The 142,158-nt window shown below is 50.4% G+C and overlaps 3 protein-coding genes and 1 long non-coding RNA gene across 7 annotated transcripts; 3 read left to right on the top strand and 1 right to left on the bottom strand.

Annotated features, from left to right (window-relative positions):
- The first annotated feature begins 47,712 nt into the window (after positions 1-47,712).
- Fam181a (family with sequence similarity 181 member A) lies at positions 47,713-48,772 on the top strand. The gene has a single exon (XM_075948085.1). The coding sequence runs from the start codon at positions 47,748-47,750 to the stop codon at positions 48,624-48,626; it is 879 nt and encodes a 292-aa protein (XP_075804200.1). The 5' UTR covers positions 47,713-47,747; the 3' UTR covers positions 48,627-48,772.
- Positions 48,773-52,175: 3,403 nt separating this feature from the next.
- Positions 52,176-89,480, bottom strand: Asb2 (ankyrin repeat and SOCS box containing 2). The gene is made up of 10 exons (XM_075947455.1): positions 89,029-89,480; positions 77,642-77,917; positions 69,503-69,604; positions 67,110-67,276; positions 66,289-66,444; positions 65,217-65,462; positions 62,227-62,398; positions 55,961-56,516; positions 54,777-54,930; positions 52,176-52,755 (listed from the first exon to the last, which is right to left on the bottom strand). Exons 2-10 carry the CDS (start codon positions 77,845-77,847, stop codon positions 52,619-52,621), a joined length of 1,896 nt encoding a protein of 631 aa, XP_075803570.1. The 5' UTR covers positions 77,848-77,917; positions 89,029-89,480; the 3' UTR covers positions 52,176-52,618.
- A 6,348-nt stretch (positions 89,481-95,828) lies between these two features.
- Positions 95,829-111,443, top strand: LOC142835087 (uncharacterized). 3 transcript variants are annotated; one of them, XR_012907740.1, is made up of 4 exons: positions 95,829-96,662; positions 97,346-97,401; positions 104,537-104,770; positions 107,331-111,443. It is a non-coding gene; the product is annotated as an uncharacterized LOC142835087 (long non-coding RNA). The 3 variants fall into 3 exon arrangements; XR_012907741.1 differs by having other exon boundaries at positions 104,534-104,770; XR_012907742.1 differs by lacking the exon at positions 97,346-97,401 and having other exon boundaries at positions 104,534-104,770.
- Positions 111,444-124,460: 13,017 nt separating this feature from the next.
- Positions 124,461-141,313, top strand: Otub2 (OTU deubiquitinase, ubiquitin aldehyde binding 2). 2 transcript variants are annotated; one of them, XM_075948312.1, is made up of 6 exons: positions 124,461-124,645; positions 136,379-136,474; positions 137,773-137,891; positions 139,355-139,439; positions 139,812-140,006; positions 140,825-141,313. In XM_075948312.1, exons 1-6 carry the CDS (start codon positions 124,643-124,645, stop codon positions 141,029-141,031), a joined length of 705 nt encoding a protein of 234 aa, XP_075804427.1. In that variant the 5' UTR covers positions 124,461-124,642; the 3' UTR covers positions 141,032-141,313. The 2 variants fall into 2 exon arrangements, with proteins under 2 accessions (XP_075804427.1, XP_075804428.1); XM_075948313.1 differs by lacking the exon at positions 124,461-124,645 and adding an exon at positions 129,163-129,471.
- Positions 141,314-142,158: the final 845 nt, after the last annotated feature.

The raw sequence follows: 142,158 nt of genomic DNA, 5'->3' as shown, positions 1-142,158 counted from the left end.
TACTGAAGAACTCCTGGCATCCTGCCTGTAGAGGGCTGCTGCCTTGTGGGACAGTGACCTCTCTGGCCATTTCCTTTATTCCTCTGCTCCAGTCACCAATGTCCAACTGCAGATCTCTTTTGGGGGAGGCATTAAAACATCAATTATCCAACAAAGCTAAGAACTGAGTGGCCAGTTTGCTGCTCCAGAACCTCCCATAGCTCCCATTGTCCTGACCAGAAAGTGTGACGTCCTCACCTTGGTCTCTGGAACACCACACCTACAGAAAGGCCAGGTTCCCACAACTGCCCTGTGAACCTGCCACAGGAAAGCACGGATGTCCCTTCATCTGTGACACCCTATGACCTATCATGACTAAGTCTCCCACCTCCCCACAGGAACAGCAGTGCTTCAGAGAACACAAAAGGCTTGCTCTCTGAGCCCTGTCTCTCAATGGATGCTCCAAGGCACACACACAACCCAGACAGAAGAGGCCACCAGACATTGTAGGAGCCTACCGCACTATGAATCAGCTGCCTGTCCAGACTTGAACTCATGATCTGCCTTTTCTTGCCACCTCTCCTTCAGTTTTGCTGATATTTCATCTTCCAACCATCTCAGGGCTTGGGATGCAGATTCAATGCTTCCCACAGCCCTACTTTATAGATAAGGAAACTGAAGCTCCCACTGACCATTTGACTGCTCCAAAGTGATCAGACAAAATTCTTACAGCAGGAAACACAGGATTCTCATGTTACCTGGGGTTTACTAGGCATGGAAACAAATAGCTGCGGCCCTCACTCTGCTGAAACTAGAGTCCTGGTAGCTGAATCTGGGAGACAAGCGGCCATGTGCCTCCTTGAGCCCCACTAGGATGTCCTCCAATGATGTATAGAGATTCTTGCTTGCTTTCTGTGCTCCAGGCACTCTGTCTATCATGTTTTCTGGCTCCCAGGAGACCAGCAGTGCGGGCTGGAGTTCGGTGGAGTCATCCCTCCCTTCGGTCTTTAAGATGAGAGCCAAAGGGCCGTTGATCACTCTGAAGAGCGCGGCAGATGATGGTGGCCTGATGGGGCTATAATTTCCCAGGCACTTGTCTTCTCTTGGCTCCTGCAGATTGATGGGCCAGAGCTGGGGCCCGTGGGGACTATACACTCAGGCTGAGGACTCCTGTGGCTCCCTGGTAATTTCCTCACCAGATGCTCAGGTAGGAGTCTGGGTGTGTAGGATGCAATTAAGAGATGTCCAGGCTGGGGTGGAGTACAGAGGTGGCCAGCCTGGTGCCACAGCCAAGGCCACAGCTTCCCCTACATGGGAGGGAGAGGCAGCGTGGAACATGTGGTCAGCAATCTGCACCTCACTTTTGCCAAAGGTGGGCGTCTTAATTAGGGGTTCTATTGCTGTGACCACACAACTCTTATAAAGAAAAACATTTTATTGAGGACACCTTACAGTTCAGAGGTTTAGTCCATTATTGCCATGGCAGAGAGCATGGCAGCGTGCAGGCAGACATGGTGCTGGAGAAGGAGCTGAGAGTTCTACATCTTGATCCTCAGGCAGCAGGAAGAAAACTGTTTTCCACACTGAGCGTAGCTTAAGCAAAGGAGATCTCAAAGCCCACCCTACAGACGCTTCCAACAAGTCCTATGGTGGTTTGAAAGAAAATGGTCCCCAAAGGGAGTGGCACTATTAGGAGGTGTGGCCTTTGTTGAAGTAGGTGTGGCCTTGTTGGAGGAAGTGTGTCACTGTGGGGGTGGGCTTTGAGGTCTCCTATACTCAAGCTACACCTAGTTCAGATCACTTTCTGTGGATCAAGATGTAGAACTCTCAGTTCCTTCTCCAACACATGTCTGCCTGCACACCACCATGTTGCATTATGATGATAATGGACTAAGAAAACATAAGCCACTCCAATTAAATATTTTTCCTTTATAACAGCTGTGATGGTCACAGTGTCTCTTCACTGCAATAGAAACCCCAAGACAAGGCCACATCTACTTCAACAAAGTCATGCCTCTTAATAGTGTCTCTACCTTTGAACCATTTTCTTTCAAACCACCACAGTGGACAATTAAGAATAACACTCAGCTTCACTAGCCAATCAACAGGCAAGCTGCCTGCAGGTAGGATGCTCCACCGCTCCCACCAACCAGACCCTGTAACCTACAAGTCCCACTTTGCGCCCAAACCCATCCACCCCTCCCCATGACTTCAGAGGATCTCTGACACACACACACTGTGACTACACAGAGCAGACCTAGAGGCAGGAGTTAACAATCACTGATCATTAATATCTTTTAATATCAATGGACTCAAATCACCTATAAAAAGACACAGGTTAATGGAATGGTTACAAAAACAGGATCCATCCTTCTGCTGCATACAAGAAACACACCTCAAAGAAACCCCAAAACAGACATTATCTCAGAGTAAAGGGTTAGGAAAAGATTTACCAATCAAGTGGACATAAGAAACAAGCGAGGGTGGCTATCCTAATATCTAACAAAATAGACTTAAAACTAAAATCAATAAAAAGAGATGGAGAAGGACACTTCATACTCTCCACAGGAAAAATCCATCAAGATGAAGTCTCAATCATGAGTATCTATGCCCTAAACACAAGAGCACACACATATGTGAAGGCACAAGTCACAAACAATCCCACACCGGTTTGGAATTATGATTAATAGAATGGTTATTTATTTAAGGGAGAAAAAACTTACAGATCACCGTCCCAGACAACAGCCCTCTGCACAATCAGGAAAGGAGCCTAGTAGCTGGAAGCAGGAAGCAAGAGAGCTAGCAAAGGGCAGTCGCTGCTTTTTTAAAAGAGAGAGAGACCATGCCCCAATGGGCTAGTATCTCAATGTCTATTGGCTGAAGGAGCAGAGGGAGCTCCCGCAACACCTATGTGCAATAAACATTACTAAAGCTTAAATTGCACATCAAACCCCACACATTAATAGTAGGAGACTTCAACAGCCCATTCTCACCAATGGACAGGTCAGCCAGACAAAACCTTAACAGAGAAATAAGGGAACTAACAGATGTCGTGACTCAAATGGACTAAACAGACACCTATAGAACATTCCACCCACACACAAAAAAATACACCTTTTCAACACATGGAACCTTCTCTAAATCAACCACAGACTCAGTAACAAAGCAAACCTCAACAGATACAAAAAAATTGGAATAATTCCCTATATCTTACCAGATCATTATAACCTAAAGTTAGAATTCAACAACAACACTAATTGCAGAAAGCCTGCAAACTCATGAGAATTGAACAATGATCAAATGAATCACCCTTGGGTCAAGGAAGAAATTAATTAATTAATTAATTAAAGACTTTCCAAAACTCAATAAAAATGAATTCACAAAACATACTCAAAACTATGGGACACTGTGAAAGCAGTCTTAAGAGTGATGTTCATAGCACTCAGTGCTCACTTGAAGAATCTGGAGAAATCTCACACTAGTGACTTAACAGCACACCTGAAAGCTCTAGAACAAAAAGAAACAGACTCACCTGGAAGGGTTAGACGACAGGAAATAATCAAATTGAAGGCTGAAATCAATACAATATAGACAAAGAAAACAATACAAAGAATCAGAGAGAGAGAGAGAGAGAGAGAGAGAGAGAGAGAGAGAGAGAGAGAGAGAGAAAGAGAGAGAGAGAACATCCAAATTAACAAAGTCAGGAAATGAAAAGGGGAACATTACAACAGACACTGAGGAAATCCAGAGAATCATGAAAACCTGTACTCCACAAAATTGGAAATTTTAAAGAAATAGACAATTTTTGGATAGGTACCATAACCAAAATTAAATCAAGACCATATGAACAATTTAAATAGACCTATAACCCCTAAGGAAATAGAACAGTCATCAAAATTCTTCTCCCAACCAAAAAAAGCCCAGGGTTTATGGCTTCAGCACAGAATTCTACCAGAGCTTCAAAGAAGAACTAATACCTATCCTCCTCAAATTTTTCCACAAAGAATAAACAGAAGGAACATTGCCAAACTCTTTTTATGAGGTTAGAGTTACCCTGATACCCAATCACACAAAAACTTGGCTAACAAAGAGAATTGCTGCGATAATATGAGCTAAGGGGTCAAGGCCATGATGGGGATACCCACTGAAAAAGCTTACCTGAGCTACTGGGAGCTCACTGACTCTGAACCGACAGCAGGGGGTGGGTGACCAGTATAGGACCAAACTAGCCCCTCTGGATGTGAGTGACAGTTGTACGGCTGGGTCAGTTTGTGGGGCTACTGGCAATGGGGCCAGGATTTATCCCTACTGCTTGAACTAGCCATTTGGAGCCCATTCTCTTTGGAGGGATACCTTGCTCAGCCTAGACCCTGTGGGAAGAGCCTTGGTCTGCCTCAAAGCAGTATGCTAGACTTCATTGACTCCCAGTGGGAATACTTACCCTCTCTGAGGAGTAGCTGGGGAGTGGGGTTGGAGGGAAGGTGGAGGGAGTGAAGCGGGAGAAGTGGAGGGAGTGGGAAGTGGGATGGGTATGTAAAATTTCAATTAAAAAAAAATGTGAACCACCACACTGGGAGCAAACCATATATTTGACAAGTGATTCACACTGTAAATGTAAAAATAGTTCTGAAGATGCAAAATTAATACACCAATATTAATTAAAAAAAAGAATAACACCCACAGTGGGTTTGTTATGAAGCACAGACCATGCTAGACCCTTCACAGATGGCATCTTATCCACCTCCACAGCTGCATGAGGAAGACATTCCTGACTCCACTTTATACACAAGGAAACTGGGACTCCCAGGGGCCAAGGGACTTGTCGAAAGTCACACAGTCAGCAAGCAGTGGATCAGGAATGCGGACCCTGGGCTTTCCACTGTGCTGCTGAGGCATCATGTAGCTTGGGGTCTGACTCACATGTTTCCAAGTAACAGGAGACTTGTGTGTGTGTGTGTGTGTGTGTGTGTGTGTGTGTGTGTGTGTTGAACTCAGGTCCCTCTGCCTTTGAAGCAAGCATTTTATCAACAGAGACATCTCTGTACCCCTGTTTTGCTTGGTTTTTGTTGTCTGGTGGGGATGGGGGTTGTGATAGTGGGGCTGGGGCTGGCGGGGGGGGTGTAGTTGGTTCATTTTTGTTTGTTAGTCCTCTGATGTTACTCAGACATGTGGGGAGGTTCCATATTCTCGGGGCTCCTGCTTCTCCTCTAACTCTGACTGCAACGGCGTCTGAATAGCCAACTGCTGCAGTTTGCATGTTGTTTGAATGTACTTCCCTTCCCTGGAACTCATGTGCTGTGTGGGGATGTAGTGGGGACTTTAAGAGATGGGACTCAATAGGAAGTAACTGGGTAATTGAAGGTGTTGCCCGTGGTGGGCCCATGGTTGGCTCTATAGAGCCAGTTGTTATAAAAACCTGCCAGGCCCCTCCAAGTCTCCCCCTCTCTCTGGCTTCCTGTCTAGACATGTGATCTCATACTTGTGCACAGGCCTACCGTGAGACCATCTGCCATGAGGCAGGATAGCCTGTGGAGCTCTTACCAGAGCTGGTGTCCTGCTCTTTGGACAGTTAGTCCTGAAACTTGAGGTCTAAATAAACCTCTTCTCTTAATGAAGCCCCTAGCTTCAGACGTTCATCACAGTAGCGGTTGAGCTACTACAGTTGCTATTAGATGGTTTCACTACAAAAATGCATCATGAGGCAGTAATAGGAAAAACATGAACAACCCAAATTTATATCCAGCTGAGAAATGAATAAATCAGCGGTGATACATATGCTCGGTGAAATATGTCTCAAGAATAAGAAGCAAGAACACACAGCATCACCACTTCGTGCATGAGCCTCTGAAGCAGTATAGGAAGCCAAAGCCAGTCTCAGAAGCCTGCACACTGGAAGGGGCTGTGCACGTGACCCTCTGGAGAAGGAAAACTAGAGAGACAAAACGCTGATCGAGACCTAGTGCAGGTAGGAGTGGGATACCTAAAGGCCTGCCAGGTTCAATGGAGAGTTTAAAAAGAAAGGAAGGGAGCCAGGCGGTGGTGGTGCACGCCTTTAATCCCAGCACTTGGGAGGCAGAGGCAGGCGGATCTCTGTGAGTTCGAGACCAGCCTGGTCTACAAGAGCTAGTTCCAGGACAGGCTCCAAAACCACAGAGAAACTCTGTCTTGAAAAACAAAAAGAAAGGAAGGGACAGGGAATATCTCATTTGTTGAAAGTGGTCACCATGTAAGCCTGGGGCCCTGTGTTTGAGCCTCAGAATTCACACAAAAAGCCAGGCTTTGTGTACAAAGTTGTAATCCCAGCTCTGGGAAAGTGGAGACAGAAGGATTCCGGGGCTCACAGACAGTCTAGCCTAATAGATGAATCCCAAGTCAGGGAGAAAACCTGTCTCAAGAAGCAAAGTGGCCAACTCCCGAGGCATGACATGTCTGATCTCCACATGCGCAAATATGCAAGTCCATGCATGCATACGCATGCGTATCTGCATGTGCACAAATGCACAGGCACAGAAGCACACACAATCTTTCAATGTTGTGGTGTGGTGAGCCTTGGGATTGTGCTCAAAGAGACAGTGATCTCCAGCACCTGAGGATCCAAGCCCTCAAGGTACTAAACTCTCTGAGGTACTTGCTTCCTCTGAGGAAAACAGAGCATTCCCGTATGACTTACCCATATACTGCTTACATACTTTCAACTATATGTGTTGCCATACCTGGCGCTATGCATTGGATACATCAGTACTTAAACTGTGCCATTGAGAGAATGACGAGGGAAAGTCTACAAAGTGCAGTACAGATACAGTTTTGGTTTTTCGCCAATATTTTCAACTCCTGAAGGGCAACCACACAACATAACCAATTTACACTTTCCCTAGGTACTTAGAGGAGCAGAATTTGTCATTATTGGAAGCCAAATGGCGTTTTACAGGGTCTGGAGGAAGGGAGTGGGGGAGCTTGCATCCAATCTGCAAGATGAAAAGTCTTGTCCTTCTGTGTTTGGACCCAACACTACTGCACTGAACACACACACACACACACATATATGTATATGTGTGTGTGTGTGTGTACATATATATATATATGTATGTATGTATGTATATACAGTGTTCTGCCTGCATGTGTGCCCGCAGGCTAGAAGAGAGAATCAGACCTCATTACAGATGGTTATGAGCCACAGTGGTTGCTGGGAATTGAACTCAAGACCTCTCTCTTTAAGAGCAGTCAGTACTCTTAACCTCTAAGCCATCTCTCCAACCCTGTACTAAAAATACTTTAAAATGGAGAAGAGGAGCTAGGGATGAGGCCAAACAGACAAAACACCTGGCCCACACAGAAGTCTGGGCTCAATCCCCAGCCTGAATGTAGGCTGGTGGCCTAGGCCTATCGAGTGTTTGGGAGGCAGAGGTCAGCCTCAGCTGCATATCAAATTTCAGGCCAGTCTTGGCAACGTTAAATTCTGTTTCAAAAAAAGAAAAAATATAGTGAAGATAAATTTTATCGTTTTTTGTTGTTGTTTTTTTTAACTGTAGTTTAAAATTAAAGCAGTTAAGTAGAGGACACTTTCCTGAGGCAAAGAAACTGTTGTATACGGTGTGAATTGTGTGGGTGATTCCCCCATGGTGTGAATCTGTCGAGTCCATCACACTGAACTCTAAAAGCAGGGAGAACTGGCTGCATGTAAATCCCAAACCACAATCAACCAACTTAGAAAAACTCAAACCCAAACATATTCCAGTTCAGAAAACGTCCACTCAGCCACTCAGTGGGTACTCCTTTCCTTTTTTTCTTTTGCCTGCAGGGCTGTGGATGAAACCCATGGCCCTGTGCATGCCAGGCAGGTGCTCCACCATTGAGTTATAGCCTCAGCCTCTGGTGCCAGGCAGGTGCTCCACCATTGAGTTATAGCCTCAGCCTCTGGTGCCAGGCAGGTGCTCCACCACTGCGCTATATTCTCAGCCTTCCCTTTATTATTCACTTTTTATTTCGAGACAATGTCTCACAAGTTTGCCCAGACTGACCTTGAACTCACTTGTAGACAATGCTGCCTTTGAATTTACAATCCTGCTGCTCAGTCTCCTGGGGTGACAGGCCTGTGCCACTAGGCCCAGCTCAATACATATTTGTCAATTAATTATGTTGTACCACACCCTAATCTAAGTCGTGATGGCCCTGGGAAATTTATATTTTTAAGAAGATATGATAAATCTAAGTATCAGACAGGCTAATGGAATAAAAGAGACAGTCTAGATCTCTATCTGTCTGTCTGTCTGTCTGGTGCATCATCTATCTTGTCTACCTATTAACTACCATCTGAATTTAATAAAGGTTAAAGTGGGGCCCTATAAATTACAAAGTAAAATCAAATTATCCCATAATTTCTAACTTTATATTATATCTCCAAATAAATTCCTTATTTTAATGCAAAAATTACTTCAGGGAATATAAAATGAAAGAATAAATAAAATATGAATGTTTGTATGCTTTTGGCCTGGGGAAGAAGCTTTCTAAGTATGAAATCAAAAGCAAATACACAAAAGAAAAGATTAATAGATTTGACCACTTATAAACTGAACAGCCTGACACCAAAAACACTATAAATAAAACCAAATGTCAAGGCACAATGAGAAGATATTACTTGCAGCCTGTGTTGTTCTGCAAGGATTAATATCCTTAATGCATAAAGCAGCGGTGTGAATTGATATGAAAAAGGTAAACGTTGTGAGAAAAATGGGCAAAGGACATAAAATCTGACGTTTTCATTACTTTAGTGCTACGTTTCAACAACTCACAAAGCGAGCCGTAGCTTAGAGGCCAAAAGCCATACATTTGTTAACTGTAGCTGAAGATCAGCACTGGGCAGAGGAAGTAAGGTGCAGCTTTTCTTGTCAAACTAAGAATGAGGTTGCCAGTAGGCTCTTGGAGGTTTGGGGACTAAGTGTGGCCAGACCTACAGGAAGCAGCATCAGCTGATTGTAGCTCTGTAAGACACAGGGGGAATGTGTGTTAAGCACCATCAGATGAATGAGGGTGTCAGGTACCCTGGAACTGGAGTTACAAACAGTTGTGAGATGCCATGTGGGTGCTGGGAATTGAACCCGGTCCTCTGGAAGAGCAGTCTTTGAACTGCTGAGCCATCTCTCCAGCCCACTTTAAAAAATAAAGACACCCTTCTGTTCTCTAGCCAACCAGTGGGAAGTTGGCCAGAGCAGAGAATGAAGGGGTGCAAAGCAGAGAAAAAGACTCCCTGCCACTTCCATGCAGGGTCGGCCTCCTGCCCACAACAGTACAGGGCAGTATCCTTCATCCTGCCTTGGAGACCAGTGTGGACCCCTTGCTCAGAAGCCCGGCACTTGCGGCAGGTACCCTCCGAGATGTCAAATGCTGGCCTTGAAATATCACCCGTGGGTCCAAGAAACAGCTCCTGGTATGGAAGGTCACAGGTGAACATCTGTCTCCACGTCCTTGAGATGGAAATTTGATCACTAATGCCACACAGCTAATGACAGTTCCTGATGGCCTCTAAGTGGGGCCTTTCAGATGCCATGCGGATGAGATGAGGTCACAAAGGTGAGTGTCCTAGTTACTCCCTTCTTGCTACATCAACTCCCTGACCAGAGCAACTTAAAGGGGGCAGCGCGTGTTTAGGAACAGTCCCAGGAGCTAGGCAGATATGGCTGCCGGAACCTGGTTAGTCACGTGGCATCCACAGTCAGGAAGCAAAGAAAGGCGATTGCTGGCACTCAGTTCACTTTCTTTCACTCAGTGTGAGCCCCCAGCCCATGGAATGGCGCTACCCTCATTTAGGATAGGTCTTCCCACCTCAGTTAATCTAAACTAATCCCTTGCGGACATGTCCAGAGATTTGTTTCCATGGTGGCTTTCAATCCCATAAAGGTGACAAGATTAACAATCATAGTGAGCCTCCCTTGATTGGCCTTCATGTTTTAGAAGGAGAGGAAAAGAGACTGGGCCAGCATCTTATGCTGCCTCATGGTGTGAAACCCTCCACCCCTTTCCTAAGGTTAAATGCTTTATGGTCTAATGCCATGGAGATTTGTTATTGTGACCAGGACAATAAAGGAGGGACAGAGAGCTCTAACTACTAAGGTTGTCCATAGACCCAGGTTATCTTCCAACTCTGCCATCTTACCCAAGGCAGCAGGGCCAACCACTAAGAAGGGAAGTTAAGGAAGTGCAGGGCTGTGCAGCTAGGGAGATGACCTGGAAGATGCACACAGCATATTTGACAGAACTGAACTTGGTCATGCCTGGCTGCAAGGGAAGCTGAGAGATAAAGGCTCACTAGAGACTAAAGTGTGTTTCTCCAGATCTGTATGTTGAAATCCTAATGCCTGGTGCCTCAAAATGTGGCTGCATTTGGAGCCTGGGCACTTTAAGAGGTAATTAAGGCAAAGGAGGGCATTAGTTTGGGTGCTGATGCAAGGATAGTGTCCTTTTAAGATGAGACTAGAACACAGACATGGATGGAGGGAGAGCTACTGGAACCCTCAGGAAGAAGATGCCATCTCTAAGTCATGAGAAGTGCCTCTGAGAAACATCCTCCTCTGTGTCCTTGTTTAACTCTTAGCCTCCAGAACTAAGGAAATAAATCCCTGTTGTTTAATCTGCCCAGTCTGGGATTCTTTGTTATATCGTCAGGAGCTGGCTTATACAGATAACAAAATCATTTCATGGGGCCATGTGTCTCAACAAACAAAAAAAAGGAAGGGGGATAATTTTGTTACTAATCAAAAAAGAGATGGAAGAAAGGATACTGGAGACAGTTGACAGCAACCACAAAGTCTCACTTTGACCTTCCAGGCCCCATATGTCTAGTCCCTGGTGATATGGAGCTTCAACATGTATCTTGGCCCAATGGCTTGTTGAGTCTTCCCTGGGTCACAGACAGGTTATGTTGTGTGCTACCTTTAATAAGTGCCAGGACCCAGTTTCGACACCATTAGCAATCCCTTCTCCACTGTCTTGCAGCATGAGTGGGCAGAAATAGAGGCTTACTCTGCTGCAGAAGAAGTGGGGCACCTGAAAGCATAGCTCAGTGGTAAATCATGGCCTAGTGTCCACGAGGTCCTGATTGATACCCAGTGCCACAAAAAACAAAACTAACCCATGCAGCTGAGGAGTGTCAGGGTCCTGTGAGGAACCCATGCATCCCTCCAAGGCATCTACTATGCCATTTTAGCCACAGGTTTGAGGAACTGCGATAAACCATCTTTTTGCTCCTTTCTAGTCTGTGGGTCCTTGATCAAAAGCTCCAAGGGACATGGAAGTACCTGGCAATTGTCCTTCTCCCCTTCCTTCATGGAAGCAATCTGTCTTTTGGAAGTCAGTTCCTCGGAGTTTGTGAGGAGAGAAACTAGGTGCCCTGCTGTGTAGAGCAGGTGAGGGAGCTGAGGAGGAAAGGGCAAGGCCCCAGACTTCAGATCTGTGTCTTTCTCTAAACCCTGCCACCAGGGACCTGGGCTTCTGTACTGCCTCAGAGGAGTGTGGGCAAACACCATCTACCAGCAGGGAAGCCCAAGACAGATGCTGGCCCCGGCCTTGCCGAGGATCTGGCAGCTCACTGTACCCGGCTTGGCCTGTTCCTCGTGCACCTCCAAATGTTCCTAGGTCAGTTTCCCTGTATGCAGCTGCTCCCATTGGTTCTGTCCTCTGCAGTTCACTTCCATTTAAAGGTGTGCTGATCCATTACTGCACTAGGCCCCTCCCTCCTCTCCTCTCCCCCATCACCATACAGTGAAAGATAGGAACCTCTTGACAAAGAAGCACCAGTAACTAAAATAAATACAGGGATGTTGAAAGAAACTCTGATGCCGTGTGATGCCGTGTTGCACACGCAGCTCTTGCAGTTCATTGGTAATGACAAACAGCAATCTGTGTAAATGGGAACTAATAACCATGAAAGCAAAGTAATGCAAACATGCATGAAGATTAGAGACATCAGGGACAACCATAATACGATGTGAAAATACTTTGTGGCAACCACAGTCCCTGTTTTGTCAATGATTAGCTAGAAGAAGCTGACATCGTAGATCTGTACATCTCCCAGCGGTGAAGTCCACTCATATTCCAGTCTATAAGTATATCAAACATCACCCATCCATCTTTTTACCCATTCGTCCATCAACCCACCTATCCACCCACCTATCTGCCTATCCATCTATTCACCACTTACCCATAGACTCGTCCACCTACTCTCTCTCTCTCTCTCTCTCTCTCTCTCTCTCTCTCTCTCTCACACACACACACACACACACACACACACACACACACACACCATTAAATTGATCTATCCATGAACCCTTCCATTCTTGTATTCATTCAACAAATATTTGAGAATGACTCTGAGTTGGGCTCTGGGCTAACAACTCAAACAGGTTCCAGATTATTGAAAGAGAAGCCCACACTTATGTTTGGGTATAATACTATGAATACTAACACAGAGGCAGGAACCCAGTGAGTCAAAAGCACAGTTGTGGGCAGAGGGAACTGCCCATGCAAGGGGCCAGAGGTGGGAAAGGGCAGAGGAGGAGTAGACAATAAAGAATCTAGTTCAGCCACAAAGGGTAGGTACTATGGATCAATTGACAGAATAGAGTTCACGGTGTGGCTGCTTTCAGAGGCAAGGGTATGGATTGGAAAGGGGTGGACAGCGGCAGACATGAGCTTTGGAAACATGCCAAGCAGGAGGTAGGGAGCCCTTATGTGAGGAAGAAAGAAGGTGACAGACATGAAAGCCATGTCTAAACCAAAAGGGACTGGCGACCTCAGGTATAGGGAGTAGGGACAGGGAGACCAGGAAGACTCTTAGCTCTCTGAACTGGAGGTGGCAACCTATTGGGACAAATCTGGGGACAGGGGACAGAGTTGGGGAGAGAAGGAGACCATGAGTTTGATTTTGAGTGTGTGAAGTTCAGCCAGTCCCTATAGAATGCAGGGTTGAGGGGAGGTATCCTAGGAAGGCTTCTGAGGATTTGGGGATCATCTTGGTGCTTGGTCCCATTTCCCAAAGTCGGGGAGGAGCAGTAGAAGACAAGCAGCTTCCCAGAGGAGCTTCCCTGTACTGAAGGCCGTGTGAGCAGGCTGCAGTTGGTTACATCAAGGGGCTGGTGGGCAAAATGGAGTGTACACAGGCCATGAGGAAATGTTCAGAGCAGGGACAAGCCAGCTGTGACTGACAAAGCCAAGCTGTCCAAGCGGTCATGCCAGTGCGGGGGAAAGAGCCGTCATTTTCTGGGAACGGGGAGACCCCGGCTTGGTGAGTATGTCTGAGAGCATAGCTGGAGCAACAGAGCTCTGCCTGAGTGTCTCCCCCGGGACTGAAGGGCTTGCAGGGTGGGTAGGATGGCGTGGCGATCAGGAGCCACAGGAGGCATCTAAGCAGCCAAGTCCTCACATCCCCGTGCTTTGGAAAGATCTCCATGGATCGTGACGTCTAGGTGAGTCAGCCAGTCTGGAACTAAGCATACAACAGATGTTTGACCACCATGATTCTTCTAGCATATTTCTCCAGAAGCAGAAATGCAGACAGCTTGGGCCACAAAGAACAACAACAACAAAAAAGAATACAAATAGATCTGTCAGAGAGGAGACTCGAGCATTTCTGAAGAAGTCCCCTAGGACTGTGCGCATCGTCAAGGCTTTGGTCCAAGGGATTTGAAGGCGGTGTCAGGCTGTGGGCTTGCGTCAGCATTAACTCTGGTGAAATACAGCCTCGGGGGCCCCCCAGCCGACCTTTCAGCTGGAAAGCTCTCGCTAAGCTGTAGAATTAATAGCAAACCATTTAAAAACAGTTCAGTGGCTCCAAGAACTTAATTCTAGCCTTGCCCCCAGAAGGCGAGCAATGGCTGGGGAGGCGATCCTTGATGTGTGTCTCAAGTACTCCAGAAGCGGATGGGAGCTCAGACACTTGACTCCTTTAGGGGCGGGGGAGGGGGGGCTTGGGTATGTGGCTTGGTGACAGATTTCCAGTCTTCCTCTGAGGGTTGCTTAATTTGTTTGTACTGCAGATTGAGTGTGTCTCCCCAGGGACTTTGTCCTCTGGCTTTGGCAGGCGCCTGTGCCTGCTGAGACAGGAGGTGCGTCTGTGCCAAGCGCTGGTCCTGCATTCCACCACAGGCCTGGGCCAGCATCATGGGCGCTGACTCAGGACTCACTGCCCCAAAACTTTCTTCTTTGGGGTCTCAGCGCCTAGGCCGCTCCACCTCTCACTGTCTGCCTCTGCCTCCGGACTGGTCCTTGCCCTTCCTGCCTTGTTCTTTTCACAGAGGATTCTCTCTCTCCTCATCTCATCTCTCTGTCTAGGTCTCTCTAGGTCTCCTGACTCTTTGGCAATCTTTCTGTCTCTCATCTCACCTCTGATTTCCTGTCAGTAGATCTCTCTTGTCTCTCTACTCTCGTTTCCTTCCGGTGTCTCTGTTTCTCTCTGTCTCCCAGTTCTTTCATTCCTCCCTCCCTTCCCTCTCTTTCTCCAGTCCATCTGTCTCTCCTTGTTCCTGTCCTTGCCCCTTCACCACTAAGCTTCTGGGTCTCTGGTTTCTCCATCTTTTTGCTTCCCTCAGGGTCCCAGTGTGGGTTCGCCCTTTAGACTTCTGAAGGCTCACCTCACCCATGCTGGCCTGTCCCTGTGGGAATGAAGCCAAGTTCCTGTTTGACCCACGAATTTCTACCCTCCTCTTTTGATCACCCAGGTATCTTCCCTTACCCCCAGCCTTTGCCTCTCTTCTTGTACAATGGCCTGCAGAGGAATGCCATGCTGGGAATTCTGCTCCGGCCATGACTCTGCCTTTCTCTCTGTCTTCCTAGCTTCCCCCTGTATCTCTGGGCCTCTCAAGTCTGTCCCTGCATCCGCCCTCTTTTGTTTCTCTGCTCCCCTCTTTGCCATTGTCTCCCTGCTCCTCAGGACAATGCCAGTGGGGGCTGTGGATTGATGGGGTCCTTGGGCATCTGAGGGCTGGGTGCTGTGCAGGGAAAAGTTAGCTAGCCAGGGGAAGATGATGTTGTAGCTTCTGGGTGTTCTTCCAAGTCACGGTAGGAGGTGCAGTCAGAGGGACAGGGCCATCCTGACACAGAATGGAGGTTGTGATGAACCCTGCTGACATCACCAGACACTGCCAAGGACCAGCCTGGGCCACATCTGTTCCCTCACCTTGACTTTTGAAGGATGATGGTCACTTGGTTTTTCCCTCTGCAAGGATCCTGCTAGCAAGGCCTGACATTGTCCTGCCTCTCTCAGCTGCAATGTTCTGGCAGAGAGCAGTCTTGTTCCCAAGACCCAGGGAGAAATAGACTGCCCAACATTCCACAGTAAATAAGCTGAAGCCAGCTGATGCCAGGGATACCTCTTGACCACCTCACGGAGCCATGAGATCCTCAGTGGCATAGCTGCTACCCTAGCTCAAGTCACCGATGTTATGACTCTGGCCAGGGAAGCTCCTTGGTGGACATCAGAGCCCTTGACATCTTGAGCCACCTAGCGAATGCTTCCCAGAGCCCCACACTGCATCGTCACCATGGCGAGCACCTGTGTGCCTTAGCCCTGGCAAATCCTTTGCTGACCTGTCTTCTTTTCCTCTCCCTTCTGCTCCACAGTGCCAAGAGGCTGGAGGGAGGGAGGAGGCCCCGGGGCCTTCTGGATCCTGGAACAGACTGTCAGCAACTTTGGTGGCAGAAGGATTTCCAGTCCCATCTTACATAAGGACCCACTGAGTTCGTATTTCAAAACACAGTGGAAGACCATTTCTCAACTGTCATCAGAAAGGGCAGAATGAGGGCAGAGGATGGGCTAAGCATGCAAGGGGCTGGCCAGTGGTGAGGATTCTAGTGGCCTCTGGTGGCGTGGCTCCTGGGCGGAGCTGGCCCTGTTCTAGGCAGGCTGTAACTAGTGGTCAGGGCCAAGTGTTTCCGGGTTCCTAGCCTCATGGTTTGTTTGTTTGCTTGCTTGCTTGCTTGTGGTTACAGATAGTTGTGAGTCACCGAATGAGGGTGCTGGAAACCAAACTTGGACCCTCTGTAGGAGCAACAGATGCTCTCAGCTGCTGAACCATCCCTCAGGCCCCATGTTCTTAGCTCTTATTCAAAGAATTGAAATAAAAGCTTACACAGGTTTGCAAGAGTAGCAGGGAAACTTTGTTTACAGCAATGTGCTAGGAAAGATCAGAATGCACCGTGGGGGGGGGGGAGCAGCGGACACGGGTGTAAATGCATGCAAGGGACCCCACCCTTGGTAAGGCTCCTTCCTCTAGAAGACTGAGGGAGTTTGTTACTGAAGGGCGTACTGAGGAAGGTGCTCTGGTGTGGTTGGTGAGTTAGACCATGCAATTGTCTTCTCGCTGTGTATATCCTTTCCCAGATGCATCTGGTTTTAATCACGTGCATGCCCAATTACACTAAGGCATAAGATGGTAAACAGGGGAGTCTCCCTAAAACTTCATCTGAGGACAGTGTTGTTGCACTGTATGCTTCCAAAACCAGTTCAGGATCAGTCCTTCTGTTGGGAATATGTTTCAGCAAAAACTGTCCAGGTTTGATGGTCACCAGGAGGAAGAGAAACGAATCCCACTGCTCAAAGAGGCGTGCGCATGGACAGATGCTGTCAGGGGTCTAAGGTTACCAGGTACGCTGTTGGGAGAGGGCATGTGTACACACATGTACATACTCAGGATGCCAAGTATGTTATTAGAAGAAGGGACTGTTCATAATCCAGTTCGAATGGAGCTCCAGACTGCTAAGATATTCCTGATGCTTGCTTGCCTCAAGGGGATATGTCATCCCCTCAGGACTATGGAGTGTGTCATTCTGTGGAGAACACTTCTGAAAGCGGGACTCTAAGCTCCTAAGGAGCCACGCCAGGAGGACCTGAATGCGCGTGTGCACACACACACACACACACACACACCCACTTTGCTCACAAGGCCGCTGTGCAGTAACCAGGCACTGTTGAGCTGCGGGAAAGTGAGTGGCCATACTTCCTGGGGAGCTCAGGGACTCATCAGTAAGGCACAGACGGGGTGGATTTAGTGTCTTTGTTCTTAAGAACCTGAAGACACAAAAGCACTCTCAACTCAGAAACCAGTGTGTCCAAAGCTCAGGTGTCTGCTGGGCACATGGGCTGTGGAGGGTGAGGAAAGGGTAGAAACCTCTTGGAGCCCGGCAAGAATCATAAAAACTGAATTCTAGAATAGGGCTTTGCCACATCCCTTGCCAGAGAAGAATGGGACCCTCCCCCCAGCCAAGATGAGTCTCAGAAGAGCAATAACTGTGCAGCCATCAGGGTCTAAGGACCTCTTAGAGGAGAAGAAGCCTGGGCTGCCCTGCTATATCGTGAACAACGAGCTGCAACAAGGGGCTCATTTACGGGAAAAGAGTGCTTGAGATGCCACGCCTTCCACTTCCTCAGTAGATAGAAACCAGGATGGGCACACAGCTAACAATCCAGAGAAGACACACAAGCTGGCCATGTGGCTCCCTCCAGAGGAAGAGCAGGAAAGACGAGGGACAGGCGGGATTGGGGTGGAGGAGTTTGACTTGATCAGAGCCCAAAAGTGACCATGTGTTTCATGATTAGGCAATTAGGCAAATCAATAAGAATGCAAAAGGGCTTTGTGAATAATAAACATGCGTGGCATCGTCATCTGATTGGTTGACTGAGCCCACACAGATTAAAGAGTTTGTACATCTGTGGGACAAGCTGTGTGCTAGAGCTTGGAGCATCAAAGATGAAAGATGGAGATTGGTGTTCCCAAGACGCTTAAGATCCAAACAGAAAGATGAGCAGCAAACACAGAATAACAGTCTAGAGCTGAGACTGCCCAGGGAATCATGTGTACCTAGATTGTCGGCAAGTCATCTGCGACTTTTGCCTAAAAGGTCACTTAGGTCGGGCATAGCCCGAAGAGGAGACAGGGAGAGCGTTCCTGGCAGAGGACACTACACAAGCAGATGTCAAACGGCAGCAGAGTCCAGAGCCAATCTCCACTGGGCTATGTCCATGTCTTCCCAGCCCGCCTCCCCCTCCTCCAGGGGTCCTGAGTAAAGACACAGACTCCAATCTGTGTCCCACACACCACATAATGTCTTCAGCTCTGCTGCCTGTCCAGAAGAGGGGGATGGGGAGTCACCCCTACCTGGTCAAGCTTCCAGGATCACTCTGAAGGTCAGGTGGGAGCCTGAAGCTTGGAAATGAGTTTCCTGGACCAGGAAGCCGAGAAGAAAGATTTCCATTCCAGTCTTGTCATTCGAAACTTAGCCAGATGCCTCAACCAAAGAGATACATTTAAAAGATCTCTGAGTTCAACCTAGCACACCCTGAGGTCTCCATCAAATCTCTTCGCCCACCTCCTAGGGAGGACAGAGCTGTCGGGGAGCGGTAGGAGAGAGGGGGTAAGGGCTTCTGTAGGGCTGTGGGTTATGAGATAACTGTGTGTCAGGCAGGAGTTGGGGGAGAGGCAGGCCGATCTCAGCTCCAGATATGAAGTCTGAAGTCAGCAAACAAGATTTAGTTTTTTCTTTCAGACTAAATCTTTTTTCTTTTCCCATGCTTTGCCAAGGAACCTAGCTCCTAGGAGATTCTGCAGTCTTTCTACCCTGCAGAGGAGAACACTAGTCCTGTCCCGAGGGTATAAGTGGGGTTTGGACTAACATGCCTTGCTACCCCTGACCCTATACCTAGCCTGATACATAAACAGGAACGCTACACAGAGCTCCCATGGGTTAGGGGAGGTGGCTTTTATTAAGTGTGGTAGCAAGGGCTCCAAGGCTTTGGGGTTCTGAGCATCTGAGGCAGTGAGTCTGAGTTTCTGGAGGCAGAGAACCAGACACTAGGATCACAGTGCTGCATCAGACCAAGTTCTCTGGTCCTGAGCCAGGTGGGCTGAGTCTGGCAGCCCCTTTCTCCCTCCTGCTGGCAGAGCACGTGTTAACACGCCAGCTCCTCCAGTGCTAAGACATCAATTTCGCTTTAACAAGATCCAATTAGTGTCGTCTCTGTGCAGCCCTGAGCCCTTCCAGAAGAGAGATGTGAACAAGGAGCTGCCTCTTCCTGGAACTCAGATGCACCTCCCCTGCTCCCGCTTCCCTTCCAGGAACGGGGCTGCCAACAGCTGTCTTCTCAAATCTTTTATCTGATGCACATCTGTTTCCAACAGTCTGGTGTGAGGATCCCTCACCTGTCACTCTGAAGTGTAGCATGAAATGGGTCTTCATCTTCTGTACATCTTCCCAGTCTTCTCCTGTCTACCCACATGAATACCCACACACACTTCCATGTAAATAGTGACCACAAAGACACAACCACTCAAACATCTATCTACCCCTCCAGCCCATGTACCCACCATCTCTCCATACCTTCATTCCATCCAATCACCCATCTGTGAGGCCGTCCACCTCTTCATTACACTACCTGTCTCCTCCAATCACCCATCCGTTCTTCCACCTACCCCGTCCTCCATCCATCTGTCCATCCCATTCAGCCGTCCATGAAATAAATTTAATAAACATTTCCTTAAGGACTTGACCTTCTGTAACGTCCTTTTCCGGACACCAGAAACACAGTCAGGAGCAATGCCGAGTCCCTCCTCTAGAGCCACGTCCAATATAACAACTTCATTCTTCAGCAGTGTGGGACCAGGGACAAGCTGCTGCATCTCATGTTTGTCATTATAAGGGCTACTTATAATGACATGGTTAGCTGTTGTGACAGTTCAGTGAGATAATTTCTGTAAAGTGCTTGCCTGAATCCTGATATATGTTAAACACTCCACAAGTGATCAATAACATTGTTACTTACAGTATTGGTGCCATTATCATTTCTTTAGATACTAATTAAGAGACTTGGTTGCTTAAGAACTTACTAATTTCGGGAGGCAGAGGATGGCGGATCTCTGTGAGTTCGAGACCAGCCTGGTCTACAGAGCTAGTTCCAGGACAGACTCCAAAGCCACAGAGAAACCCTGTCTCGAAAAACCAAAAAAAAAAAAAAAGAACTTAGTAATTTATGTATGCATTAATGAATCTTTATTAGGTATGTACTGCATCCCCGGGCCTGCGCCCTTCAGGAGTTGAGAATCTTATGGTGCAGAAGAGATAGATGTTTGCAATGGCACAGGAGCTTCAAACACCACCATCATGGCTGTAACGATGGCAATTTTTTATATTGTTTTTATTGAGCTATATATTTTTCTTCTCGCCCCTCCCTTCCTCCCCTAACTCCTTCTGCCCTCTCCCATGATCCCCAATGTGGGTGCTTTTGTGCCAGGTGTTGGTTGTGCAAACATCTGTCTACACTAATAACAAATCTAGGCAACTACCGGTGTTTTCCCGTTTTATGGATAAGAAAACCAGGCAAGGATGGGGTGAGTCTTACCCGTCACAGAGCTGGCACATGGAGCAACTGGGATTTGGGATTTGCATTATGGAAAAAGTCCAGAGGGTGGGCTCAGGAGAGGATGGAGAGTGGAGAAATGACTTCTCTGTGAAGAGGAGTAGCCAATTGAGCTACCCCCAGATATGGGTTATAAAGATGCTACAGCAGATCCATGCATCCTCACCCACTGCATCAAAGCTGCTGAAGACTGAATAACCTCCATGGCCCAACCTGTTACCACTCATCACAACTTGAAGGCCTGCTCTGATGTTGAAAGCAAATAGCTATCTTTAACCTCACCTCCTCCTCCATGTGGGGCTTGAGACACGTCACTATCCCGTGTGGGGTTCAATTTCCCTCTAGAAAGTGGGAATAGTGCTAGGTTCCTCTTGGTACAATAGGATGAATAACACCGGCGTACTTTGTCTTTGGCTGGATGGTGGCCTGTCCTCAGTTCAGGGGAAACCTATGTCTTCAGAGTCTAAGGATGTCTGTACGCATTGTGCATCTAGGAATTGACCCTTCCATGTTCTTTTGTAACGTGTTTTTCCTGAGGATACACAACGTGCATGTCTACTCATTCCAGATAGAGAACCCACAAGAGACCAAAGTACTGATACCACCAAAGTCCAACCTGGTGAACCAATGAGTTTTTATTGCAGTGACTTATAGTAATCTGAGCGATGGAACACAAAGAGGAGTAGAGATGACTCAGACAACTGTCTCACCAAAGCAGCCCCAGTTCATAAGCTGGGAACCTAGAGCACACTGTACAGACTGCAGGCAGCTCAGTGGGTTGGAGATGTCCTTCCCAGGTGTCTCAGTTGGTCTAAACCTCTTCCAGGCAGCTTGGTTGGTTTCTGCTTCTTCCAAGTAGCTGGTCTGGTCTCAGGGTCTTTGTAACTGAGCTTCCATTGTCTAAGAGGGGTGCTCAGCTTTGCTCAGTTTGCTTCCTCGGGCAGGGAGGGACCTAGTGCATTCGGTCAGTTTTAGGAACTTCCTGAAGTGATTTTTGAGTTGTTTGCCTGTCTAAGGAGTTTCCTACAGGATGAAATGGTTCTTTGGCATGTCTTAGAATCTAAATGGGAAGCTGAACTGCTGAGTCTTCCTCAACCAGGAGACTACCCCAATGGCTTCCTTGGGAGCCTTCTTCCAGAACAAGTAGTTGGGGAAACATCAGAGTGCTCTTGGCGTTTGATGAGAGTACCAGCCACACATGCTGTCCTCAAGCGCAAGCGGCTTTTTCATCTGATCGCTGAGGAAGCCAGTCTGCCACATACATCCGTGAAAAGCCCTTGTTCCCTCTGGCTTTGTAAACAGTAGATCAGGCCACATGTCATGATGCAGCCTCTGCTCCTGCTGGGTGAGTGACAAGGTAGCCCACTTGAGAGAGGGCTCTCCCAGGTGGGTAGACACAAGGGTCACCATAATGACAGAGAGAGCAAAATCTATCCACCCACATGCCCGTCATTGTGACTGTCACTGTGAGGGAACCACTTCACAGATCTGCCAGCTGTCCCAGCTGGCAGCGACGGCCTTTGAGACTGAGAGTGGGTAGGGGCAAGGCTTGGAAGGTGTCTGGCCCCGCGAGGACTTCTGGCATGCCATTTGGAGCGGATTCGTCTGGGTTGAGGAGACAGGGCTGCCTTCAGTGTTGAAGGACACTGGAGGAAGTGAGGTGGACAGGGTGGAGAGCAGTGGACTGAAGGATGAAGCAGCTGGCCGAGGTCTGGAGTTCAGGGTACCTGCAAAAGCCAAGCCACAGGCACCATAAACAGAAGGGCACTAGCTTAGCCCCACGGCAGGATATCATGAAGGGCTGGCAAGAAGGAAGCTACCTTCTAACCTTGCGGGAGTTTCTCAAGCCGACAGTAGCTAAGCTACAGCTGTCCCAGCAAAGCACTCCAGACTTGGTGGTCTGCATACACATGGCAGGATGGGGGGTGGTTTTTGAATGCTCTACCCCTCCAAAAGTCACGTGGAAACCTTATCCCCAAGGGGCTGGGAGTCAAGGTCCCCAAGAGGCTCTCCTGTCATGAGGGTAAAACAGGACGATGTGTCCTTACCAAAGAGCCTGGAGGAGGACATTAATCCCTCTTGCCCTCTGTCCTTGGCCCACAACACCCTTCCTCTCCATGTGATACAGCTCCAAGATGCCGCCTTAGGAGTAGAGAGGGGCATTCATTAGACCACAGGCCATTCGCAGAACCTTTGTATTGAACTGCCTGCCTCTCTCCAGAGCTGTGAGAAATAAATTCCAGTTTTTTTATGAATTACCTTGTCCTGAATATTTTGTTACAGCAGCAGAATCCAGACTAAGACTTCACCTCATATTTCCAGAGGCCAGTGGTTCACCAGAGAACTAACTTCTGCTATCTGTCCACATCTTTGGCTATCTTTGATCTCTGCCTGTACAGGCACATGTGTGTCTGTATAGAAATTCCCCCTTCATACAAGGTGTGGTGGTTTGAAAAAAAAAATGGCTCACACAGGGAGTGGCACCATTAGGAGGTACAGCCTTGATGGAGTAGGTATGGCCTTGCTGGAGGAAGTGTGCCACTGTGGAGGTGGGCTTTGAGGTCTCCTATGCTCAAGCTATGCCCAGTGTCACAGTTCACTTCCTGTTGCCTATGGATCAAGATGTAGACCTCTTAGCTCCTTCTCCAGCACCATCTCTGCCAGGGGTGCACAGAATGGGACTGCTCTGGTGTAAGGCACAGACCTGCACTGGTGACCCTGAAGAAGAGCCTTGCAGGAGAAGTATGCTCCAGGTGGAGCTGTTGCTGACCCTTGAGAGCTGCTACCAGTCCCTCAAGCCAGCTCTTGCGGGTGGACAGAGCAGAAGGTACTGGAAGAGTACCCCACACCTAGAGCATCCCTGGAAGAAGATGAGGTAGGAAATGGAGACAGGGTATTCCACACCTCCATTTGGTACTACCCTCCTGGTCTCATTTTAACAGGAGGGAAGTGGCCTAAGGAGGAGGCTGACCAGTGAGAACAGTCTCAATGACTGATTCATGTTCCCCGGGGCTGGGGCTCAACCATGAGCCATCACTGAGTTCTTTCATATTATGGATACATTTAGAGCTGGGCCTCTCTTCTCAGACTGAATCAACCCTGAGGTTTTATTCAGCCTTTCTAGGTCTCCAACACCTGGCCCAGCAAAGTATGGGAGCTTGGAAAGGTTAAAAAGCAAGAACCACAAAAGCCATGGAGTCCCCAGAAGCTTTCACCTTACTGCCCTGGCAAGGAGCTCTTGGGTGTCTGCGCACATCCAGCCTCAGCCTTGAATCCTAGTCCTTGCGTCTGTTCACCTTAAATCAGTTTAAAGCCTTTATCTTATCTCAGAGTCAGGGTGCAGGTGGGGCAGGGAGCAGGTGGCTCCCTCTGTGCTGCCAATAATTGCAGTGTCTAGACAGGAAGAGGTCCCGTCTGAGGGTGTCCTGCAGAACCCGGGGGCGGGGGGGGCACACAACAGGCAGTGCAGAGCTGTACGGTGCACAGGGGAGCAGGTTGTGTGTGCACCGGGCTAGAGGGTGTGAGGTGTGGCTTGAAAACTGAATTCTTACCAGGCTGGTGGAATCTTTGGGTTCAAAACTGTACCCCCATCTTCTAGACCAACTGAGGAAAAAATTAGTTTCCCCACCCAAGGCTCGATCACACCCCAATAAAAGCCTGAGTGACAAAAACAAGCAAACAAACACACACACACACACACACACACACACACACACACCTATAGCTCGTTCTTTGTTTTTCTCTCTGGGGCCACTTCAACTGTCCAGGTGTACCGACTTTTATCCCTATTCTTTCCTCTTATCTCCCCGTAAGTTCTTGTGCCCAATGACCTGTGCTTTCTCCCAACCCGCACAAGCCCCTTGACGTATCCCAATCCTCAAGGATGTTTTGGGGGTGTCCCATCTTCTCAGATTGCTAGCTCTTGACTGGACCTGATGCCCTTCCCACTAGCTCTCCTCTCCTCAACACTGAGTGGTGAGCAGATGGCCTCAGTCAGGGACAGAGGAGGGCAGAACAGCAATTTGTTTTCCTTATTTCACAGTTGAGGGAACTGAGGCTCAGACCTGAGGGGTGACTTGTTTGAGATACATGGTTGAAAATGGGATTGGACCCTATTGATTAGCTTTGGGTCACATGGTGCTCTCATGTTTGAGATGGAGTAAGGAGGTGGAGAGATGGTGACCTGCCATTCTGTGTCCCGTGTTCTGACCCTTGGGGACCCTGCCTCTGTGGAGATCATTGTCCTTACCCTGCAGAGCTGTCGAGAGGCTGCACACAGATCTGGGTTTGACTCAGAAAGGCATCTCTCACTTCAAAGAGACAAGTGATGGCTTACTCTGCAGCCAAATATGAGTGATTACGGCTTGGGAACACAGGTTTAAGTTGTTCCAAATTCCATGTTCCTCCAAGGTAATATGAGCTTTTATGGAACAAAGAAAAGTATAAATCAAGAAAAAAATTAAATGTGTTGCTGAAAACACTGGGTATGCAGTTTCTAGAAAAGCTGAGAAATGTCAACTCTTGTGAGCCTGAAAGATTAGCAATATATCTGGCAAGTTAATGGGAGACCAAAACAGAAAAAAATTTATCTTGCAGGTTAAGATTTCTGTTTGCAGTCAAGACGGTTAAGAATAAGGTTCCTGCATTCCTGCATTGCTGCTGGGAATGCAAGCTGGTACAGCCCCTTTGGATATCAGTATGGCGATTTCTCAGAAAATTAGGAAACAACCTTCCTCAAGACCCAGCAATACCACCTTTGGGTATATATCCAAAGGATGCTCAATCATGCCACAAGGACATGTGCTCAACTATGTCCATAGCAGTTTTGTTTGTCATAGCCAGAACCTGGAAACAACCTAAATGCCCCTCAATCAAAGAATGGATAAGGAAAATGTGGTACATTTATACAATGGAGTACTACACAGCAGAAAAAAATAATGATATCTTGAAATTTTCAGGCAAATAAATGGAGCTAGAAAACATCATATTGAGTCAGGTAACCCAGACCCAGAAAGACAATTATCATATGGACTCACTCATAAGTGGTTTTAAAACATAAAGCAAAGAAAAACCAGCCTAGAAATCACAATCCCAGAGAACCTAGATGACAATGAAGACCCTAAGAGAGACAGACATGGATCTAATCTACATGGGAAGTAGGAAAAAGACAAGATCTCCTGAGTAAATTGGGAGCATGGGCATCATGGGAGAGGGTTGAAGGGGAGGGAGAAACAGGGAGGGGAGCAGAGAAAAATGTAGAGCTCAATAAAATGAGATAAAATGAAATAAAAAAAGAGTAAGTTCCTGTTTGTCCTGTGTAAATTCTTGCAAGTGAAGGTTTCTCTTTGTAATTGGTAATAAGTTCCTGCTCCTTAGATCTGACATAAACCGCAAAACAAGTATTTCAACCTACACTGACCTGCGACCCCACTCACATGATATAAGCCCTTCCCCTTGGCCCTTCCCTCTCATTGGAGTTGGCTTTTTTGTTTTGTTTTATTGTGGTTTTCTAACAATGTATAACAGCCAACTGTCTTGCCACTGTGAATGCCCTGTTCTACTATAAAAGGGACCTTGGGAGGCTGGCAGGGGCTGGCTGCTCTCTCTCAGATCCCCACTTAGGGTGAGATAGACAGCTAGCCAGTCCCGGATGCACCCCAAGACACAGCTGGCTTTAATTGGGCAATAGTGGATTTGGTCTCTTCTTCTCGTGACTTTCAGGTTTCACACTCCAGGCCTCAGAGGCTCTCTTAGCCCTTGTTAGAGGAATCCAGGTTTCAAGCATTAGTCATAGGACTTAGGTTAAATACAGAGCTGGCAGGAATGGCTCTCAAGGCCGCTGAAGATAGTCCAGGGTGAAGTGAAATTAGGATTTGGACCTGCAATATTCCAACCTCTCCATAGTCACTAAAATTCTGATCAGTTTAATCCATCTCGTGGGGGGGGGGAGGGGGCAATCAGAGGAAGGCTTCAGTCCATACAGATAACCCTGCATCCCTAGAGCGGGTTTACCGGTCCCTAACCACCAGGCCTTTCAGAACCCACCAATGCATGGCCAGCACAGCCTCAGCAGAAGCTTGGAATAAATTTCTTCTGTCAGACTACCTGTGACCTGCTGAGCCTCCACTCTCCTTCCAAGGGCCCCTTTGCCCATCAGGACGAGCACGCTCTAAACAATAGAGAAAGCCTTGAGGACCCCACAGGATTAAAAGCAAGCAGCCTTGCCCTTTCCTTCTAGGCAGACTTGGGTCTCCCAACTCCCCAGCCTCAGTTTCCCAAGTCTGAACTGAAAAGATGACATTTTCTGGACCAAACTCAAGCCTTTCCAAAAGGTGTTCTGGGCCAGCGCCTTCGCCTCCTGAGAGCCCTTCCGGGGCTCATTTGCATTCTTGGAATGAAGCGTTGACTGTACTTCAGGCTCAGTCGTGCAAGCACTAAAGTGCTCCGGAGGGCTTGCTTTGGAGAAGGAACTCTGGGATGCTGGCTGGCAGGCCCTTCACCTCCCCGGGAGAGCAATCAGCCCCCTGCCTAGACTGCAGGGAGGCAGGCCTGAGCCTGTGGCCCTGAAAGGCGCTGACCAATGAGAGCCTCGCCCCAGGGACAGTCTCATTTTTATATGTAAATAAATCATTTCCAGAGATTGCCCCGATCCCAGCAGGTTGCTGCTAAAATGTTTGAAGTGGATCCTTTGCCGCTGTGAACACCGTTAAGCATTATTTCCAAGTTTGGATGTTTTTCTCTGCTGATTTCACAGAAAAATCACCAACCTCCCTCCTAGGCTCTGGCCTCTCTGCTGTCTAAGATACTTGCATTCCTGTGGGGACAGACTGCTCAGCACCTCCAGGTTTCCTGTTCTGTGGCTGGGTCCTGGCGATCACCAAGGGCGCCTAACAGATCTTGCTCTCCATAGCTTCACAACTTGCTCTGGTCTTAAAGAACTTGCTTGCTCTCTTTGCCCTATGTGCACCTTCTGTGCATCGGACTAGGTCTGCAAGATCTTATCTAAGGTTTTCTAATCCTCCTGCACCTGCTCCTGCCTGCCCCTTCCACACTCATTCACTCCCACCCCTGCTTGCTATGCTCTGACACTGCTGTTGGCTCTTCTGGTCCTCAAATATACAGAAGCATGGGCAGGGCCAATGTGCATGGGCAGGACCAAGGTGCCCTTTCTCCAGGTTTTCTTGAATGCCTCAGCTCAATAGCTTTTCTTCCTTAGAGAAAGCCCTCCTCTACTGCCAGCATCCTAGGTGTCTCTGTCTATCATAAGAACCCCATGTGGTCTCTTTCACATCACAAAGTGCTAGTCAACTGTAACGTGTTGTACTAAGACTCTGACTTACTTAGGAGTCACTGTCTGTGTGATTAGCATCCAGCCTCATGTTCCCTGCTGGACTCTCTGACTTAGCACACAGTAGATGCTCAATAAATATTCCTGATAGTATTGCCAAATTTGGGTGTGGTGGTTCAAATAAAAATGGCTTCCATAGATTCATATGTTTAAATACTTGGTCCCCAATTAGTGGAACTATTTGGGAAGAATTGGGAGGTGTGGCCTTGCTGGAGGAAGAGTGTCACTGGGGGTGGGCTTTTTGGTTTAAGAAACCCAACCCAAGCCCAAGACTGCTGTCTGTGAATCAGGATGTAAAGCTCTCAGCTCCTGCTCCAGTGCCATGCCTGTCTGCTTCCCACCATGATGGCTAACCCATGATCATCATGGTGGGAAACTGTGAGCAAGCCCCCCATTAAATTCTTTCTATTAGAAGAGTTGCTGTGGTCATGGTGTCTCTTCACAGCCATAGGACAGTAACCTAGGCAAGGGAGTGTCAAACATGGTACCTCAAGCCTAAGTCAATGAAAGACACAAAATTAGAAGTGGAAATCGGAAAGAGATCTGTTCAATGTGACCACGTTGAGAAGAGAGACAAAAAGATTCAGCGGCACTCCCTCCAAGTCTGCACTGGGAGACCTGAACTGAGAGAGAAGTTTAAATAGAGGACCAGGGTTATGCGATGCCTGTCCAGATAGTCCCACCCACCACTGACCTCTCACTGTCTGAGCTCCAACCTTATCCCATGAGATGGTCTCACAAGTTGTTAGATCTCTGTGAAATCTCTTTCCAGGAAACAAGTTCTCCCTCTGGCTGGGACATTTTCCTTCTCCCAGCACAAGGTTCTTAGGGAAAGTCCCATTTCTTTGGGATCATTTTTACAATCATCTGATACAGATTGAGGGACATGGGAATCTCTTTAAAATAGCTCCATTTCTGCCAAGCCAGTGCTCATAGGGGACCAGGAAGACTGAAAGGGGCATTTTTATATTCTAGGTGGTAAGAGCACATTCATACTTCTTACTGTGTCTTATCCATATTTTTCTACTGCTGTGATAAGATATCATAACCAAGGCAACTTATAAAAGAATTCAATTGGGCCTATGATTCCAGAGGTTAGGGTTCCTGAAGGCGGAGCAAGGGCACAGAAGTAGGTATCTGGAGCAGGAACTGAGACCTCACATCCTGATCCCTGAGCCCAACTCAGAGAGAGCTAATGGGGAATGGCATGCGTCTTTGAAACCTCAAAGCCTTTCCCCAGTGACTTGCCTCCTCCAACAAGGCCACACCTCCCAATCCTTCCCAAACAGTTCCACTGACTGGATACCTAGTATGTTGTATGTATGTATGTATGTATGTATGTATGTATGTATGTATTTTGGGTTTTTTTTGAGACAGGGTTTCTCTGTCTATCTCTGGCTGTCCTGAAACTCATTCTGTAGACCAGGCTAGCCTCAAACTTATAGAGATCTGCCTGCCTTTGCCTCCCTGGGATTAAAGGTGTGCACCACCATTGCTTGACTGAGACCAAGTATTTAAATATATGAGCCTAGGGCAAGGGGTATTATCATTAGATTCAATGGCAAATGCCTCTATTTGCTAAACCATTTCATAGACCTACATGGTGTATTTTGAGTTACTTTTCCTTAAAGGCATGAAGTCAGAGTCAAGATGATGATGATGATTTTGCTGTATCATCTCTAACTTGGTGGCATACCTTATGATTAGGGCTTACAGATGACAGTCATGATAAAGTTGGTGTGTGTGCACACATAATGGTAATGGGAACCCTCAGAGGATCTCCTGCAGTAACACTGAAGGTGACCTGAATCCAGCTCCTCTCAAACCAACATGGAAAGGCATGGCCCCAAAGGTAGCAGTTTGGAAAAGATGAGTTCTGAATGGGAAGACTTTTGGGGAAGACCTTTATTAATTTATTTTGCTTATATTTCCCCTCTTTGTGCATAGAGGTATCATGCAACTAAAAAAAACTAAATCAAATCTAAACATGCTCAAAGAATCTTCTTATAAATACAAAATAAGTGGGGAAAGTCAGGGGTGCTGAGGAGATGGCTCAGCAGTCCTTGCTTGGCAAAATATGAGGTCCAGAGTTTGGTCCACCAGACCCATGTAAATTCCAGATAGACATGGTAGACCACCTGTAATTATGGCTTCACAAGGCAGAGACAAGGTGAGCTGGCTAGAAAGACGGTCCATATCAGTGAGCTCTGGTTTGCGTGAGAGACCCTGCCTCAAAGAACAAGGTAGGAGAATGACTGAGGAGGACTCCTGACATCAACTCCCGGCCACCACATTCAGGTGCACACACCCACCCACACACATGTGAAACTACATACGTGCAATGCCCCCATACACACATGCCTCCTGAAAAGGATTGAAAACGACAGGCAGCATCACAGCTGATAGGTCTAGTTTGTCCCATCCTTTGTGTCAGTGGCTTATGTCTTGGGACACGGGATACCACATCCGGGAGCATTTACGGCATCACAGAGGGACTGCCACAACACTGGGTATCTAGATGTCTGGATGCAGGCTGATGCCCGCTCTCAGGACAGAAGCAGGCATGGCCACCAACCTGAGAGGTCCCGAAGACAGCAGGCTTGTGGGGCTATTGTCCGAAAGAGAAAGAGACCAGGGATGAGACCCCGGCTTAGCCTCCTCCAGCTTTGTAACCTGGTCTCCCAGGTGAGAGCTCTGAAGAGCCAGAGTCAAGGTTTCTTCGAGTGCTCATTCAGAGACCCTCTTCCTGGGGCACAGGGCAGTAGGGGAAGTCAGATAGGATTGGAGGACTACTGGAAACTACTTAAGGCAGAGTCAGGATCCCTTGTGTCCAGCTCATGCTTGTGTAGTGCGTGGAGGGCCTTTGAGGGCCATTGAGCTCATGGACAGGACCTGGAGCCCTGTCGCTGTGTGAGAGGCCAGTGTCCTGCCATCTGAGTGCCCATGCTTGGGTTCACTCACAGCCTCCTCGCTCCTCTCATTCACTGGCACCTGGTTTACAATGTAGAGCACGCTGTGGAAAGAGGTAAAACCTCGGTTACAGCCGGGACTTGGCTCCAGATGCAGATGACACCAGTGATGGGCAGCAGGAGCTCAGGTTGCCATAGTGTTTGTGCTGGATGAGTTGTGTGTATGTCTCAACTTTGGTCCAGTGCCTCATGCCCAGCCAACCAGTCTGGCTGTGTCCACTCATATTTAGGGCTCTGGAGCTGCCTATTGGATCTGGAGACTGAACTCTGCAGTTTACTGAGTCCACAACAGATCTGGAATCATAAGATCTGCCTATGTCTGTGTTGGGGGGGTGGGGAGAGACTTCTGGGTGTACAAAAGGAAACTGAGGCACAGGAAGTGAAGACATGTGGAGGCCACCATGCTGTCACCATTGCTGTCCACGGTGGGTGAAAGAAGACACAAAACTCTTGGGTATGCAGTGTGCTATAATGTTACCTATACTTGCCCCCACAGCCAGCTTTGGATGTGAGTGTGGAGGATCCAAGTTCAAGTCTATATGCTTATGCTGCAAGCGTTTGGCCCACTGAGCTGCCTTCCCACACCCACAGGGAGAAATTTGGGGGGGGGGGACGTAGAGTAGGATCAAATCCAGTGTCCTGACAACCAGCTCAGTGCTTGCTCTCAGGGTTTGTTGAGTGGCCATGGAAAGGGTTACATAGACTGTGGAGTATCGGGACATGTGGCTTGTTTTGTTTAGTGTCCAGTGTGGGGGACCTATCCATTCCAAGGTGATGACCCTCACCAGACGTGTCCACCTGCCAGGATATCTGCCAGATGAAGACTTTCCTGTCTGCCACCCTTGGGGACAAATCCAGTTTCTTCCTAGTGGGATTTAAAAAGCAAAAGACTCCAATGGTTTGAACAAGAACCACGCAGCCGACAGGTACATGGCGTTTGGCCAGCCCAGACCAGACACTAGCCGCTGACCTAATATCCAGTCTGTCATATAGCTTTGGCCACGGCCATAGTTAAGAGGAAGTGGTTGATACTAGGAATGGGTCTCCTGGGGCTGCCGGGAGGATGTGGGCTGGACTGAGCCCAGCCGTGTCTCGGTTTTACCACAGAGGCTCACAGAGGACTTGCTGTGGAAAGCGAGGGGAAGCAGGGGAGGAGCCGGGGGAAGGGGGACTGCATCACAGCGCAGCCCCCTGCAGCTCTGGCACGAGGCATGCCATTCTCCCAGTCACTCTCAGAGAAGGAGGACGTCTAGATGCCCTGTGTCCTGGAAGGTCCAGGAAGATTTTGGGCGGACAGCAGCTTTGCACAGTTCCATCACATTCTAGTCTAGAGGAGGAGCCATTTAGTGCATAGCAGAGCAGGCCTAGAGGGAACTGGCATAAAATAAACTCTTGGGACACCCAGAATTCAGAAGTGGCTCGCATGCAGTAGAGATGGTCACAAGTCTTTGTTAGCTTTGTAATGGAGATCTTCCTGGTTGGATAGTTCTGGAAGGCTCATAGTAGAAGGGACTTGTGAAGTCATCTTATCTGGCCTTTTTTGATGGGATAAAGAAGGCAATTAAGGTTGAAGGGGGGAATTCACACATGGGATTGTCTCCAGTACTGTGCCTTATCGGTACCCTGTGTGGCCTGGAAGTGTCCATCCCTGCCTGTGATGTCACTCACATGGTCCCGCCATCATCTCCACTCACGGACTGGCATTCACATCTGTACTCCACCCCTTCCATCCACACCCCATGCCAATACCTAGGGATTCCCCACAAGCCACGTGTTCACCCATCCGATTCACCTTCCCAGAGTGCATTGCAGAGTTCTGCACACTCCGCCCAAGCCTGCAGAGCCTGACCACCTGCCCCACTATGAGTCTGTGTCCCAGGGATCCCACACCCAGAACACATCAGACATCTGGCTTTACGACTACCTCTATTGTCATGCTCTCTGCTAGGGACTCCCAGCCTCCCCTGGGTGACCGCAACAGTCACTTGTCCCCTAGTTCCTGCCCTGGTGAGGATGGAGAGCCCGATGGCTTCTGTGGATGACTGTGAACAATCTTACCCACTTAGTGTGGCTTGGAAAGTCTATGGACTTCCAGGTCCTTGACAGTGTGATAGCTGTCCTGCCAGCTGTCCACAGATCCGCGCTCCTCAGCCCCGCCACCTCTTCTTCCTCCATCCTCACCTGCTGTCCTTCCTCGCCCTTGAGGAGCCAACAAACCCCCATCCAAGAACTGCTCCTTAGCCTTCAGAGTGATTTCAATACAATTTAAAAAACATAACTTTTTCTGCTGCCCCAAGGACGTCCTGCTGGGACGTATGCTCACAGTGTTCTCTGGGGTTGTTCCAACTCCAGTCCAGAACGGTCTAGAAAGACTGTCAACTGAATGAAAATGCTCTTTATCAAGGAATAGCCTGAAATCTGTTCTTCTGTCGGTGAAGCATGGGTGCGCCCCATCTTCAAGCTGCAGTGTCGATAACAAAGCCTCATCACATTCTCTGCTGTGGCCGCTGCACCCAGCGTGCGCCCTGCCCCTCTTCCTAGGCATAGACAACGGGCCCCTGGTGTGAGACATTGCTCCAGCCCTCCCAGGGGTGGCAGTTGAGAGAGGCAAGATCCTGCCAGGCTGTGGTCAAGGACTCCTGTATTGTTCTCTATGTCCTGCTAAAGAGGCAGGAGGAAACCTAGGCATCCCTGTGACCTGTTGGACGGTGGTTGTGTTAGTATTCGGCCCCCCAGGGCTGGACCTGGGGCAAAGCCCTGCTGATGAATGTCTCGAGCATCCCGAAACCGGTGCTGTCTCAGGGACTCACTGTCAGCATCTCACTTTTGCAAAGAATCCGGTAGAGGAGGCTCTGAGGTCTCCAGAGACGCCGGGGTTTGGCGCGTCTAAAGACGCATCCCAGCCTCTCTCTCCAGCACTCATTCATCACTGAGCTGAATCCCTGGAATTTTAAGGCGTGAAGTTTTCCTTGCTGTTCGGATTAAACTTGAATGAATGGGAGATGAGCAGGCATCAGACAAGTGCTCTCTCCTCTCCCTCACAGCTAAAAGAGATGCCTGGCTCTTGAAATGAAAAGCCCAGGTTAGCAATGTCTGGGCCACCTGGTGGATGTGCTGGGAACTGCAGGCAGTAGGTTCCAAACCTGAGCCCCCTGGAACAGCAGTCTGCAGGCAAAAGGTAAGCCCGTTTTATTTATGGTAGACACAGATTCACAGAGATGTTAGCAATTTCAGGAGTCAGTTCCATGTGATTAATGTTTAGAAATCTAGAATTGTCTAATCAAGACTGGTTTGGTTCCAAGCAACTTAAGGCTTTTCTCATCTTAGTTTCCACGCGTATAGGTGGTAGAGGGGTCCACTTTCTGAAACCCTTTCCTGTTACAACAGGGACAAACACCTACACTTCACACAGCTACGGTCATTCTTTTGTAAGCCTAAGCTTTGTCGCTTGGAGAAAGACCCCAGATGCCGCACTTGTTCCCCAATTCATAAGGTCCAAACCGGAAACTGAGGGAGCCGCCGCTGTGGTAACACAGTCACGTTCCCTGTAACCCGCTCAGTAGCTCAGCCACTCAGCAAGACTCCTGCTTGCTGTCTGGCAAATGCCACTTGGCTTCCTCCTCCTTTCCAACGAAGTCCTTGGGATGAGGTCAGCACTGGGACCCCTAAGAGTTGAGGGTGGGAAACCCCACTCAGGGGCTCCCCGGAAGAAGTGAACAAACACTTCCTCAATGAACCGCTCAGGCAAGGGCAAGATTCGGACCCCTTAAGTGTTGGGAACGCCAAGCAGCTGCTGCTCTGTGAAAGACCCTCAGAGTGGTCCTTCCCTCAGGAGGAGACCCCTAACCCAAGGAACAGTAGACACCACTGGCTGCAATTAGCAAGAGGTTTATTGGGTGGGCACAGGTACCTGTGGGCGGCAAAATCCTTTTGGAGGATTTGCGCGCCTGCAGGCTGGGAGAAGGTCTTTTTATAGGAAAAGGGTGGCAAAAGCAGGCATACAGAAGCAATGCATTGGTCAGTTCGAATGAGGCGATGGGTTCATTTAGGGGACAAGTTCCCCGGAGACATGAAGGTCTGATAATAATAACAGACTTGGCCCTATCTAGGGTACATGTAGTTTTTCCCAGAACTGTTCGTTCCCCTCCTAGGCCTGGTATCTGACCACAGATATCCTGTTTGACCACCTAGGAGTACTGACTTTACCTTGAACTTACATTTATTTGTGTGAAGGCTTTGCAAAATGGCATTACAGGAGCTAAGCTGGGGTCTTTCATCTGAGTTCTGCCTGGTGTTCCTCCTTATTCTTGTTGGGGGATGTGGTGACGACAGAGAAGACCTGGATGAGAAATGACGGTTCACACTGCTCTGAGTTCTCTTAGTACAGAGCGTTAGAAAGTGTCTGGGTGCAGGATACAGTGGAGCTGAAGCCTACATCAAGGAGTAGGGGTGGGTGAGCCTCATACCACAGCAAGGTCAAGGCTCTGGGGAGTGCTCCAGACTCCATGTGCATGGCCCCACGGCCCCAAGGCAGGGGCAGCAAAGGAAGCCTTGTGGGGCTTTTTGCCTGGTCTGTGAGGTAAGAATACTTTTCAAAGGGTGGTGTGGAACCAGATGTTTCAGTTCCTGAATAACCACTCAGAGGCTTATATTATGACTGTTTTGCTGATGGCTCGGGCTTATTACTAGTTAGCTCTTACATTTAAATTAACCCATTTTTATTAATCTGTGTGTCGCCATGTGCCCCATGGTTTACTGGGTGCTCTGTCATCTTGTTCCTTTGGTGGCTACTGGCATCTGCTCGACTCCACCCTCGTGCCTGTATCTCCATTTGGCTTTCCCACCCAGCCTTATTCTGCCTGGCTATAGGGAAAAAAATCAGCTTTATCAACCAATGAAAGCAACAAATATTCACAGTATACAGATAGACATTCCACATCTTTCTGTGAAGGAGAAGAGAGACCCTGCAAAACCTTAAGTGTTTGGCATGTAGCCTTCACAGAGAGTGTGCAGGTCCCTAGCTCAGGGCAGTGGAACTACATAGGGAAGGCAGTCAGATACCCTTGGATAGCTGCCGAGGAGGCAAAAACACCCCCATGGTGCCTTGGTGGGCTGTGAAAGTTATGTTTGTGGTTTGAGCCAGAGGGACGTGACTTTGAGAGCTTGGCATTGCAGCTTCGTCTGGCTGACTCACAGGAAGGTTTACCCTTGGACTCCTGGGAAAGAATCTCTCACTTTTATCACCTAAACCTAAAATCTGAGGTGAGGCAGGAATAGAATTAATCGGTGGCTCGTGGTGTTTGCTGTGAACCATAGGATTTAAGCCTGCAGAGGGCTGGCATGTGGGAGAGTCAAGCAATAGGCTGGTCTTAGAGGCATTGGATTCTGGACACAGCCATTTCTACAACCAACACTGTATTGGACTTCTCAGCTTTTTAAGAGCCAGTATGTCTTCTCCTTCCTCCACCACAGCTTGGACTCTTTCTATTACGTGACATTAAGAAGATTCCTAAAATGTTTGTTCTTAGGATAAAAAAAAAACTTTAAATCTTTCATTTCATTAATCATTCGGTGGGGAATGACTCATCAGAGACTTTGGTGTTAAAGTGCTGTCCTCGACGTTATAATACACCTCTGAACAAACAGACCTTGCAAGTATTTAAAGTGACAGGAGTCAAAGACACTAAGGGCCTGTCTCTTCGAGTAGTGACCGTTGATGGACTGGTTGGTTGTGGGAATAAACTCAGGAAAAGCTGGCACGTGTGAAGGGGTCAGAGACATCCCACCCTTCAGAGCCTTTTTCAGTCTTCCTAGAAGGAGCCCTCAGAGCTGGCATCAGGGACTGTCTGCAGGGAAGAACCAGGAGGCAGGAGCCGAAGTGGGAGGGGACTCTACCTCCTAACCTGTTGGCCCATCTGTGTGTGTGTGTGTGTGTGTGTGTGTGTGTGTGAGAGAGAGAGAGAGAGAGAGAGAGAGAGAGAGAGAGAGAGAGAGAAACAGAGAGAGAGAAACAGAGAGAGAGAGAGAGAGAGAGAGAGAGAGAGAGAGAGAGAGAGAGAGAGAGAAACAGAGAGACGAGAGAGAGACTGACTAGAGAAACTGTTGGAGGACTGGAGTTCAAGTTCTATTCGGGGCCCATCCTTTAGGTCAGGTGTGTCATGAATGACCAGTCCAGAAGTAATTCTAACCACCGACTTCCATGTGTCTCTGCCAACCTCTAGGTCCTTCCCGCTGAATTCAGAGACCAAATCCAAGTCAACCAAAAAGAGCAAAATGCCCTTGATTAAGCAGCTACAGATGACCCATGTGGCCCACGACATATGACAGATATGCCCTGCAGCCCAATGTGCTTCTAGCTCATGTGTGACCTCTGCATGGGAGGCCGAGCAACCCTGGAGTGGAAATAGCCTGCCATCTTGGGCCTCCACAACACTCTTAGGCTCTGAACACACTCTAGCGGGTCCTATCTCACCCGGACCTGTGCTCAGCCCTGTTCCTCAGAGCCCACCCTCCAAACCCCTCACTGGCACACCCTCAATTCTCTCCCTAGGGTGTCCGGACTCAATATGTGACCTTCATTGGCCCTTTATCTACCTTTGAACATAGAATTCTATCTAGGCTGGTCTAGGATTAAAGTCAGTTGAAACAAACCATTTTACCCTGCTTCCTCAAAAGGGGTCACCCTGGGAAAATCAAGACCCTCCCAAAGGCTAGTCCATGTTGTAGGTCCACCTGACACCAGAGCACCCAGCTGGCGCCCAAGTTGCCCACCTTTGGCCTCCTGCATATTGAGTCTGGGGCATGCAGTGGGATTAGGAGGTATGGTATGGCCTTGTTGGGGGAAATGTATGGCTGGGCATGGGTCTTGAGATTTCAAAAGCCCATGCTTAGCCTATTTCTCACTCTCTGCTTGTGAGGATGTAGCTCCCAGTTACTTCCCCAGCACCATGCCTGCCTGCCACCATGTTCCTGCTGTCATGACCATGGACTAACCTCTGAAACTGTCAGCAAACCCTCAATTAAATGCTTTGTATTGTAAGAGCTACCTTGGTCATAGTGTTTCTTCACAGCATTAGAACAGTGACCAAGAAGCCATTGAGTGCCCACCCAGAACGAGGCACATTTGTGGCCTGTGTGTGGCTGTGGCCCCATCTGGTGGAATGATGAGACCAGAATCCTCGTCTCTTCACCATAGTCTCCCGTCTGTGAATCAAAGGGACAGGAAGGATGACCCTAAGTTGCTTTTAGCCATGATAAGCATTCTGTGGTCATTGTGGCATCTGAAGAACCTGGTTTACACCAGAGACTTTTTCTGTTCCCCAGTCTTGAATATCTGGGTGCTGCCTTGCTTCTGATGGTCAAGGTCCTCTCCAGATGCTGAAAGGCTGGAAATCTACTATAGTCCCAAGGTGCCCTAGGGGCTTAAACATGCTCCCTTTCTCCAGGGAATGGGGTGCAGATGGCACAAGAGCAACACTGTAGTCTGTTTAGGGTGACCATGCTCTGTCTTGTCTTCATAGCTGATGTGATCCATCCTTGGGCATCTTCTTTGGCCCTCCTCTTCTGCTGTACCAGCCCCCTAATGCTGCATCTCTATCCTGCTCACCCCAAGAGCTGTGTTCTTCCCCTGACTTCAATTCCCAGCTTTCCAGCATGAAGCCAGGAGACTAGGGCTCTCCTACACAGAGGAGCCCAGAATGACATTGACCAACTCCATTGTCTGCAGCCTGCAGGCTATGCTCAGAAAGGCCACAGTGCCCTCTACTGGCTGCTGGCTAGGTCTGGTTACCTCAGAGCTACCACGAGGCGTTGAGCTTAGAGGCTGAGGACCTGTAAGCAAAGGTCTCTCCTGTGGCTGCTTAGAAGCTGCAAGTCCTACCTGCCTGATCAACAGCTTGGCATCCTTTAGGGCTCAACCCAGGATCCACAGCTTCCAGAACAGTCCCCGGGCCTTTTACCTCAGGTGCTGTTTTCTGTTTGCTTACGATCAACACAGAGAAATACGTGGATGGTTGTTGTGTTGTTTTCTTTTGCCCTGTTTGCTGGGGATCTAACTAGGACTTCAAGCATGCTAGACAGGACCCACACGCGCGTGCACAAACACACACACACACACACACACACACACACACACACACACTGAATTATAGCCTGCTTCTTACTTTTTATTCTGAGACAGGCAGACCTGGAATCTTCAATCCTCCTGTCTCAGCCTTCCAAGTAGTTGAGATTACCAGCCCGCAATACCAGGGCCAGCTGGTTATAGCCATGCTTTTCTGTATAGGCAAGGTTGTCTGGTGCATCCCTAACTGCCCTCCCCGCTCCTCCATCTCTCCAGACGTGGAGCCGATGTTTACGGAATAGATAGACGGAAGGATGGTAGGTGTTCAGGAACATCCTGTAACCCTGAAGTAAGGAGCAGCACTCGCAAGTGTGAGCCATACGCTTGGCCAAAGCAATAAAGACTTTCCAATTATCCCAATTCTGCTCAGGAACACAAGAATAATTTAGGGTTCAGAGTTGAGGTAAGAAAGGAGAGTGTGGGGGGGGGCTTTAGCTATTATGAAAGCACTGAGTGGAAGGGAACACTCATCAGGATTCTGAGAAGGGGCTAAGGGGCTGCCGGTCTGGCAAGCCCTGAGGTTGCAGGTGGATAGAAAACCTGAGTGGGTTCACAGGCGCCCCCTGGTGGCTAGTTCAGGCTAAGCACACAGAAGAGAATCCTGAAGGTGGGTTCAGAAGAAAAGGGAGTTATTATATTTTATTATTATTTCAATGCCTGTTTATTTTCTAAGGGGAGACTGAAAGGGTGTGGACTTGGGAAGGGATGTGGAGAGGATCTGGGAGGATTTGGGGGACAGGAAACTGTAATCACAATATACTGTATGAAAAAACTCTATTTTCCATTATAGAGGTGGGATGGAAGGTACAAGTGGATCTCAGAGTTAAGGTTTCAGCTTTCAGTCCCCCAACTTGCTCTTGGCCTGTTTTCTCACCAAATCAATGGTGCTATGAGGTTCATGGGTTCGAAGGGCAGCAGAGCCAATTCAGCCTGAAGCAAGCAGGCTGCCTTTGCTTCATGGTCCTCTGAAGGCAGGGCAGGAGGCTGACAGAGGCTCAGAGGAGCTACCCAGCTGGTGAGGGGCAGGGTTAAGACCTGAAGTCAAAGGCCACTTCCCCCACCGTGATGCTTCTTATGGTCCCCCTGGTCCCATCCACCTGCGGCACACAGCACCTGTTGAAAAAAAAGCTTACAGCCGGGAGGTGGTGGCGCACGCCTTTAATCCCAGCACTCGGGAGGCAGAGGCAGGTGGATCTCTGTGAGTTCAAGGCCAGCCTGGTTTACAAGAGCTAGTTCCAGGACAGGAACCAAAAAGCTACGGAGAAACCCTGTCTCGAAAATCGAAGAAGAAGAAGAAGAAGAAGAAGAAGAAGAAGAAGAAGAAGAAGAAGAAGAAGAAGAAGAAGAAGAAGAAGAAGAAGAAGAAGAAGAAGAAGAAGAAGAAGCTTACAGTAGACAACAGGGAGCAGGTAAGCAGCCAAGATGGAAGCTTAAGAGTAGTTGAAAAGGCGTTCCTGTGTGGGGCAATCTCACAGACAGAAAGCATTGAAGCATGCAAAGAAATTATGGCCACCACTCAATTAGTCACACCAAACTCGCTGCTTCTGAGGAACCCAGAGTTTTAAAGTCTGTCCACCATCCATCTAACTGATCACTCATCTGTTCACACACTCCATCCATCCATCCACTTATCCATCCATCCGTCCATCTGTCTGTCCGTCCATCCATCTAACTGATCGCTCATCTATTCACACACTTCATCCATCCATCCACTTCCCCATCCATCCATCCATCCATCCATCCATCTGTCTGTCCGTCCATCCATCTAACTGATCGCTCATCTATTCACACACTTCATCCATCCATCCACTTCCCCATCCATCCATCCATCCATCCATCTGTCTGTCCGTCCGTCCATCCATCTAACTGATCGCTTATCTATTCACACACTTTCATCCATCCTTCCACTTACCCATCCTTCCGTCCACCCATCCATCCATCTATTTGTCCATTCAACTGATCACTCATCTATTCACATACTCCATCCATCCATTCACTGACCCATCCATCTGCCCATCCAACTGTCCATCAGTCTGTCCATCCATCCATTCATCTGTCCATCCAACCTATCACTCATCTATTCACACACTCCACTCCATCCATCCACTTACCCATCCATCCACTCACCCTCCATCTGTCTGTCCATCCATCCATCCATCCATCCATCCATCCATCCACTTACACATTCACACACACACACATATACATACATACACATACATATACATACACATACATATATAAATACATACATGCATACACACAGAGAGACAGACAGACACACATACATATACATTCATACATACATACACACATACATGCATATACATACATATACTCACATACATACAAAGACTTATCCATCCACCTATCTGTCCATCATCTCCACACATACATGTCCATTTGACTGCATGCACACTCACACATTGCCTGGAACTTACACAGTCGCTTCTCCTTCTAAGAAAGAGCAACTCGTTAGAAGGGAGACACTAAATCCACGCCCAGGGAAGGCCTTAGTCTCCACTCTCCACAGAAGGAGCGTGGAGAGATCTTTGGGTCTGCTTTACAACTAGCACGTGTGTGAGAGGGGCTGCGATGGAAATGTGAGGAAAGAAGCAGCTAAGAAGGGAGGAGGGTGGGGCCTAAATAAAAAGGAGACTCTTCATGGGGACACATCCAGGGGTCACTAATTCCGGGTGGCCCTCAGCATCCCAGGATCTTTGCCCCTTTAAGGTTAAGGGTCCTCAGCCCATCTCTCCAGTGTGTGTTTGGTGCCTGGTTGCAGGTTGCCGGTTCCCTACTAGGTGGCAATCCAGTCACGATTTATTGCCTCTGGAGAGAGCGAGATCACCACAGTGTGGCCATTTCTACTACTGTTCTGCTTGAAATCCCACTGCCTGGAGGCAAGAGTGCCTATGGCAATGATGGCAGGTGTTTGTGACACCTGAGAGGGAAAATGTGCCCGGGGCTCAAGTCAGACACAGAAGGCACACTTGAGAGTCAGTCAGCCATTTGACTTCATGTTCCGTTCTGCTTATGCGATGATTTTCTCGGTCATCGACATTTATGATGTGCCTCGTGAAAGCAAAAACGGAGGAAGAACTTAACATTTCTTCCATGCCTTGTGTCACCCGACTCCTGCTCTGACCTCCTCCCCTCTGCATGATACCAAACTCCTCACTGTCTCAGCACAGCAGAGCGCCCACACGCTGTCTCAGAGGCTTCTCCCAGGCTGTGACTTCTGTCACATACCACACTCAAAAGCTCTTAGAAAGATCCCAGGGTTTCGAGTCAGGGAGCTGGACTTTGAGCCTCCCTGGTTCATTCTCTTTCCAGCTGTTAAGTTGCTTAACCTCCATGAGCCATAGTTTCATTGCTAAGCATGGGGAAATTCTGGGATCCATCATATAGGGTTGTGAGAATAAAGTACATTAGACATGTGGGGCTAGAGAGATGGCTCAGCAGTCAAGAGCACTGGATGCTCTTCCAGAGGACCCACGTTTGATTCTTAGCACCTATGTGGCAGCTCACAACTACCTCTAACTCGTTTCAGAGGATCCACTGTCACCTTCTGGCTTCTGTGGACACTACATATATGTGGTACACAGATATATGCAGGCCAAATATTTACATACATATATATATAGAGAGAGAGAGAGAAAGAGAGAGCAATATATATAGTAAATGAAATCTCCAGAATAAAATTTAATGCCATTAGATGTGTAAGATGCTTTACTATGGTTAATACCTGGCTGGGTATTGAAGTCTATTAGTAAATGTGTAGCCAGGTATGGTCACTGAGCCTGTAGCTTCAGCTTTTGACAAACTGAGGCCAGACTGGGCTATAAAGTGAAATCTTATCTCAAGTAAAAGAAAAACCTGTTGCGTTGAACTGATGCACTCTCTCCTGGGAAGCAAGAGATCTGGGCACTGGTTAAAGGAACACATGCATGGACAAGTCACTGCCCTTCCCTTGATTAAACTGCAGGGGTTAGATGACATAATGCCAAGCTTTGTGTCCCATCATCTTCATAGGGAGTGACCTGGCACCCAGAGACCATCTCCATCCACACCCTCCAGGCAGACATCGCTAGCTGATCAGAGCATTCCAAATTCCATGCTGGCCTTGGAATCATCGCTCAAGGCTCCTTGGAGGCATCACCAATCAAATCTGAATTGACAGTTGAGATTAAACTGACTTTTCATTCCTGGCCGGTGCCCTGACTGAACAGAACACAGCGTAAGAAGGACAGGAAAGGACACAGTCAAGGTGAAGTATCTGTCCGCGGTGGGTCTGAGGGTAGGGGTACAAGGCAGCATCAGGAATGTGGGGCCAGGATCCAGTGGGGTCAGAACACTGGGGCGCATAGTCACAACTGTCGCCCTGTTTGAGCCACACCAGTCTCCTTTCCAGGGAAAGCTTGGTCTGACCCTGTGGAGAGTGCAGGAGGAGGGAAGGGTGTTGGCTGCATGCCTGACCACCTCTCCTTTACTTTGGAGGGGTTTTGATCACAGTATTGATTTTGCCAGGGGCTGCAATTCCTCCACCTTAAGGGCAAGGAATTGGAGACACAGCTCTTTGCCATAGGGATTTGTAACCCAACACGGCCACTCCGTTGTTCATGCCCCAGTGCCTTCTGTGGAGCTGGGGTAGCACCCACGCCCACTCCGTTGTTCATGCCCCAGTGCCTTCTGTGGAGCTGGGGTAGCACCCATGCCCACTCCGTATGCCATCCTCCTCATGAAAACTCCACTGCTTACCTCACTCACCATCAGAAAGCAGACAAGGCCTGCTGGGTATGCACTCACTCCAGCCAACTCCACCCTGAAGTCTGCCTGCTGGGACCCCGGGTAATGGAGGGGGCATGGGCCGTGCCATCTCTGCCTGGAGCCTCCTGTACTTAGACTCCCTATCTGACGACTTGCTACACTAAGGGTATAGCAAGTGAGGTTGAATCCCAGGCTAGTGAGGTTAAAAACCACAGTGATTTGTACCAGGAACAATCAAAGCATTTACCAAGGCCGGGACTGCTAAGTTACACCTTGCCTCTGTTGCTGCCGGAACTGGTCACACCAGGCTGTAACTCCCCATGATCACCTGCGGTCCCAGCCATTCTGTGGGCATAGTCATACTGGGGGTCGTCATTCACCATGAATTTGGGCAGCCAGGGCAGGAAGCGCTCATCTCAGCAGCCAAAAGAGCTTACTTCCACCCAACGCCTTCCTCCCTAGTCAGGCCTGATTGTGTATGACACTAGCTGCGGGCCGGACTTTGATGGCCGTGCTGCTGTTATGTAAGGGGTTACATAAGTCACCGTGCGCGTGCCCCGTGTTAACAGAGCGTCTAGCCAGCTGCCGTACCCCAAGTGGCCTTTCCAAGTTCCTCAAGGCAGAGCGGTTGGCTGCCTTCATCCCCCACGCTGGGCAGATAGAGTCCCTGGTTGACAGCTGTCAGACCACAGAGTATTGGGATGTCACAACCAAAGACAGGGACACACAGACAGCAGTGATCCGTCATTCCCTGCCCATGGACAGTGCCGGACAGCAATGCTGGCATCTGAGAGACAGCAGTTAGCACCCATTCCCTTCCGCTCTGAGGTCAAGCAGGATTTCACCTAGCTGAGATTGGGGGGGGAGAGGTTACGGGTCACAGAGTAGGCAGTGGGGGCTCCCTAGCACGCCGGGCTGAGGAGGAGAAGGTTAGAGCCCTGCTCTGTAGTTGGCTTGGTGCCTCAGCTCAGATCACTTGCCCCTGGCAGAGCTTGGCAGAGACTCCCACCTGGGTGCAATCGGGAGTCTACCTCCTGCCTTAACTGTCATCGTGCTGGGGAAACAAGACAGTCACCGCGGTCCAGTCACGGCAGCTGCGTCTTTTGCCCAGGACATCTCTGCTTCCACAATACTAGAACACACCTGCAGCCAAACCCCTACTGCCCTTACCTGGCCATGGTTTGGCAGCAAAGGAAACAACAAGTTGTTTCCAGTTGACAAGATGCAGGCTGTTCCGTGGGATGGAGAGTTACTTCCGGAAACAAGCTGCCCTGTGCCAAACCTTGGTAGGACAGAACACATTTAGAGCTCACAGAGTCTGACTTGGGCCATGCTGGGGTTTCACTACTGAGCTACCCCTCTGTACCCCCAGCCTAGAAAGACATTTTAAGATTGGGTTCCACGGAGCCCACTAACCTAAGAAGCATGCAGATGACACTTGAAGGAGATGCCTAAAGGACACAGGCATGCTGCCATCTTGCCATCTTACAGGAAGCCGATCCACCGACAGCAATATTCTTGGGAGCAGGGAATATCCTTGTCCCAGGGAATAGGGCCCATGTGTCACAAGCTAGGTGCTGATTGACAGGGCAGAAAAGGGCTGGATACTTGAGGCAATGCCCCAGCATGGTGGGAGCTAGAGGGGTCTGAGGGGAGCTGGCAGGAGCCTACCCCGTGGGTCACAGGATGTTGGAGTCTATCTCCGGCAGAGTGTACCAGGGGTTTGGAGCAGAAAGGATGCTGCCTGCTCATACCTGTCTTGGTGCTGGGTCTTTGCTACAGAATTTCCCCTCCTAAACCCTGGGGGTTAAAATAGCAATGACACAGCCCTCAGCCATGCAGAAGCGACTGCCTAGGACGCTGAGCATGTGATGGCTGCCACTGCAGGGATCGCAGCCCCAACCTACCCCTGTCTGGGTGCCCGGCTCGGCTCAGAGAACAGGTGCTAGCTCCAGGTGTCGGAATTGCAGCTCATTAGCGCTGAGCCATCTCTAGAAGAGGGACAGGTGCCCCATCCCTACAGCACCAGCCTCTGGGTACCACTTCTGAGTGAGGGCCTGGCCATCTGTCTGCCATTTAGGCTGTGGTATGAAGGTGTGGGCCAGGATGCAGAGAGGAGGACAGGAGAAGAAGGCGGCAAAAAGACAGGGAAAGAGAGGAAGGGAGGAGAAGAGGTGGGTGGGAGACACTCAACAAGTGGGCACGGAGACCCTGCCATGAGCGCTTCCCAAGCAACTTTGTTCACCATGTGGCTGTCGGCCTCACCTTCTCTCTGGGCAGTTGGTGGGCAGGGCCAAGGCAGCCTGGGCTTCCTTGCTTGCTCCAACTGAGCGGCCCTGCTTGCAGCCCTGCCGGCGTTGGCACGGTGACAGTAGCCAAGTGTGCAAACTTGTGCCATTGTCCCTGGGCCAGGGGGAGCCATGGAGACTAGCTAATATGACACAGGAAAATGTTTGCTGATGGCAATTCTATGGGCTTTGTCCACCTCTTTCTCCATCATGACGACTCGATTTAAGTCCCTAACTGTTTGACTACAAATGCAAGGGGACCGTGCAACGCCACCCTTTTGTCCAGCCGCACTGAATGGGCAATTCAGGCTTTGTGCGGCTCAATTGAGGAAGCAGACATAAAGACAAGATTCCTGAGAGCCCCGGCTCCCTTCCCGTGGATATCCCAGCACCCCTCAGCTAGCCTGTCCAGGCTACCTTTCCCCACATCAGTGTACCTCTCGACCCATCCCAGGGGACCCTTCAGGAAGGGTGGGGAAAGAGGCTAGAGACACAAGGACAGACAGAGTCAGAGAGCACACGCTCAACACTCAAGGGCAGAGGGAAAGCAGCCCACGCCAGCTTACCCCATCCGATTGTCTGTCTGCACTGGAGCATGGCAGCTGGAGGCCTGGAGTATCTGGGGAAGGTTGGGTGCCTGTCTCCACTGCTCCAGCCCTCCTTGATCCTGGACATTTTGCACACACACCCCCTACTCCCTCAAGACACCAGGGTACCGAGGTCAAGGGGAGGGGGTGTGTGGAGGCCGGGGAAAGTGGGGCTGAAGGGTAGAAATTTACCGGGAAATGATTGCATTTGGGAGCTGTCTTTTTTTGTGATGGTCCCCATGGTGACAATTTGTGACGGCAAAGAATGTGGGACCGGGGCTCCGCCGCCTGATTGGGATGCTTTGTATCTGGAGAGGCGCTCCTGATTGGCCTGAGGGCCCCCCAGCTCCGGACTTGTCCTCCATTCAGCCCACTCGAGGGCTGCACAACTGCTTCTCACCCTGCACGGAGCTCGCTGCACGCCAGCTCGCCGGGCTTGCCTGGGTCTACGGTGGGGAACCTGCCGGCCACGTTGGCGGGGGTCCCAGCCCGCACCTTCGGTTAGTGTGGAGTTCCAAGTGGTCTGACTAGGCTGGGTGGAGGGTGTGAGCGGGATAGAGCCTTGGGGGAGGGGCACAGTGCTGTGGGTGGCTGCCGAGGAGGCATGAAATTGCTGCAGATGGTTCTACAGGGGAGTTCCTGCTGCCGGCAGCCTGAGATGAGCCTTGAAGGCAGGTCTAGATTAAGTGCTAGACAGGGATCCTGCCTGGCCCTGTGTGAGAGTTGGGGGTGGAGCGTGGGGACTGCAGAGGGGGCGGGGTGGTGGGAGGGGGAGGCCACCACCACGGAGGGGGAAGGGGGCTTGGCCTTCTGTAGAGAATTTCTTTGGCTTTGAAAATAAAAACTTGAATGGCGATTCGTGCCTGCTGGGCTCACAGTATGTGGGAGACGCGACCAGCTGGAAATGTAGCCCCAGCAATGCCACTTGTAGCTAGATGGTTTTGAGCAAGGTGATTCTTTTTTCTGAGCGTCACTTTCCAGGAGGGGGCAACAGACCCTCAAAGACTGAATGAAATAGCTGGCACCTGTCTCATTTAGTCAAGAGATGCTGAATGACTTACCAGGTGTCCCATTGTGGATCCTGGTTGGGACAGAAGGGTGCCGGGGTCGGGGGAGGGGGGGGGCTTTTGCATTCAGTCCTGGTGGCCCTGGGAAGGTGTAACTGCCCTGGAGAGACTCCAGCTGCCTTTTGTGCTCCCCAGGTCCGCCCTGTGCTCTCTTTGGAGCTGCCAGCCCCCAGCAGAGCCTGCACTCTTCATGGAAAGCCCCGCGCGGTTCCCGTGGTGATGGCAGCTGACAGTGATGTGAAGATGCTGTTGAATTTTGTCAACCTGGCGTCCAGTGACATCAAGGCAGCCCTGGACAAGTCGGCCCCCTGCCGCCGCTCTGTGGACCATCGCAAGTACCTGCAGAAGCAACTCAAGCGCTTCTCTCAGAAGTATTCGAGGTTCCCTAGGGGCCTGCCTGGCAGGGTGATGGAGCCTCATCTGCCCAGAGGGCCGGAAGAGAGGCCTGGGCAGCTGCCCCTCCACCCGTGCCCTGAATCCAGCCCTGGTGGGGATGGGTGCTGCAAGGAGAAGGCCCTGGGGACCCCCTTCAGGGAGGAGTGCCTTTCTAAGGAGCAGAGCTTTGGGGGGCTGAATGCAGAGGCTGCTAGACCTGGCCAGGTGCCCATGAGGAAGAGACAGCTGCCTGCTTCATTCTGGGAGGAACCAAGGCCCACCCTGAGCTACCCAATGGGGCTGGAGGTGGGCCTAACCCCCAGAGAGGCATCTCTGTATGAGAATAAGAAAAATTGCAAGGGTCTTGAGTCCCTGGGGCCTGAGACGGCTCCATTGCCCATGTCCCCAAGGGTTCTAGCTGACACGGAGCCACTCAAGATGTCTGGGGTATCTTTGGTAGGCAGCCTTGATGCCTGGAGCTACTGCCCATTCCAGTACCATGGACAGCCCATCTTCCCCAGCCTTCCAGGGGTCCTGCCACAAGGTCCAGTACCCAGTCTGGGCTTGTGGAGGAAAAGCCCAGCCTCACCAGTGGAGCTAACCCACTTCTGCAAGGATGTGGACAATCCAGGGCCCAAAGTGTACAGACCCGTGGTTCTGAAGCCTATTCCCACTAAACCAGCCATGCCTCCACCCCTCTTCAATGTCTTCGGCTACCTCTAGCTGGACGGCCTTAGCCCCCTTTGTTGGCCTACAGGAAGGGGTCTCTGATAAGCTCTCCAAGTGAGAAGAGAGCAGGGTAGGGGTCTAGCCGGGCTGCTTCAGGGAGGGGGCTCCTCAGCCAGGCATCTATTTGACTCTTGCAGTCTATGGGGCCAGGCACAGGAGCCCTTCCCCAGGAGACGGGTCTCCCTCTCCCTGTGGAGACCATGGGCAATGGGACCCTAGTCTGCAGCTGCCCATTGCACGCCTGTTCAGCTGCCATCTGCTGGGGGTTGGGGGAGGGCATCTCACTTGTTGTTTTTGTTCTGTGTAAATATTGAGAAAGTTAAAAAAAATAAAGATTTTTTTTGCAGTTTCTACCTCTTGGGTGTCATGAAGTGGGTTAGTTTCCAGATGCAGTGTCCATATAGAGGATGGCTACAGGAAGGGGTGGCTTGTAGCCTCTGAGATATCTGGAGATGGGTGCTGAAGGCCATGGCTCAATTCATAGGAAGCAGGTGGGAAGAGATGGGGAAAGAACTTGGGGAAGGATGCTTGGTCCAGAAATCTGCAGAAAGAGGTGTGCGAAGTCTGGATCCAGTGGTCCATAGTGTTCTGTCCTAGGGAGGTAGAGCTATAATTTTGGTGTGCCTGCACCTTAGGCTGTGCCAGAGTAGCCATGCAAGATCCTGGTCAGAGATAAAATCAGGACAATGAGATTTCAGCTTCTTGTGACCAAACTGTCCCTTTTAAGCATGAGCGTGGTTATATGTCCACAGTGAATCAAACCAAAGCAAAACCCAAACCCCAAGCCCCAAAGCCACAGCCTCTAACTAACTCCCATCCCAGTTTTCTGCAGATTGCTCTCAGCCACGTGTCAATGAAATGTGGAGACCTCTGCCTGTGGCTGGATAGACGTGCATATTGGGGGCAAAGACCCAGGCTTCCCCTGATAGTTCCCAGATGGCAAGCTGCTGAGTTAGGTGGCTTCCTGAGTAGCACTGGCCTAGGCACGCTCTAGTGTGGCTGGGCTACACGGTATCATCAAACCAGGATCTTTGCAACCAGGTCTGGTGCTGGGCCAGCCTCTGCTCCCCACATAGGGGATTCCAATAGTTTGTGCCCATCCCTTCTACTAGCTCCTTCATAGCCTGCCTTGGAGCAAGCCCTTAGCTAACTGCACATCCAGGATTCGAGGCTGAACATGGCCCTTTGGTCCTAGCCTACTCCCCAACCCCGCAAGTCCCACCAGGGAGTCTACCAGAAGTGCAATTGGCCAGGGAAAGGTGGGCAGTATTCCAGGATTCTGGGGCTTTCTGTCCAAAGCATCAGACTTCAGCATCATGGATGCTAACACGGCAGAGTTGTCTTAAGTCATTTTCTGACATGTGGAAGGGACAGATCTTTAGCCTATGCTCCATCTTAGAAGACACAGAGGGACCAGGAGCAGGTGTGTGCCCTCTCCTACCCAAAAGCATCATCACCAAGAACGCTTGGACCCACGCAATGGTTCTCAGTCTCCTCCAGTCTGTACAGCACGGGCCTCAAAGCTCCGGTCCTGTCACCTACTGATCAAGTTACTTGTCTATGCTGAAATTTCCTCACCCAAAAAGTGATATCGGACATAGACCGGCTACATGGGCTGTTGTTTACGGGGAAGTCTGACTTCTGTTATTACATAAAGTTGTCTCCCACACTTAGGCACCCAGAGGTCCTTGCGGGCTGGCAGAGTAGAACTACTCACAGATCGTGTTGCCCACTGCAGTGAGCGCCTTGGACACCCTACCGCCCACGACCCTACTCCTAGAGCAGGAGCCCCCCTCGAGCCACACATTCTCAGGGGCCGCTGAGCCCCACCCACCATCACTAAGTCCTGGTCCTACACCAGCCTTTTTCTGCCGGGGCTCAGCTTCCCCAGTGGCACCTGTAGATCCATATCTTCAAAAGCCAGAAGGCTTCATTTAAAATAAGAAACAGAAACTGGAGAGATGGCTCAGTAGTTAAGAGCACTTGGTTTGATTTCCAGCATCCACATCAGAAGGCTTAGAGCTGTCTATAATCCGACACCAGGGCACCTGACACCCGTGGGTTCCATGGGAAGCTACACACACGATGCACATAAACTCACACAGCTTTGCACACGTAAACAAATCTTTAAGAAATAAAAGCAGAAACCTTTAATGGAACGCGACCCACACAACAGGGACCCAGGGTACCAGTCTCCTTCATATGGGAAGCAGCTGCGGGGAGCACACTGCTCATCTAGGAGACCTGAAATTGGAGAGGGAAAAGCAGCCTTGGTGGCAGCAGGAGATACACCCCCAACCAAAGAGCAAGGCGAGAGCTGACAATGTATCTCAGGTAGATAGAGAGCTTGGATACCGTACACAAAGTCCTGGGCTTGAATCCATCATTGAAAAATAAATAAGTAGCAGGGAGGGAGGAGAACAAAGAAAGAGCGAGATCAAGTTGGTTGGTGTGGCTCCGAGCAAAACCCGAAGCCAGTACAGGGGCTCCCCTGTGCTCAGTCTCCTGCTCCTACCACGAGGGCGAGCATCCTCATGCTCATGCATTATGACTGGGGCCAGACTTCCAAAAGGCAGTTTGTGATACTGTGTGACATCTCTAAGGCAGGCACCCTGGCTGGGTTTGGTGGCACACTGGAGTCCAGAGTGGCAGTCAAGCACTAATCAATCATCGCTGGACCACAAGGCCAGGCCTCAGGCCAGATTTAATATTTGGGAGTTGGAACACACTTAGCAGCTTCCCCTGTACCTTTGAGGCTAAGCATCCCCAGGACAGAGGATGCAAGGTTCCCTCTGGACTTGCTCCAGCGAAACATCAAGGGGTGCAACCAAACACAAAACTAGAACCAACCCCACAGGGATATGTTGTGGATGCTCAGGCAAGTGCCTTCCCCTTCTCAACCTCTCTCTCATCATGACCTTGAGGGTATAGACAAGATGCTGCTTAGCCCTCCAAAGCCCAAGAGGCTTTTCCCCTTCATGCACAGAAAACATTGAAAAACTGGTGCAACACCCATGAAAACAGCATGTGCTGGGTCTCAGCTTCTGGGCCTCAAAGCCCTTTGACTAAGGGCGATGACCGCGCCGAGCCTCAGCACTCACCTGCAAACGGGACACCTGCTCTCACCTTCTCTCACAGGAACATGATGGCCAGGGCTCCTGTGCTCTCCAGACGGCCATCTCTCCAGGTCTGGATTGCTTTCCTGACTATTTCTACTTCTGTAGCAAACAAGGCGTGAGAAGGAGGATCAGGAAATGTGCAACCCCAGGTATCAAGAGGACTCATAGGTATGGACCCACCACTAGTGATGGAGCTCTGGTTTCCATGGTGATTGAACTACGAGAAGAAACCAAATGGCTCTATACTGGTCCATGAAGGACATACCCTCATGAGTCTTTCTTTGAAAGCCCAACAAAGGGGGCTCTGCATACCCTGTACCTAGCCCCTGTTCAATCCTACTACTGCCAGGAGCAAGGCTGAGACCCCAGGAGCAGCTGAGAAGCTCGGGCCTGGAGAGTCTGAAGGGAGGAACGTCACAGGGCAGAAAAGTAGTACGCAACGTTTATTGTACACAATGAAGCACTCAGACTGAGGGTTTCCCACCCCCACCTCCACCCCCAGCCTGAAAGCTCAGAGTCCAGTGAGGGACTTACAGCCAGACCAGGTAATTCCAGGCAGGTGAACTCATTCCTAGAGTTCTCCAGCTGAAGGCCAGGATTCCTGCCTGGACCACCTTCCCAGACCAGCTCTGCCCTGGCCCCAGGTCAAAGGTCTCTGGAAATACCAAATGGCAGACAGGCAGGTCTGTGAGTCATTCACAGTTTGAAACTGGAGGTTCCTCGCGTACTCCACACACAGACTCCCCCTTTGGGTGAAGCTCGTACAGAGACCCAAGAGCACACTTGGCAGCCTCGTTCTGACCCCAGGTGCCTCTGGATGCCAGCCGCCTGAGGTGTCACAAAAACAGTCATATCCTCCCTGGCTGGTTACTGTGTGTTTTCGTATTTCAGGTATCTGATTAGCCGGCCTGGGAGCGGCAGTGTGTCCAGCAGTTTTATCCGGTATTTTCCTATGGCCTTTCGAACCTGCAGCCGACAGAGGTGAGCCAGAGGTCTTGGAGGTTCTGGAAAGAGGAGAAAATGGATGGGAGATGCACACTTGTCATTCGTACTAAGCAAGGGGTGTGGGCAGTGAGTTCAGCCAATGATGAGGCTAAGTCCAAGAGGGGTGGGTACTTGCTGCTGGGAACTGCAGTCCCCACAGTTGGGGACTTTCTACCAAAGTGCCTTACTACCTTCAACCTGCACAGATCTGCACAGACCAAAGTGGTCGAGGTAAATGCCACACCCACTTCCCGGGTAAGGCTACCCGCCCCGCCTAGGATGTCCTTGGGATTCAGGCTTACAACCCGTCTTTCAATTCTTCTCTTCACATACAACTTGGATCCCCAAACAGTCCCAGCAATTGGTCAGAATTTGACCTCTCAGGCATCCCCTGAGAAACTTGTGTGGGGCTCCTGCTATCACTGAGAAGCCAGATAAAGCAGAAAGCCTGACAGCAGAACTAGGGGATTCCCAGCAGGCTGTAGACTCCTACTTGGTTGTTCCCAGACACCCCTGGAGTACCTTATGGTCTGGTGTTTGCTCAGTTGGGAGGTGGGGATGAAGAAAGGCAGAAGGGTGCATCTGGTAATTGGGTAATTTATTTGGGCATGGGGAAGTAGCTTGTTAACCAAAACAAGTCATTCATTCATGCATGCTCCATCCATTCGTTCAACAAACACATGCTGGGCCAGAGATGCAGCAGTACCTTCTGGAGGATATGGAGAAGGTTCAGCACCTCTGAAAGGGGTCTGGAGGAACGTTCCTCATGAGGAAAGCCAAGGTATTCCCAGTAGGGAAGATGGCAAATGCCTGCCTAGCCCAATTGCAAGACCTCAAGACACTCTGGGGTTTCTGACAAATACCTGGTGTCCCTGCCACTTCTGACATCAGGGCCTGAGCCTCTCTCTAGGAAGGTAGGGCATTTTCTGTGGAGAGGAAAGCAGGTAGCCCAAGACCCAGAGAGTCTGGGGGGCCGGGCTAGCCTGTTTTCTCCACGATACAATGATGTCGACCTCAGAACACCTAGTGCAGGAGTGGGTGGAGAGCGAGCCAGAGAGAAGTGGCTTTAAAGTAACCAAGGCAGGCCTGAGAACTGTGTACCACCTGTTCCCAAGTGCTCACTACAGTCCTCTGCCCCTGGGGCCGAGTCTAGATGGCTCACTCCACCCTCTGGTGGTCAGGGATCATGGTGGCAGCAGCCAGTGACTTGGTTAGTGAAGGATTATGACATTCTCTATAGCAGCGACTGAGTAGGTGGTAGATAGATGACCCCTGTCCCCTGCTGCTGCTACCCTACTTGTCAAAGGAATCAGCTGAGAGTTGTTCACCCAGATGTGTGCCCAGGGAAGATCCTATGGTAGTTAGGGCTCAAGGGAACCGGTGGGATCAAGGAGGAATTGGGCACATCAGAATTGGGTGCTAAGGATGGGAGCAGTCTTGGTGGCATGGTGATAACCTACCACAGACCAGTCCCTGTGTTACCTGCCTGACAGACAAATGATCAGGGTCTAGCCTCCTGGGCCCAAGCAAGCCAGGCTTCGTCATCTAGTGCTAGAAGGGTCAGGGCCGTGAGCCTGCCTTCTTTCTCTACTCAGGGGTGAGACACCATTCTCACAGCCACCCCGTGTCCCTACAAAGGCTGCTCCAGGTGACCTGCAGAGCATCAACTCTGGTGTGCCCGAAATCTACTGGGAATGCAGGCTCCAGATCTGCACAAAGGAGCTGCCCATCGGATGAGATCTGGGTGCTGGAAAGTAGATCCACAGCTCCCTCTGTGTACCAGAATTATTTCTAACAGCCTGAAGTAGGGAGGAAGGTTACCAGGCCTGGGCTAGCATCTACCTAGCTATGTGACTTTGGCCCAGATGGTATGATCTCTCTGAGGCTGGATGCCTTTATCTATCACCCCAGGAGCCACCAGCACTTTGAGCAGACACTGCAGAGCAGAGCCGGGCACAGCCTGTACTGTCATGGGTCACACCGCCTGAAGTCCGTCTCTGTGGGACGGAGGCTATACTGGCAGCAGCAGCCACAGCCCTACCTGCCTTCTCCTTGATGACGGCCCAGTCCTCAAAGCTGTCAATGTGCTCCTTCAGCCGGGAGCACAGCTGCACATTGCCTACGTAGTCCAGAAGCACGTCGATGATGGGTCCTGCCCAGCGGCTCACTTCCGGGGCCGACAGGAGCTCGCAGAACTGAAAGAGGAACACAGCACTCTTAGGTGATGCCAGAGAGGATCTGACCAGGTCGCCGGGTCAGATCCACACCGGGTCAGATCTACGAACTCCTCCACTCAGTGTGGTCCTCTTAGCACGGGCATCTGTCACCTGGCATGCGAGACAGATGAGTCGGGCTGGTCCCTCACTTCTCTGAGTTTCAACTTCCTTACCTATAAATTGTGCATATGGCATCCATTCCAAGGCAGTTTTTTTAAAAAAAGGATACAAACTATTTTGTATATTTTAATTTATTATTATTATGGACTGAGAATGAACTACCGCATCATTCAGCGCTCTCTGACAGATCAAATCCCTGGCCCTCTTTTATACTTTATTTTTCAAAAGTTATTTTATTCTCTTAATTATCTGCACACATGTGTATGGATATATGTATGTGAGCGTGTGTGCCCCCACAGGGCAGGGGATTCCCTTGGAGTTGGTGTTACAGGTGGTGGTGAGCCACCCATGGTGGGTGCTCAGAACCCAAACTCCAGTCCTCCTCAAGAGCATCCCAGGGGGCTGGAGAGATGGCTCAGTGGTTAAGAGCATTGCCTGCTCTTCCAAAGGTCCTGAGTTCAATTCCCGGCAACCACATGGTGGCTCACAACCATCTGTAATGAGGTCTGGTGCCCTCTTCTGGCCTGCAGGCATACACACAGACTATTGTATACATAATAAATAAATAAATATTAAAAAAAAAAGCGTCCCAATACCTTGCTGAGCCATCTCTCCGGATGAGATAGGCTCTCACTAAGTTGTTAAAGATGACTTTAAGTTACTCTGCAGCTGGGGCTAGCCTCAGACTTACAGTCCTCTTGCCTCTGGGGTTACAGACAGGCCTACATCACCTGGTGTGAGCCATGGAGTCTGTCCCTGATGAAGATGCTGGCCACAGGTTCATTCTCCACCTGCCATAACCACTAGCCCAACCAGCTTCGGAAGTATGGTTATCAACCTGCCCTCCCTTCCCTGACACCCGCCTGTCCCTGCCCCCCTCCCCATGCACCTGCACCACACTGGGTGACTTGTCGTCCACTGGATGGAAGGTGCCGAGTCGTTGGGGAGGCGGGTGCGGCCCGTTGCCGTACATGCAGGAGAAACAGGATTCGCCATCACAGCCGAGGTCCATGAGGAATTTGAGCAACGAAAGGCACTTTATAGCAAACATGATGGTGGCGGGGAAAGTGGTGGGGTGCGTGGCGATGTAGGCGTCGATGTTGGCGCCGTGGTCCAACAGCAGCTGCATGGTGCGCAGGCAGCCGTGGCGGATGGCCACGAGCAAGGGGCTGATGATGTCGCAGTTGGGGTCTGCACCCGCCAGCAGCAGCAGCTCAGTTGCGTACACGTTGTTGTTGACCACGGCGAAGTAGAGAGCAGAACTCCGGCGGTCCTCGTAGAGGCGCGAGCGCTCGGGCGCCAGAGGCGCGTTCACGTCGAAGCGCGCGGCCAGCAGCACCTCCAGTACAGCGTCGTGGTTGCGCTCGGCTGCCAGGTGCAGCGGGCTAATGCCGCTGCGGCGCACTCGCGTGCGGCTGGTCACGGGCAGCAGCATCTGCACAATCCTGTGGGGACAGCCAGGCACATGCGGGTCAGGAGACTGCACGCGTGTGCATGGCCTGGCCAGCAGAGGGCGCCTAGGGACCAGCCATGATCAGTAGGCCTGTTTTCCTAGTCACAAAGCCAAAAAAGGGTGGAGCTGGCTGGTGAGTTCTGGAAAAACCTCAGCCAGATGGTCTACGGTCTCAAGCACCTCTCATGGACTCCAGCCTAAATAAAGGATGCTTGTGGATGAAGAGGTGATGGCTTGGAGGTTAAGAGCTCTGGATGATCCTCCAGAGGACCCTGTTCGATTCCCAGCACCCACGGGGCAGTTCACAACCGTTTGTAACTCCAGTTCCAGAGGACCTGAAGCACTCTTCTGATGACTGCGGGTACCAATCATACACGAGGTACGTGAACATACATGCAAACAAAACACTGATCCACTAATAATAAAGACTGTGGCTCCCAGGAATCCGGTGAAAGTGGCAGGAAGCCCCGGCATACCCACTAAAAGCCCATGCTACTCTGCAGGGGTAGTAGAGTTGGGTGCTGAAATCTGGTACCAGACCCTACCCTGGATGGGAAGGAAACACTGAGAATCTGGTTCGATCGTTATGAGAGCCCATAAAGCATGTCTTGTGGCCCCCATTCCACAGATGAGAACAATTGAGGCTTCCAGCAATTAAGGAACTTAGTAGGAGGGGCATTTGGGGACTGAATTGTCTTTCTTCCCTCTCCTGCTACACTGGTATCGGATGGAACCTCTAGACGTGGTGAGGGGAGGCATGGAGCCAGAAAGGGAGAAAAGTCTCAACCACCCTGTCCCCATGTCCTTCATTCTCCTCTCCTATCTGATGCAGTTTTCTCCTGGCTGTGTCACACCCGTTTTTAAAGTCCTTTTGCCCACTTTTGACAGGGAGAGCTCAGCCAGCCACCACCAAGGCTGGAGCTCACCGTCCTGGCTTCCGGCCACTGGATTGGGCTCTGATCTCAACACTCCACCTACAAATCTTCATAGGTCTCCTAGGGGACCTTTGAGATTGTATTCGTAAGAGTCTTTGACTTCCAGAGGAGGAAACCCAGAGAAGGTGCGGAATTCCCAAGGACACACAGCCAGGAAGTGAAACCGCCAAGATCTGAATTCAGATTGTCCGATCCTTTAGGCTACGCTCTTAACTACTCTCCTACTTCTGTTGTAGCAATCGGGGTGACAGCTGATAGGTCACGGGTTTTACAATTCTCACAGCGCATTAACTGGCCTGGTCCGTTTTACCCTCGCTGTAGCCCTATGGGTATCCAGAGCAAGCTTTGTCTATCTTTTTAACAGACATTGCTCAGAAAACCAGCGACGAACTAGAGGTCATAGGATAAATAGCTCTAAGGCTTTGACCAAAGACCCCTTCATCTCAGCTCTTGACCCCAGGACCCCTCATCTTGGCTCTTGTCCCCTGGATCCCTGCCTCTTTCTAGAACAAGCACTTATACTGTTGATTTCAGTCCCTGATTCATCCAAGCTGACAGGTGACCTCACAGCCTCCCTGTGGGGGCTCTAACGAGGTGGCCATGTTGGGGAAGGGGGAGGGGAAAGCAGGTGCCACCAGGCCAGTTCCCATGTCTCTTGCTTCCTGGCACTGCCGTTGCCTCTGACTTCCTGGAACCGGGATGCCAGCGACCTCCTGCTGGACTCTCCAAGGGCAGCAGTGTTATCATCAGAGATGCTGAGTTTGGCTCAGATCTGCCTCAGAAACCTCAAACGGAAATTCACACACTCAGGGGAGCTAATTGCCTCCTAATTTTTATTTGTGCAGGCTCCAGGGGCTTGACCTCCTCTTCAGAGGTGCTGGTCAAAGGCAGGGCTGGGGCCTCTGGACCACCGCCATGACCAACAAATGCAGGGTAACAGCCGTGACGCGCCCAAGCACGGGAAAGAACAGGGACAGGGGCGGGCTGGGCGGCTGGCCCATGGGCTGGGATCTCTGCAGGCCCCAGCTGGTCTCCAGTGATTCCCTGCCCAGGCCAGGAAAAGGGGCAGGAATGTGGGAACTTGACAATATCTGTCCTGGGTCCCAGAAGCACCCAGTCAGCAACTCAGTGAGTCATCGGGTCACTGGTTACTCCACTAGGACCGCAGCACTGGAGGTTGCTGTTCTGGGCTGGGCTGACCAGCTGCTAAAGAGAAAAGGACAGCGCTGCCATTTCACAGAGGGTGGGAATGGAGACCCTGGACTGCAGAAGGGAAGCAAATGGGTCTGAATAAATACAAGCAACAAGCCAGGGCAGAGTGGAGGCGCTGGATGAGACCCAGGGCCAGGACTTTCTGTGGCACGCCACCTCTTTTTAATTAATTAAACTTTTGGTCTCTTGTGAGCCAGGCTGGCCTCAAACTCACACATAAATGGCCATGAACTTCTGATCCTCCTGCCTCTACCTCCCAAGAGCTGCCATTTTCAGGAGTGTGCCACCATGGAGGGCGCCCATGTGGACAACCCATTAGGCAGATGACTCTCCCCTACCAGGTCATTTTGTGGGGCGGAGAGCAGGAAGTAAGCAGGTGACACCAAGAAATAGGCTGGATTTGCTGACTTCTCCCAGAAAGTTAAACAGACCCAGCCCAGGGTTGTTTCTGGGAGGCCCTGGCAGCATCTGGGAAGACTTCACAGGCAGCTTGGCAGTCTCTGACTTGGGACCTCAGTCCAGGCCCCCTTAGTATTAAAATCCCCCTCTCGTTGCCCTAGAGCTGGGGTCCTGGTAAAGATGCTAACTACTCCAGTGTGTGTGTGTGTGTGTGTGTGTGTGTGTGTGTGTGTGTGTGTGTAGTCTTTCCCTGACTGCTGACCTGAGTGCTGATGGCTCGCTTTAGCCCTGCCCAGGAGCAGTGAGGACACGTTCAAGTTAGCTGTCATTGAGGGAAAGGGTGTTGTGGGACAGTTTAGACAACAAGGAAGCACCAGGCTCAGAACCAGCTGGACCTGCTTCACGCTGGGTCATCTCAGGCAGGGCACTAACCTCTCTAAACCACACCTATTAGACCAAATCATGACACAATGACGCCTACGGCTACCCTTCACTGAGGCCCCCTAGACACACTTCACCTCCTCTGAGTCTCAATGAATATGCCACCGAGCACTGTTGGGGTCAGTGCCAGGCATCCAATCTTCACAGCCACTCCTATGATTCAAACATGACCCCACGGGCTGAGCATTCTCATCTTCTTTATTCTTCAAACGCCCTAGCAAGGTGGGATCTGTACCCACACTGCAAAGTACGACCTCTCCATCTTGTTCACCAAGCCTGCTTTGGAGACTAAGGTAACACCTCACACCTTAGTCTGAGCAGCACACAGTAGACAGGCAGTTGGGATGCAGTTGGAGGTCAATGTCCAGAGCACAGTGACAGCGCTCATGCCCTACTGCTCCAAGCCAGCGGAGACCTTAGTCAAAACGTCATGGTGGCCTGACCCTTGTCAGCATCCACCCTGTCACATGAGAATTAGCCAGTGCCACTACCAACACACTGAGCCATGCTGCCAATCCTGGCATGCGTGTAACACATATCACACACGTGTAAAACGAATATTTAACGATGGTGGGTCAGACGTGATCACCAAAATACAAGCCTCTGTCTTCTGCTGGCCACAAGAGAGGTGCTAAGCTCCTGGAACTCACTCAGGCACCATGTAGAAACCCTAGCACCCTGCCCCAAGCCCACCCAATGCTGTAGACTGGTCTAAGGTGGGGCCTGGATCCTGGCTGTGTAGCTGAGGTCGGGAACCCCTGCTTTCAGGGTCCTGGGTCCCATTCTTGCTTTGGAAGTCTACCCATGCTCTGGGTACATAAAGTCCCTGTGCCACACTGGAACTGGACGACAGAAAATGTGTCCTAGTGACTGAGGGGTAGGGATGCTAGGCTCCTCTTTCAGCCGTGCCCCAGTACCCCTCACCCTATGTGCTGAAGAACAGATACATCTGGCTAATGGACTCGGGTCCAGGCGCTGCACTCCCGGCCATGGTTAGGCAGCGCTTTGGCAGGTGGCTGAATGCCTATGGAATGCCACATCAAATCCCTGCTCAGCCGTGGGAGGCCAGTGTGGGGAGGGCCTCTAATGCCACATGCCCAGAGTGTGAGCAAAGAGCCATGGCCCAGCCAGGTGGCAGAGGCTGCCGGGGATCCAACTTTAACCCCTCGCCGGACAGCTCTTGGGAAACTGGTTGTGTATGTAGATGGCTTACAGGGAAGCCTGACGTTCCAAGGGACAGCATAGGCGCCTGGGGCCTTTGCTTCTTTTTCTGAGGATTTCCCTCTCCCCCTATATACCTTCTGCCTTACTGACAACACCAAACACAATCCGTTCTCTTTCTTCTGGCAGCCTGAGTAGTTAGAGCATTTCCCAGTTTGGCGTCCCAGGTACATGCCAGGGGTTTTCTAATAATGTAAATCATCTTTCCACTACACCACCGTGGTTAATGTTTGTTTCCTTTGAAACCCATCTAAAGAAAAAAAGATGTATTTTAAAAACTGTTTTTAAAAGATAATAAAAATTGTCTAAAATGGAAAGAAACTTGCCAGGGTCCACAGTTGGGAACCACCCAACCAATAGGAAAGTGTCTGACCTCTGGGGTTTTAGTGCAAGGCCTGGGGGCTGGCCCACTGAGGCACAAGGCTTTAGCTACCTGGGTATCGGTTTCTTGTACTGTAAAAGGAGCCATCATGGCAGACCTGTATCTCAGAGCTCGGCAATGAGACCACACTTTGGAAATGATCAAAGTGTCCTCAGGAACAACCAGCATCCCACCTGCCAAGCCTCCTTTCCCACCCATGTGTGAGTGGGAAATTATTAGAAATGGTCCCTTGGTTGAGTGGGGTGTTGCAGGTTCCAGAGAGAAGCTTACTCCATGGTGTGTAAACTTCCACCATGGTTAGTTTTATGCTACCAGAGAGGGGAGCGAGCATGTTGTCAGGACGGTGCCGGCAATGGCTTTGTGTTCTGCCTCAGTGCTTATCAGTGGGGCCTTATCTACTGGGGCCACCAGGCAACTTAGGTCTGGATGCTCTGGGGTGTGTGTGTGTGTGTGTGTGTGTGAGAGAGAGAGAGAGAGAGAGAGAGAGAGAGAGAGAGAGGCTGAGTGTGCACACCTTCCCCTCCTGTAGATTGTTTCTAGAGAAGTTGAGCTTCTCCCACCGGAACATGAAGTGCAAGGAGAGGCCCAGGGCTTGGTCCCTCTGCATTGCTGTAGGCATCCCCGGTTACTTGCTAGGATGTCCTGCAAGCTATTTCTGCATCCTCCCACCCCAACAACAACAACAAACCAGTCATAAGGTCAGATTCCTCTCTGCTCCCTAAGTAGGATTAGCTGGGTTATTTGGAGCAGGTAAATTCCTGCCACCTACAAGTTGTGTGACTTTAGACCAGTCATCAACCTCTATTGATCTTAGCCTTCTCATCTTAGCAAAAAGAGGTCACCATGGCCTCCACCTCAGCAAGCCCTTGAGAGGATGCGCTGGCCATGTAAGCAGTGGCAGGACCACACACCAAGCTTGTGCTCTTGTTAGCATGGTGGTAGTCGCATGGGGTCACTGCATCCCTCCACAAGGAGAGTGTCCTTCACACTGACAGCCTCTGGCCTTCCTGCCCTTGCAGGCAGCCTCAAGCAGGTGCCCTGCCCCACCCTGCCTTCACTGGGCACCCCTAGAGAACTGTGCTGTGTATGGCGATGGCGGTACCCGGACTGACCTGTAGTTGCCCTTCTTGGAGGCAATATGCAGGGGAAGCAGGCCATCCTTGTTGGCTTTGTTGGCGTCAGCGCCCTGCGAGAGAAGAAACTCTACCACGTCTTCGTGCTCATTCTTGCAGGCCTCGTAGAGGGCCGATGCGCCGTCACTGGCCTGCGTGTTGATGTCTGCTCCTGGAGGGGAGGAAGCAGAGCCGTGAGTGACCAGCAGTTCCGCCATAACTCAGTGCCACTGTGGTGAGCACCTCTGAGCCAACCGCTGTGTGCTGCGACATGCCTATACTGTCTAAATCCACAAGGAACCCTGGGATGTTCAAGCTAAGCTAAGATTTTTTTTCATCACAGAAAAAATCTGTTTCTCTGTATTCATATAGAACTCTGGGCGGTCAAAGCTTTCCTTAGGGTAAGCTTTTCATCACAGCCCAGGATGCAGGGCCTGAAAGGACCCAGGATAAGCCTCTCATAGATGTGAAGCCAAACCTGAACCCACATGGTCGGAGCGTAGAGACCAGGCCTTCAGCCCTCACTGTGGAAGGCCCTAGGCTGTGCCCTCACAGCAGCCTCAGCTCCAGCTAAGCACAAAACTCCCAAAGGAAACCTCATTGGCTTTGTTAGCGGAATTTGGGTTTGATGGGTAGTTGGCCGGTTGATCAGTCTAAGGTATCATCTCATGTAAGCTGGCCTTGAATTCCGTAAGTAGCCAAGGATAATGTTGAACTTTTGATCCTCCTGTGTCTAATTCTACAATGCTGGGTTACAGGCACATATCAGCACACTAGAGTGTACAGCATTAGAGACTGGCCGTGGGCTCGTACAGGCTAGGCAAGCACTCTACCAAGAGAGCCACGTCCCTTGGTGTGAAGATTTGTGTTGTTCTCCAGGAGAAACAAGAATGAAATGGCTTCCTTGCTCCTTGTAAGCTTCACTGAGAAACTGGAGATATGGCTCAGTGGCAAAGATTATGTCCTGCTAATAGAAGGGACACTGGGTTCAGTTCCTAGCACCCACATAGTAGCCACAACTATCTAACTCCAACTCCAATGGACACAATGCCCTCTTCTGGTCTCTGTAGGTACTTACACTCATATACTAAACACATATACATCATACTACACACACACATACAAACGCAATGCACATGCATACCCTTTTAAAAAAAATAGTAAAAGTAAATTTTAAAAAAGCAAGGAATCACTGAGCCATGCTGGCTAACTAACGCCTGGTGGCAGCCTGCCTTCTTCTCAGTCTTTTACATCTTCTGCCTCCCATGGAGTGTGAAAGAGAACCAGCGTGCATATGACTTCCCTGCAGAGGGAAGTAGGCCTCATGCTGCAGAAGCAGATGAGCTGACGTGGCTCGTGAAGGCTGAGATCAAAGCCTTGTACCAACCACAGCTCCTCTCTCAGAGCCCTGTGCTCGCCTCGGCCTTTCAGATAACTTCGTTTTCAACAGCAGTGGAAATCTCTCTGGCCTTGAGAAAACGGCGCAAGCCTCAGCGGTCCATTGGGACCGTTCAAGTTTTGTTTCATGACTCCCAAGTTCTGGGGTCCCAGGTAGCTTTTAAAAGCCTCAGTTTACCTTTTGTTGACCAGGAATCATGGTCCCACCCTCTCGTAGTTACTATGAGACATAAATAAGATAATAGAATTATAGTACCAGGCTCACAAGCTGCTCAACCAATACCAACTGTCTGGACAGAGCTCAGGACAGAGACTGGCCCTGCCCTTCCCTCAGAGGGAGAGTCCAGGGGTACTTTCAACAAGCCTCTGGGCCTTGGGGTCAGGCCCCCCAGTAGGCCTAGGCTTGCCAGCAAAGCAGCATGCTCAAACAAGAAAAATATTGATGTAGGAACTAGCTTTCGACCCCCATGAAGGGAGCAGTCCCTGCCTCAGTGTCGGCAGGGGACAAGACAGCTGCCTGGAGAGGGGAGTCCCCCTCATCCACTGTGCCCTTGCATGGCCTGCTGGCCTGGGTTCCAGGACTCCACCTTGGCCTCTATGTTCTCAGAATGTTCACTGCAGATTTATCCCTGACTACGAGCCTCATTCTGTCCTGACACACACTATGGATGTGACCTCTTCTCCCATCAAAGGCCCAGGGTCGATATTCTAGGCTGAGACCATGTGGAGCGGTGAAGGCTGAATGCAGACACAAGCTGGGATTCAGGTTCTCATAGTGAGCAGTCACTTAGCCTCTCAAGCCTCAGTCTCCCCATGTGGAGCTAGGACGATGCGCACCTCACATTCAACCCATTATAGGTCCATGCTTGGCAAGAGGTCTGACATGCAGAAGGTTCTCACCAATTTCTTGCGGCGCAGCTCCAAGGTCTGCATAGTCTAAACCTCCCCAGTGTTCAAAAGGCCCTTCCTTTCATTGGGAGTGAAAAGAAATCCCAGGGGCTTGTGGGGGGAGTTGTCAAAATACAAGCCATGGTCTTGAGGTTTTTGCTACTGAAACATCATGGTACAAGCAGTACTATTTTAACTTCCCCAGTTAAGATTTTTCATGGGAAATTAGGGTAGAGACCTGAGTTTAGACCCCTTGTCAGTCACTGACTTACTGTGTGACCTTGGACAAATCCCTTTCCCACCCTGACCTTTAGTTTCAGTCACGTGCAAAGCAAGGATGTGATCTCCATCTGAGGTCTTCTGGCCCCACAGTGTGACGTGGCAAAAACGAATAGTGGTAGGGGCATCAAGAGTCCAAGAATCTAGATAGTTCTACAGCGAATTCTGTAGATAAGTCACTTCCTCTTTCCAGGCCTCAGATTCCTCTTTTTTGAAAGGAGGATGTTCTTCTGGATCAGAGATGCTGGTGTGTAACTGTAAGCACACTAACAGCGCCTCCACTGAGCCTGAACACAGCTTCAGACTGCTCAGCACAGCTCTGCAAGGCCCTGGATCGAGAGAACACCCCCAAGATGACCCCAACATAGCTTTCCTTCCCAGGTGACCTCTGAGGTCCTTGCCAGCTGTGTCCCATGACCACTCACCATGTTTGGCCAGGAACCTCAGGGCCTCCAGCTGCCCACTCTGGGCAGCCACAAACAAAGGAGTGATGCTGTAGACATTCTTGGCCTCCACCTTGGCCCCACCGCTCACCAGGATCTCCATGGCCTCCAGGTCATTGCGGGAGACAGATTCATGCAACGCAGTCCAGCCCCGGTTGCAGCGGTGGTTGGTGTCTGCGTTGTATTGGACCAATATCCTCACTGCCTCTGCATTCTTCCGCTCACAGGCTGGATCAGGCAGAAGACAGACAGTCAGTGTGGCCTTGAAGATTTGGCAGTCGGCTGGGTTAATCCTCCCAACTGCCCCTGAAGAATGCAATGTCAATACCTACACCGATAGATAAACAGCGTGAAACAGAGAGTGACCGACGCGGGGTTACACCGAGAGTAAATGTCAGAAGTGGGATTCAAACCCAGAGAGTCATGGCCAGGGACTCTGTCCCCTAGAATATTCTAGAGTATCCATACTTAAAAGGATACCATTATCCTTTTCAAAGGTATATCAGACACTAGGCCTGAAAAAATCTAGACAACAAAAATGCTCATTTAACTCGGGTTAAATCCATCTTTCTCATCCTCCTCAAACCTCTCCTTCAGCTTCTTCTGTTAAAAGACCCTGAAGGTGCCCTTGGCTCTCCTATCTTCTGGCCTTTGCCCATGCTGTTCCACAAGCTTGGCCAGCTGGTAAATCCCTTCCTAGGGGGTTCAGGTCAGGCATCCCTCCAAGAGGCACCCGCTCCACACATTCCCACCCCACCTCTTGCCAAGCTCTGCATGCTTGTGCTCTGAGTATGTGCTTACACTTGCTGTAACCGACAGACACATATCACAGCTTTCCAAGCCAAGGTTTCGGTGTCCCTCAGCATGCTGACTCCAGGACACGTGGGAAATATTGCGTGACCCCATGTGCAAGTGCAAGATCGGATTAGCATGCCCCCATGCATCTTGGAGGGGTAGTACCCTCTGGAAAGTGGACCCCTCATTCATGGGAGCAGTCTGCACGCTGCCCGCCTGGCTTCTTGACTCCCTGGTCCATGAGAACCTAGAGACTTACCTTTGTAGAGTGGCGTCTCCCTGGACTTGTTAGAAATGTCGGGCTCTGCCCCCGCCTGGAGCAGCATCAGGAGGCAGTCCAGGTGCTCCCTGCATGTGGCCAGATACAGTGCTGTCTCCTCCTGCAGTGTGCGCTGGTCAATGGCCCCGGGGTAGGCTGGGGAAGAGCAGCGGATCTGTGAAGGGAGGCAGCCACACTTCCCACACACGTCCTGGCTCCCTCACGGTTCTGAGCAAGGGTGTGGAGCTGCTGCTTCTGCAATCTGTCAAGCCCAGGTGGCCTTCGTCTTGCCTCTCATGGTCCTGCTTGGGTTCCTAGCTGTAGAAATGCATTTAGATGCCACCTCCTCTGGGAAGCCTTCCCAGGTTGAGCCCCTAGCTCTGAAGTGTCTCTTTCTCCCTTGTTCTCTTAGGCACTGCTAGCACGCCCATATCTCATGTAACTTTTTCTCTTAGCGTGGCTGGCAGGAGTGAGGACCAGTCGGTGGCCAAGGCAATACCTGCCTGTTAGTACTATTAATTCTAATCTTTCCGAACAGGAATATGGGATTTGGAGATGAGGCAAGACTCACACAGGGTCCCACAGTTGGTGGGGACAGCCTTGGCAGTACATAGGCATAGTTGTTCTTTCCACTGGAACATTCTGGAACAAGCTGACAGAGACTGTCCCAGAAATCAGTTCTTCCCTCTTTATATTCTAAGAATTAGGTTTTCTTGTCTGAAAGTCATGGAGAGACGCAGCAGAGGCAGTGGGAGGGGCCTGTCCACCCCCCTCCGAGGGAGAGCCCCTATCCCTGCTGGCCCTTCAGAGATGGCCCTCACCTTTCTGCAGGATCTTCAGGCAGCCCAGCTGGCCGTAGTAGGCCGCCTCATGCAGCGGCAGCCAGCCCTCCTTGTTGGGCTCTGCCAGATTCTTCCCTTCCTTGATCATGACCTTCAAGGCTTCTTCATCCCCTTCCTTGATGGCCTTCAGCACGGGATCCATAGCCCTGTGGGAGCAAGTGGCAGACTTAGGCAGAGGCTGGGTCAGCGGCCTGTTTCCTGAGGGCAAACAGGACCTGCTGGAGGGTAGGAGCCACCGCCTGCCCTGGAGTCCCTCATTCTTGGGTATTCCGTCTGTTCTGGGACCAATGCTGAGCCCTCCAGCTCAGCGGATGTAAGACAACTGGGGTGGGTCCTCTGCAGCCCTGTGGCTTTCTGTGGCTGAAGCTAATGTTACACCCAGATATTCCTACCAAGGGGACTCGGGCACAGACAGTGGCTGACAGCTGCAGCGGTGTCTGCAGTAACCGGGGGCCTTTCCCAAAGATGGACCTCTGCTTTGTACCAAGCACAGCTACTACAAGGCTGAATGACTGCAAGAGCTCCCAGAGGCATGGACCTGCCAAGGTGCCTCCCTTCACCGTCACCGCAGCCTTCCCGTCTCCCCATCGAATCCATTATTCCTACTGCCAGCTGCTGCGAAATGACAGTACTTGAAGGATTAATAAATTAGAAGCCTTCACAGTTTAAACCTTCTAAATGTCAAAAGATTTCAAGGCTAGAGAGAGGGGCATCTTTGTTTGGCTCACTGAAGGCAATGTGTCCGTATATTCATTTGCTAGTTCGTCTGTCTGTTTGCTGGAACCCCTTCCCTTACAGAGTCAGTAGGGACCATGACTATTTAGGATCCTGGGATCAGGGGCAATGCTGGCTTCGAGGGGAGTCTCCAGGACCAGCACCCAAACCCTCCCGGCTGCTTCCTCCAACAGGCAACACTTCCTCCTGCCACTCAGCCTCCGGGTTATTAATAGCAGATGGGTAAAGAGACAGAGACTCAAGGACAAAGGACTAACTAGCCAGCAAGATCCTCAAGGTCCATCAACACCATCACAGCTACCTGCTTGGGTTCCACTCAAGAGCAACCCGATCAAGCCCATCAGTCCCAGGGAGGGCCCCATGGGGTATGTGGCCACTGCTGAAGTGGAAGGGAGTGGGCTGGCTGTTCCTGTGGCCTTCGTCAGGGAGGTTACCACTATGTAATGCTCGCTATCTGACCCACCAGCTGGAGTGCGTCTCTCGAGCTGGGGTTCACAGACCCTGGGGCCCTCAGTATCACACACTGACAGCTTCCCCATGAGCTCAGACAAAGTCCCCACCCCAAAGGGGGGAGGTTGTCAGGCATGTTAAGTTACCTAGGACTAGCTGAACAGGGCCTTGGAAGACCACGTAGTCCTTTCCAACCCTACCTTTCAGAAAAGGGAGACTAGGGGTAGCCCTCCTGAGGGGACATGCAGGGGCAGGCAGCCCTCCTTGGGGGGACACACAGGGGTGGACAGGCCCTCCTGGGGGGAAACGCAGGTGCGGGCAGGCCCTCCTGGGGGTACATGCAGGGCTGGGCAGGCCCTTCTTGGGGAGACATGCAGGGCAGGCCCTCCTGGGGGGATATGCAGGGGCGGGCAGGCCCATTTTGGAGGGACATGCAGGGGTGGGCAGGCCCATTTGGGGGGGGACATGCGGGGGTGGGCAGGCCCACTTTGGGGGGACATGCAGGCAGTTGTACTGAGATTAGAACTGGGGCTTTCTTTTGTGTCAACCCCAAAGCCCCAAGGACAATGTGGTGCCTGTAGGGTTTAGAGAGGCCAGGAATGAGAACTGGCCAGCCGACTCCTCTTCTCTGCCGCTCAGAAATGGGGTCCCACCAAGGGAAACTTTTTTGCTTTTAACTGCCACCCTGGAGTTCAGAACAAGGGGAAAGCACTACCTCCTAACTATAGCATAAGCTCAGTGCCCCGGGCAGAACCCTCTCCTTTGGCTCTGATTAGTCCTGGCCTTTGGCATCTGGCACTAAATGAAGTACTGTGGGTGGGGATTTAGATGTGCACAGATGAGCCCCTGGAGGTGGCCTGGGGAGATACAAGACAGGGATAAAGAGAACTGGAAGCCAGCACCTAGTTCTTCCCCTGGTCCTTTGACCTTGCTAGGGCCCCAGATTCAGAGCTCCATGGAGCTCCTCCAGCAGCAGGTCACAATCTCTGGAGATAGCTTAGGGGTCAGTCCCGAGCATAGCCTGAATGCCACTCCTAGTGGGCATCAGTCCTATATCCAGCTCAGCAAGAGCACTGGAATCTAGGGGACACAGCGAGAAGGGGATCTAGGGCTACAAATCTACCCCTCTCCCTGCTGCCCCCATTGGAGGTGTGAGCTTGATGGGGCTAGGTGCAGGGGTCACTTACGCCATCTGGGAGGTCTTGAACAGGCTGCTGCTATACTTCTGCATGACCCCTTGGAACAAGCCCAGGGGTGCATGGGACGGTGTGCTCTCAGGAGGCGACGACCTGGAGGGTACAGAGCTGGCGTGAAAGAGAGAAAAGTACTCTGCATAGGAGAAGCGGGTCATGCTGGAGGCAGGAAGGAGGATGGAGAGTGAGCCGGGAGAAGGAGTCTGAGTGACAGACAGACACAGGGCTCTGAACCAAAGCAGATGGCCGGGTCCTCTCTGTGTGCTGGACACAGCTGCTGTGTCTCTGGATTATTTTTGGCCCTTGGAGGAAGCCCTTAGAGATTTAAATGACCATATAAGACAACAATGAGGTTAACCTCACCCCGCCCCCACCGCCCCCCTCCTCAGCCAACCACAAGGGAGCAGATATGAAGCAAGGTGACATTCTTCACTGGGGAGGATGTGAGAAGTGGTCGGTGGCAGGAGTCAGGCTGGAAGGCCATGGGGGTCTCGGTGGGGCTGGACAAGAGATTCCTGGGCGAGCAAGGGAACAGGAGAGCCAGTCTGAGAAGCCAAGGCACGTAGCCCTCTCCCTCACCTTGCTGGCTTCTTATAAGAGTACAGTGTGCCCCATAGTCATCTTGGGACACAGCAGTCTAGAAGGTAACACAAAAGGGTGTGGACAGAAGGTCAGACAGGGTTTCAAATCCGTGTGCTACTTGCTGTGTGACCTGGAGACAGGCTCATTTTCTCTGTGCCTCAATTCTCCCGTGTACAGTGGGAGGAGAGCATTCTTGTCTCAAGAGCCTGTGTGAGATGCTTAGCTGGTCCATTGTAGAGCAGTCTCCTTCAAAAACTCGTGTGTTATAGGCTTGCCCCCAGTACAGTAGTGCTGTGGCTGGGGGAAGGGATTGGATCAAGAGGCTTCTGTTCTCACCCTTGGATTTTGATCCATTGACTGGTTCAGAATTGGATGGTGTGACAGGTAGCTTTAATTGTCAGCTTGGCACAGCCTGGACTCACGTAGGAAGAGAATCTCAATGAGACTGCCTAAATCAGGCTGACCTCTGGGCATGTCTGTGGGCCTTGTCTTATTGAAGTCAGATTGATGTGTGAAGACCCAGTCCACTGTGGGTAGCACCATTCTCTAGGCAAGAGCCCTTGAACTGTAGGAGAGCAGTGAAGTCAAGGTGAGCACAAGCAAGCACACATAGGCGTCCATTTCTCTCTGCTCTTAACCATGGCTGTGAAGTGACCAGACATCTCAGGCTTCCCCGTGGTGGTGGGCTAGAACCTGGGGGTGTAAGCTGGAGTGAATCCTCTTTCTCCTAAGTTGCCTTTGTCAGAATATTTTTGTCATAGCAACAGAAATGAAATGAGGGCTGGTGGCTTCATGGGGAAGCGGTGGAAATATAGGACCCGAGATGCAGTTGGCAGGAATGGTCCTTGGCCCTTGTCTTAGTGAGGGTTTCTATTGCTGTGGCGAAACCTCTATGACTGAAAAACAAGTTGGGGAGGAAAGGGTTGATTTGGCTTACACTTCTAGATCATAGTCCATCATTGGAGGAAGTCAGGACAGGAGCTTTAACAGGGCAGGAACCCGGAGGAGGCAGGAGCTGATGCAGAAGCCATGGAGGAGAGCTGCTTACCGGCTTGCTCCTCACAGCATGCTCAACCTGCTTTCTATAGAACCATGACCACCGGCCCAGGGGAGGCACCACCCACAATGGGCTGGGCCCTCCCCCATTAATCACTAATTGGAAAATGCCTTACAGATGGATCTCAAGGAGACATTTCCTCAACTGAGGCTCCTTCCTCTCTGATGACTCTACCTTGTGTCGAGTTGATACACAAAGCAGCCAGCACAGCTCTTTTCTCTCTTTCATTGCTTCCTGTAAGGCAAGCAACCTTCTAATTCATGTGTTTCCACCACCATGATATCCTGCTGCACCTCAGGCCTGTAACAGGGGGCTGTTAGCCATGGGTGAAGCCTCTGAAACTGTGGACCTGAATAAATCCTTTCTCCTTTAATCCGTTTCTCTCAAGCTTTAGTCCGCAAGGTCACAGACACAGAGGGAACTCGATTCAATGCTTCTTTTTTTTTTTTTTCACTATACTGAGCCTCAGTCCCCTCGACCAGAAGGGCTTGTGGAGATGTGGCAGCCATTCCAATCTGGTCTTTTCTGGGGCTTCAGGGACAACAGGCTTAGCCCCTTTTCATCTTCTAGCAGGTCAGCCTTGGTACCAAGCACTCCCTACCTTACTGCCTGGACACAGGCTGGAGACTGTCTGTGGAATTGAAGGATCCTGACCTTATAAGCCAGGGCATGGCCTCTGACTCTGTGGATCCCTCAGCAAAGCCAAGCTGTGGTGCAGAGGAGATGGCCAGGAGAGAGGAGTGGAGAGGAGGCTTGGTTCAAATCAGGCTGGAGGCCTGGCCACCTTCGCCTTCCTTGCTTCTGCTTTCTTTCTCCAATCCCAACTCATCACACCCTTCTGCACAATCTCTAAGTTGTGTAAGACACCTGATGCATTCATTTAGCAATTTTCATTCTGTACTTATTAAGGTGGGTGTTAATATTGCTGCCTTTTACAGATGAGCAAGCAGATAGTGGGAACTGCCCAGGATCCCACACAGCAGGTGAGCAGAGCCAAGGGTTGGACAGCCCCTAAGACCCCTCAATCCTGCAGAGCCTGGCTTCTTCCTGCCTCCTCACCCTGCCTTCAGCTCCATGACCTCCACACTGGTTTTGTGCCTTTGAATGTGCACAGAGTCTTCCTGAACTTTGTGCCTGTTTCTTTTCTTGCAAAGTGGGGTCAGGACAGATCTTGGGGTTCATCGCTGCCTTTGTGGTTTAAGAAGCTCAGTTTGATATAGATCCAAGAACCCCCAGCCCTGATAAGGGTGTGCACAACCTATCTCACTTGACCTGTTTGTACAGCCCCCATGTTCCCCTCTCTCTTCCCAGCCCTAGGAAAGCAGCTTTGACCAGGCTACCTCTGGAGTCAGCAAGTCTGAGCTCTCCATGAGACCCTGGAATTCCCGGTCCATGTGGCCTCTAGATATTGTCCAAATGTGTTAGCAAGATGATGCACAGTAGTAAACACTGCCACATTCACCTAAAATGAGGACCCGTCCATGTGACGTGATAACAGGAAGAAGGGTAGCCGAGAAGAGGAACCAAAGCTGATGTGGTACAGTGCCACGGCAGGGTCACAGGTCTCCACCATGCAGGACAAATCTCACAGAGTACCCTCCTGATACCTCCCATGGCAGCACAGGTGTGCCATTCCCATCCTGCCCGATGAAGAAACAGACACGATGGATTCAGCGATGTGCCAACCCTCACTCTGTCCCAAACCCGGTGTCAGGGACTGGGCTGGTGGATCACTGAGTCATGTATTATTATGGATCCTTAAATGCTCAGAGGCCACATGTGCGTGACCAGGCCACACACCCACAGAGCTGCAGGGAGGTGTTGAGAGCAAGGCAGGAGAACTTGTTCTAGGAGCCCTGAAATTAGAGTCAGCAGTGTGACTGCTCACAGTGCTCAAGCTCCGAGTCTCGGGCTAGATGGGAAGCCAAGTGACTTTTGTGCTTTCAAAGCAAAGTAGAAACACCCACTTCCCCTCTGCTGGCTGCGTGAGGGGAATTCCCAGCAGAACCAACCACTGGGTTGAGTCATCTTGGTTGAGAGGAACATGCTTCCGTGGGATGTGGCTATAGGTTATGAACTAGAAGAGGTCCAGGTAGGGACTAGCTGAACCGCAACCCCCACCCCCACCCCGCTGAAACACAGCAAGCATCGCTGCTGTGTCTACCCTTCTGGGTTGCCATGCACCTTCAGGCTTTGCCTTCTTCAGGCTGCAAGCTTAGGGAGGGCATGACCAGATGCCAGGATGTACACAGGCTGTGTACAGCAGTTGCCGTAGCTTGATTGGAATCGTCTGCAGCTATGCACCCCATCCCAAGCAAGTCCGTCTATTGCACCCCATCTCAAGCAAGTCCATCTATTGCACCCCATCCCAAGCAAGCTCATCATCTATGCACCCCATCCAAGCAAGTCCAGGTTTGTGTTTCCTTCCCTGGTCTCATCTGAGAAGAGCAACCTTCAATAAAGCGCAGGCATTTGAAGGCTTTGAAGACCAGCTCCAGTTGCCCACTGCTGGTCCATCGTAGTAACCTCAGGTTCTCTACATCAGGGATATATGGGCCCATTTCCCCATTGGACGGGGAGCTGGGTATGCCTCTTGGGAACTCTTGGGGGCCATGCTTAGCAAATAACACTCATGACTGTTCAACTTTGTCCATTCACCTGGCAGTGGGGAGATAGTTCTAAAAAGAGGCCTTATGTTTGATTAGCTGTCCCCCTATAGCCATCTTTTCTAGGACCCCAGACTCCATTTTGAAGACAATGACAAATTACATTGCCAAGGTATGCTCTTGGTTTTGAAGTGTGTATTTGCCTAAAATTATTCATTAGATACCTACCATAACAAAGGCACTGAGACACAGTGATCAATGTCTCCTCGTCCCCAAGAAGTCATCACAGGAACACTCTCAGGAGACTTTCCCAGCATGACATGAAAGCTGGCCTGTGAAGTTGAGGCGGCCATAAGTTGGGGCCCCAACGACTCACCTAGGCAATAGCCGGAAGTGAATGCAATCCACAGGGCGTGGGGACGATAGCTTGAACCTGCCATATCGTGTTTGCCTTTTACAAGAAGACTACATGGGGGCTGGAGTGTGCAACAGAGCGTTTGCCTAGCAAGGGCCTGGGTTCCATCCCCACACCAAAAGAAAAAGAAAAGATAAAAAAGTATCCTGAAAGATGAGCAGGCTTTAGTGATTGCCATTTTGAGAAGGGATGGTAACAAGTGGTCAGGGCAGGACACACTGAGCTGGTGCTATCTGACCTGAAGTATGGCATATCCAGTAAATGACACAGAAAACCCTTGACCCTCCAGATCCGCCTCTTTCCAGTTCCTCTATTCTGTCCTTCTATTCACCCATCCCCTGGTTTATAAGTGACCATTTGGTACATGGTCATGACTAGGGCTTCCGAGAGCAGATGAGGGATTTGAGAACCCCTAGAATTTCACAGGCTGCTGACAGAAGCAGGCATACAAGGTTTCCAGGTAACATCCAGGGCCATCCACGAAGGAACCCCCAGGACAGACAGTAAGTGCCTTCAACCTGCTTCGTCTGGAAGTGGTTAGGGCAGGACTCACTGAGAACAAGATAGCTAACCCGAGATCCAAAGAATGAAAAGGAATCCCTGGAGCCTGTGTGGTGTCCTGGATCTATTGGATGATATTGGAACATCCAAAGAGAAATAAGCAGGGCTCGTAGGTCCTGTACTCCCTCTAACTTCTAGCCCTGTTCATGAGTCTGCAGGAACCCTAGACCTCTGTGGCTGTGGGAGTGATGTCACGAGGCTGAAGCCCGCCTTCGAGGTGGGAGGCAAGAGAGAGGAAGGAGCATGGCTCTGCAGAATCAGCAGTGCCTATGGACTGCCCGGCTCCACTCTGCACCTGCTTTGTTGATTGTGAAAAGACATAGACACGGCACAGCTTTAAGTGTGTGTGTGCCTGTACACAAGCATGGGGGGGTAAGGTGTTGCTGGTGAGAGCCTGCACCTTGTGGATGGTCAAGGTGCTGTCATGGGACAGATCCAGATGAAGGCTGCCTGACCTTGGACAAGCAGTTTCACTTTGGTTGGGCCCCACGAGGCTGGACAGATGTAAATGTCTCAGTGTGTTTCTACCTCCTTATCTCACAGAAGGGACCAGTTCCGTGGCTCAAGGTTGTGAGTTCTAAGTATATCCCCCCCCCCTCTCCAGGAGGGCCTCCTGAGTTAGGGAGGATGCTGCAGGCCCCCAGAGATCCGTGGCGCCTATAGCAGTCCCATCTACGTCTCTGTCTGGTCCTCTCCTGAGAAAGAGGAACCTGTGTGTGACTTCAGCTAAACCAGCCAAAACAGGAAGTGCGTGAGCCAGGTCCTGCACAGGGTTTCTGAGGCCCCGATGGGATGTGGTCAGGGTCAGCTTAGGAGCCTGAGGTCTTATCCTCCTCCCTGCGGCCCAAGAAGACTGCCTGACATTCTCATGGAAGGGACTCTCAGAATAGGGTGCCCTGGCCTTGGCACAGCCAGTTAGCTACAGGTGAAATAACATTAGCAAGGAGCAATGTGCATTGATGTGAACACTGATAGCTGTCACCCAGGGACAGGGCTGGCCTCATCTCCCATGTATGCATCATGTCTGCCGTGGCTCACACTAGCGAGAGCTGTACATTAAAGTTGTTTGAAGAGGGAGCAGAACTGCTGAGAATGGGTTGGGGGCTTTCCCACGGTCAAGGCCTCATGGGGCCACTGGTTGCTGGAGACACAGATCTGAGGTCCATGGCTCGCAATCAGATAGCCACCACCTGCTACAGCAGTGACTGTCCCCATGCGCCTGACCTCTAACACACGCCGCCTTGGCTGGGGGTGGGGGCAGCAAAAGCACCTCCACTGTTTCTACATTTCCTTCCTAAAAGCACTTGAAGAGTAAATGCCAAGTAACTTCCTGGCTGCTCCTGCAAAGACAGTGTCCCCTGGATCAGTACTGGCAGCCACTGGCCACACGTGAGCGCTTGGAATGTGGCTGATGTGAACGTGAAATACACATGATGTTAAGAACTTGACAAGAGATAGTTAAGCCTTACGTATTTTGTGTGTGTACGTATATGTGGGCATGTGTGTGTTGAAGTACCCGTATGGAGGTCAGAGAACAACTTGTTGCTTCTTTCTTTTCACCAGGTAGGTACCAGGATCTAGCTCAGGTCACCAGTCTTGGAAGACTGTGCCCACCGAGCCATCTCACCAGCCCTAAGGTAAAATGTCTATATTGGTGATGACGAGAAATGAAGATGCTTAGTGGGATGGGGACCTGTCCCTGGCGTTTGAACTGGCTTTTGGGAACCTGTTCCCCATGCTGGGTTGCCTTGCCCAGCCTTGATGCAGGGGAGGAGCTTGGTCCTGCCTCAGCTTGGTGTGCAAAGTTTTGTTGACGCCCATGGGAGAATTGCCCTTTCTGAAGGGAGATGGAGAAGTGGATGGGGGGGGTAGGTGGGAGGAAGGGGGAGGGAACTGGAAGGGAGGAGGGAGGGAAAACTGTGGTCAGCATGTAAAATAAATGAAATTTTTAATTAATATTATATAGTGGGTCATGGTTGTGTATGCCTCGATTCTCAGCAATGGGGAGACCAAGGCTAAGAGTTTGAGGCTAGCCTGGGCTACACAAGTAAGACCCAGATCAGCTTGAGCTTAAGCAATTTGACAGTGTCACAAAAATAAATTTTTATAAAATGATGTAAATTTTCACTTGCGTCTCCGACTATCTATGTGGCACTGTGGACTCGGTCTGCGGCTTTTCACACAGCCTCAGGTCATAATGTTGGACAGTCCAGAGGCTGAGAAGATGAGGTGCCTTCTGCTGGGCAGGTGTGTTTTCAGTAGACGCTGGCCAGCTGCAGCAGGAAGCCCTAGCCCCACTCTGAACAATAGTTCCCTGTATTCAGGCCTAAATCAGTAGGGAAGACCATGTCTGGGCTTTGGAGCTAGCCAATTCCAAGTTCCTAGCCTTGTGACCCTGGGTCAGTTAGTCAGCCTGAAGTTTCAGTTCCCCAACACAGAGACCATTTAAATGGTCCTTTAGAAGATTTTTTAAAAATGGAAGCACATAGAATCAACCACAAGACAGCACTGGTCCCACACTCATGGAGTCGACCAACTTCAGATAAAAATTATTTGAAAAACCGGTCTATTCTGAACCGTACTTACAAACTGTTTGCTTGCCATTATTCCCCAGATGATATAACATGACAGTTACACAGCATTTGTATTCGTTATTAAAAGTGACCTAGTGATGACTTAAAATATATAGTTGGGGTATGCATAAGTTATATGCAAATACAATATTTTAAGTGAGAACCTTGGGCCACAAGCATCCTGGATCCCATCCCACTGTGACACCAAAGAGTGATTTTAGATGACAAATGCAGGTCAGATATCAGGATATTTTGTTTCAGTATGAACATCCTGGGGCATCTGACACTTGAGGAAGGCCCTGAGGTCCATCTTCCCTTCAGCAGCCTGGCCTTGCTTACCTGGTCCATGGGTGGAAATGGCCTGGCTGGGGGCCTGTCTGAGGGGACACAGTGGTCTCAGCAGGGGTTGGGCCTCGAGTCTTGTCTGCCAGGCTCTGCTCGATGGCCATCTGGAGCAGCTCCTCCTCACTCAGGCTGCTGTACAAACTGTATTCCTCCTGTCCAATGGCACGCTGGCTACCCCGAGTGCTGATCTCGGTCGCCATCCTGGCCACTTCTCCTCCACCTTCTAGAAGAGAGACTCAGCAGTAGCAGGCACACAGCACGTGACAAATCCTGTGAGGAAACCAAAATCACCCCAGTCAGTCAATGAGCGCCTCACGAGACAGCCATGTTTGCCCACAGGGAAGGCTATGCAATAGCCTATCTTTTAACATGCACGTATGTGTCTGCTTGTGAGTATGTACACCTGAGTGTGGGTGCATATGGAGACCAGAAGGCGTCGGGGCTCCCGCAGCTAGAGTTGCAGGTAGCTGTGCACCATGTGGTTCGGGTGTTAGCAACCAGACTGGATCCTCTCCATGAGTAGCAAGTGTGCTTAGCCGCTGAACATCCCTCCAGCTCACACTTTTAAAAAACTTCATTTATTTGGACATGGAATCTGTCTGAACATCAAGCCATCTCCACAGCCATCTGTTCGCTCATCTGGACACCAATCCATCTAGCCTCCAAGGCATCATCCAGTTGTTCATCCTCTCACACATCTGTCTACCCACCTCCAGCTGTGCACACCCAGCTTCCCATCCACGCTCCCATGTGTCCTCTTCCCTGCCCACGTGTCCAAACAGCCAACTATCCTACCCATCCATCCATCCTCCTACCCATTGACCAGGACGTGCCCTCAGCCCCTCCTGCCTCAACTCTTTCACTTATTATTATTTGCCAGCCCATCTGACCTTCCAACAATCCATCCACCCATCCATCCAACCTTCCACCCATCTTCCATCTATTCATGCCCTCAGCCACATAGTCCCCTCCTCCTACCCATTCCCTTTTACACCTATCTATGTTGGTACCCACTGCATTTCCAACCCTATCTGTACAGGTATGATGGCATACATCAACTAAGAGATTAGTCCTTGTGCAGCTACTCTGGGTCAGGCACTCTTCTGGGGACACAAAGACCTCAGCATCCTGACTCCTGCCTTGTGAGCCCACACAGTGTCATGTGCATTCCTCCCATCCAGTCCCAGCTGCGCCCCACACTGGCACATCGAGCCTGCTCTTCGCTGTGGGAGGGCTGAGAATGCTGGGGATGAGTCAGACATGGGCTCACGCTTGGGATGGCATGATCTGGTTAAGACCGGCCATCACAACAGTTCGTTGCAGGGCCTCTTCTAAAAGATACAAATGCCTGGAAGAGAACAGAGCAGGCAGAGCCATGTTCTTTCAGCGAATGAAATCAAACCAGCCCAACCTGTGATATTTACTGGCTTGCAACAGTGTGGCCACAGGTCAATGGTTCTCAGCCCTGGCTGAGCATTCAAGTCACATGAGGTCTTTAAAAAAAAAACACATGCCCCGCCAAGTGCCAGCATTCTAGTCCAGCAAATATGTGTCCCCTCCCCCAGAGACAGATGTCCTTCTCCTTCCCCTTGGATATTGGGTCCAAGCCCTTGAGAATTGCTCTCCCAAGTGGAAGCAGGCACACCAGGCACATGAGAGAGCTCTTCTGACATGTCCAGTGGAGAGAATTTCCCATGAGACCTGCTTCTTTACAACCTGGTCCCCTAAGAGAATACACCAGGCTCCTGAGGGTAGGCAAACTCCACCCATCAGGGTCCCTGCCCAGTTGATGAAAACCCTCCTCCGCCAGTGGGCGGCAGACACCCACTCCTAAGCTGCACTATCCTCAAGTGAGTAGGAACCTCCCTGCCACAGCCCCAACCCCAGCCTACAGCTCAGTCCTTTCTCATCTTTTCTAAGGATTGCTTTGCTATGTGTTCTTGTGGCTCCAATTAACTGGTACCCAGGAGACCAGTCCAACCCTTCTTAGAGAAGCCATCCTACAGCCCAAACACCAAGAGGCATTCACTTCATTAATGTTGAAGGGTTCAAATCAAATCTAAGCAACACATCTGCCCCTGCCCCGCACAGTTCAAATGAAAGTGGTAGAAAATGTCAATGCCAAGGAGTGCATGAAGGCCACCACAGAGAATTAGGGTCATCAGGGATAGTGTAGGGTCATTGTCTCTCCAGCACCAGGAGGAGTGGAAAATAGCAAAGCCATTTTGGAAAGTCAATGGTGTTTGCTGAAGCTGACCACACAAATGGCCTAGAGATCCTCTTCCAGCTACATCCCAAAGAACTAGGGACACATATATAGAAAAGTAAGGTCTAGAATATTCAAGGCAACATCACTCATCTAAACCCAGCTGAAACAGATCCGCAATGCCCACAAAAATAAATGACCTAACTAACATAGGAACCAGGCAGGCTGTGGAGAGCTTGTACCCAAGAAAACACAGCCTTGCACAAGAATGACTCAAAACAACACTGAGTCATATATACATAGTTCACATGTATATACATGATCACACTTATATCAAGTTCTATAACAGGCTAAACTACCTACAGTGATGGAACCCAGAGGCTTAGTTCTTTTGAGAAGCAGCAGTCTGCTGGAGTATTGCAGGGACCACAGTGCAGGCGGATTCCTTGAGTATCCACTGCAAAGTATTTTCATGGCACAGTGAGTACCTGTAAGGGTTCCTGGAACCATTCACACGGGACTTGTGCACACATATTTCTATATGAGCATGCTACATTGCTGGGACCTACAACTCAAAAACACAGAAAATACCAATTAGAAAGTACCATGTCTGAGCCCTACCTCAATCCCCAGCTCTCAGAGTCCTGGAGTGTGGTCTGGGTATCAGCCTGTCAATTTGAAGATGAGCCCAGGCAGGTGGGAACCACTGATGTGGGATTCCCCTCTGTATGCTGTGAATATGTTTTATTACCACTGGTTAATAAATTGTTTCAGCTAATGGCTTAGTAGAGTAAAGCCAGGCAGGAAATCTGAACAGATATGGAGAGAAAGAAGGCGGAGTCAGGGAGACGCCATGTTAGCTACTGAAGGAGAAAGAGCCACTTCTGGCAACTTTCCAGCAAGCCACAGTCTTGTGGTGATACGCAGATGAATAGAAATGTGTTCATTTAAGACATAAGAGCTAACTACAAAGACACTTAAGCTATTGGTCAAACAGTGTTGTAATCAATATAGTTTCTGTGGGATTATTTGGGTCTGGGAAGCTGGGAAATGAACCAAATGAGCAGTCTACCAGCCACTGGCTAGAAAACACAGACAGGAGATGGGCCAGTACACGAAAGGGACACATGCATTCACACACCTAGCATGTACGCACACAATGAGGCCCCTTGAAGCAGTTCTTTGGTTTAATCCCTGTAGCAGTCCTGACTTGCTCTGTGGATCCCCAGGAAACAAGAGATTTTCCCCAACAATTCTGGACTCTTCTAAGCACAACTGGTTGAGGCTTCAGACTTAAGGCATAAATGTAGCAAGGACAGTGGGGACACTGTCCCTGTCCCATGCAGAGGTCTTTCTGGTACCATTGCCCTATGCCTCCCTCTCCAGCCTTTTAAGTCACTCCCATGCAGGTGTCCCTGGCCTGGCCTCCAGATTCACACACTGCCTACTCTGACACACGGTGCTCACCGCCCCCAGCTCCACTCTCCTGGGAAGGAAGCTCCTGCCCCAACTCACCCTCTTCCTCTCTACATCCTAACCTTCCATACCTGAGTGGTTCCTTCCCCGACATCCCCAAGGCTCCCTCCTACCCCAGCATCTCCTCCTATGTGTGACATGGCTCCCCTTCACTCTGCTCTTCAAACTTCTCGTCAATATTTAAGGCTCCGCAGCAAGTGTCCTCCCAGAATTTTATCCTGATTCCGAAAGGATTCATGGTCTATGGTCAATGAGAAGTTGGCAGGAGCTGATTTAGGGGCTCTGGCAGAGCAGGCCAGGGTGTGCCTCCCAGGGCTGAGCAGTGTTCATTCACTGGCCACCTGGTCTCCCATTCCCTTAAATAACAGACCCCAAACCTTCCGGAAGTCTGTCCTGGGCTGGATGCTGTGCACAAAGCATTGCCTTGCAGTAGCCTTTCCATCTCCAAACTTCTGACTTGACTTCTTGCTCCTACTGTTCATTCCAGAACTCCAAGGAGAGTGGCTGTAAGGTAGAGCCCTGGGGTGCCCTCGGTCCCAGCTCCAGCGATGCATACACACACACATGCTCTCTCTTCTCTCTCTCTCTCTCTCTCTCTCTCTCTCTCTCTCTCTCTCTCTCTCACACACACACACACACACACACGCCCACAAACACACACACACACTCTCTCACACACACAAACACATGCTCACAAACACACACACGCACTCTCTCTCTCACACACACACACATGCTCACAAACACTCTCTCTCTCTCTTTCTCTCTCTCTCTCTCTCTCTCTCTCTCTCTCTCTCTCTCTCTCTCTCTCACACACACACACACACACACACACACACACAGTTAACTAGAACTTCATACCCCGTGTCATTCACGTCATTTCACAGATGAAGCAGTTAAGGTTCAGAGTGGAAAGGGTATGCCTTGGGGAAACTGAGATTGAAACCTTGGTCCTCCATCCTCAGACCAAATGCTCCTCCTGAAATCCAGACTGACAATCAGATAACAAGCCCACATGTGTGTTCTGAGCAGGCGGGCCATCTCCTGACCCAGGCCTGGGTCCTGGAGGAAGGCCAGAGTGCCAAGACCCACTGGGAGGCCACCTAGGATAGGAAGAGTCATTTCCCAGGGAGAGTAGACCCATGGGTCCTCACTGGCCAAGCCCAGGACATGCAGCGGTAGTCCAGAGTTGGTCAGCCCGCATGCAGGCTTGACCCAGGAGAGCGAGGCCTCACTCAGGTCCCTCCTGCCCTCTGAGGTGCCCTGCATGTTGAGTTTCAGGGTTCCCTCCCAGGTGACCTCTGTGAGGTGGTGGGGGCGGCTCTCTGAATGGTCGAATTAGCAGCCTGCAGTGCCTTTTTGGCTGGGCCTCAGTTTCCAGTCTGTGAATTGGGCCAAGTGTGGACTGTGATGAGGACTAAGACAACACTGAACGATGGGCCTTCTCTCCAGCTTGTCATTGAGCCTCCTGTGTGTGACCATGTGTGGTGTTGGGGGTCGCAGTGGGAGGAGATCATGCTCTGGGCATCCTCTGAAGAAACAACCGAGTGGGCATGACTGGAAGGCAGCCATCTTCTTGCACCCAGCCCCACTGGCCAGGGATCTGGGGTCAGGTATGAGGGGAGGCGTGCTGTGTTCATGGAAGAGCTGAAGAGGCTTCTTCTCAGCAGCCCTCTAGACAGCTGACTGTCTGGACTGCTTGCAATGGACGTTCCAGCCTATAGCATCCATAAAACTGTTTCACATTCCCGCCCAAACTCCAGAACCTAACCAAAGGTCAGGCATACAGTGGGTATTTAATAAGTGCAGGAGAATAAACAGTAGAACCAGAATAAGGTTAAATTCCCTGGACTGCCGGCTGATTGCTTGATTGGGGATCCCTCGCCACATGCTCTAGCCTTGCCCTGCCACCTGCTGGCCATGTCAGGGATTGCAGCCTGCCCACCAGCAGGCCTCACCCTGCCTTGGCCTGTACTTGTGTTTGCAGGATGCATGATATTATTGCAAATGTGGAGAACATCATCTGACAGACATCTAGGGCCTGGAAAATCTGAATATGATTTTCATCTCCCTGGAGGCAGTCTCCACCTGTTCCTGTCTGTTCAGGACCTGCCCTGGCTGGCAGTTTTCAGAAGGGCCATTTGACGGTTTTCCCTTCTTCCTGGCTCTCCTCCATTTAAAGTGAGGGAGGGCCAAGGAAAGGGAGCCCCAAGCCTGCCTTCTTCTCTTGTGAAAAGGGAGGCTGTCAGCTCCTAAGCTGAGCGTGTGTCATGGTGAGATCTCTTCAGAGCTGGGGCAGGGGGACTCCATGTCCACCCTCGTCCAACCTGATATAGGGCTGGTGTCCACTCCTCCCAATCCCCCAGCCCTTCTACCTTCTAGTTGCTCTAGACCTTGGGGGACCACCTGCCTGGCCCCCCTTCTCCTCCCAGCCCCAGCTGCGTTCTGTACAAGGTGACCATCTGCACAGGACAACGGGGACTCTGAGGGGGTTCTCGAGTTACATAAGGGTGCAAGGCACGTGGCAAGCACCGTGTGTGGCTTTCATTTTGGGGTCACATATCCACCGGAGCCTGAGTGTGGGAGGGCAGGCTGCTGCACTGTGTTCCTGAGCAAGGCCATGGCTCGGAGCCAGGTGTCACCTCAGAGCTGTCCTGCCAGCTAAAGAGAAGGCTCCCTTGCCACCGTGTGGCCCCTTGTGTCTGTTGCTGATTGAACCACATTGGGAGTCCGTAGCAGGGGTGTTGTTTTTCTGACTGACAATGGGGAAACTGAGAAACACCTGGAGAGGCAGTGATAACAACAGGACTAGAAGGCTGCATCTGACTTTACATCAGACACGGACTTCTGATTCACATAGCTAAGGGCAGCCGTGGTGTGTGTGTGTGTGTGTGTGTGTGTGTGTGTGTGTGTGTGTGTGTGTGTGTATGCTTGTGTATGTGTTCACATGTGTGGGTAAGGTGAGGTGAATGTGTGTGTTTGTACGCAAGCCTGAGGGTGACATTGGTTGTCCCTATTTAACTTGTTGAAACAGGGTCTCAGAGCTAGTTGCCTTGCCCCAGGGATCCCGTCTCTTCCTCCTATGTGCTGAGATTACAGGCAGCTGCCGTCCCAACTCCAATCCTCATGGTTGTGTAGCACGTGTTTTTCTCACTAAGTCATCTCCCCAGCACCCCTTCTGACGCCTTTCAAGGCTTTAGGAGAGACTGGGGGTAAGAATAAAGACTTTGCATTTTTAAAAGCTTGCCTATAAGTGTATACTGTATGTGTGTATATAATAAACTCTAAGTCACAAATATGTTTGTAGTTGAATCATATAATCCTTCATGTAATATATATTATATTATATACATATATGATGTATATATGTAAGTCATCTTTCTGAATCTGTGCATTCTGCATCTATGAATTCAACTAAGTGAAGTTTAAAATATCCAGAAAAAAAATGTTTAAGTAATGCTGAGCACCTGTAGACATTGTTCCTTGAACATGGATAGATATTATTCCTATCATTATTCCCTAAACAATACAGAGTAACAACTCCCTACGCAGGGAGCTCTGGGTAATCCAGTGATGGCTCCTATGAGGACAAGAAAATGTGCACACGCTCTGTGTGGATATTATACATCTTCCCTACAGGTCTTAAGCATCTCGAATTTTGCTATCTACAGATTCCAGGAGCCCATCCCGGAAGATACCTAAGAATAACTCTGTATATGACATTGATACATACATAGTATCTGTTAATTTATTGTGAGAGTTTTAGGGACCCCGATGTTCCAAGACCCTTAGCCTCAGGTGATTGTGAAAACAGTGTGGTGGGGCTAGCCTGAGACTGAGGAGGAGGTGGGGAGTTAGAGGTTGTTTCTTGTCCTATCCCACTCCCTATATGCAGCCTTATTCTCTGCAACGTTTCTCCCACTCTCAAACATTTTCATTTTCCAGCAGAGGCTCATGGGAGACTGGAGACCTGCTCTCCTTGCCTGGTCCTCATGCTCTGAAACCTAAACAGTAAAAACCACACTTGTGACTGTGGACCATGAATTGTGCTCAACCACGGTCCTGAGCAGAATCCTTTAACCTCAGTACCTGTGCTGGTAAGTTTATGACTCTCAGTTGAGGAATTGCCTCCTTCAGATCAGACTGTAGGCATCTAATTGATGAAGGAAAACCTAGCCCACTTTGGGTAGTGCCACCCCTGGACAAAGGGATTTGGACTGTATAATAAAGCAGGCTGAGGAAGTCAGGGCAGAACAAGCCAGTCAACAGTGTTCCTCAGTTCCTGCTGTTGGGTTCCTGCCCTGGGCTTCTGCCCTAACTTTCTTAGATGCTGGACTTCGGTGTGGAAGCCTAAGCCAAACAAACCCTCCCAACGGCACAGCAACAGAGACACAAACCAGAGCAGCCCTGGGGAGTGTCCCCTTCCTACTGTACAGAGAGGGAGACTGAGGCCCAGAACGTGAGTGGCCAAGGGCACATCTAGCTGCCTGTTTCTTCATCAGCCCCCTCCTTGGCCTTGAATGCTGAGGGCAATGGTGAGGACACCTACAGCCACTCTTCACCTCACCCTTCTGGATCTTTGTCGCTGTCCTAGCTAAGGTTAGACCCAGGTCAAGGCTCAGGGTGGGCCTTTGGCAAGCACAGTAGCAGTTTCTCTGTTGCTGAGGTAAACTGGAACTGCAAACTGGAAGTAGGGCTAGGAACTCTCAAAGCCCACCCCCGAGGTGTACTTCCTCCAGTCCAGCTGCACTTCCCCATAGCCTGGCCCACTGCATGGGGTCTCCAAATTCATAAACCTATGTGGGGCATTTATCATTCAAACCACCACAGCTAGGGACAGGGCTAAGGGCCTCTGGTGTCAGGGCCTTTTTATAGACCTCTATTGCCATAACATAACAGCTGTTTGGTCATCTTTAACAGAAGAGCAGGGATCACTTGTAAGAGACCCTCCAGATCCAGCCTGTTGACCATTCCTCATATTGACCCTCACCTGAGATGTCAAGTCAATCCCCTTGCACCCACGCTCTGTACATGACTCACTGGTTGGCCAAGCCGGCTTTGGGTGGAGTTGTGCTTTGGTCTGCTGTTGGAGGCCTATCTGGACCGAGCAGACATTTGTTGGTGTCGCTCCAGGAAAAGCACAGGGAACAGGGCTCACAGCTTCTAAGCACAGCTGACTCAGCTGCTAGTCTCGGATTTTTAGTCACAGCCAAGTTTGTGAATTTGGGGTATCAAGGCTTTGGGGATTCTGAGGCTTGCTCAGTGTTTGTGTCAGGGAGAGGGTGCTATGATCAGCTCAGGTTTGAGGATGCAGTCAACATCACCATACAGCTCTCTTCTTCCTATGTGTAGAGGGGAAACTGAGGCCCAGAGAGGTCACCCAATGGGAGCTGATCTTGTCTAAAGTTGACTCTGCCCTCACTCCACTACCTGATTAGAGGCTTATTGTGCAGAAAGAGGAAACTGAGGCTCTATCTGGAGTGGAGCAACCTGCCTTCCCTTTGCTTGTCCAATGCCTTGTGAATCTCTTTCAAGCCATCTGGAATCCTAAAAAGACATTTTGATTATTTATTCCAGGTCTGGGGTCCACTGATTAAAACCACCTCATATAAAACAGCAAGAAAGAGGGTGACAGGGAAGGGTGTGGGTGGGGGAGCAGAAAGAAAAAATACTTTTCTAAGTTTTGTAGCAAATACTGTGTTCTAAGGAATTAGCTCAAGGCCACCTGAGGCGTTGCCTGAGAGAAACAACTAACAGGACTCCAGGGAGCCTGCATTCCCTCTTATTCCCCCAGCCCCTAAGCTGTTGCCTCTGCAGGGCCAAGAGGTCACCTTTGTTTTACACAGGGTGGAGGGCCCCTCCCCTGCCCCCAGGCCCTGCAGGGATTGGCGAGTGACCCAGGCTCTACCCTCCCTCTGCATCCAGACACTTTAGTACGGCTCAGTCCGCAGGGCTGACCCAGTTTCTGCCCTGTCTCTAGAAATACCAAGCCCTGCCATCTGCCAGCAGCCTGAAATGAAGGTGACGGGTAGCAAGGTTGGCTACTCCTTCCACTTCAGGACGCCAGCACCTCTGCGACTCAGAAGAGGGAGGCCAGGGGACAGAATGGAGACGGTTCTGTGTCTCCTTCAGGAAGACGCTAAGATCTAGTCTGTGAGCAACACCTGGTACCTGATGATACCATGAAAATGCCATGGGTCCACAGAGGTGCCAGGCTGAGAGCTGTGGGAGCTGCGGCTATGGGCATGTGTGCCTGAGTCCTGAAGCCTAGGTTTGATTCCTAGTTCCGGCACCTCATGGCCGCCCAGCCTCAGACATGACCTCGGACAGTCCCCTCAGAGCCTCAGTTTCCAAATTTTGTAAAGGAGAGTTAATGAACATTTCATACTCACTGCGGCCTTGAGGGGTCAGGGAAATAATTCACTCATTTTAAGTCTTTGAGGAATACCAGCCAACATGGACTGCATTGTTCTCCATTATTAACTCCTTCCAGGCCCCATCCAAGGGAAGAAGACAACACTCCCAATTCCTTGAGGCTCCCAACGTTGGTAACCAGTACATACTAGGTGTGGCCTATGTGTGCCTGAAGGGACCAGAAATACAAGACGGTTCCTTCTGGTGGGTCTGTGCCCATGTTTTGAACGAGAATGGGATAACAACCAGTATGGCTAAGGTCAGGCTGTGGCTGGGGGCTGGTCTGGCAGCCTGCCTAAGCCCTTCTGAAATCCCTCAAACCGTGCCTCAGAGGACTCCTTGCAGGACAGTTTTCCTGCCCCAAGCAGGGCTTTATCACAGCTCTCCTGTCCCTTGATGTAAGCAGCCTGTTCATGTCAGCCCACATAACCCTGGCTTCACAAGATGTAGCCTGAGATAAAACCCCACCTGCCTCCACTCTGCTCATACGCTTTTCAAGTATGTTCCCTCTCTCCTCGGTCCTGGGAATGAGCGCTCCTCCCTCCAGCCTCTACAGGGGCTTCACTTCTCCCTCCCAGCCCAGGGAGTCTCTCCCTCAGCAGCTCCATCCTTCCCAAGTCCCATCTCCCTTTGTTCCAGCCGTTCCCAGAGACCCCTTGCTCACAGTGATGACATTCTGTCTGTCCTTCCCAAGACCACTGCCTCCTCACATATGGCGTGTGTGCATGTGCATGCATGTATGCATGATATTTTTGCATCCCTGCATCCCATAGTTTGTTTTGTCTCATCTAGGAAAAACTTCTCATTCCACACCCTCTCCTAACCTCCAGAAAGGGCATGCAGAATGCACGGCACCTGGGCTGTCACCAGCTTCACAGCCCTCTTCATGCAGCAGACCCTGCGTCCCCTTGCAGGGACACAGCTCTCATTATCTCAGCCTAGAAGCACCTTCAGAAGCCACCTATCTAACACAGACATTACAGAGACCCTGTGCACCCACTGATAAATAGCATTGCTGCTCACTCCTCTCGCACGTCCATGTTTAGAAGCACCCAGCACTCTAAGCTGGAGTCCTCCGGAAGAATAGCTACCGTGCATGCAGAGTGCTGGTTCCCCGTCACCAGACCCAAAGTCTCCAGTGTGTGCAGAGCTGGAGAGAAGGGGCAGAGGGAGAGGCATGGGCACAGTTTGGCTACAGGTCTCGGGGAGTCCTGAAGCTGCAGGTCCCAGCCCGCCCAGCGATTCTTTTGAAAGTGCCTGTGACCAAGCCGAAAGCATGCATTACCTGTGAGGCTCTGTGGCAGGGACACAGGTCTAGGAAACAAAGATTTTCTTGACTGTCAGAACTCAGAACATGCTCCCTGAGTTTGCCTCCTGTGTTGGCCCTGAGCTTCCAGCTGCTGGGCCAGGCCGTTCTGAAACACTTTCCTTTGAAGCAGGGAGTTTATTTCGGGCCCACCGCATGACCGTGATGGCAAGCCAAGCTATAAGATGTTATGACTCTCAGATTTCCCTTCCAAAGATTGCACCGAGGAAGCTGTGGTCCCGCCTTCCACTCCTCTGGGGGCACAGGAGACAGACTCCCGCTTCAGAGAGCATCTCGGGCTTCGGCCCTCACGTGATGTCATCATTTGTGATCCTTGACATGGAGGCCATATATGGGTATGTTTCTAGAACTACCCAGGAGGGAGCTAGAGAGGAGGGAGATGCAGGAAGACAAGACAGAGAGGGAACACAAAGAGACACAGAATTTGGAAAGAGGATAAAAAGACAGGGAGAGGGAAAGGATGTGTAAGGAGAGACCAAAGGGGGAGGCAGGAAGAAGGACCGGATGAGGGAGGGTACATAAAGGGTTCTACGTAAGATCCTTGAGAAAAATCAAGGCTCGGTGCTAGGCATGCAGCAGGTGGCCAAGACTAACATTTGGAAACACCAGCTACCCAGAATTGGATGCTGTGCGGTGGAGCCAAGGACACAGGGCAGAGCCCAAGCCAAGAGACCAGTGAACGCACAGCAACAGGCCACTCTGGACAGGGTCAGTCACAGAAGGGACCTGCTACCCCCAGGTCTGCGAAAGAGTAGCTATCATTTCTGGAATAGGTATGCTAAGCAGGAGGCCGTTCCCTCTTCTCCTTTGGATTTCCCTGTGTCCTTTGCCATGTACTTAGCAATAGGAGACAGAAGACATGTCGCCTGGAGAGGACAATCTGTAGTTGCCATGTTGTGAGAATGTCCCTGTGTGTCACAACCAGGGGCCCAGGCAGAACAGCTGCTGAGGGAGAAGAGTGGACAGGGAAGACGATGGCTGCAGACAGTGAGTGGGGACCTGTTTTAACAGTGGACGCTTCTCCATCTCGACAGGTGGCCCAGCCAATTACACACACAGCCTGACCCTCAAAATCATAAGATGGGCCAGGTGTGGTGGCACGTACCTCTAATCCCTGTGCCCCAGAGGCAGAGGCAGGTGGATCTTTATGAGTTAAAAGGCAGCCTGGTCTACAGAGTGAGTTCCAGGACTGCCAGGTATATCAAGTGAGAGCCTATCTAAAACAAAACAAAAACAAAACAAAAACAAAAAACCCCAACAACAACAAAAATCCAAAACCATGGGATGAAATGAGAAGGTATTTTCATGTCTCTGAAGTCTGGGCCTTCTAAGATGCAGGGCCAACTTCAACTATCTACTAAAAAGCCAGCTTCAAGCTTGGGAGTTTTTTTCTTTGCTTTTGAGTTTCGTCTGCATATTTGATGTGTTGGGCCACCAAGATGGCTCAGCCAGTAAAGGTGCAGCCTGTCTCAAAAAGACAAACTAACAAAAACCAGGATTCGATTTCACTCTCTTTGCCAGGTCACGGTAGGATGTCCTTCTCAATTATGTCACAGTTCTCAACAGAGCAGAAGCTCCCTAGTCTCACGAGTGTGGAAACCTTTCCAACCAGGGCTCTTGGATGCTGGGCCTAGAGCCCTTGTTTCCCAGTTGAGACCCAGAGAGCTGTTGGGACTCCACTGGGTTCACTCAGCAAAGAGGGGTAGAACAATGTGTACCCTGAAAACTGTGGTCCGTGGGCTCAGATGCCAGTGTCCTACAGACACTCCAGAGACATAGGCAGGTTTGAGTACCTGACTCAATATGGAAGACAGGCAGTATAGCCCAACAGACAGAAGAACGCTGGGGCAGGGCCTGACTACTGCCCCTCTGATTCCCCAGCCCAGGGCTCTGGCGCTTAGCTGACTTGTAACCGTAAGTGCTGGTCATGGTTTTAGTCACTCCATACCCCGTCCAGCCTGTGGGCTTTCACATCTGAGTACTAGCTATTTCTGTGGGCATTAATGGTTCTAGGTAGCCATTTTAACCTGTATCCCTGATGAGTAATCATACAGAGTATCCAACGGCACCGACTAGCGATTTCTAGAGCATTCCATGGTCCCCAACATCAAATAAGATCCAGGGGTAGCTCTAGCAACCATCTTTCAGAGCACATAAGGGGGTGGAATGGGAGCAGATGCAGAAGCCATAGACGAATCAGCCTGTAGGAGAGCAGGAGGAAGAGCCTCTAGAAGGCCCCAGAACCCCCTGTGCAACATGTGGGATTTCCCCTGCGGGACCCATCCCCCCTTTTTTCTGCCAGTGACCCCTGTTCCAGGAAGGATGGAAGGAGCTGCCGTGCAGGGAAGAAGAGCCAGCCAGGGGCCATGAGAACCGGGCTGTGACGGTGCCAAGGCTCCAGGATGAAGTTGGCCCCAGAGTGGAACATCACAGCTAAATTAAGCACCCAGTAGCCTGATGTCCTGGCTCGCCTCTCGCTACCTCGACAGAAATTTATTTTGGTTTTATATAATCAAGAGGAGGAGAAGCAAACAAGAGCCCAAGCCTGGCTTTAAACGTGCTTAAAAGGGAGATCAGGAAAGAGCAAAGACTTGGTCCTGGGAGAGAGGAGAGGGCACTGTGAGAGGGTTTGAAGGAAGGAAGCACCAGGGTCCTCAGAGGTCAAGGGGAACGCCAGAGAGGGAGCCCACTTTCCCTGCTGATGGACTGCCAAAGTAACACTATGGTGCCTTCCCCTCCCCCACCCTGCCAGCTGCTCAGGAATGTACTAAAGTAGCCTTACACAGACATGACCACCCTGCTGGGGCAAAAGCCCACTTCACTCTCGGTTTCCGAGATGGGCCCCGGGGGAAGATAACCCTAGTCCAGCTACAACCTCGTTTTTTGAGAGAAGGGGTAAGATAATCCCCTTGACTGTGGGGGATTTAACAAGATCTCAGAGCTCAAGTTGCCCCCAGGATTGAGCAGGCAATGGTTCTGGGCCACAGCCACCTGCAAAAGAGAAGTCATCTTCCACTGCTCAGGGATCAGGGGCCTAAGGCTTTCAGGGAGCCTGGGACTGAGTTACTCCAGGGGCTGCTGGTTTTTTCAGCTGGCCAAGTCACTTGGCCCCCTGTGAGGTTAATCTCATGGTGCCTAAGCCACCCTGGGGAACTCAGGGACAAAATTAAACCCATAGCAGCCCACAGGCCTGGGCTAGCTGCTGGGAACAGGTTTCCCACACATATAAATACGTTCCAAGCAGAGCTCTCTTGCTCACCAGCTGGAGTGAGGGCCCTAAGCAAGAGCAAAATGCGAAGCTCCTTCCCCTGGGACTAGGTAGGCTGCGTGGGACCCTACTGGTCCTGCGGGACACAGCAGCTCCTGCCATCACTGCTTAGCTACATGGGAACATCCGCTGGAGCTCCTGTAGTACTCAGCAGGGGGAGGGCAGGAAGGCAGCAGTCTAGCCAGCCACCATGGAGCCATGCTTGCAGGGACCAAGTTCTAAACATGCAGTTGTCGCTCATTTTGGCACCTCTGCAGGGACAGTCAGCATTAGGGCAGCTGCGGTGGGTTTCAGCTTCTACCCTCAACCTTGTGCCCCTAAGGGGCCAGAGGTGTGGCACCCACCATGGGGTGCCAGACAGACGTGGCCTTTTGTGGAACTTTGCTGGGTTGCGGATGCTGGGTCATGGGTGTGATCTTGGGATCTATGGAAGGGCCAGAGATTTTGATAGGCTGAGGGTGGGCTGAATATTCTCTGCACATGGAAAGGGAAGGAGCAAGAGGCTTTGGATCCCTTCTGGTGCTATGAGGAAGGTATTTTTATCCCGAAGTCACAGGACCCTCTGAGAACCTTCCGGACCCAGCCATGATGAGCCCCGGGCATGTTGTCTCCATTCCACAAGGAATCACACCTTTTTTCTGAGGAAGTCAGAGGAATACCCAGCCTGTGGGAGCCTAAACTCCAGTCCTCTGCTGGGTTTTCCTAACACCTTTAGATAACCCCATTATGCCACAGACTCGGAGACCAGAACTGAGTGAATGGGCAGGACCCTGACCGCACAGCAAGGCCAAGAGACGACCTAGACCTCCACATCTGGGAAGTCGGAAGTTGCCCTCCACTTGGGAATGTCCATGTTGTAAATGACAGTGAGTCCAGACAATCTGAGCGTCAGTGCTATTGTACCTTGCTTCCCACACAGCCAGTCTTGGAGCCATTCCCAGCACAGAATCGTTTGTAAGGTGATGGTTGTTGATGTCTCTGTAAAGCCCGGTGCCTCAGAGCCACAACCCTGAAGTTATCTGCCAGATACAGCTCTTGCTAGCTGTGTGACCAACTCATTTGACCTCTCTGGGCCTTGGCTTTTTAATTTACAGAACAGGGGAAATAATAGTATGCACAGCTTATAGGAAAATTGCAAGATTTAAATTTTATATATACATAATGCCCTTAAACATTATATATATATACACACACACACGTACATAGTATCACGTATATTACACACAAGTGATTATTTTGTTATACATGTATAGTATATGTATGTGCATGCTTACCCTTTAGAATAAAGACTTAAAGTGCTGAGCGCTTGCATTGTCTGGCCCTGTGGCCGTTACATAACTGGGTGGCTCACGGAAAGGCTTGTAAACCAGCTGTGAAGGTCACCAATGGCATGAGAGCAACGTGGAAGGACCCAACAGCCAACCAGCAGTGATCATCACGAAGGTGGGGTCCTCCTCAGAACAGGAGGGGGCCCCAAATAGGTCTCAGCCTTGCTGGGCTCTGGTCCAATTAGACTCATGCCTACAAGTATGAGCAAGCCTGGCTGACATACCTTGAGCATGGACTTTTCATTCTTCAGGAGAAAACAAAAAGCTACTTGGAGCCTCAAGCGTATGTGAGAGATGGTGAAGGGACAGGATATGATTTAGTAAGCCTCTGACCAAGTCCCTTGTTTTCTAGAAATAGCAGTTCTCCGTCTCTCTCCTGGTGCTGGTGGGAGTGGGGGAGGCACGCATGGGTAGTCACCTGCGTGCCCACGTGGGATGTACACTTACAGCCACATAGTATGTGAGGTGCCTTGACACACTGGGAAGTCCTCCAGCCTAATCCGGGGCTTAGCCTTTCAGGAAAGTTCTGTGTGACTCTCCTCAGACCTTCCGCCATCGGCAGCCCCGAGGATTGAGAGAAGGTCCACAGTCAACTGTTCAGAATGTAAGTGATAGGGATGGTGGTGGGGCGCACCTGTAGACAAACACTACAGAAGCTGAGACAGGGGGATTGTGAATTTAAAGCCAGCCTGGGCTCTACCTTCCAGAATTAAACAAGTGATTGGACAGTAGAGGGCTTGTCCACCATGCTCAGTCCCCAGAGCCACAGAACAAAGCCGGAACTGGTCCTGAACTCAGGGCCTCAGAGAACATCTGAGCAGCCACCTGCTGCTGTGCCTACGCTCACAACAATCAAGATCCTAACTGTAGCCATTAGCAATCGAATCAAATTAGCAATCGAATCAAGGTTCCCTGACCATTTGGAAAATGGAAGCTAAGAGTGAGGGTAATTGTTTTAGAATATTACTTTTGAAGGCTGGGGTGACAGATCATTGCTCCTCGTTCCACAACTATCACGGAGTGAGGGTCAGTTGGCTCGTATGTGCCCTGTAGCCCTCCATCCTGGCGCTCCTGCCCTCTTGGGCACACATGGCCTTGAGCACGACCCAGTTAAAGTTCAAGGACCTATGGCTGGAAAGAGGACCTGTGTGGCTTCCCCATCCCCAGGGCAGAGGTGATGTGTGCACTTCCCAGCCTCTGCCTCCCTGTTTCCAGCTCAGCCAGCTAATGGCAGAGACGGGGATGCTCAAGTGTCTTTTTTCTTCTCTCCTTCTTCCTACCGTCCTTTCCCTCACACTTCTCTTGATGCCACCCACGCCAACCTTCCCTCCAAACTGCACTGTCATAGTTCCTGGCCGGGCCCTGCGGGGCATGTGACCAGGCACACAAGTCCTGGCGTGATGACAGCTGGGGCACACTTAAGAGGCTGATGTCCTGATATACAAGAGAGCTATCAGTCAGGCTCCAGGGACCAGAGCTGATTCGGAATGGGTGCAGAACCTGTTCTTGGACCTTCCTGGCTGGCCATTTGGCTGGCTGTTCTATGTTCTGCCCTCAGGTCCCTGGGCCTATATTTAGCGTCACCCTGCCCCAGCAGGATCAACTATCTGTTGTGCCACACGGCCTTAGATCATCTCTTGGCCCCAGTGTCCAGTGGCCTGGTTTCTGACCTAGGTATCTGTCCGGCACAGGGACTGTTGTGCCTGGAGACAGTCTCACAGAAGCAGATTCCAGCTGATTGCAAGGGATGCGGAGGCCTCTGGGTCAATGCAATGACTTCCTCTGCGCTTCCACCCTTGCCCCACCCGCCTGCCCCTTATTGCCCGCGGGCCCAACGAGGACATCCAGGGCAATGACTACTTGAGGCTAGCACCCAATGAATGTGGCCATTATTATTTTTATCCTCAAAGCATATGTCAAATGTCACAGCCCCATTGGGAGCCAGAAGCAGTGTCAGCTGCTGGGATGTTGTTCCTACCCAACTCCACAGAAAGCAGAGATAATTGGAAGGAGGGATGGGGACAAAGAGGTGGGAAGAGGGGAGGAGAGGGGATAATAAGAAGAGTGAATGGAGGGACTTGGGGGCAGGGAAAAGGAACAGTAGAAGTGAGGAAGATGGAGAGGAGGGGTATGGAAGGACCGGGGACAGGATGGAAGGGCTAGGGAAGGCGACTGGATGCTTTCTCACAGGCTGTCCTAATCTTGCAGATAATTCTTGGCACAAGTGGGTTAATCCAGCTTGTGGGCTGTAGGCTGTTCCCATTGCTGCACCATGGAGTTCCTGGGTGCCTCTTGGGGTTGGGTGTAGCCAGAAGGCAGAGGAAAGGGAGACAAATGTAGACCTGAGAAGTCGGGGCCACGTGGGCACTGCAGTCATATCCAGAGTTGGGCTGCATCCCAGGGAGGGTGTTGGGAATGCCAGGGTCAGGGCCCGGCATTCATGGGAGAGAAGGAGGAAACAGAGAAGGATTAACCTCTTTTTTACCGTATGATGGATAGTACAAGGTTCTTCTGGACTCAGAGGCAGAGGAATGGCCCACTAGCTGGGACCTGATAAAGGTTTAGGGACTCGTGAGGTGGGGGACAGTCTGTGTGGAGACAGTAGCTAGAGCAGGGCCTTGGGTGGGAGAAGACAGGCCCTGGGGGTGGGGGAGCAGTGCTAGAAATCTCAGGACAAAAGAACCAGAGAACTAGATCAGCTTCCGGTGACTTAAGCAAGACCGTGGAGGGACTGGAGGTCCTCTGGCATCTGGCATTGTCTACGAACCCTGACTCTGGCCTCTTGATGGACAGATGCACTGGTGGGTCTCCAGCTGTTGGTGACATCTGAGATTCTGTCCACGCTCACTGTCTGCACCAGGCCTGGCAGGGTTAGTTCCCTGTGAGTATCAGGAGACAGAACCCAAGAAGGATTAAACAAGCAAGCTTTCTTCCAGACCACGCTGGTCCCCTGGAACTGCCAGGCCCAGGCTCTGCCTCTCCTAATGCTGCCCAAGGTACCCCCAAGCTTCCTGCTGTCTGGATTCAACCAACAGGGAATACTGGTGGGGGTGATGCTTTGAGCTGTGTCAGTGGAAGGGTCTACCCTGAGCTATGTTAGTGGAAGGGTCTACCCTGAGCTATGTCAGTGGAAGGGTCTATCCTGAGCTGTATCAGTGGATGGGTTCTACCCTGAGCTGTGCCAGTGGAAGGGTCTACCCTGAGCTACGTCAGGGGATGGGTCTATCCTGAGCTGCCTCAGTGAAGGGTCTACCTTGAGCTGTGCCAGTGGACGGGGTCTACCCTGAGCTGTGCCAGTGGAAGGGTCTACCCTGAGCTGTGTCAGTGGAAGGGTCTACCCTGAGCTGTGTCAGTGGAAGGGTCTATCCTGAGCTGTGCCAGTGGACGGGGTCTACCCTGAGCTGTGCCAGTGGAAGGGTCTACCCTGAGCTGTGTCAGTGGAAGGGTCTACCCTGAGCTGTGTCAGTGGAAGGGTCTATCCTGAGCTGTGTCAGTGGAAGGGTCTATCCTGAGCTGTGTCAGTGGAAGGGTCTACCCTGAGCTATGTCAGTGGGCCAGTCTATCCTGGCTGCAGCTCCAGTGGGGCAGATTCTCAGTAGACTTTCCCTCTACCACTGTCCCTGCGGAGATACCACCCTCTCATAGTACCCTTGACCCTGCACATTATCTGCCTTTCCAGTAACTTCTCTTCTGTTGCTGTGCCTACTAAATCTTGAAGGAGGACCATCAGAAAAGGTACGGAATGCCTAGTTAAGTTTTAATTGCAGATAAGCACTATTTGTCGAATAAATATATCCCTGAAGTCACGTAGGATATGCTTATACTAAGCAATTACCTGCTGCTTTTCCAAAATCACTGCCTACCTAGGTAGCCAGCAGTTTTCAATCAAAATCCCACTTCTAGGGTCCTGAATGATATGCAAGAAACTCTTAGGTCACAGGAAACTACTGTGACCCTGGTATCAGAACAGGTGGATCCAGAAGCCCAGGCCTCTGCAACATGGAGACAGTGTGGGTGACTGAGTGAAAATAAGGACAGGACCACTCCTAGGTATGGTTGAGGAGAAGGTTTTTATTATAGATATGAGGGAGAGTACAGCCAGAGGCATCTGGGTGGATCCACACTAAACAGGGCCGAGAGAGAAGAGAGAAGGGAAGAGTGGGAGAGGAAGAGAAGAGGAAGAGAGAGAAAGAGATCAAGAGAAGAGCCGAGGAACAAAAGCAACCCCAGGAAAACACATGACTGCATTATACAGGAATCATGGGCTGGAGAGGTTTAGGGTAGGAGTGGGGCCACAGAAGGGGCCACAGGTGCTGAGTGAGCCTTGTCCTGGGTTTCTTTGGGGCCTGATAGTGGCTTCTCTGATGAGGGCAGTAAAAGGCTTTGCTGGAGACAGGAACCATGGCCTAATGGTGGGGGTGGGAACTAAAGAGACTGGGTAGTAAGGAGACTGGCCAAAGAGCCAAAGCATCTCCCCAGTAGCCTAGCTTCAGCCCCACAAATGCCCTGAGATCATAGGGACAGGCCCAGAGACAGTTCCTAGACACTGGCAGTGATATGGCACATGGGAACCTGGAGGACAGAATTGGGAAGATCTGGAGCCCCTCTGTGGGGAGTAAACAGACTTTGGAGTCACCACCCAGTCACGTGACTCTAGGCCGCAGTTTCTTACCTGTTCAGTGCTCAGCCTGCTGACAACACTCGGTGAGTGGCAGAGGCAGAACCAAAGGTCAGGCTTTCTGAACTCATCAAGATTGGCTGCTGGGACAAACCAACTCCACGACCTCATGGTGCAAGTGCTGTGGGATGTTTAACTTGAAAGTTCCCACACGCTGGCTGTCCTTGACTAGCCAATGGGCCCTCCTTAGGGACTCAGGGCCCACGCGGCTCCTGTGGATGCCTCTGCCATCTGAGAGATGTGGGCATCCCAGGGCTGTGATATCACCATCTGTTGAGTTGGAAGAGGCAAGAGTGGAGAGGACATTTTCTCTCCAACCCTCACTGTACCAGGCCTTTTCTTTTGTGCCACCAACTAGCTCTCAAATCATGAAATGGAGACTTAACTAGTTTTGCATGCTCGGCCTAACGTAGGCTTATTTCTAGCTAGCTCTTTTACCTTAAACTAACCTGTCTCGCTTTATCTGCCTTTCAGCTCGGGGTTCTGTTCCTTTTCTTTCCTCCTATGTATCTTACTTCCACCGCTTCTCATGTTTGACTGGCTGCTGCCTGGCTTCTGGCCCCAGGCTTGTCCCTTTCTTTCTCCCTGTTCTTTTCTTTCTTCTTCCCTTCTCTCAATCTTCTCTGAAGCCTAGGTCTCTCCTCTGATTGATTCTCTCTGCCCAGCAGCCCCACCTATCCGCTCTCTTCCTGGCTATTGGCCATTCAGCTCTTGATTAGTCCAATCAGGTGCCTTAAGCAGGCAAGGCGAAACAACTGCAACACATCTTTACATAACTAAACACACATCTTTACATCATTAAACAAATCCTGCATGAACAGATGTAACACGCCTTTACACGGTTAACGTAATATTCCACAGCACAGACAAAGATAACACATCTTTGCCTAGATAATATTCCACAATGCCTCACTTCACACAGACCGCGTCAGATAGGCTGAAAATGCCTCTCTAGCTCTGTTCCCAGGAGGAAAGGACAACAGTTTGGTGGCCGCCGCAGGGCTCACCCACACTCTTGTGCTGCCTCTAACAATACAGAACAGCACGGGAAAGGAGGCCCTAGAAGAAGAACATTCCTCTGTTCCCTAGATGATGCCGTGACGGTGAGATGTCAGGCTGTACCTTAGTGAACTCCCCCAGAATCAGACCCTGAGACTAGGACTCTGTGCATAGGAAGAGATTAGTCCCGGTCCATTGCTAGAGTCAAACATTGGAAATTGGGCCATCTGTAAACTCTCATGGTCGTCAGCTGACTGGCCCAGACTGGGCAGCCCACAGGCTAGCCTTCGGTGAGGACCCCCAGTTGAGCCTCTTCGTGGCGGGACTGCATGGCAGAGGGAGATACATGGCGAGATGACGGAAAGTCAGAGGGGGTGGGCACCAAGGGTTAGGCTCATTCTTTTCCCTTCACTTCCTTCCCGAAATCAGGGACCTCATGGGAACATGTTAATCTCTTGGGGGCAGAATTCCTAATGACCTAGCCACTTCCATCTGGGCTCTGCTCCTTAAAGGGCACACTATCTCACTATTACATAAAATCCATCTCTGGCACATGAGCCCTCGGGGAATAAACCATGTCCAGACCACAGAAAGACTTCACAAAACACTGTAGGGTAGGAAGGTGAGGCAGGGAAAGCCAAACAAGAGCCTGTCCTCAGGTGAATTACCACAAAATAAGTCCCCATAGGTTTAGCACCTTAACTGTGCCGTTAAAGGAGGGGGCAACTGGTATTGGCACTATAGCTTGTGACTGAGAGTTGAGTCTTGGGACTGTGTCTTCTTTCTGATACTTCAGACGGACAGGCAAGGACTGACACGTGGAAGCCTGGAGGTATGTACCCAGTGGTCAAGGTAAGGGGACAAGGACAGGGCATCGAATATCCGCTATGCTCACCAGTTGTACAGGAGACGCTCAAGTCCCTCTCTGGATTGGCCCATGAGGAGACAGAGCAAGGATCAGCTACCAACAGGTGGCCAGAGTTTATCACCTGTGCTTGGTCTCATGGCTCCTCTGTGTCCATGGGATCTTGACACAGGTCCATGGTTTGTCCCAGACCGTATGGAGAGTGGGGGTGGGCTAAGGGCAGCACCTGGAAGCTGCCTACTATATGCAGAGTCCAGCTCCATCCTCAGTCAGTCAGAGACCTACAGCTGCTACAGCAGACTCCAGGGAGTCAGATAGATTGTTCTCCAAAGATCCAGATAGCCGCTTGACCTTGGCTGAGGCCCAGCACCGCGCTTCTAGGTCAAGGATGCAGGCAACTTCATACTTTCAGTAAGGAGCACATGTTGGACAGGAACTGTGAGCTAATGCGTGGCACATGGTCATGTCCAGTCCCGGGTAAAGTACACCAGCCAAAGATATCAGTCTCAGGGTCCCAGAGCCTCTCCCTCGGATGAATTCTGTTCATGGAGGTATGGAGCAGACAGCTTCCAGGGCCTTGAAGGCTCAGTGGGACGTGTGGGTGGTCCTCCTTTCCCCCACCTCTCTTGGGAAGCCTCAGGATTTTAGTCAGATCTGAATTTCTCCTGGCACTGGGATGTTTGGAATTGAGACAGTTAAATGATAGCCGTGAAACTCATCTTGACCTTGCTTCGGATGCAACAACTGAGTACTTGGAGACCCGAAGTTCCAGCCCTTGAATTCTTGATGTCTCATGAGGTTCTTCACAGACTAACTTCAGTGTGCTGCAGGTTCAAAGTCTGGGAGAGCTTGGGTGCTGTCTGCTTCTCAGAGCCTCCCATGTCCAAGGTCATTGTTGAAGATCCTCTCTAGAGGCTCTAGAGAGACCTTCTCCAGCAGGTGACAGAACTCCGGTGCTTTGCCCTGCCCACCATAGGCAGGGGCTGTTCCCCGTGACTGTCCTGGTCTCTGCCCTGCTGTTTCAGCATTGAGAACTCCCTTCCCCATCCTCACTGACTCCCCTCGATCCCTCAGGCTGGATCTTGGAAGCCATCCAGGGAAAGGGGCTCTGTTGCTGAAGGACCCAATGTGCCCGGGGAACTTCTCTACCTCAGATTGAGGGTCTGTGACCTTTGTCACACTTGAGGAATCTCTGGCTCCGGGGTAAGCACACAGAGGTATCCACAGCCTTGGGACTTTGGAAGCAATGACAGGAACTGGTCTCCTGTCTTGGCTCTCTCCCTCCTTGGCTTCCAGAATATCCTGCTCTCCCCTCCTTCCCACCACAGCACCACAGGAGGGGGAAAGACCACCCTCACTGTCTCTCCCCACAATTAGGATTTCAGAGAACACTGAAAGCCCTAAAGGTGATAATAAAACAGAGGCCCGGGTCTGGGCCACCCAGGGAGCTGTAAAAAGCCACCCAGATCAGGATGTTCGTCCCAGCACCAAGCAGCATAGTTTACAGGGCCAGGGAGCTTCTTCCCAGCTCAGAGGAAGGGGTGGTAGCCCTGGGTTGGGTCTCCTCCAGGGATCTGGGGAAGCAGACAGGCGCCCTCTTGTGGACTCTTAGGGGTCTGTTCTAATGAAAGGGTCAAACTAGGGGATTGCACCCAAACAGCACTGCCCTTTCTCCAGTATGGCTGGGAAGTATTCTAGGCTGGGCACCACCTTCACCACAGAACCACCATGGCGGTGGAAGTGGGTGTGTGCCTGTGCCAGCAGCTTTTTCCGAGAACCTCCTAGTTTCTGATGGGTTTTCACCTCACGGGACAGGATAATGGTGACTAATGGTGACTAATGTCAGGGCTTTGTGTATATGGGCCAGCATAATCTCCATAATCACATCCATGTAACCAGTATGGTCCCCACCTTATGATTCGGTTATTCATGGTCTATCAGTGCCCAACTGTGTTAAATGGAAATCCTTAGAAGTCCACACTTCACACAGTTTAAATGTAATCCTTCTCCTGGGTCGTGTGACGATACCTCTATTCTTTTCAGGCCTAGATTCAAATCCTCCCTTTGTTCAGTGTATCCGTGTGGTAGGCGTTACCCACCCGGTAGTCACTTAGACAGCTTCTCTCATCAGACTGTTGTGTAACTGCGCACAGTGCTGTGCTCAGTGACCCTCCTCTTACCCGGGACCCAAACAAAGTGTAGCGATGCAGGTAGCTTTATTACATTTCGTTAAGCTATAGACCCAGGGCTATCAGCCAATTGGATGTTTTTTTAGTTTTGAAAATAAAAATGCTGGCATAGGAAAGGGGCACATTTTGGGCTATCACCTTAGTTCCTGCTGCCTGCTTCTTGGGCCTGCCCTAGATCCTTGTGGTCTAATGGCTTCTCTGCCTTCCTTACACCCTATCCTTCTGTTCCTACAGCTCTCTGGTCCCTTTCTATCGCTGTTGATGCCCTAGGCTCCTGCGACCAGCTTCCGCAGCCCAAGCCACACACCTGTCATTGACCTGCCCTTTCAGATTCTGCCCAAGGCTCTCAGGAGCCGTGTGGTCTCTCCCATGCCTCTGAGCTCTTGTCTTGCTGTTCCTGTTGCCAGAATGCCCTTCGTGTCAAACTTCTGCTCATTCCTATCCTCTAGAGAGAACGTCAGACCCTGCAATGCTGGGGTCTCCACCACCACTCCACACACCCCGACACAGGCCAGCACTAACCCATCTTGGTTCAGCCCTAGCCAGTAAGGTGTCTCTGTCTCTACGGACACTTTCCTCTCTCAGTGCAAGGCCAGAACAGACACTTCCCCACTGTGTCCAGTCTAGGGGCTCTAGAACCGTGGAAAGTTCCTGCTCTCCACACCTGCTTGGGGTCACCTAGGCTGGCAGGGCTAATGAATGGTGTTGAGGCAGTGAAGCAAGGGAGATGGGTGTGGCTTCAGAATCATAGGGAATCCAACCCTCGGCCTACTGCCTCCACCCATCAGTCACGGGTTCTCCTCCAACACAGGCTGCTGTCCCGAACAGGACCCAGCTTCTACAACTGCCTCAATCCCTGCTTTTCAATCTTCTCTCTTTTGACCCAGCCCAAGCTCTTGCCTCCTCTTTGCCTGTCTTCCCTGGGCCACGGCTTCCCCCAGAGGCTGTGATGTTCACATCATAGCTGTGAATGGAGACCTTCCTGTGGTAGCATGAACTAGGACGGCACCCGGCCCAGACCCTTGCAGTAGTACAACAGCTTCTGGAGCCTCACAGTAGGTCCTGAGGCTTCCTGCCACCCCTCCCTGTCCTGAACTATGCTGCACCCCAAATCTGGATCAGGGTACTCTGGGAAATGACTAGGCTGTAGCCACTGAAACCCTGGTTGCAGAGTGGAAGAGAAAGCATAGGCCAGAAGGATTTGGGACCCCACTTAAGGTATTAGAGCCACCCTCCCCATGACTGCATGATACACAGTGCCCTAGCCTCCTCCTCTTCCTCTCCTGGGAACTGAACCAAAAGATGGGTGAAGAAAGCTAGAAGACCATCAATAATCCAGCTTCCGCTGTAGGGTACCCTCCATGGTGCTGTAGGGAGTCAGAAACGGGCATGCACCTGTGCCTGTAAGCCCAGCACTGGACAGAGTGGAGACGGGAGGGCTGGTTCCTCCAGTACTGTGATGTCACAACCCAGAGCTAATGGGAGGCCTCTGGACCACATCATCCTCCAGATGCTGGGTGTTGGAAGAGTTGAGTAGCATACCTTCCACCTTCCCTTTCTGCTGACCCTGTTGCACAGGGTGCCCCAATAGATAACCAAGATAGGTCACACTGTGAAATGGGGACATGGCACAGCGTCTCTGGCCAGGACACGGTTGGCAAGACTGTTATGAAGACTTTCTGTAATGCACTGTCTTCTGGCCTTGGCCATAGCTGGCTTCAAGTGGCCCTGTTCTGATCTCTCTTGGCCTCTCTACCTTCTGCGTGAACTCACTGAGCAGTGGATGAGCAGCATGTGGGTAAAGGACCCAGGGCAGAGACAGTGGAATCTGGCGGCTCTCTGAACTAGTTTGCTCTCACCCTAAGACTCTTCTGAAGGTTCTTAGAAGCCAACACCTGTTAGAAGCCCCCTAGGTTTCCTTGTGTCCTAGAGTTGGGGACTGATGGGGCCATACCAGTTATGTGGCAGGGAGAAGAGCGATGCCATAACAGAGCGGCACTCCCAGAATTTCTGAGCTGGTTGCACCTCAAAGGTCCTGGACTTAGAAGTAGTGAGCCTGAGTCTAGACCCAGCCCTGCTGTGTGATCTTGGGCTGGCCACTGACCATCTCTGAGCCTCTGTTTCCCTTTCTCTGAGGAGGACGTGCTAGCCCAGACTCCCAAGAACTGCCAGGAGGACCAAGAGAGGAAGCAACCAGCATCATTGCTCTGATTAGATCTACGTGGCCCTTGGTTGGCTCCTGCATGACCTGGGGTGGTGAGGCACACTGCTAAGAACAACATATGCAGCCCAGGGAGCTGGCCTCGGCAGTCCTGAGTATGAGCACGTGGACCCAGAGTTGCTGTGGCAGGAGCTTATCCAGCTTCTAGCCAGGTAAGAGCTGCCTTGACCACATCCTGGCCCTGCCATGACCTGCTAGACCCCTGCCCCTGCCATCTCCTGCCCTGCCTCTGCTGTGGTCCTTCCATGCCATGCCCTTGCCCCTGCCATGACCTGATCCTGCCATACCCTGCCCAGAACCTACCCCTGTCCTGACCCTGTTGTATAGCTGCCCCCTTTCTTCCCCTGTTATGCCTTCCATTCCCTGCCCTGGCTCTGCGTGACCTGCCCTGGTCTTGCCTGCCATGCCCCTGCCTCTGCTCTGCCTCTGCCTCTGCCCTGCCCTGCCCTACCCCAACTGTATCCATGCCCTGCATTGTCCTGCCCTGCTATGCTCCTGCCATGCCCTACCCTACACCTACCCTGCCCTGACCCTGTCATGCCATGCCTCTGCTTCATCCCTGGCCCTCATGCCCTGGCTCTGGTCTTGTTCTGCCCAAGCCCTGCCCTATCATGGGGCAAAAATGCCCCAGGGAAGTCAAGGTCAAGGAAGGAAGTGAATCCTAAGGTAAATCAAGACACAGGGGAGTTGAAGGTGGGGGGACAAGGGCACAATCCTTCATCCTCAACTCTGCTTTGACCTCAGACCTTTGCCCAATTGCAAGCTCTGGGAGCTGAGTATCCCCACCATGAAGCAGGGTTTGCAAATGGCTGTCGGTAAACCCAACCTGTGAAGTGAAAACCTGGATCTCACTCTCCTGAAGCCACAAGTGATAGCACACAGCTTCCTTCCTTCTTTCCTTCCTTCTTTCCTTCCTTCTTTCCTTTCTTCTTTCCTTCCTTCCTCCTTTCTTCCTTTTTTTTCTTTTTTCTTCCTTCTTTCCATTCTTCCTTCTTTTCTTCTCTTTCTTTCTTTCTTTCTTTCTTTTCTTTCTTTCTTTCTTCCTTTCTTTCTCTTTTTTCCTCCTTCTTCACCCTCTCTGCTCCCCCCCTTAGACAGAGTCTCACACTATAGCCCAAGATTATCATATCTCACTGTGTAGTTAGCCCAAGCTATCCTTGGATTCATACCATCACCTGGCCTCATACTCTCAAGTGCTAGGATACAGGTGGGAGCCACCAGATCCTAGCTGTGAGCAGATTTGCAAAGCAAAGATCCATCTGTCGCTGGTGCCTCTGATGACTTGGGATTCTCAGAGAGACTGGACCCATGGTGGCTTGGGAGCCCCACTGTGGGATTTCCTTCCCCTTTCCAGATTATGTGAATAAGAAAACAGAATTCACAATGGCTGATCTGGGGTACTTAGTGGTCCCACAGAGATCATATCTCAGCCACAGTTGGTCATAAGCCAGATCTTACCCAGGCCTCAGCCCTTGAGCTCTGACCCACCTATTGGAACAATGCTTAGCTTAGGGGCTCCCTGGGGAGTCAAGACTGAGCCTCGTGATGTGCTGGGCACCCAGGTGTGGTTCTGGTCAGCCATGAGGCACTGCATGTGTCTGTCTGAGCACCCAGCTGCCTGGCTCTGAGTGCAGACACACAGAGGTCAATGGTACCATGGTAACTATAGAGGAAAAAGGCCAGGTACCTGGGTTAGGTACCTCGTGACAGTATCTGTTGACCTCTGGTGGGGTCTCAGGCTCTTGACTTCTCTTTCTATGCAGCAAGGAGGTAATAGATATGTGGGAAGGGGAAGGATAACCAGACACACACACACACACACACACACACACACAGAGAGCATACATACATAGCTATACAAATAAATGCACATAAAACATGTATTTCTATAATTATTCTAACGTCATCAAAAATCAGAATTGTTACTGTGATGGTGAGCTGTAATTGTGAACTTGTTACAACGCAGAATCACCCAGGAAGAGAACTTCAGTGAATGAACTGTCTAGGCCGGGTTGGCCTGTAGATGTCTCTGTGGGGGTATGGGGGTGTCTTGGTTGCTTTAAGACAATCCACAATGTGGGAAGACCCAGCCCACTGTGGGTAGCATCACTCCCTAGGCACTAGGCAGGAGGTTCTGAACTATGTGAGTAGGCAAAGCAGGAAGCATGCACGTGTTCACTTCTTTCTGCTTTTGATCACAGATCTGCTGTGAGGGTTTAAGTTCCTGTTGTCTTGACTTCACTATGTGATGGACTAACTTTTTTTTTTGCCAGTATTTTATCACAACAGCAGAAACAAAATGAGCACATATAGAACATTTCCTCTGTGCTAGTTAGGCTGTCTCGAATCTTCTCACAAGCTCTGAGGCACAGAGAGGGTAAGGACCTTGCCCAAGGTCACTCAGCTGGGCTGGCAGTAGTGAGCTCGGGCTCAAACTCCCATCTGGTTTCCTAGCCACTGTCCTCATGCTACAGTGAGGGTTATGAGGTTGGAAAGGGTTCTGAAAGACTGCGTCTGCCCTGGAGGTGACAAGGTGTCACGGGTGATCTCTGGTGGGGTTCAGCAGGCAGGTGTGTTTGGGCAGAAAGCTGCCATCACTGTCCTGCATGGCAGGCTCAGGGTGGCTAGCTTCTGCACTGAAGCTTCAGGGACTGGTGGGAGATACGGAATTGTGCCTTGATCAATGAGCCGAGGTCACGTGTCTCCTTGCAGCGGACACAGCACCCACTGAACCGGCTCCCTCCAACGGGACATGCCTGTGCCCTTCTTTCAGCTTCCCTAAGCCTGTTGGTCCTCCTCTGCCATCTCTGTCTTTGTACGGCAAGTTCCCAATGTGTCTTCAGCCCCCAAGTGGCTTTTCCTGTGCCCAGGCTTCTGTCGAGGATGCGAGGCGGGACAGTGGCTCTGCCCTACTATTCTGGAGCACACCCGGTCTGACTGTCTAGCTCCACTCAGCTCTGGGGCTCTGTGCAGAATTCCCCTCTGTCAGCAAGGCCTCTGAGGGGACATCCACCTACCTCACTTAGCTCCATCTCCACGGGCTGCCGAGATGGGAAGGAATCCCAGGCGGCTTCGGTGGATATCATGGTGGAACACTGTGGCAAGCTCTTCACAGCCATTCAGGACCCCCAGCAGCACCAGGAGCTCCTCTCTGGGATGAAACAGGCCACCCTCCAGAGCCTGGAGCCTCTAGTAGAGAGCCACAGGACTGTGGTGCCCGTACGCAGTACCTGAAGTCTGGACCACTCCACTTGAACCAAAGCGTTGGAAACCCTTTTTCTCTGCACCTGGGGAAAGTCTGGGTGAGGCTGTCTCCCTAGATTCAAGTCCAGTCACTGACTGTCTATGTGGCTCATCTGTATCCTTCCTGAGCCTCAGTTTCCTTGTGTGTCAAATGGGGACAACACATGAGAGATCTTGGATGATGTTTAAAAATACTTTTTCCCCGTTTTCTTCTTTCTGGTTATGTGATAGTAAGAATTGTTGCCAGAGTGTGACGACTGCAGGTGAGAGAATCTGCCCGGTTACACTGCCACCAGGAACCAGAAGAAAGGTTGGCAGGTTGCTTGGTTCCAGATCAGAACAGTGGGATATTTGCAGAGCCTCTGCCCCCTAGTGGTAGTGATGTGGAACTGCACCACTTGATATCTTCTTTGGAGAGCATCCTGTGTCCATGCAGGACACTTCCCACAGAGCTCACGGTTATATTTGTATTTCCCTAAAGTCTCATTTTTTAATTCATTACGACTTCTACCCACTGATTAATGGTGAGTTAAGAACACTGCATGAAAGCCTGACGTGTTACCAAGCTTTAGGGAGCATCTCGGACACGCTATTCTTCCCATTTGCAAATTAACATCAGGGAATGATGTCGGTTCCTAATTCACATCCTTGGACCTGGTTGGGTGGGTGGTGTGCCTAGCACACCCCTGCATCCAGCGTGTCTAGGCCTCAGCTGCATCTCTGACCCTGTCCTGCATCTCCCAGGACCTTGAGTGTCCACCCACTCAAACCATAGCAATATAGGGTCCTCTGGGCAGGACCAGGCTGGGTGGATACCATAGAGCATCCACTAGGCCAAGATGACCCCACCTCCCTCATCCCAGAGCCTGAAGATCCGACTGTGCCAGCTGAAGAAGAGATGTCACAGTGAGAGGTGGTAAAGACTGGTGTGGGATGTCCTTCTGCATGCTGCTAATATTCGTTGCTTTTATTGGCTAATGAACAAAACTGCTTTGGCCTATGGCAGGGCAGAATATAGCTAGGTGGGAAAGCCAAATACGGGGAGAAAGAAGGTGGGGCGGAGGGAGATGCCAGCAGCTGCTAGGGGAGTCAGATGCTAGAGGATTACCAGTAAGCCATGGGCCACAAAGTGGTATACAGATTAATAGATATGAGTTAATTTGTATGTGAGATCTAGCTAGTAATAAGCCTGAGCCATCATCCAAATAATTAGAGTTAATATTAAGCCTCTGAGTGATTATTTTATGACTATGGGAAGAGGCAGGATGCAGAAAACATGTCTCTAATAGAGTGGTTCTCAACTTGTGGGTCACGACCCCCCCATTGAGATCCCCTAAGACCCTTAGATAACACAGATATTTACATTACAAGTCATAATGATGGGAGAGAGCAGCTCCTTCAACATCATAACAGTAGCAAAATTACAGTTATGGAGTAGCAGTGTGTAGGCCCATATTTCTATATGGCATGGCAGCCAAGCCATAGACACACCTGAGATGGGTCCTGCCAGGCAGGCTGTCGCTAACCTACCAAAAGGTCAGGGTGTTTTGCTCCTTTCTTTGCAATAGCATACAGAGCAGACAGGTAGCTGTGGACATGATAAAAGGCCATTCACCTGGTTACCTAGGAAACAGAATGCTAATATATTTCACCCTCAGTTAAGTTATGGTATGCAGACTGTTTGGAAAATAAAGCAGGAGAACTCTTCAAAATGTGAACTCAGGATATCATGAGGGATCTCTGAGAATCTTCCTCCCGATGAAACCATGTGAGTCATGTCTTTATTCCCGTCTCCTCCATGCCAGTCCATAGAGACATAGTTCATGTTGGAGTCTGGCTTAGAGAAATGATTGAGGATCTGGGTTAGCACCAGACCTCCAACAGCAATGAAAATAATTTTATGGTTGGGGGTCACTGGAAAAGTGGAGAACCACTGCTCTATGAGATTGGGCTGCACGCAAATCCGTAGGGCATTGTCTTAACTAATGATTGATGGGAGAAGGCCCTGCCCTGTGAGTTCCTGCCCTCCCTGCTCTTGGTAATGAACTGTTCTATGGAACTGTGAGCAAAATAAACCCTTTCCTCCCCAGTTTATTTCTGGGCATGGTGTTTCATCACAGCAATAGTAACTAAAACAGTCTCTTGTACCACAAACCCAAGCACCGCATAGGTGAAGGGGATTGGGAGAGGGTGCAGAGGTGTACTGTTGCCTTTGTTGGTCTTTATGTGGAGACCACCATGGCCAACCAACACCACAACACCCATGCCACCTGAATATGACATTTCCCTTGCTTGCTGCACTCCTGTCAACACGTGTGAGGCACACACACACACACACACACACACACACATACACACACACACGAAGATGGGGACGCAAGAGGACACACAGGTGGACACGTGAATGCACTCGAGTTGGGCATTCTGGTGACTACAGGAGCCTTGACTCCCTCCTCAGGAGCTTGGCCAAGGGCCCTAGGCTGCCTCATCTCACCGCCTCCCACTGAGCCACTGTCAATGGGAAAAATGTTATCAGGTTGGCTTCAGCCAACGACAGAGCTTGGATTTGCTTTTTTAAGCTTTTGGAGATATAATTCACAAAGCATAAAAATGTACGTCTCTAAAGTATATCCTTAACGCTGCCAGTGGAGTCAAAATTATACGATTTAATTCAAGAACATTTCATCACCTCTGAAAGATATGTTAGTAGCGTCTGTTAACATAGCAAACCCCCTGCCTCCACCCTCCCCAACCCTGGTCTCCAGATGCTGTTCCTTTGAGTCTCGCTCTTCTTGCACCGAAACCATACTGTCTTGACTGCTGTCACTGAGTAGGGAGTTGAGGTTGTCAAATGCTTGGCTCCTCTACCAGGACAAGTCTGGTGAAAAGAGTGGGTTTTAGTCATAGTGCGATCCAGCGCTCAGCAGCACTCTGAAGGCACCGTCTTGTCTGCCATCTTTAGCACAGGCTCAAATCAGTTAATTCAGGCTCAGGAGAAGCACTGGAGCCTAGAATCCTGATTCCCTCTGCCTAGAGGGGACAGTCCCAGGAACAGCAGCAGCAGTGAGCGAAGGCTTTCTCACCCTTTGCTGTGTGGCTCAGCTCGGGGGCAGCTCTTCCTGTTGAAGTTCAAGTAATTGGCAGTCCCTGGGATTTCACAGCCTCTTCACATTATAACCAAATGTAATTTCTGAGTAAGGGGCATCTGTCTAGATGTCTGCTATGTGTTCATTTCGTCACCTTTCCAGCGTAAGGGAAGAAAGAGTACGGTGGTGTCAGGGCATCTCAAACTTCTCCCGTAAGCCCCACCAAGTCTGTAGGTCTCAAACCCATTCAGTCACCCAGAGGCACCCAGGATCATGCTATGTATAGCTGGAGATGGGACAAGAGCTATGAGCACCCCTCTTTCTGAAAGAAGCAGTGGGAAGAGGCAGACAGTCGCATTCAGGAGACCACAGAAGAATCCAGACTCCTGGGCATCTACTTCTGCCACTAGCAAGCTGTGCACCTTCTGATAAGACACTTGACTGTAGGTTCGTGTTTGTTTGTTTGTTTTACTTGGGGGGAGCACCACCCAGCTCCCAAATAAACACAAGGAAGTTTATTCTTACTTATGAATGCTGTGCCTTAGCTTGGTTTGTTTCTAGCCCTCTTTTATAACTTAAATTATCCAGTTTCTCTTTAATTATGTTTTGCCTCTGGGCTTTTTATTCTATACATCTTTCTTTATTCTCTATATTCTTTTTCTGTTCTTACTCTATGGCTGGCTGTGTGGCTGAGTGACTGGGTGGCTGCCCTGGCATCCTCCTCTCCTCCTTTCCTCTCTCCTCACTCTTCTCTGGAGCCTAGCATTTCCTCCCTATTTATTCTCTCTGTCTGGCAACCTCACCTATTTCTCTCTCTTGCCTAGCTATTGGCTGTTCAGCTCTTTATTAGACCAATCAGGTGTTTCAGGCAGGCAAAGTAACACAGCTTCACAGAGTTAAACAAATGCAACATAAAAGAATGCAACACATCTTTGCATCATTAAACAAATCTTCCACAGCATAAATGAAAGTAACACATCTTAAAAATAATATTCCACAACACTCGACCTCTCTGAACCTCTGTTTACTCCTTGTCTGGTCGTGCTGACGCCATATCCTTTGCAAACCTACCCCTCTTTCATCCCTGGGAAGGGGTGTCAGGACCAAAGCACTGGTAGGAGGGGGATTTATTTTCCTTTCCTAGCATTTATTGGGCAAGACAGAGAGTTTGAGAATGAGCTTGGCACTCTTGGAGCCCAAGGATGCTGGTCAGGACCAGAGACTCAGACAGTACAGCACACCTTGAGCGGAGTCCCAAGGGAGCAAGATGTGATCTCCAAGACCATTTCCCAGCATTCAGTCCTCAGAGAGTTCCATGTGTGCTGAAGGCCTGACCATGACCCAGACATCATGATGAGTCCCTTCACTCTGTCTCTCCTGAGAAGGAGGAGAGGGGAGGGGGAAGTCACATGAAGCTTTTGGGAAGGAGGCTGAGAGCACAGGCAAGGTTCTGGAGCCTGCTGGATATGGGACAGTGTTACACACTGGGGGACTGTCAACTCTAGGCTACAAGACTACCGTTCTTGCTGTGACTGTGGCCTCTGACAGTTTGACTGTTAGAGGATTATCAGAGTCACAGGAAACATGAAGGAGTCCCCCAGATCACCCAATAATGTGGGAGCATGCACATGTGTGAGCCCCAACAGCCAGGGAGCTAGCAGGGGACTAGGTCTGTGGGTGCTCTGATCGTGGATCCCCAGAAGCTGCCCACCCTGAGTGTCTTCTTGCAGTTTGGAATGCATCAACCCTCAGGAAAACCAGCAGAGCAAGGATACTCTCTGAGCTGGGTGGGAAGATGTCACCCACGTACACACAGAGTCTGACACTCCTCCTTCAGAGTAGGGGCCATGGGTCTCTAGGAGGCCACTTGCTGCTGTATCAGCCACGATGCTCTCTCCACAGGCCTGTGGGTGCGCGTGGACGTTGAGCAGCTGGTGAGCTAGCTGCCAGCCATGGAGACTGTGAATAAGGGTGGGTGGTGCAGGGCGGTGGGCTGTCGCCAGTGGGTAACAGGCTTCCTGGGCAGAATGGGGGTGGGGGTGGGGGGTTCTGTTGCAGTGAGGCGGGGGAGGTGGGGTCAGGGAAGAGAAAGGCTGTATGCCTCAGTCAGGAAGGGAAACAGTGCCAAAGCAAGGACAGGGACATTCTCTTGAGTGGATGTCAGGAGGAAGAAGTTGGAGGGAGAAAAGTGACCAAGACACCGGGGCAGTGACTCCACAGTGGCTAAAGGGCCAAGACCATCATGGCTGCCTAAGAAAGGGGCAAAGGCTATCGAGGAGCCTAACGCCAGGCTAAGAGCAAGGTTTAGACTCAGGGCTGCGGGGAGCAGTATCAGTTACTTTTCTTGTTTCTTGACAAAATACTCACAAAGCAGCTTATGAGAGGATGGGTCTATGGGGACACACCGAGGGACTATGGGCCATCATGGAAAGGAAGAAGTATGGGACAATCAGTTACCATGTGTCTGCCGTCTGGAAGCATGGAGAGGCGGATGCTGGTGCCTAGATTGCACTTCTCTTTTTTGTTTTTCATTGAGTCCAGGACCCCAAACTTGCAAAAATAAAGAAAATAAAATTGGCATGGATGGTTCATAGTCAAGCAAATCACGAAAATAATTAAGAATAGTTTTAAAATGTGCAAAATGTTTCAACCATATAATTTTTGTCCATCAAAAATACAAATTAAGCTACCGTGTGCATGTTTCCAAGACAGGCTCTCTGACCCAGTGGTCCTGTTTACATAAATTCTCTGGAAAGCAAGTTGGTACAGGGTCCTAGTGCTAGTCAGATATCAGCAGAATTGAATGTCATTGAGTATGGAGTGGAACATTTGTTTAATGATACAAAGATGGGCTGCATTTTTGTATGTTGCATTTGTCTAACTCTGTGAAGCTGTGACTCTTTGCCTGTCTAAAACACCTGATGGTCTAATAAAGAGCTGAATGGCCAATAGCAAGGCAGGAGCAAGGATAGGTGGGGCTGGCAGGCAGAGAGAATAAATAGTAGAAGAAAAAGAGAGAAAGGATGAGAAATCAAGGAGCGAGAAGAGGCCAGCCACACCATGGATCAAGAGTGAAAGTAAGATTACTCTTTTGCTTGTGTGCCGTGGTACACACATTTCTCCTACCAAAATAAAAAGTAATTAAAAAAAAGAATGGAACAAGTCATATCTCTGACCCAGGATGGAGACACAGCATTCTAAACAGCCTGTAAAACCCGTAAGATTTCTGTTTATACATAGGCTATCTGATAAAAACAAAAACAAAAACAATGGTCCCCTCCCCCTTGAAAGTTGATCCAAATGGTCCTGTCAATCACCTGGACAGGACATGCCCTCTCGGGAAGCTGTGGGTTCCATGGAGCTTAGAAAATGGTTATGGAACCTGCATATATAGAGAACTTTGTGTGTGTGTGTGTGTTTATGTATACATATGTATATGTATGTGTATTTGTGTATATATACACACACACACACACACACACACACACACACGTCTCTCACCGTGAAAAGGGAGGCCGTCCTTTTGTACCCATCAGGCTGCTTCCTGAACTCTGGGAAGATGATTAGGGGAGGAAAAGCTTCAGAAGTCTCCACTCAGCTCAAATGCTGTTGGGATGATCCTTTAGGGTGGTCCTCGTGCAGGGACAAATGGTCCTCTCTTCCTGCATCTACTCCCTGGAGTCCACATGGCTCCACGGAGAAGCCAGAGGTGGCAGCTGTGGGCGGCTGTGGCCTCACAGGGTGAGAGAAGAGTGTGGCCTCCCATGAGGACCCTGGACCCAGCCTGAGTACTTGCTGTCCTGCCAAGACGACTGGATCTCTTAATCTGCTCTCTCAGGCTGTTCAAGGCAGACAGCTCCTCCAGGCCCTCCACCTCATTCTCTGTCTACCTCTCTCCCTTCTTCCCCTTGTGAATCCTTGTTTCCCTGAAGAAGTTTAGGGGTTCAGAACCTTCCCCTCACTTGCTCACCCTAAGCACCCTCCTACGGGCTCTGCTGTCCAAAGCCACCATCCTTCACAGTCCAGCTGTTCTCTGTAACCTTCCTGGCCTGCACTGGGGGAGGGTTAGTCATGAGGTCCTCTGAACTTCTGGGCGGGGACTTGGCCTTCCCTTATGGTGACACGCTCAGCTGCTGTGATTGACAGGAGGATATGGAGACTAGGTAAGTAGGCAGTGGCATCAGGGACACTCATGATACCATTCCCTAGGCATTGCTGCCTGAACAGGTCAGCCCTCTCTGAGCATGTCTCGCCAGTAAGAGGCCGGGCTGTGAAAGCATTTGGGAAGTGTGGGCTTGGCATGATGGTTCCAGAGTCACAGTCTTACTCATTCGAGTGTGCGTAAGCATCACACAACAGACAGTGAGGCCCTGATGCATGCTGGTCTCCACCAGCCGTGGGGATAGAGCCATGGCAGTGGCACCCCAAAGAGGTCTGTGTGGTGTGACTGTGAAAGGCTTTCGGTTTCTCTCAGAAACAAAGGGAGGCTGTGCCGGAAGTAACAAGGACAATATGGGACCCTCCCAGGGTGCACATTCTTCTGTGTGTTTTTTGACTGAACAAACACTCCTCTCCTTTCCAGCTGCAGTTGGGTGAGCTCTAGGACCTCCAGCACTAATGCAGGCCTATGCGAGCTTTAGACTTCTGTCAACACTGTCTTTCTCCTTCCTTTTCTCAAAGTTGGAAAAGGCTTTGAGGTTTAGATTATGGGAGTGTGGCTCAGCTGGGAAAGAAGCTCTGGAACCCTTGGCCTTCAATCCCATCCCTACCCCATCCCAACTTCTACCCATCCCTTCCCCCAGGGAGCAGAGTCCTGCCTCACACCTGTCAGGGCCCATTTGTGGGAGAGACTTGTAGGAACAATGGGATTGGAGATAGGTGAATATAGAGGTCAAGCTGGCAGAAAGGGAGAACTCTTTGGAATCAAGGAAAGGTGAAAGCAGACATCCGGAGAGAGGAAGTTCCTCACTGAGTCAGAGTCAAGGCCTATGCCATCTGAGGGAAGTTGGGCCCCTGATTGACAAAGCCCCCTTTGTCACTACCATCAGGATACTGGGCAGTTGTCTCCTCCCTTGGACAGTTATGCGTGTTTAGGCAGGGGATACAGCAATATTCCTGCTTTTCTGCACTGACGAAGTTGCCTGGGCCCACACAGTCCCTACAGGTCAAAGGTGGGGAGGGAGTCTCACAAATGAAGATACTTCATTTTCCACCAGATCAAGAGAGAGGGACACACAGTGTCCTCTTTAGCAGGAGAAGTCAAAGGAAAGAGGTCATTTTTACTCTCTAGAGGCCCAGACAGTCAACTGTACAAGCTCCGCCCTGACTGGCGGCACACGCCTTTTATCCCATCATCTGGAGACAGAGACAGGCAGATCTCTGTGAGTTTATGGACAGGCAGGTCTACAGAGTGAGTTTTAGGACAGCCAGGCCTATGTAGGGAGATCCTGATTAAAATAATAATAATAATAATAATAATAATAATTAAATAAATCGATCAATCAATCAATCAATAAAAGAGGGTTGGAGATGTAGCTCAATGCATGGCACTTGCCTTGCATAGCAGGGCGCTGGGTTCAATCTCAAAGTACCACAGAAAAGTGTTTGGAAGATTGATAATTGTCCAAGTTGTCTTCCCTTTGTCATTTAAAGAGGACCCACAGGTTTGGAAGCATAACTCATGGGTCAGTTTTCCCTCCAACCACCCATCTATGGCTCCTCAACTCTGAAAAGTAACATTTCTTGAATTCTGATAATGTCATGCCCTCTTGGTCTGGGCAGGGACAGCTCTGGCCTCTATGCCAGGGGAACATCTGAGGTGGTTTCCGGAAAGCAGAGGCACTTCTGTGCCTGCTCCAATTCCATCCAGTCCATCTCTGTGTGGAGACAGAGAGCCTGGACTCTGAAGGAAGCTGGTCTGCAACCTGGGCGAGAGCCTTGAGAAGGTCACGTGGCCTTCGCCCCTCCCTCTCCCAGTTCTGGTCACTGGCCTAATCCGTGGAAGACAGCTGTTACTCAGTGCCACTCCCCCCTGCTTTGCCCACTCCTCCAGCTGTCCTCTGTAAGGACAGGGTATCTGGGGGTCCCTCACAGCAATTGGATAGAAGCAACCAGAGCCCAAGATGGCTGCCCAGAGGCCCGCCGATACACTTTAGACATCATTATCACCCACTTTCCTCTAAACACCCACCGGCTTCACGACAGTTTACAGCAGCCATACAGCCACCAGTAAAGGCAATGTAAGGGAAGGAAGTGGGCAGTGTGGATTCCCAGACAGCCTGGTGAATCTTCCCCTTTTATTTCTGCTCCCCGTAAATGGAAATTCCCAGAAAAAGAAAATCCGCACGTGCACTGAACATGCTATAAGGCTGATGATGGGATGTTTCGAATGTCTGTGAGCCTGAAGGATGGAATGTTATAGGTTGGGAGCCAAATTATCCTGGGCTGTCTTTTGCCTGCTAAACATTTATTGCCTACCCTGTGTCTTACCTAATTATCCTTGTGACTTAGATAAATCCTTCTGGGATGGGCAAACATTCCAACCCAAAGACCCAGGAACAGCATCAGACAGCACCTTAGCTTATAGCACAGGTTCCCTGCTTCACTGTAGCCATCTACCAGATGCTTCTACCTGTATCTGAAAAGTGTCTTGACTTAGGACTTCCTTCGTTCTGTTAGTATACAACTTCCATGAAACCATTGCCATGTAGGGACATGATATTTGGGTGGCTACCTGAATCTGCCTTCCTGGGTCATGTTCCTTAAATTTGACTTCAGAATCAACTCTCTCTTCCTCCCTTTGAGGTGACAGTTGTTTGTGTCATTCTGCACGTTACCCATGAAGGCCCAGTGGCTGAGGAATTGACAAGCTGAGCTCTTGATTCCTCGCTCTTTGGCCACTGAAGTAAGCTTTTGACTTCTTCACAAAACCTGCCTTGAGAGTGTGCCATTTGCCTTGTTGGGGACACCAAGAGTTAGGATCAAGAACAGACCCAGAAGAATTTGTTTCTGGTTTTTAAATCAACTTTATTTTCCTGGTTATAAAAGGTAAATGTGCTTATTGTAGACACTTTAGGCAAGATATAAAAGTATACAGAACAAAAGACAAAATAAGAATCAATCCCATCATCCATAGCAAACCACTGTTTCCAATGCAACACACTCCTCTTATTTTTTATTTTTATTTTATTTATGTCTGTGTGAGTATATACACACAGGTGTGTATGTGTGTGTGTATGTGTGTGTGTGTGCTCATGCAGGCCAGAAGAGGGTACCACTTGAAAGCTGGAGTTACAGGTATCTGAGGACCACCTGATGTATGTGCTAGGATCAGAATCCTAGTCCTTACGATTGAGCAGCAAGTACTCATAACCACCAAGCCATCTCTCCAGCTCTCTCCTACTTTAAAAACATAGATGTGTATGTGTGAGTGTGTATGTACATCTTACGGTATGTATGTGCATTGTTTGCATATGAGAGCCCACAGAAGTCATAAGAGGACATTGGATCCTCAGGAATTGAACTTACAGATGATTATGAGCTGCTGAGAGGGTACTGGGAATTGAACTGAAGTCGTCTGCAAGAGTAGTTAAGTGCTCTTACCCACTGATTCATCTCTCCTGCCCAGTCCCTCTCCCATTTTTAGATATGCTGTATTCCCTTGAAGACATAATTCATGCCCATCAGGCAGACTGACTCCCCATGTAGGTGACTGTTTGGAGTGTGGTATTAGAAGCAGTGTGCAGCTATATCAGCCAGCTATTGCTGTGTAACAAGCAGACACCCCCTCCACACACACACACACACACACACACACACTGGCTTACACTCTAGCCATGAATTGGTCATGCATAGGCATGTAAGTTGACGGAGGACCAAATGGTTTAGGTGGATGCAAGTGTCAGGTTCTAGTGTGTCTGCTCCATTTGGCTCTCGTCCTCCTGGAACAAAAGGTCTCTCTGAAGCATCTTCTCACCATGGTCAAGGTCATGGGTGCTAAACTGCATGCACTTCACAGCCATGTATTAATTCTCTGCTAGAGCCAGAGTCCACTATCATCTTATTGGACCAAGGAAGTCACTTTGTCAACCCAAATTCTGAGGTGGAAATAGAGACTTCCTACCAGGGAGTTCTGGCCACAGTAGGGATTTACATGACCACAACAGGATGGCAACCTGGGACCAATAATTCAATCTATCATGTGAGGAGGGTTTAATTGTCACCCAACACAAGGAACTTGCATCTTGATGCAGGCAAAGGGAAAAGCGTGCCAAGAATAACAATGCACAGAAAGATATGTTGTTTGTAACAGATCCACAGCACAGGGGTTATTCCTGAAGTAAATCTGGGGAGTTGATGCATATCCATGTAGAAAAGCGCTTGGAGGGTGGGCTGCTAAGGCGCACATACCTGTGCACATTCAGTCTGAGGTCATATGTAAGAAAGAAAGTTGGCAGACACATTTTAGGAAATGCTTAGCTCACGATTGTGTGTAGAAGATATATGTGTTATTACAAACTGAAGTGGGCACTTTCAAGAGTGAGAGGGGCAATGGCTAGAGACCATTGCACAATGTGTATGTGTGTGTGTGTGTGTGTGTGTGTGTGTGTGTGTGTGTGTGTGTTAACTTTTTCTTTTGAGACAGAGTCTCGTGTTTCCCAGGTTGATCTTAAGCTAGTTAACTCCAGGATAACCTTCATCTTCTAACCTTCCTGCTTTTACCCAGAGTGCTTTATGTGATTCTAGGGATCAAACCCAGGACTTGGTGAGCTAAGCAAGTACCCTATCAACTGAGCTATAGCCTCAGTCCCTTAAAAGGTTCTCTTAGACACTCAGATTACCCACGTCTGTAACTGGGTGAGAAAGGAAAGGACCCAAGACAACCTCGGAGTTGCCTGAAGACACAGTGGTAACTGACAAAGTCAGAAGCCAAGGAGCCAGGGTTCCTTGTGGACTTCAACCCATTGCTCTTTCCTTAGACCAACGTTGGCTTTGTTTGCAGTTGCTGAGGTCTGGGCATGGGGTGTAGCCCAGCTCAAGGGTTTCTAGCACACTCAGCTGGCAGAAAGTCCTCACCATGCCTCATGCCACACCCACAGGACCACTTCTGGCCCAATCATTCTTCCAGCGAGGGATATGAAGCTCAGCCTGGACCAAGCACAAAGTGGGGAGTCAGAAAGTCAAAGAACCTGGCTGGGCATGGCGAGACACATTTGTAATCTCAGCCATCTGGTGGTAGAACCAGGAGCATTCTGAGTTCACAGGCAGCCAGGGTTACATAGCAAGAACTTGTCTCACAAGACGGAGCTAGATAGAGGCAGAGAGAAGTAGGTAGTCCCAGCAGCGCCACTCCTAGCCCAAGCTGTTCCTGTTATTTCTCTGGGTTGAGTTCACTGACAAAAAAAAAAAAAAAAAGACAGCCTGGAGTTTCAGCTACCAACAAGGCTAAGGCTAAGGCTAAGGGATGACCTGAGCCCAGGGGTTCAGAGCCACCTTGGGCAACCACGGGCCTGTTCAAAAGCAAAACAAACAGGTAACAGAAATTCTACGAAAGTAAAAAAGAGCATGAAGTGACAGATAGGGAGTCGACTATGGCCCTCACACCATAGCATGGTTTTTCGGCAGTGCATTCAGCACGGTGTTCTTAGGACTCAATGAAAGTGTAAAGTGCAGATCTGGGCAGGTAGGTTTCTTCCTTTTTTCCCCTCTTTCCTTCCTTCTTCCTTCATTCCTCTGTAGTCAGACTTTCTTTTGGGCCACCAGCTCATAAATAATGACACAGAGACTTCTTATTAATTATGAATGCTTGGCTCATTCCCAACGAGATCTTATAATTTAAATTAACTTGCTTCTATTAATCTATATTCTGCCATTGGTATTTTTTAAACCTCTCTTTCATTCTATATGCCTGACTTGCTCCGAGTCTCACTGGTATCTCTGCCTTTCTTCATCCCAACATCCCTTTTTCTGCCTGGAAGTTCTGCCTATTCTCTCCTGCCTAGCTATTGGTCATTCAGCTCTTTATTAAACCAATCAGATAGCTTAGGCAGAGACATATCTTTACAGGGTACAGAAAAGATCATCCCATAATTTTCTTCTCCCTCCCTCCTTTCCTTCTTTATTTCCTTTTAAGACAAGGTCTCACTGTGTAGCCTTGGCTGACTTAGGACTCGATATGTAGACAAGGTTTGCCTTGAATTCAAAGAGATCAACATCCACCAGCCTTTGCCTCCTGAGTATTGGAATCAAAAGTGCACTATACCAAGCTGGGCTGAGCAAGTTAAGTTGACCTCCCTGTGATACAGGAACACAGGGCCAACTTCCATACCGGGAATGAGAAGGTTAAGGAAAGGAATTCATGTTAAGGGTCCCAGTGTGCCTGGTTGTGGATGCCCTACACCAAAGACCCGTGAGCAGTTAGCTGCTGTTGCTGCTCCTGGCACTGCCATTGATCCCACAGGCTCTGCCCAATCAATGTATGGAGCAGGCATCAAAGACACAGATGTTGCTTTGAACAAGAGCCTAACTGGGTTGGGGAAGGTGATGGAGGACATGAGGGTGAAAGAAGAGAACTGTATATAGGCACCTACAAGTATTAATACAGATATGCCCAGACCTTATATTAGAACTGTGCTTGATAAAGCAATCACCAATCTAAAACATCATAGGATAAAGGGCTGAGGAAACAGTTGGAAAGGTGCTTGCCCACCAGACATAAGGACCTGAGTTCAATTCCCCCAGAGTCTATATAAAAAAAAATCCACACATGGTGGCATGCTTTTGTAATCCCCGTGCTGGGGAGACAGACACAGTAGGCTCCCCGAGGCTCTGTGGCCAGCTACTTCAGTGGAATCTGTAAATTCCGGGTCCAGTGAGAGACTCTGTGTTGTGGAGTATTATTTTAACTGTATAAAGGTATGTTACAGCTGGGTGGTGGTGGCGGCACGCACCTTTAATCCCAGCACTTAGGAGGCAGAGGCAGGCGGATCTCTGTGAGTTCTAGGCCAGCCTGGTCTACAAGAGCTAGTTCCAGGACAGGCTCCAAAGCTACAGAGAAACCCTGTCTCTTTTGTTAATGATGCAAAGATGTGTAATATTTATTTGATTAAATAAAATTAACCTGGTGTCAGGAGGCTGAGTCAGCGATTAGCTGACAGGAAGCAATAGGGAGGAACTAAGTGTAGTGAGTGTTCGTTAGTGGGGGCTGAGCAGAAGGACTGCTTTTGTGGGGGCAATACAATCAGGGATAGAAGGTTACTATTTGCTGCTCAGCCTCTCTGAGCTAGGAGAATTTTACCTCAACCTTTGAATCTTGAGTTCTGTAGAAGGACAGAGATTCAGGTAAAGCTTCCTTTAGCTGCTGTGATAGAGTCAGGGCCTGAGGAAACAGAATTCCCGCCTGGCTTAGGCCCATGCAGCTCAACCTCTGCTGGTAGCTGCGGAGTTGCAATTGCTGGTTGGGACAGCAGTTGCTTAAGGTGCAGCCACTGCACTGAAAGAAAACAACACTCTGTCCCCCTCCCCTAAATAAGGTGGAAGGGCTGGAGTGAAGCACTTACTGCTTCTCCTGAGAATTCAAGTTCCATTTCCAGTACCCACGTTAGTGAGCATCTCGACCATCTATAGCTCAAGCTCCAGGGCATCCAACACCTCTGTCCAACACTCACGTGCACGTATATACCCACATGCAGGCACACACCCCTACACATATGTTGCTAAAATTCCTTCCCAGGGGTTAGATGTAAACGGTGTCAACCCATTCTCCCAAGGTCTCAATGACAAATCAAGGCACAATCCCGTGAAAGTTCATTCTGGGGAACCAAAGAGTTTATTGGGCTTCCTTACAGAGCATAGGTGGGGGACAATTACAGGGGTCTGGGTGCTCCTCCCAGAACTGGCACCTGGAAGTTATCCAGAAGTAACAAAAGCTCCCCTGTAGTCACATAGGGGACGGAGTCCCCAGCGGATACATACTCTAGTCCCAGGGAGCAGTTGGATTCTCAGTTGAGGGTCTCCTGCCCTACTGTACCCCTCTGTTTGAGGTGCAAACAGCAAATACACTTGGGATGACCTTTTTCAAGGGGGACACAGGTGAACTCCTCCAGACGGCAGTTGCTTGGCTTAAAGGACATTTAATCATAATAACATAATTTAAAATAATAAAAAACTTTTCTGGGTCTTTTTTTTTCTAGACAGGGTTTCTTTGTAGCTTTGGAGCCTGTCCTGGAACTCACTCTGTAGACCAGGCTGGCCTCAAACTCACAGAGACCCGCCTGCCTCTGTCTCCCGAGTGCTGGGATTAAAGGCGTGTGCCACCACTGCCCAGCCTTTTTTTTGGGTCTTTTTAAGACAGGGTTTCTCTGTGTAGTCCTGTCTGTCCCAGAACTTACTCTATAGACCAGGCTGGCCTCTGCCTTCCAAGTGCTGGTATTAAGGGCATGTGCTACCACTCCTGCTAATAAGAATTAATCTTAAAAAATAAAAATTATAAGGTGGAAAGAAATAGAGGAAAACATATAAGTCAATCTCTGGCCTTGATATATGCAACACAGGTATGTGTGTGCGCACACACACACACCTCTAACACACACACATCATAAAATGACAAACACATTATGCACACACCACACCGTATGTACTGAGCATCCTAGCTTTGCACTATGGAACACTGGGGTGTGTTTATTGTTTCCTCTGGGGGGGGAGGGGCTGACTGGAGCTTCCACTCAATTTGACCGTCCAGGATTATGAGGGTATGAGATCACCTGTCACCAGTCTGGGAAAAGAGAAATCCAGCTTCCAGCTGACATTATCATATTTACACCACAGTGAAGTAGAAACATGTAAGTCCCAGAACCTCCTAAAACAGTCATGCACCATGTACAGAAGCACACGCCACCTGTAGTAGCTCCTCTGGGGGCCAAGGGCTGGCAGAACTTCACATGATAAATATACCTTGTTTGATGTCCAGTAATAATGAGCTTGTTCCTAGGGTGAGTCACCTACACCTCGTTCAGTCTTGCGTCTTTTACACAGCCCCATAGCTCCAGAGATACACTCAACCATCCTGAACATTCATTCATTCAACAAACATTACCTGGATGACTGTCAACCCACTGACTCATGAGCTGGAAGAGGTAAAATACTATTTAGTCGCTAGAAAGGCGCAGTCAGGTAACTTAATGTCAACAGACACGAGCTTCCTAAGCACCTGTCCTCTGATCTTGAGAGAACTATACTTATGTGAACTCTTTGTTTAATTCATGAGGGCCATTAAGACTTCTATTTGCGGTGTTAGTTAAAAGTCCTTGGGTTTTTACAAACCAGGACCGGCTTTTCTGATTGGGCTAACTCCTTGGCCAGTTAAAAGCACTGTGTGTCTTTAAAAGGGGGGCGGCCTCCTGTCAAACGGGCCCCAAAACATAGGCTGAAGGCGCATGGAGTCCCACCCACTTTCTGTGACGTCCTGCGTCCCGGCTTCTGATTGCGGGCTGCCGACGTCAATCGCGCCGAGTACGTCTTGCTGGGACACAGTGGAGGTCTGCGCTCCGGTCTAAGGGGCGGTCGGGTGTCTTCTGCGCTCGCCCCACACCCGCGAGGCCCGCGCCGCCCGACCCAACGGCGGAGCCGCCCAGCGCCTCCCGTGGCACCCGCTCGCTCCTTGCTGGGGCGGGACGTGGCCCTACGGCTCCGGACACTATGGTCAGTGGTCGCGGGACGGGGAGGGGGTGCCGCCGGGGCTCATGTGCGTGCGCGCGGTCGGGCGCGAGGCTCAGCCCTTTCCATCCTCGGGATGCTGAGCCCCGGGGTGTGCCGCGCTGTCCGATTGGGAACCTGCAGCTGGGAGATCCAGCCAGGACCGAGCCCTGCTTCCTCGTGTCCACTCCAGGTGGACCCTAGGAGCCTCCTCAAAGTCCCGAGGCATGTGCCTGGCCGGGGCTGGATGGAGCGCCTCCGGGATTGCGGTCCCCACTCTTTGTTAAGTAGCACTCCTGTGGACAGCTTGCCGCCCAGCCATCGCGGACTTAGCCACTACAGACCGACTCTGCCCCACCAATCACTCCCAGGGACAAGCGATCTGGCCACCGGGGCAAGCCTTAGGGCCACTTGGATGTAAGCTCAGTCTCCTGATGGCAACAGGTCTGTGGAGTCAGAACCACATGAAGGGGCGGCCCCCGGGTGTAAGGAATGAGTTAGGGGTCCAGGCAAAGTGATCTAAAAGAACCTATCATCTGAGCAGAGCAGGCCCAGGAGACTCTGGGCTGGTCAAACCTGGTAAACCAAGGACATGGGCAGGTGGGAAACTGAGGTCAGACAGGGAGAAAATTGGTAGGGGTTGTGAGGGTGCCACAGTTAGGACTTGAACCCAAGCCTCTGGTCCAGTGTTCTGTGTTGCATCAGCCCAGCCTCTTGGTTGCCATGGAGTCAGGCCTCCTACAGGGGATTGCCTATGGTGGCTGCCCATTTCAACTTCCAGCAAAGGGCTCTAGGGAGCCTGACTATTATATTAGTGCTACTGGTCAGCTTGGGATCACACTGCTCTGAGCTCAAGGAGCTCACCTGTTCTTTTTGTTTGGTTTGGTGATGCCGGGTTTTGAATCCAGGGCTTCATGCATGTTAGATAAGGCTCGACTTCTGAACTATTTCCCAGTCCCTCACTTGCAGTCTGGACTGCTCCAGTGACTGCTATGAGGACCCTGCTTCGTTTTGTTTGTTTTGGTGTGTGTGTGTGTGTGTGTGTGTGTGTGTGTGTGTGTGTGTGTGTGTGTGCGTGCTTGCCCCGTCATCCCATATTTGGGTCACTACTTGGGATGTTGCAGGGAGGGTCTTGAGTGTCGATGGACAGCCAGGGCATCTTACAAGCCATCTTCCTGCTCAGGTGTGCCCGGAAATGAGGGGAGGGACTAGAAGCACTGGTTTTCTGCTTGTTCTTGGTACCCAAGCATTCACCAGCTCTGCTACTCCTGGAAAGTGACCTGGGTGTTTCTGCACCATCTGCCAGGGAACAGAGCTATAGAAATGGCAGTTTTAGCCATGCAGGAGCTGGGGGCTGCATGGCTTCTGGCCACCACTGGTGGTAGTGGACAGTACAACAAGGGCAGCAGGTTCTGGGACCTCAGCTTCAATCCTTTACCGTGTAACTGGATCTGCCCTTAACCCGGGACACCAGCAGCTGGGGCCCAACGCAACTCCCCTCTGGAGAGTTTAGGTGCCTTGGAGAAAGAGGTAATAGTTAAGACCTACAAATAAGGACATTTGTCTGGGAATCATGGGTGGGTGGGGGGGCAGAACTAGTGACTGTTTACATGCATTTGTTAGTATACATCTATTGTGTATTGTCAGACACCTTGCTACATACTGGGGTCCATGATTGATTTATTTTGGTTGTTCAATGTTGGTTGAGGCTGCGTGGTGTGCATGGTGGATAGAAGAGGCTGCCTTGGGCTGAGCTTGACATGGTCCCCGGCAGATGACATGAAGTCCTCAATAGTCAGAGCTGCAAATATTAAGGGGCTCACCCTCACTACAAGTGCTTTTGCTCTTGGGGGGTAAGAGCAAGTGTCGAACATAAGCATCGGAAGGAACCACAAGTTCCTGTTCACTTTCTTCTGTCATGCATTAAATAAGTCACACTGGCATCCTCAGCCTACGTCAAGGCAGTGGTAAGAAACACAGGACACCTGCCTTCTCCTGGCGTTCATGCCTGCGGGCCAGGTCACAGCCAATGACTTACTGGCATGGCTTGGGAGCGTGGCACATTCTACTGGTGGGGAAAGCCAGGTGCTGGAGGCTGTCTGGGAGTGTTCAGGAAGGATTGGGGAAAGAGTACATTCCAGATAACAGGGTGATTGGCTTACAGCCTTGGGATGTGGTCATAAGTAGGCATTCTGGGATGAGTGAGCATTCGATTTAGATGCAGGGAGGCCTCAGGAGCCCAGGGTAGTGAGTCTGGGAAATTGGGAGGGTGAGGAGTGTTCTGTGCAGAGCTTTGCACGCTGGGCTGTGGAGTTTTGTTTGTCTGCACATGAGGGAACTGTACCATTTTTGATGAATATGAAATGGTTTCTGGCTCTCTCTGATGCTGGGTCGTGGGTGGCCAGCTGGAGTGAGAGGCAGGCTTGCTCATTCAGCGTGCTCACCAGGGCTGCTGCAGCCAAGTTCTTCAGTGAGATAGAGCTATAGGGACTTGTTTTCTGGTGAGTCCGGAGGCTGAAGGTGCAGAAAGGGCACACTCCCCATGAAGGTGTTTGGGGAGGTTCTATCCCTGGCTTCCCCAAGCTTCCAGTGGTAGCTTGACTTGTGACATTGGAACTCATCTGCAGATGGTTCTCGCCCGTGCGTGTGTTTATGCTCCTCCTACAGTAAGGAAATCAGTCATAGGACTGGTGACCCACCCTGCTCCATTGTGACCTCATGTTAACTAATTAGAGCAGTGATGACCATGTTCCAAAGTAAAGTTGCATCCTGAGGCCTGGAGCTAGGGCCTCAGCAGTCCAGCTCGTAGCATTGGGATATGGTTTTAGAATACATCCCAACATTCCAGGAAGTGGAGATCCAGCAGTGACAGATGAGTTGACATTTGGGTGGAGGGAGACGGTCCAGGTCAGCCAGTGAACCCACCTGTCAGGTCACATCCTGAACTAGTAAGATAAAGCCATAGGATGTGGGGGGAGGCTTCTCTTCTGAGGTGGCATCTCCCAAGTCATGGAAAGAGGCAGAAGAACAGAGATCCAAAGACACCGAGGTAGAAGTGTGTGTCCTGTTTGAGGGACAGGCCAGCCACTGTGGCCGGAGCCCCAGATGGGAGGTTGTCAGAGATTGAGCAAGCAAGCCAGCGGAGGGCTTGAAGAGGTTTCACACTGCCCCGACACTGTCCTAGCCTGAGTGATTTATTAGGACCAGACATTTATTGGCTTCTCCTTCTGCACGTGGCTGGTTGGGCCATCATCAAGGTGCTGGCCTCTGATGAGGGCCCACATGTCTTCCTGCTGTGTCATAACATGGTAGGAGGGCAGAGTGGACTAGAGAAAACTCCTCCCTGTGACGGCTGCATTAATTCTTTTGTGACAGGGGGTCCCTAGACATAGTGACTTCTGAAAAACTGTCACATTGGCAGTTAAATTACAACTTGGTTTAGAGGGGACACTCAAACCTTCGCTTTCTAACGATGCCCCGCCCCCATCTTGCGGTCTTCTGACATATAGGATGCATTTGCTGTATCCCTGTAGTTCCCAGGGTCTCACCGTATTACAGCCCAACCCAAATGTCCAGAGGCCAGGGCTGTGACAGGTGGGCCAAGCAGATGCAAAACCCAGGCCAGTGTCTTGACAGATCCTGCCAGCGCTGAGGGCCTGTCACCCAAGTGCCATGGCAGGCAGGCCTGAGATAGACATTTCCATCCCCAGAGTGGGAAGTTGGCCAGAAATAAGGAGTAAGTCATCATATGTGAGTCTGGCAACCACAAACCGAGTTAGGGCCTCTGATTCCAGAATAACCTTGACTCGTCTGTACTGCCTCCGTGCCACTCGGGTGGCTGTTGGAACTGCCAACCCTGGGATTCTCTGGGTCAGCTTACCATAGCAGTACTCCATCCGCATGGCCTTGTCTGTCGTGGGCATCAACCTAGGGGGGACTCGGCCTGGATGCTCTGGGTCCTCACACTGTGCACCACACCTCAAGCTCTGACATTCTGCATGCCTCGGGGCCAATCCACGTGGGGTCTACCAAGGCCGCAGCTTTGGCCACTGGGGTAGCAGCCCTCCTGGTGCCCGGCCACAGCTGGTCACACGGGGTGTTCTTTCCTGAAATGTGGGGCACTGGAGAGAGAGACAGTTCCTGGAAATGTTCCCTCTAGGCCTAGCCCGCCTCCAAGATCTCTGCTATGTTTGGGGGTGTCTTCTACCTCGTCTCCTTGAGGGACACCTAGTTCCCTTCTTGTCCTAATTTCTAATCTCTTTGGCGGGTGGCCAGCCACTGGGTCACACCCTTGGTATGCAGATGGCATGTCACTCTTTTACAGTCGGGCTGTGAGTTTTTCAAGACTTTCATCATCTTTCCTTAACCATTCCATCTACATCATCTCTCTCCTCTAACATGCTAGAAGACGAAGTTACAAGAAGCCGCACCACAGTCCCAGTGATGCCGCCTTAGGTTCTGCCACCCCACGTCCTTCCTAGTTCGTCGTTCCTAAGTTCTGTTTTCCTATCCAGCCTTGGGGCAAGGACACCCCACAGCCAAGTTCTTTCCCACTTGAGGACATGGCCCCTCCTTCCAGCAGCCTCCAGGACTTCATTCCTCACCTGCATCCGAGGCTACATCCTCATGGTCTTTTCTATGCTAGTTGTTGCCAGCGTTCTCACACAAAGTCTTCAAAGGCTCTCGTTTTCCCTTCTGCTCTCCGCCTTGTCTTCCCCACACCAGAATCGCCCTCCACGCTCTGTTCCCAGCTGCGACGGCTTCTCCAGCATTCTCCTGGGAAGTATCCCAGCCGCACCCACTCCTCTGTCCCGAAGCCTTCATGTCTTCAGGTATTTGTTGTGGCAGTTGCTGCTCCTGGCTCCTGGCTGTGTCTTAGTCTGGTCATGCTGCTGTGATGGGTTATTTCTGGGTGATATATACCAAAAATTCTTATCGGACTCAGAGCTTGAGAGGTTGGGACATCCTAAGATGAGGTGCCAGCCTCAGATCAGGAGACTCTTGCTTTCTTACCATGAGGGAAGGCAGTGCTTGGCAGAAGGGGGCTAGAGAAACTGAGTCAACACTGGATACAATCCGTGATCGTGGTGTTAGACCAATACGTGAAGGCAGAACATTGATGTCATTGATACAATGACCTCAGCAGTTGAGCTTCAGCAGCGTGGAGGGAACGAACAGCTAAGCCTAGCATAGAACATTGAGGAAAGGCCCTGCCTGTTAAGCAACCTGTGCTGGCTGCTCGTGGAGAAGGTGGGGCCAGTTAGGAGTGGAAGTGTGGCCACCGGGTAGAGTGTATTGCATCCTCCTTGTGGGACATAGGCTCTCGGGCCAGACTCAGGAACCGGTGGAGCAGGGTGAGACAGTGGAGGAGGGCTCCTGGATTTGGGGGTAGACTATCTCTGATTGAAGGGGTATCCTAGGGGCTAGAGAAAGCCCAGGGGGACAGATGAGGCTATGGAGTAATTACGGGGTAAATGAATTAGAAGAACTGCTTAGATGTCTGAGCGGTTGCCAGCTGTTTGAGGCTAGAGTCCTAGGGAGAGGTGAGGCAGGAGCTGAGATCAGGTGGGTGGCCGCTGAAAGATGTTACATAAGTTCGTGTTATCTGAGGGAGGCAGGGCCTAGCTTCAGGAGCACTGGAAATGGCCAGCAACTGAGATAAGGGGTTGGGGCCCCACAGAGAAGGGCCATGTAGCAAAGCCGAGAAATTGTCACCAAAGGTTAGCGTATCCTGTTTCCTAGCACCTATTTCTGTATTCCCAAGTGTGACTCAAGGGGCTGAAGTGAGGCATCACCCTTAGTTGTCAAGTGAGGTGCAGTGAGGTCACCAGCAGGGTCCTGACAAGAGGGAGGGGGTGCAGGCCTCAGTAAGGGAGCCATGGGAAGGTGAGAGAGGCGTCTGTCATTCATCATGGAAGCCAGACAGTCGTTCACATGTGTGTGTGTCGGGGGTACAGACATGCCACAGAACTTGAGGAGGTCAGAGAGTCAGTTCTCTCCTTCCACCACAGGGATCCCAAGGATCAGACTCAGATAGCGCCCCCACCCAAGGACCCCTGTCCTTTAGGAGCCGAGGAAGGCAGCCTGCGGAGCAGCAGAGTCCAGAAGCCCCAGGAGGCATGGCCTGTTCACAGCTCAACTTTAGACGGAGGAGGCGGGGCTACTCATTGCCACCTGCAAAGAAAGTAAAGCAATCATGTTCTGTAACACCACGGTTGTCCTCAGATGCTGGAGCAGGAATGAGTCCGTCAGGGAGACAGGGCTCCCTCTGCCGGGGCTTCAGTCATCGTTGGCTTAACTCTCCCCATCAATAATGGGCTTCTGGACACTCCACAGGTGTAAAATATGATATGTGTGTGTGTGTGTGTGTGTGTGTGTGTGTGTGTGTGTATGGATGTGTGTGTTCATATATATTTATTCATCTATAGAGAGAGTGAGAGACTTTTTGGGGTATATGTGTGTGTATGCACATGTGTGTATATGTATATATATATGTGTGTGTGTATGGGTGTGTATATATAGATGTGTGTGTTCATATATATATTCATCTATAGAAAGAGTGAGAGACTTTGGGGTATATGTGTGTGGTGTATGCCTATGTATGTATGTGTTCATGATGGCAGATTGAACGAACCTGTGTCCATGTGTGTGAAGGCCAGAGATTGATATTAGATCCTATAATGCTTTCTTTTTACTTTTTTAACATGTGTATGTGTAGGCAGTACCTGCTTCCCAAGTATATGGGCACGTGTGTACATGGATCAGCATGCATGTGTGTGTTCATGCCTGCGAATGCTGGAAGTTGACACTGGTGGTTTCCTCAATCACTGTTCATTTAGGGAGGGTCTCTTGCTGACCCTGGAGTCAGCTTGCTCCAGGGACTCTGTTTCTGCTTCCTGTGTGCTGAGATTATAGGTAGCTGCCACACTGCCCACGCTGCCCAGATTTGAAGTGGGCTCTGGGGATCGGAACTCCACCCCTCAGCCTTGTGTATCAAGTGCTTTGATCCCTGAGCCCTCTCCCCAACCCCTCTAGTTTTTGAGACAGGGTCTCTTCACTGAACCTGGAGCTCACTGACTTATTGGCCAGTCAGCAAACTCCAGAGATCTGAATATCTCTAAATACCCTTTCCGTTGCTGAGGTCACAGGTGTGTGACTTTTTACATGGGTGCTGGGTCACAGAACTTATGCTGAAGCCTTAAGTTCATTAGTTACCTACTGAGTCACCTTCCCAGCCCCCACGCAGGCATTTAAAGGCACATTTCTTCCAGTGCCCTGAGGACTCTAGGCCAGCAGGTAGGGCCCAGGGTGCAAGCCCGGGTGACTTCTGGCAAAGACTTGAGCCTTCCAGAGAGGTTGAGGCTCTGAACCTGCTGCTGGCAGGTGAGGCTGGAGTTTCCTGCTCTTCTGGGTGTTTTGAGGTCAGGCTGTGTGTTAAGTGATGGCTTGGGGGCCTGGTTGGTGAGTCAGTCCTTAAAGATGTCCAGGGGAGGACGGCTGCCTGCTAGGCTTGGTGGGCGCTGCTGGGCCTGGGATGTGGGCATGCTCAGATGCGCTGACAGGATGGCTGGGGGCAGATGGCATCTGTAGGCAGAAGAGCGAGCTGAGGCCTGATGTTGAGCCGGTCAGTGAGACGTGCCTCACCTCTCCTGCTGAAACTGTTGGCAAGCGTGGGCGCTGCCTGGCCAGCTTAATTAATCAGCATCTATCTGCAAACCAGCAATTAAAGAGTCAGTGTCTTTCCTGTAGCCTGCTTAGGTCTGACAGGACAGTCGGGTGTGTCCTGTCTGTTTCCCTTTTCTCCATAACAACCTGGGATTCTTCAATTTGTTTAAAAGCAAACAAGTTCAAGTCAGCCAAGGTCAAAATCCGAGCATTACTCCAGATTCCTGGACTAGTCAAATGATACTGCCCTCAGAATTTTCACAGAGCTGAAGTTTGGCTCACCCAGGAATGCTGGTGGGTTTGGGTGGAGACTTGGGTCATTCTGAAGGTGTTTTCGGGACTTGAAGTGCCCTGGTGGGAACCTGCTTGTTCCTAGGGTGCCCATGTATACACTTGGGAGTACTAGAAACCAATCCAAGGCCCACCTTCCTTCCTTCCTTCCTTCCTTCCTTCCTTCCTTCCTTCCTTCCTTCCTTCCTTCCTTCCTTCCTTCCCTCCCTCCCTCCCTCCCTCCCTTCCTTCCTTCCCTCTCTTCTCTCCCTCCTTCCCCTGAGACAGTCTCACAGTGTACCCTATGCTAGCCTTAATTTCACCATCCCCCTGCCTCAGCCTCCTGGATACTAGGATTACAGGCATGTGCCACCATACCCAGCCATGGCTAGTTTTTAAATAGTATTGAGTAAAGTTTAAAAAAAACATAATATCTGTAGTATATGTGTAAATATATATATTTTAAATCTATTTTTTAAAAATAGAAATATACATCATCCGTAGTCTGATTCGTAAAGATAGGAAGTAGAGGCATGATGGGGGGATGGGGAATACTTAAGGCCGTAGAACTGTGTATATGAAAATGGCTAAAATGGTATGTTTCATGTTATGTACATTTTGCCGCCATACTCTTTAAAGACACATACATTTCACATACATAGCAAGTAGACCTTAGAGGGTTGGGGAATGAGTGAGGGATGGGATTGGGGGACACAACAGAGATTAGGGATTTCACATACATAGCAAGTAGACCTTAGAGGGTTGGGGAATGAGTGTGGGACGGGGTTGGGGGACACAACAGAGATTAGGGACACATGAGATAAACTTGGGGGAAAAAATCCTCCCACTGAGGCTGAGGCTGACAAGGGCGCAGCTCAACAGTGCACAACTGGTTCCCCTGCTCGGTGTCTTGTTATTACTGTGACTGCTGCAAAGAGCTGGTGTGAATTTGCCAATGGCAGTGAGTTTACCTAATACACCAGGCAAATCCAGGCCCTGGGAAGCCTTCCCGGGTGTCGTGCCTCTCTCCCTCAGGATTCCTCTTTGAGAGGATGAACAGAGTCCCTTTTCCTCTCCTCCACGGAGGCCTTCTCAGAAACTGCCACGTAAACATGGCCGACTAGGCATTTTTCTGTGGTCCCTAGACCCCTGATGCATTTATTCATTTCTGATTTTTGTTTGGGGCCAGAATTGACTGCAAGTTCATTAAATACAGTTGGGGCACTTTGCTCTGTAGCCGGTCATCCAGAAAGCCCCATGCACCATTTTAAGTCAGCCATCTGACATAAAACGACTTTTATAAACAGTCATGGAGCAATTAGCAAGATAGGAATAAGTTAGCAATGGAGCAAGAGGAGTTTGGTTGAGTGGAACATGTGGCCACTTGCCAGCAGCCTGTGGGTCACCTTGCCATGTATACAAGGTGTGAAGAGGGCCATTCAGACTGATACCTCCCATGGAGATTTGCCTCTTCAGCACAGGGTGAGCGGAATTAACTGCACACCGGCAATTGTGTGTTACACAAATGATGCCGTTCTTCCGTGATTTAGAAGATGTTGAGAATTATGTATATCTAAGTTATGGTTATATTCCCACGAAGTCAACAAAGTCAGCTCCACCTAAGGTTTTGAAAACTTGTGAATGAAATGGAGCCCTTGGAAGCTGCAAACCAGACGTCTCTAGGTCTTTGAAAGGGAGACCAGGAACAGGAAAGGAGGAACATGAGGAAGAAGCTGGCATCTTTGGGCACAGGTAGACCTCGAAGGAGGCGGAGGAGAGGCTGACTCACCCCTGTGGTGGTAGGATTTGCTTTCTTGTAGAACTTTTTGTTTTGCAGAGCTAGGGATGAACGCAGGACCTTGCTTGCATCTGTGCCAGGCAAGGGCTCCACTGTTGAGCTACACCCTCAGCCTGCTGTTACCTTTTAATAGCTGTGCCTAGTGTCACTTAGGAACTGTTCCTCACTACCCTGCAGTGAGATTACAGACTAGAAAGGCTCTTGGAGATGCTGAACTCCCATCAGCAACTTCGCGAGGACAGTGTCTCTGGGGCCTGCAGAAGTAAAAGGTTGGACCCAGCCTCTGGGTAAGACGACCCAACACTGCCCTGGACAGGATATTTCTTTGTGGTCTGGCAGATGAGTCCTTTGAACTCTGGAGTCCGGGCTGTGCCAGCCTAGCACTTTGGTGTGTTTGAACTTCACACAGACCTGAATTAATCACCTCCTAGCTCAAACCACCTGTCCTTGACATATATATAATAATGGCCACCTCACAAGAGTGTTGTGATAATTGAGATAATGGGGATATACAAGCTTCTGTTCCAGTGCTTGGTACGTAGTAGGTGCCAGGCACCTGTCACCATTTCCCACATTTTTAGGGATGAGGGTAGCAGCAGATCCTCAAACCCTCCTCCTTATGTTGGCTTTCAACATCTGGTCTACAGGATGACTGCTTAGACATTGCATCAGCGTCTCTGCTCTTTTTATCCCAAACCAGACCTTTCCCAGAAGCCCCAGCAGACTTTTCTATGGGCCTAGAATATGCAGGTTTGGGTCATCTAGCTAGTTAGCTTGTCCCAAGGATCCCCTGTACCAACCTCCTGAGAGCCAGGACTAGAGGCCAGTTGTTCATTTAGCTTGTATGTATTCTGGGGATTTGAACTCTGGTCCTCCTACTTACAAGGCCAGTGTTTTATCTACTGAGACACATCTTCAGCCATAGAACCCTTATTTTAAGCTGGAAACTCTTTATGTGGGTCAAACAAAACTTTTAAAGAACAATTCTAATGTGTGTGCGCGCGCGCACACACGCGAGTGTACATGCATTGGTATAAGTATACACCACTGGCAGAAGTCCGAGGACAACTTGTGAGCATTGGTGCTATCCTTCTGCCCTGTGGGCTCCTGGGTTCGGTCTCCAGTGGTCAGCAGTCTGAGCCATCTCCCCAGCCCAAGCACCTTTTATTCCACTCTGTCGAGAATACCATTCCTGGGTGGCTGGTGGCCAGAGTGTAGGCTGAGCCCCAACCCCTGAGCACTCTCACCCCAGCCCTAGTGACAAAGCACAGGTGGGGAGGGGACTGCTGCCCCTAGATCCAAGGCATCCTTTGCCCTGTCTCCACCCTGCTTGCTGAGTCCTTCCAGGGCTTAGAGACCCTGGCTCCCCATGGGTACATGCTCAGGTTTGGCTCTGGCCTTGGCTCCAAACTGGGCAGCACCAGTAGGCGGTATGGGAAGATGTCTCACTTGCCCCAGCCCTTGTGTGAACTCGGGTCATTAGCCATTCCCTAGCACACACCCTGCACTGCCACATGGGGTCACCTCAAGCTAACTTTGACCCCGTGATATTACTGGCTTTTGTGTAGGGATGGGAATAGCCCTTTGTTGGCAGCATGTGAAACCAAGCTGACACAGGATGCAAGTTCAGGAAGTGGGGGAAGGAAATGGGAGTAAAAGAAAGAATGAATAAGTGAATGGATGAATGAATGAGGAGGGAACATACTCCAGCATAGAGGTTTATTAAATGAGATATTAAATGTTATGAAATGAATGTTAGCAAATTATGAGGTCAGTTCTTTATAGCCAGGATACTTCATGATGGTGCCAGTCCTGATTGTTCTTGCCCTGGGACCAGGACAAATCCAGGCAGGTCCCTAGGATGCTGGTCACATGATCACACATTCCTTCCAAGGAGAGGGGGCATGTTCTGGGTTGTGTAACTGGTCATTCAGAGACCAGCAGTTCCAAGAGCCCCTTGGGTGTCTTTAAAGCCAGCTTAGAAATGGTTCTTCTTTCTCTTTCAGAGTGAAACATCTTTCAACCTAATATCAGAGAAATGTGACATTCTATCCATTCTTCGGGATCATCCTGAAAACAGGATTTACCAGAGGAAAATCCAGGTGAGGCAGAGCGTGGAGAGACCAAGAGCCTAAACAAAGGGAGTGGAGGTCGCCAGTAAAGAAGGGGACAGCTTTTGGAAGGCACGGAGTTCGGGCCAAGTTCCTGGGCAACCTGAAATGCTCTTAGACCATTCTGACATTGGGTATTTACCTCAGAGAGAAATCTTTTTCTTGTGGGAAAATCATACGTTTTAAACCTAAGTGCTTGCTCTAAGTGCTGGGTTTACTTGTGTGAGACTTTTTTATGATTCTGTGTGGCAAGTATTGGTTATCCCCACCTGACAACTAAGGAGACTAAGGAGTGGCCACATAGTTCATGAACTGCCCACAGGGCTGATCTCATCACTGCTCTACTGGGGGACCTCTCAGGATAGTGACATCTCTGGGAGGCTGCAGGGTCACTTCCAGAACCAGAGAGGATGGAGAGCGAGGCCCCCACTCCGTGGTGCACATGGCAGATGGGCTTGGTCTTTGACGACATTGCTATGCAGTCTTCCGGACTCCTTCTATGGACTTTGCAGATACAGCACGGTGCTGGGGGCTTCTCTTACTTGGAGAGACTCCTGGGGCAGGAAGCAGTCAGCAGCTCAGGGTGACGCTGGTGTCCTGAGGTCTGCATATGACCACAGGAAGCACTTCCAGCAGGACTCAGGGTTGAGGACAGTCTGCTCTGTGTTCCCTTAGCCTCCCAGAGACTGAGAAGAGGGGCACTGTCCCCGATCAGCCTGCTTCAAATGCTTCAGATAAGCCCTATGCCTTCTAGTTGCTGGGGCTTCCCAGTCCTTTTAAACCAGGCAGCAGTTGCAAAACCCCGACTATTGTCCCACAAGACAGAGAGGGGGCTCTAGGCCATTTCAGAGACATGCTGGGAGTAGGCCAAAGGAATGAGTGGCATGCCACTCCGGGCACGGCTGAGACATTTACAGGACTGCTGAGGCCGGTAGTATTCTCCAGCCCCGCTGCCACACACCACATTCAGCTGCCAGCTTCCTCTAGGCAAACTTTCCTGACTACTGGAAGTCTGGCGTGGATGTCCCTAACCCAGGGCACCCCAGCTCTTGTTCTCATCCTCCGTCACCACCATCTAACTCTGCGTCGCTTTCACTGATGAAGGCTGCCTAGTGCCAGGAGCTGACTGACATCCTTGGGGACTCACCTCCTAGTCAGTGTATTTGTGAATCTGTGGGATGGATGAGGGTGGGGGGCCCTGAACGGAGGGAGTGAGGGCCAGGCTAGTGGCTGACCCACGCCAATGCCATTGCTGCTGCTGAGGTTTGTGTGTCCTCTTCTCCCCTTAGGAACTCAGCAAAAGATTTACTTCAATCCGAAAGACCAAAGGAGATGGGAACTGCTTCTACAGGGCCTTGGGCTATTCCTACCTGGAGTCTTTGCTGGGCAAGAGCAGAGAGATCCTCAAGTGAGTGGAACCTGTGCACTCCTCCGCTTCTCTGTGCTGCATCTCACCAGGCTGTAGCAGGGGGTGCTGGGGAATGCCTGGTAGAGCTGTGGCATGCCTGGAAACCTAGCTTCCCACTGTGATGGTGTTGATGGCAGCCTGGAGGCTGAGGAAGGTGTCAGTAACTTGTCTGGTAATTCGCTCAGCACTGCCTGAAGGCATGGCTCACCAACCTGGTGGGCACTTGATATTTATGGAAGGAAGGGAGGGAGGGAGGGAGGGGGGGAGGGAGGGAGGGAGGGAGGGAGGGAAGGAGGGAGGGAGGGAGGGAAAAAAAAGAAAAACATGTGGAGGCACACAGTAAGATCCTGTTTCAAATACCAACAAGAGGAGGAGTAAGAGGAAGGAGGAAAGAAGAGAAAGAAAAAAGGAAGAAGCTTGTCCAAGAAGAAGGAAGAAGAGAAAAAAGGAGGAAGCTTGGCCCTTGGCCTTGGTCACGTTCTTGTGTGTGACAATGAAGGCACACGGCCTTCTCTTTCCTTCACTCCACTGATGGGCAGCCACGTTTACCTAGCCGTCTTGCTGGCTCTATATCCCGATAGCGAGTACAGCCCAGTGCCAGGCTGCTCCAGAGGGTAATGAAGAGCAGTAGCGAGGACAGACTCCTCACTGTGACCCTGTGCATCAGTGTGGGAACATGATTGGGAGCACGCTGGTGTTAGGACTGGTTTCCATCCACCCCACATGAGTAGCCAGAGCAGAGGTCTGAGGGATGGAAGTGCATGCTGGGGTCCACGGAGTTCTCACCTCCCTTGTGCAACAGTCCCCAGCCACTTAGAAGTACAGTGAGAACTAAATAGGAAACTGAGTGTTGAGTGTCCTTTTATTTTTAAAATTAGGTTTATTCATTTTATTGCATGTGTGTGTGTCCCACATGTGTCTTCGGTCCAGAAAAGGTCAGAAGAGGACATTGGATCTTCTGGAACTGGAGTTACCGTTATGAACTTGTACTGGGACTCAAACCAGGATGTCTGCAAGAGTGTGTTCTTAACTCTGAGCCATCTCCCCAGCCCCATTCTAGGCTTTTAGAATGCTTTATTTCCTTGTATCTTTACACCATTTGGGGCTTAGTACGGGGTGCTAGTTCTCCAACAGTTCATTAGCTTAAGGGAGGGGGAGAGAAGGGAAAGAGCTGGACAGGACCAGGCGGTCGAAGAGCCGTCACAGGGACCACAGGGATAGGGAGCCTTTGAAGGGGAATTGCCATATCTGGGGAGTATCCTGTGATTGCCTCAATTTCTTCATCTGAGAACCAGAGTCGTCATCAGCAGGGAAGGCAGTGGGCCAGCATGGCTATGTGGAGCGCTTCAGAAACAATGCACGGCACTTCTGTGAGGCTGGTGTGGACTGGGCAGTTCCCCGTCACAGCAACAGCCTGTGTTCCCCGTGACCATCAGGTAAACCTCAGGTCTCCTCCCCTCTAGGTTTAAAGAGCGTGTGCTACAGACTCCAAATGACCTCCTGGCTGCCGGCTTTGAGGAACACAAGTTCAGAAACCCCTTTAACGCTGTGAGTTCACCTGAGCCACACTGGCCTCCCACATGGGCAGGGCAGACAGGAGCAGACAGGCTGGAGGTCCTCGGCCCACCCACAGCTGTGCAGCTTTTTTCTTAATCCTCCCACCTGGGCCAGGGGCAGGGCAGTCATGTACTGTTTGTGGTGATATGTGGGTCCAGGGGACCTCGGTTTGGAGGACGGCCAGCCTCCTGCCATTCTGAAAGTATGGTGGAAGGACATGGAAAGACAGATCCCTAGATGTGCCTCTGGGCTTTAACTTTTGCAATCTCACTTGCAATCTCAAAACGAGCTCTGAGGGGGGGTCCCATAGGGTGTGGGGGGCAGGTGCCTGCTAGGGTCTACTCTGATGGTGGCAGCGTGAAGTTTTACAGTGTGGTCGAGCTGGTAGAGAAGGACAGCTCAGTGTCCAGCCTGCTGAAGGTGTTCAACGACCAGAGCTCCTCGGACCAGATAGTGCAGTTCCTGCGCCTGCTCACATCAGCCTTCATCAGGAACCGGGCTGACTTCTTCCGGCATTTCATAGACGAGGAGATGGACATCAAAGACTTCTGCACTCACGTAGGTCCCTAGCATCCTCCTCGGGGACGTAACCCCCAGCCTGGGCTTTGTCTGCCTGTCTCTTACACATCCCAGAACCACTGTTTCTGCCCAGAGGAACGTCCTTGTGATGCCAACTAGTGAAGTTAGTACATGGAGACCTTGTTGTGAGTGGCCTGAGCTACTTGAGCAAGCCGCTTGCAGTCCCAGGGAATCTCAGGACTTGGGACGGCTCTGCTGATAAACTGCAGGGTTGCAGCTCCTGCCACATTAGCCCAAAGACGGGCTTTCATTTAGATGCATTTATCTGAAGATGTATTTATATGGCCCGCATGTAAACCGTGGACAATTTTCATAAGGCCCTCCGGAATTTTTTAATTAGGAGGTACTGGGCTCTAAGTTGGATGGCGACTACCAGTAGGCACAAGAGCAGCTGCTCTCTTTGGGGTGCCTGGCACCATCTCTGCCTCTCTATTGTCTCTGCAGCATCAGGACTCACCCACAGGTTCTGGCCTCTGCAAGCGCTTGTACTTAGAAGCCTTTGGTGGCAAGGTCCTTTTAGTTCTAAGTTTCGATGCTAGCCTGAAAGATTCCTCCACTTTTGCACAATCCTTAAGGGTCTGAAATAAAAATGGTTCGGGTTCCTTTTCTGCAAGTCCAGTGTCCTATGGCTGTGTTGCTTCCGTGACAGGCGGTGTCAGCACCTGTGCCCTCATGTGCTTGAGAAGAGCACCCTCCCCGCCCTGCAGCACAGGTGGCCATGATCCTGAAAGCCAGGGCTGCACTCACCGCCGCCCCCCGCCTCCCGCCTCCCTAACTGTCTAATTTTGACCATGCAGGAAGTGGAGCCCATGGCCATGGAGTGTGACCACGTCCAGATCACAGCTCTGTCGCAGGCACTGAACATCGCTCTGCAGGTGGAGTATGTGGACGAGATGGACACCGCTCTGAACCACCACGTGTTCCCCGAGGCTGCCATACCTTCCGTTTATCTGCTCTATAAAACATCCCACTACAACATCCTGTATGCAGCTGAAAAACACTGATTTTAGGCCATGCCGGAGCCTGTCATCTAATGGACTGCATTCTAAATGGAACCTTCTGACTTGGCGATTTTTTAATTAATTTAGACAACTAGGAAACGTACAGCCTTTTGGGTAAAGCCACTGAACTGAGACTTGTGCCCACTATGGACTGTCATGACTTAATAGGAATTTTAGTATTTATTTTGATAGATAATGTAATGCCTGCTAACTCTGGACCGGAAAGCCAGGAACCCTGTCTATGTATCCGTTTACTGTAAGAACCTCGTTGGACCTATTTATTTATCGGGAAGAGGTTCCTGGCAGTGTTGATGTGATGTTGTGTGAAAATGGGGATATATGGTTAGTCCTCACCAGGGGCAGTGGCCCTCATAGGGAAGAAAAGCTCAGGTCGGCTGCCACATGCAGGTGACTTACCGGACCTATGAACCTGTGTTGGGTGGGTAATGGTAGACAACTGTCTGAATGTGTAGTTCATTCATGGTGGCTTGCTTTCCCATGCATGAAAGAGAGGGGGGGGGAGACTTTTTATACCAAAGTCCAGAAAAGGACTTTAGCCTTCAGCATGAAGCTCAGGTTGTGAGGTCCTTCTACCTCAGGCCCAGAACTCCTGACTTTGGGGGACAGGCCCTTCAGGGTTCTACCTTCAATGCCACCTGGATAAGGCTTGACAAAGACAAAGGCCTGTACCCGAGTCAGTGTGTTCATGTCTGGGCCCGGGAGATGCAGCTGCCCATCATCCCCAGTAAATTCTAGAAGCGCCTAGGTAAGTCAACTGGGTAGGGTGTGGCCATGGAAACAACGGCAACGCAAGGCTCCTCAGTTTCCCTGGCCTGACTTTGGAGGCAGCGAGGCAGGAAACAACAGACAAGCCATTGGTGGCAAGGGCGTTTCCGGTGCTGGCAGCAGCCTCTTCCTCTGCACGTGCCCCTTAATAGCCCCCTTTACTCATTTGCTGCCTCAAGACCTTCAGCAGTGCCCCTGAGGACACTGTGGGAAAGTCAGCCTCCAGATGGGCTGAGGCACTAGCTATCCATGCCTTCTGTAGGACAGCCATGGAACCACCCACTGGTACCCTTCCTTGGGTGCAAAGCCCTCCCCCACCATGTTTCATTCTGCAGGGATTGAGG

This window comes from Microtus pennsylvanicus, chromosome 14 (assembly GCF_037038515.1).
Source record: "Microtus pennsylvanicus isolate mMicPen1 chromosome 14, mMicPen1.hap1, whole genome shotgun sequence".
Lineage (NCBI taxonomy): Eukaryota > Metazoa > Chordata > Mammalia > Rodentia > Cricetidae > Microtus > Microtus pennsylvanicus.
This window is presented reverse-complemented; position numbering and strand designations above follow the sequence as displayed.

Coding starts and splice junctions, on each gene's coding strand:
- Fam181a (XM_075948085.1), top strand. CDS start 47,748: ATGGCAGCTGACAGTGATGTGAAGATGCTGTTGAATTTTGTCAACCTG.
- Asb2 (XM_075947455.1), bottom strand. CDS start 77,847: ATGGCGACCGAGATCAGCACTCGGGGTAGCCAGCGTGCCATTGGACAG. Junction 69,605..77,641: donor CATTTCCACCCATGGACCAG/GTAAGCAAGGCC, acceptor TGTACCCTCCAG/GTCGTCGCCTCCTGAGAGCA. Junction 66,445..67,109: donor CCTGAAGATCCTGCAGAAAG/GTGAGGGCCATC, acceptor GCTCTTCCCCAG/CCTACCCCGGGGCCATTGAC.
- Otub2 (XM_075948313.1), top strand. CDS start 129,202: ATGGCCCCTCCTTCCAGCAGCCTCCAGGACTTCATTCCTCACCTGCAT. Junction 137,892..139,354: donor AAGAGCAGAGAGATCCTCAA/GTGAGTGGAACC, acceptor CCTCCCCTCTAG/GTTTAAAGAGCGTGTGCTAC. Junction 139,440..139,811: donor TCAGAAACCCCTTTAACGCT/GTGAGTTCACCT, acceptor GGCAGCGTGAAG/TTTTACAGTGTGGTCGAGCT.